The sequence below is a fragment of the Colletotrichum spaethianum genome (genome assembly GCF_022836535.1).
Source record: "Colletotrichum spaethianum MAFF 239500 DNA, contig21, whole genome shotgun sequence".
Classification (NCBI taxonomy): Eukaryota; Fungi; Ascomycota; class Sordariomycetes; order Glomerellales; family Glomerellaceae; genus Colletotrichum; species Colletotrichum spaethianum.
In genome coordinates this window covers 693,867-812,578 of record NW_026054791.1, presented here as the reverse complement: position 1 = coordinate 812,578, position 118,712 = coordinate 693,867, and the positions used below count along the sequence as shown (strand labels likewise).

General features: G+C 56.8%; 37 protein-coding genes and 1 non-coding gene across 38 annotated transcripts; 22 read left to right on the top strand and 16 right to left on the bottom strand.

The window, feature by feature from the left end:
• Nucleotides 1-4,277: 4,277 nt before the first annotated feature.
• Nucleotides 4,278-6,149, top strand: ColSpa_08186 (putative lipase; the record flags this gene model as incomplete). Its single annotated transcript, XM_049274398.1, has 1 exon — nucleotides 4,278-6,149. The coding sequence occupies one exon, from the start codon at nucleotides 4,278-4,280 to the stop codon at nucleotides 6,147-6,149; it is 1,872 nt and encodes a 623-aa protein (XP_049130355.1).
• Nucleotides 6,150-6,803: 654 nt separating this feature from the next.
• Nucleotides 6,804-9,146, top strand: ColSpa_08185 (uncharacterized protein; the record flags this gene model as incomplete). Its single annotated transcript, XM_049274397.1, has 1 exon — nucleotides 6,804-9,146. The coding sequence occupies one exon, from the start codon at nucleotides 6,804-6,806 to the stop codon at nucleotides 9,144-9,146; it is 2,343 nt and encodes a 780-aa protein (XP_049130354.1).
• Nucleotides 9,147-12,464: 3,318 nt separating this feature from the next.
• ColSpa_08184 (uncharacterized protein) lies at nucleotides 12,465-13,770 on the bottom strand (the record flags this gene model as incomplete). The annotated part of the gene is made up of 2 exons (XM_049274396.1): nucleotides 12,465-13,574; nucleotides 13,630-13,770. 2 exons carry the CDS (start codon nucleotides 13,768-13,770, stop codon nucleotides 12,465-12,467), a joined length of 1,251 nt encoding a protein of 416 aa, XP_049130353.1.
• Nucleotides 13,771-21,070: 7,300 nt separating this feature from the next.
• On the bottom strand, nucleotides 21,071-22,349 carry ColSpa_08183 (sphingolipid C9-methyltransferase 1; the record flags this gene model as incomplete). Its single annotated transcript, XM_049274395.1, has 2 exons — nucleotides 21,071-21,588; nucleotides 21,668-22,349. 2 exons carry the CDS (start codon nucleotides 22,347-22,349, stop codon nucleotides 21,071-21,073), a joined length of 1,200 nt encoding a protein of 399 aa, XP_049130352.1.
• A 2,078-nt stretch (nucleotides 22,350-24,427) lies between these two features.
• ColSpa_08182 (translin-1) lies at nucleotides 24,428-25,353 on the top strand (the record flags this gene model as incomplete). Its single annotated transcript, XM_049274394.1, has 5 exons — nucleotides 24,428-24,442; nucleotides 24,633-24,744; nucleotides 24,836-24,973; nucleotides 25,049-25,211; nucleotides 25,269-25,353. The coding sequence occupies 5 exons, from the start codon at nucleotides 24,428-24,430 to the stop codon at nucleotides 25,351-25,353; spliced, it is 513 nt and encodes a 170-aa protein (XP_049130351.1).
• A 316-nt stretch (nucleotides 25,354-25,669) lies between these two features.
• On the bottom strand, nucleotides 25,670-26,035 carry ColSpa_08181 (uncharacterized protein; the record flags this gene model as incomplete). The annotated part of the gene is made up of 1 exon (XM_049274393.1): nucleotides 25,670-26,035. One exon carries the CDS (start codon nucleotides 26,033-26,035, stop codon nucleotides 25,670-25,672), a length of 366 nt encoding a protein of 121 aa, XP_049130350.1.
• A 245-nt stretch (nucleotides 26,036-26,280) lies between these two features.
• Nucleotides 26,281-26,940, bottom strand: ColSpa_08180 (uncharacterized protein; the record flags this gene model as incomplete). Its single annotated transcript, XM_049274392.1, is given in 3 exon segments — nucleotides 26,281-26,286; nucleotides 26,300-26,803; nucleotides 26,866-26,940. The coding sequence occupies 3 exon segments, from the start codon at nucleotides 26,938-26,940 to the stop codon at nucleotides 26,281-26,283; spliced, it is 585 nt and encodes a 194-aa protein (XP_049130349.1).
• A 476-nt stretch (nucleotides 26,941-27,416) lies between these two features.
• ColSpa_08179 (kinetochore-associated protein MTW1) lies at nucleotides 27,417-28,515 on the top strand (the record flags this gene model as incomplete). The annotated part of the gene is made up of 2 exons (XM_049274391.1): nucleotides 27,417-27,479; nucleotides 27,547-28,515. 2 exons carry the CDS (start codon nucleotides 27,417-27,419, stop codon nucleotides 28,513-28,515), a joined length of 1,032 nt encoding a protein of 343 aa, XP_049130348.1.
• A 2,926-nt stretch (nucleotides 28,516-31,441) lies between these two features.
• On the top strand, nucleotides 31,442-32,846 carry ColSpa_08178 (metallocarboxypeptidase A-like protein; the record flags this gene model as incomplete). Its single annotated transcript, XM_049274390.1, has 3 exons — nucleotides 31,442-32,008; nucleotides 32,061-32,175; nucleotides 32,227-32,846. 3 exons carry the CDS (start codon nucleotides 31,442-31,444, stop codon nucleotides 32,844-32,846), a joined length of 1,302 nt encoding a protein of 433 aa, XP_049130347.1.
• Nucleotides 32,847-33,375: 529 nt separating this feature from the next.
• ColSpa_08177 (pentatricopeptide repeat-containing protein At1g05670, mitochondrial) lies at nucleotides 33,376-35,836 on the bottom strand (the record flags this gene model as incomplete). The annotated part of the gene is made up of 2 exons (XM_049274389.1): nucleotides 33,376-35,584; nucleotides 35,667-35,836. 2 exons carry the CDS (start codon nucleotides 35,834-35,836, stop codon nucleotides 33,376-33,378), a joined length of 2,379 nt encoding a protein of 792 aa, XP_049130346.1.
• A 462-nt stretch (nucleotides 35,837-36,298) lies between these two features.
• ColSpa_08176 (glutathione S-transferase 1) lies at nucleotides 36,299-37,207 on the bottom strand (the record flags this gene model as incomplete). Its single annotated transcript, XM_049274388.1, has 3 exons — nucleotides 36,299-36,681; nucleotides 36,734-37,119; nucleotides 37,170-37,207. The coding sequence occupies 3 exons, from the start codon at nucleotides 37,205-37,207 to the stop codon at nucleotides 36,299-36,301; spliced, it is 807 nt and encodes a 268-aa protein (XP_049130345.1).
• A 712-nt stretch (nucleotides 37,208-37,919) lies between these two features.
• Nucleotides 37,920-38,031, bottom strand: ColSpa_tRNA_217. The gene is made up of 2 exons: nucleotides 37,995-38,031; nucleotides 37,920-37,963 (listed from the first exon to the last, which is right to left on the bottom strand). It is a non-coding gene; the product is annotated as a tRNA-Ser (tRNA).
• A 386-nt stretch (nucleotides 38,032-38,417) lies between these two features.
• ColSpa_08175 (uncharacterized protein) lies at nucleotides 38,418-38,890 on the top strand (the record flags this gene model as incomplete). The annotated part of the gene is made up of 4 exons (XM_049274387.1): nucleotides 38,418-38,436; nucleotides 38,497-38,532; nucleotides 38,641-38,756; nucleotides 38,837-38,890. 4 exons carry the CDS (start codon nucleotides 38,418-38,420, stop codon nucleotides 38,888-38,890), a joined length of 225 nt encoding a protein of 74 aa, XP_049130344.1.
• A 275-nt stretch (nucleotides 38,891-39,165) lies between these two features.
• On the bottom strand, nucleotides 39,166-40,011 carry ColSpa_08174 (histone deacetylase complex subunit SAP18; the record flags this gene model as incomplete). Its single annotated transcript, XM_049274386.1, has 2 exons — nucleotides 39,166-39,871; nucleotides 39,938-40,011. The coding sequence occupies 2 exons, from the start codon at nucleotides 40,009-40,011 to the stop codon at nucleotides 39,166-39,168; spliced, it is 780 nt and encodes a 259-aa protein (XP_049130343.1).
• Nucleotides 40,012-40,623: 612 nt separating this feature from the next.
• ColSpa_08173 (uncharacterized protein) lies at nucleotides 40,624-41,396 on the top strand (the record flags this gene model as incomplete). Its single annotated transcript, XM_049274385.1, has 2 exons — nucleotides 40,624-41,343; nucleotides 41,379-41,396. The coding sequence occupies 2 exons, from the start codon at nucleotides 40,624-40,626 to the stop codon at nucleotides 41,394-41,396; spliced, it is 738 nt and encodes a 245-aa protein (XP_049130342.1).
• A 1,810-nt stretch (nucleotides 41,397-43,206) lies between these two features.
• ColSpa_08172 (COP9 signalosome complex subunit 1) lies at nucleotides 43,207-45,037 on the bottom strand (the record flags this gene model as incomplete). The annotated part of the gene is made up of 4 exons (XM_049274384.1): nucleotides 43,207-43,443; nucleotides 43,511-44,287; nucleotides 44,346-44,626; nucleotides 44,944-45,037. 4 exons carry the CDS (start codon nucleotides 45,035-45,037, stop codon nucleotides 43,207-43,209), a joined length of 1,389 nt encoding a protein of 462 aa, XP_049130341.1.
• A 1,490-nt stretch (nucleotides 45,038-46,527) lies between these two features.
• On the bottom strand, nucleotides 46,528-46,854 carry ColSpa_08171 (uncharacterized protein; the record flags this gene model as incomplete). Its single annotated transcript, XM_049274383.1, has 2 exons — nucleotides 46,528-46,577; nucleotides 46,710-46,854. 2 exons carry the CDS (start codon nucleotides 46,852-46,854, stop codon nucleotides 46,528-46,530), a joined length of 195 nt encoding a protein of 64 aa, XP_049130340.1.
• A 6,167-nt stretch (nucleotides 46,855-53,021) lies between these two features.
• Nucleotides 53,022-53,868, top strand: ColSpa_08170 (putative transcriptional regulatory protein; the record flags this gene model as incomplete). The annotated part of the gene is made up of 2 exons (XM_049274382.1): nucleotides 53,022-53,259; nucleotides 53,312-53,868. 2 exons carry the CDS (start codon nucleotides 53,022-53,024, stop codon nucleotides 53,866-53,868), a joined length of 795 nt encoding a protein of 264 aa, XP_049130339.1.
• Nucleotides 53,869-53,900: 32 nt separating this feature from the next.
• ColSpa_08169 (activator of stress genes 1) lies at nucleotides 53,901-56,085 on the top strand (the record flags this gene model as incomplete). Its single annotated transcript, XM_049274381.1, has 4 exons — nucleotides 53,901-54,058; nucleotides 54,109-54,738; nucleotides 54,841-55,207; nucleotides 55,261-56,085. 4 exons carry the CDS (start codon nucleotides 53,901-53,903, stop codon nucleotides 56,083-56,085), a joined length of 1,980 nt encoding a protein of 659 aa, XP_049130338.1.
• Nucleotides 56,086-58,039: 1,954 nt separating this feature from the next.
• ColSpa_08168 (putative Xaa-pro aminopeptidase P) lies at nucleotides 58,040-60,066 on the top strand (the record flags this gene model as incomplete). The annotated part of the gene is made up of 5 exons (XM_049274380.1): nucleotides 58,040-58,092; nucleotides 58,228-58,304; nucleotides 58,448-58,574; nucleotides 58,624-59,730; nucleotides 59,856-60,066. 5 exons carry the CDS (start codon nucleotides 58,040-58,042, stop codon nucleotides 60,064-60,066), a joined length of 1,575 nt encoding a protein of 524 aa, XP_049130337.1.
• Nucleotides 60,067-60,968: 902 nt separating this feature from the next.
• Nucleotides 60,969-61,218, top strand: ColSpa_08167 (uncharacterized protein; the record flags this gene model as incomplete). Its single annotated transcript, XM_049274379.1, is given in 2 exon segments — nucleotides 60,969-61,153; nucleotides 61,167-61,218. The coding sequence occupies 2 exon segments, from the start codon at nucleotides 60,969-60,971 to the stop codon at nucleotides 61,216-61,218; spliced, it is 237 nt and encodes a 78-aa protein (XP_049130336.1).
• A 422-nt stretch (nucleotides 61,219-61,640) lies between these two features.
• Nucleotides 61,641-63,055, bottom strand: ColSpa_08166 (protein EMP47; the record flags this gene model as incomplete). Its single annotated transcript, XM_049274378.1, has 2 exons — nucleotides 61,641-62,886; nucleotides 62,946-63,055. The coding sequence occupies 2 exons, from the start codon at nucleotides 63,053-63,055 to the stop codon at nucleotides 61,641-61,643; spliced, it is 1,356 nt and encodes a 451-aa protein (XP_049130335.1).
• Nucleotides 63,056-64,070: 1,015 nt separating this feature from the next.
• Nucleotides 64,071-65,737, top strand: ColSpa_08165 (dolichyl pyrophosphate Glc1Man9GlcNAc2 alpha-1,3-glucosyltransferase; the record flags this gene model as incomplete). The annotated part of the gene is made up of 4 exons (XM_049274377.1): nucleotides 64,071-64,147; nucleotides 64,206-64,478; nucleotides 64,528-65,021; nucleotides 65,070-65,737. The coding sequence occupies 4 exons, from the start codon at nucleotides 64,071-64,073 to the stop codon at nucleotides 65,735-65,737; spliced, it is 1,512 nt and encodes a 503-aa protein (XP_049130334.1).
• A 1,381-nt stretch (nucleotides 65,738-67,118) lies between these two features.
• On the top strand, nucleotides 67,119-70,498 carry ColSpa_08164 (imitation switch two complex protein 1; the record flags this gene model as incomplete). The annotated part of the gene is made up of 6 exons (XM_049274376.1): nucleotides 67,119-67,148; nucleotides 67,203-67,354; nucleotides 67,415-67,433; nucleotides 67,486-67,551; nucleotides 67,601-69,342; nucleotides 69,391-70,498. 6 exons carry the CDS (start codon nucleotides 67,119-67,121, stop codon nucleotides 70,496-70,498), a joined length of 3,117 nt encoding a protein of 1,038 aa, XP_049130333.1.
• Nucleotides 70,499-71,867: 1,369 nt separating this feature from the next.
• On the top strand, nucleotides 71,868-73,708 carry ColSpa_08163 (MFS transporter fmqE; the record flags this gene model as incomplete). Its single annotated transcript, XM_049274375.1, has 5 exons — nucleotides 71,868-72,094; nucleotides 72,144-73,174; nucleotides 73,223-73,366; nucleotides 73,415-73,523; nucleotides 73,573-73,708. The coding sequence occupies 5 exons, from the start codon at nucleotides 71,868-71,870 to the stop codon at nucleotides 73,706-73,708; spliced, it is 1,647 nt and encodes a 548-aa protein (XP_049130332.1).
• Nucleotides 73,709-75,274: 1,566 nt separating this feature from the next.
• On the top strand, nucleotides 75,275-76,144 carry ColSpa_08162 (uncharacterized protein; the record flags this gene model as incomplete). The annotated part of the gene is made up of 1 exon (XM_049274374.1): nucleotides 75,275-76,144. The coding sequence occupies one exon, from the start codon at nucleotides 75,275-75,277 to the stop codon at nucleotides 76,142-76,144; it is 870 nt and encodes a 289-aa protein (XP_049130331.1).
• A 1,056-nt stretch (nucleotides 76,145-77,200) lies between these two features.
• On the bottom strand, nucleotides 77,201-79,586 carry ColSpa_08161 (uncharacterized protein; the record flags this gene model as incomplete). Its single annotated transcript, XM_049274373.1, has 3 exons — nucleotides 77,201-78,317; nucleotides 78,367-79,123; nucleotides 79,193-79,586. 3 exons carry the CDS (start codon nucleotides 79,584-79,586, stop codon nucleotides 77,201-77,203), a joined length of 2,268 nt encoding a protein of 755 aa, XP_049130330.1.
• A 498-nt stretch (nucleotides 79,587-80,084) lies between these two features.
• On the bottom strand, nucleotides 80,085-81,314 carry ColSpa_08160 (putative inactive serine/threonine-protein kinase scy1; the record flags this gene model as incomplete). The annotated part of the gene is made up of 1 exon (XM_049274372.1): nucleotides 80,085-81,314. One exon carries the CDS (start codon nucleotides 81,312-81,314, stop codon nucleotides 80,085-80,087), a length of 1,230 nt encoding a protein of 409 aa, XP_049130329.1.
• A 1,422-nt stretch (nucleotides 81,315-82,736) lies between these two features.
• On the top strand, nucleotides 82,737-84,197 carry ColSpa_08159 (uncharacterized protein; the record flags this gene model as incomplete). The annotated part of the gene is made up of 2 exons (XM_049274371.1): nucleotides 82,737-83,992; nucleotides 84,038-84,197. 2 exons carry the CDS (start codon nucleotides 82,737-82,739, stop codon nucleotides 84,195-84,197), a joined length of 1,416 nt encoding a protein of 471 aa, XP_049130328.1.
• Nucleotides 84,198-84,258: 61 nt separating this feature from the next.
• On the top strand, nucleotides 84,259-85,981 carry ColSpa_08158 (uncharacterized protein; the record flags this gene model as incomplete). The annotated part of the gene is made up of 4 exons (XM_049274370.1): nucleotides 84,259-85,305; nucleotides 85,354-85,437; nucleotides 85,489-85,660; nucleotides 85,719-85,981. 4 exons carry the CDS (start codon nucleotides 84,259-84,261, stop codon nucleotides 85,979-85,981), a joined length of 1,566 nt encoding a protein of 521 aa, XP_049130327.1.
• A 5,257-nt stretch (nucleotides 85,982-91,238) lies between these two features.
• On the top strand, nucleotides 91,239-92,820 carry ColSpa_08157 (uncharacterized protein; the record flags this gene model as incomplete). Its single annotated transcript, XM_049274369.1, has 2 exons — nucleotides 91,239-91,591; nucleotides 91,638-92,820. The coding sequence occupies 2 exons, from the start codon at nucleotides 91,239-91,241 to the stop codon at nucleotides 92,818-92,820; spliced, it is 1,536 nt and encodes a 511-aa protein (XP_049130326.1).
• Nucleotides 92,821-93,801: 981 nt separating this feature from the next.
• Nucleotides 93,802-95,602, top strand: ColSpa_08156 (25S rRNA (cytosine-C(5))-methyltransferase rcm1; the record flags this gene model as incomplete). Its single annotated transcript, XM_049274368.1, has 2 exons — nucleotides 93,802-94,002; nucleotides 94,058-95,602. 2 exons carry the CDS (start codon nucleotides 93,802-93,804, stop codon nucleotides 95,600-95,602), a joined length of 1,746 nt encoding a protein of 581 aa, XP_049130325.1.
• A 668-nt stretch (nucleotides 95,603-96,270) lies between these two features.
• On the top strand, nucleotides 96,271-97,605 carry ColSpa_08155 (protein disulfide-isomerase; the record flags this gene model as incomplete). Its single annotated transcript, XM_049274367.1, has 4 exons — nucleotides 96,271-96,400; nucleotides 96,447-96,454; nucleotides 96,507-96,703; nucleotides 96,750-97,605. 4 exons carry the CDS (start codon nucleotides 96,271-96,273, stop codon nucleotides 97,603-97,605), a joined length of 1,191 nt encoding a protein of 396 aa, XP_049130324.1.
• A 266-nt stretch (nucleotides 97,606-97,871) lies between these two features.
• On the bottom strand, nucleotides 97,872-99,682 carry ColSpa_08154 (efflux pump FUBT; the record flags this gene model as incomplete). The annotated part of the gene is made up of 2 exons (XM_049274366.1): nucleotides 97,872-98,968; nucleotides 99,022-99,682. The coding sequence occupies 2 exons, from the start codon at nucleotides 99,680-99,682 to the stop codon at nucleotides 97,872-97,874; spliced, it is 1,758 nt and encodes a 585-aa protein (XP_049130323.1).
• A 2,072-nt stretch (nucleotides 99,683-101,754) lies between these two features.
• ColSpa_08153 (uncharacterized protein) lies at nucleotides 101,755-102,779 on the bottom strand (the record flags this gene model as incomplete). Its single annotated transcript, XM_049274365.1, has 2 exons — nucleotides 101,755-102,059; nucleotides 102,104-102,779. 2 exons carry the CDS (start codon nucleotides 102,777-102,779, stop codon nucleotides 101,755-101,757), a joined length of 981 nt encoding a protein of 326 aa, XP_049130322.1.
• A 3,324-nt stretch (nucleotides 102,780-106,103) lies between these two features.
• ColSpa_08152 (putative efflux pump mfs2) lies at nucleotides 106,104-107,733 on the top strand (the record flags this gene model as incomplete). Its single annotated transcript, XM_049274364.1, has 3 exons — nucleotides 106,104-106,725; nucleotides 106,780-107,427; nucleotides 107,489-107,733. 3 exons carry the CDS (start codon nucleotides 106,104-106,106, stop codon nucleotides 107,731-107,733), a joined length of 1,515 nt encoding a protein of 504 aa, XP_049130321.1.
• Nucleotides 107,734-115,449: 7,716 nt separating this feature from the next.
• Nucleotides 115,450-115,713, bottom strand: ColSpa_08151 (uncharacterized protein; the record flags this gene model as incomplete). The annotated part of the gene is made up of 1 exon (XM_049274363.1): nucleotides 115,450-115,713. The coding sequence occupies one exon, from the start codon at nucleotides 115,711-115,713 to the stop codon at nucleotides 115,450-115,452; it is 264 nt and encodes an 87-aa protein (XP_049130320.1).
• Nucleotides 115,714-117,054: 1,341 nt separating this feature from the next.
• On the top strand, nucleotides 117,055-118,422 carry ColSpa_08150 (sexual differentiation process protein isp4; the record flags this gene model as incomplete). Its single annotated transcript, XM_049274362.1, has 1 exon — nucleotides 117,055-118,422. The coding sequence occupies one exon, from the start codon at nucleotides 117,055-117,057 to the stop codon at nucleotides 118,420-118,422; it is 1,368 nt and encodes a 455-aa protein (XP_049130319.1).
• Nucleotides 118,423-118,712: the final 290 nt, after the last annotated feature.

Sequence of the window (118,712 nt, the reverse complement as noted above, 5' to 3'; positions counted from 1 at the left end):
GGTGAGGGCATCAGGCTTGCTGCCTGCGCCGAGAAAACTGGAGGCGTTCGCAAAGCATCGTTTCCATAGCGTATTGGGTGTTTTGGGCGCTGCTCTAGTCGCGGGGGGAAAAGGGAGGGAGGCAGGGAAATGGATGTTTCGTCTTCTCTGCTTTCTCCTCGTCCTTTTCTCCGACAAATGTCCATAAACACGTAGAACAAGTCCTACCACTCACTAGGCGCGAGAAACCACAAGGGTGATTTGTTCCTCGGCTGGATATAACAGTCTTTCGACTTTTACTTCTGTAGAAAACCTTTATCTAATAATCCAACACGGAAGTTTCCCTTGAATCTGTTTGGTGTGCCTCTCTGTGTTCCCCTCTTCCCTCCCTCGACTTCGAGTCTGCGTTACGTGCTTCAGCCCCCCTTGGGCAGACAGATGCCTGAAGAAACAACAGTCCAAAAAACAAAACGCCAGTGTCCAGTATGCTTATCCATGTCCCGCAGAAGTCCCAAAAATGAGCGCAACACAGCTTGTCTAGGTCGCATCTCCTCCTCAATTCTTCCTTGATCCTGACCCCCCTTCTCTCTCCCTCTCTACAACCTCATTTGGACCCTTCAAAGGCCCCCATGTCCTTCAGCGCGTTGGCCAGCCGCCTGTAGTCGCGTAAAAGGTCCAGAACCTCGCCCAACTTAAGGTCGCCCGGGTTCTGCAACTCCATGAATCGCTTGTTTGGCGGGTTTACCTTGGGTGTCTGCTTAGGTGGCAGGGCAGCGGCGATGTCGGGGAAAGCCTGTCATGCCGCGTTAGCTAAAGTTCTCGAGTTGTTCTACAAAGAGACGTACACTTGCCAGGTCACCGCCATCAGCCACCTTGGCTGCCGCATCTTTTGATGCCCCGTCCCCCGGTACGTCCTTGGACGCCTCTTTCGCAGGAACGGGTGTAGACGCAGTCCGGCTAAGACCACGAATCATACTCATGCCAGAGAATCTAGAGAAAGAGTTGCCAAAATTTCGCACAGAGTCGAGAGGGTTGGTAACGGCCGTAGCAGACGGTGTGGCTAGATCCTTCTCCCCTTCTTTCGCAAAGAGCACCTTCTTCGAACTGCTCACGCTCCGAGAGCTATCTGCGCTGTGGTCCCGGCTGGGCTTCCGTCCGCCGATGAGGTTCAGGACTTTTTCTTCGCGGACGGGGGTACGGCGAGTTGACTCGGCCTCCTCCGTGCCGTGCAGGGAACTGGCACCGCTGACGGACCCTTCTTCCTCAGGCGGCGGCGTGCTCATCAGCTTCCTGGCGTCGTCAAGTGTCTTGGGTACGACGAGGCCCTGGCCAGATTCAGTCGGCGTGCCCTGGGTCTCCCGCAATTTTCCAACCAAAAACTTGTAGCTGTCACCCAAGCTCGTCGAGATGGTCTTCAGATGCTGATCGGCCGTGTTGAGCACAGCGTCACTGGCGGCACCGATAGCCTGGGCCGGCGTATTGACCAGCTCGCTCAGTCTTCTATTTCGAGCCTGAACTGCAGCGCGGAGCCCAGACGATGCCAAAGGCGACGCTGGAGGTCTCACAAGGGCGGCATTGCCAGTGTCCGTCTCCACCATGGGATCCGCCGTTACCGTCAAACCGGGCGGGAAGGCTGGAGGAAATGTGTCGGCCCGCGGGGTTCCCGGTTGGCTCATACCTCTAGCGGGACCCTGGGGCAGCTCGTCGGCCCTTAGCGTAGATAGATCCACCGTCTCCAAAAAGCTAATGGCTGCCTCGAGGTTTGTCAAGCAGTACGCAGCTTCGCCTGTCAATTTCGGCTCCCATCTAAAGTGCTGAATGAAGTGCAGGTCGCTAATGACGTTGAGGTGCTCGGGGGGAGCGTGATGAGCGTGAATATGAGCATGGGCATAATCTCATCCGCAGATGCTGAGGGGTGGAACTGAGCCAGTGTCTCCACGATGCTCTTGTGAGCCGCCTTCAAGTGATGCACCTTGCCAAGCGGATAACGCTTCTCGTTCATGAGGATCAAATCCTTCCTTGCTTGTTCGAGCGACTTCTTGATCTCTTCTGCCTTCTCGGCAGCCGCTTCGGGAGTCTGTGATGCATCCTCGCCGAGGTCGATGCCAAGGTCGGCTGGGCCGATCCCGACTAGTGCGAGTGCCGCAGTCTTGGATCTCAACTTGGAGTCCTGCGCTTCGTCTTGCGTGCTCTTGTGGCGGTAGATCTTATGGTAGATGCCCTCGCACAGTCTTCTCTCGACAGCCTCCTCAATGATGCCCCGCTTAGCCTCAATGGCCTTCCGCGCTTTCTTCCTGTTGGCTAGTTCCTCGGCAGTGATCATTTGTTGCTCCGGCTCGGGCTTGGGAAGGACTTTGGGTTTATCCTTGCTTCCGAGAGAAGCCGCCTTGGCCCGGAGCCTACTGGCTGTGGAGACCTTGGATGACGCGGACGACGCAGGCGACGCCTCCCGATTATGCCGAGAGATCAAGCTCGAAATGTGTGTGTTGACGTGACTTGATGCGACCTGATAGAAATCTTGGAACAATTCGGAGACCTTGTCCATGGTCAACGGCGTCGGGTAGGTTTTGGTGGTCAGAGACTCGACAAAGCTGCGCGCGGTCAGTAGTTGGCCTCGGATCGAAAGACGGCGCGGTACTGTACCTGTCTGTCAGGCTAACAAGCTCGATGGGGAGCTCGCCGAGGTCTACAGAGCCTCTGCCATCGAAACCCTCGTCGTTGTCTATCGAGGCCCTCCCGGCCGTCTCGAATGCATCTGGAGCCTCGGAGTCGTCTGGTTGTGTCGGTATGCTGGAGGTGGCCGGCGCGGCCAAGGGGTCGGTCGTCGTGCCATTCTGGAATGTTTGAGCTCGTTTGGGCACTCGGAGAGGGTCGCTGTCTTCGCTCTGGCGAGTAAACGACGGCGTTCGTATCGTACTTGGGCGAGAAGCTAGGGACTTGGAGGGGCCGGTGGACGACATGGTCTCAACGATGCTGGAAGCCATCTCTGTCAGTTCGAGGATCTGCGGGAGAAGTGCGCGAGAGAACCAAATAGAGAAGTTGATTGTTCCGAACCGGAAAAACGGGCGTACCTGATCTGATGTAGTCAAGTCAAGCCGGCATGAAGTATTGGAAGCGGTCTTGAAACCCGATACTAGAGAAAAGAGATCCCTGGCAGTGCTACGCCGGAGGGTCGAGTCGCGTGCAGGCTGATTTATGCCATAAATGGGGCAGCAGAACAGGGATAATGGCTCGTAAGATGGCCAAAGATGGCAGTTATTCGTCTATTCGCATCTCTTACAAAATGATTCCAGGGTTGTTCAAGGGTGCACGACCTCTCTTTGCCTGGCGCAAAGGAGCGGGAAAGCAATTGGGGGGTTGAAGGTCGATGGTCTTTGAGGAGCTTGAGAGTTCCAACCAGGTGGCATAGGTAACGCAGGTAGCGCAACATTCCAGCTAAGGTAGCTCCCGCCTTGTCCCCGCTCATGTCTTATTGGAAGGTGTCATCTGCAGACGGATCCGACCTTCAGTGCATGCATGTGCTGGGGGGCACGAGGGTGACAGGGGAGGTCGGTCCTCTGTCTCGGGCTCCAGACCGTGGCTCAAACCTCACTTGAGGACATGCTTCTGCGATTGCTCTTTTCTTTCACAGAGAATGGACACACAAGGCAGACGTGCTGGTCAGGTACCTTGTGTGCTTGTTTTCGCGTCCACGCAATACCTTATTGCGATGCATAAATGTCGCCTCCTGTCGTCATCTGTGTTGGGTGTCTTATCCTTGACAACCGCGGGATGTGACGGATGCGTTGAACAGCCGAAGGTCTGCTGAAGATGGTCCCCGAGGTGTCCCTGAGTGGCGTAGAATAGTGGATGCCAGGCACCAGGCAGCCCCCGGATACAGAGGATATGCAGTGTCTGAGGGGACACTGGTCACATGTTGGGGCAGGTATCCCTGGTTGCAACTTATCAGCAGATACGAGCAAATTTGTATCTATCGGTGACATCTGTTAAGCTTCCAGCTGTAGAAGCAGCAAATTTTTAACAGATGCTTGATGGCGGAAACTTACTGGAAATGGAGGCGGGTTATCGCCTCGCGTCTGTGCACCCTCCGCCGACTCGGAGGCAACGTAAACAGCGCCAACACCGCCCACCTGATGCTGTCATAACTTGAGGCAGGCGAGTCCGCGCATCTAGCGTCGGCATCATTGATCTCTCCCGTCCGTCTCCTTTCCCAAGGCCCAACTCCGCAACACCATCTCCTTATCGACGAGCTTCTCACGACAGTACACCTTACACTTGTTCAGTGGAAAGTCAACAACATGAAACTGAGACTTGGGGGACGAGCGGAGTGCACCTCTGCGGGCAGAGTCACGGCACAGCTCCTCTTATCGTTCCTCGCGATATCGCCAACACTAGCCTCCGTTGGGGAAGCATCGAACCACGAAGAGTCGGTCCTCCAGCCTGGACCACTTCTCCCGCCCAGCACCCAGCAACCCGCTTCGGCCGAACACCTCTTCACGTTGCGACACATCTTTCACCACGGCACATATCGGCATCCTCATCTGCACCGGAAGAAGGATGTCCGCCACTCAGACGACGTCGAAAACCAAGTCTGGCTGGCCGAGGAGGACGGGTTCAAGAAGGAAAAGGTGATGCCTCTCACCGTCCAGAGCGCACCACTGAAGATCGAGCGTATGGTCGACCGCCGGCCGTCTGTCGTCGACCCGATGGTTACCGAAGCTCGACAGCGCGGCTATGTCAACATCATGTCGCCATCCGACTGGACTCTTGACGAGGTTCCTGGACCCAACATCACCGATAAAGCTACTGTCATTAGCCTCGCAATTATGGCTGCGAACGCATATATCGAGGAGGAGGGCCAGGCAGACTGGGAAGAGGTCGGTGGTCCGTACAACAGAAGCGCCGACTTTGGTTGGGAAACCGATGGACTGCGTGGGCACATCTGGGCAGACTCGACAAACTCCACTGTCGTGATCGGGCTGAAAGGAACTTCTACTGCCATTTTCGACGGAGAAGGAACCACCACGAACGACAAAGTCAACGACAATCTCTTCTTCAGCTGTTGCTGTGCCCAGCAGGGACAGTGGACTTGGCATCAAGTATGCGATTGTGCAACGTCTACGTACTCGTGCAACAACACCTGTGTCGTGCAAGCACTCCAGGATGAGCACCGATACTACACGGCGGCTAAGGAACTGTATTCGAACGTCACAGAGATATTCCCCGACGCGAACATTTGGCTTTCAGGCCACTCGCTGGGTGGCGCCGTCAGCTCTCTGCTGGGCCTGACCTATGGCCTCCCTACCGTCACCTTCGAAGCCGTGCCAGAGGCGCTTGCTGCCGGAAGGCTGGGTCTTCCCGTACCCCCGGGCGCGGATCAGATGGTTCATCAGGCCCGCCAGAATACTGGTGCCTATCACTTTGGCCATACAGCAGACCCCATCTATATTGGCACTTGCAATGGGGCTACTGCGACGTGCTCTTTCGCTGGATACGCCATGGAGTCAGCTTGTCACACTGGCCTCGAGTGTGTCTACGATGTCGTAGCCGACAAGGGTTGGAGAGTTGGCATCGGAACTCACAAGATTCGATCTGTGATCCACGACGTCATCATGAAATACGACAAGGTGCCTGAGTGCAAGGCCACTCCTGAATGCCGTGACTGCGCGAACTGGAAAATGTACGAAAGCAACGGCACGGAGACGACCACAACGTCTAGGTCTTCAACAACGTCGAAGACGCGCACTCGGACAGCAACCTGCCAGACGCCAGGCTGGTGGGGTTGCTTGGATGAGACGACGACTACTCCAGTCACGACTACAACGACCACCTCAACCACCTCAACTTGTAAGACGCCTGGATGGTTTGGCTGCAAGGACGAGACCACGACCACTACCACGACTACCACTTCGACAACCACCACCTCGACGTCCACTACCTGCCTGACCCCCGGATGGTTTGGCTGCAAGGACAAGACCACATCGACCAGCAGCACGACTCTAATGCCTGGTTCGACTCCGTCTCACGGTATCACCGCCGCTCCTACGGCAACTCCCACATTAGCTCCTACAAAGGCGCCTCCGTCAGATCCCCACTGCCAACGGAGGTCCTGGTTCGGACGGTGCAAAGAATACAATCAGGCTAGCGAGAGCAATAGTGAGGACTTGTGATGTTGAACCGGCACGTTGACTCTCTGCCGACTCTCTTTTGGTTTTGGGACTGGTTGGATATGGGGACATTACATCAATCACTGGCAAACGGCGTTCGGTCACGGAATACATGTGTAGTTAGCAGCCGGTTTGACCGGCCTTGAATTAAGAACAACAGTTTACTGGTTTTGATTGAATAGGACCATTGCATCTCGGTATAGCGGAATAGCAGGAATGCTCAGTCATTAGGCAGCTGAAGTGGATTTCAATTCAAACAAAGCCACTAGGAACACTATGCTCTTCCCATTAAAAACTCTACTCGAGGTGCAACGGCGCACACGGACTTGAAGTCCCTAAGCCCCACTAAGAACTCGGGGCCGCTGGCCGCTGGCCACCGCCCGCCATCTCCCGATTCGCTTGTCGGGAGTCCCTTGGAAAAGACGAACGGTTAGACGTCACAAGTGCTGCGACGGCCGCCACCTTCCCGGATTTTTTTTTCCCCTAGCTGTGACGCGTCTGACGCCTACGAATTTTTCCAAAGCCTCGACAATCGAGATTCGTCCCAACAGGCACCCCATTTCCCATCGATCGAGCGACCTACCACGTCGCACTGTCCATCGCGCGGCAGAAATGGGCTAGAGGCATAGAAACACTCCTTCGACTCCGACAGACGCGATGGCTGCGACCGCGAACGAGCCCAAACCCTCATCGCGCGACGGGTCTTCGGACTCTGGAAGCGGAAGCGACAGCGAAAATGATACTCCAACGACGACGACGCCGACGACGGTCGAATGGCTAGCGACCGGCCGCTCAAAGCGGTCCACGGCGGGCAACCGGATGAAGTCGATGCTAGCCAACGAAGAACCCGACTCGGACCTCGAACTGTTATTTGCCGAAGACGACAATGACGAAGGCTTTACCGATGTCGACGATGCGGGTTCCGATGTGCAGATGGACTCGTCATCCGACGACGAGGACGAGCAGAACCACGGAGACGATTTCGAGGGAGAAAAGGAGCTCGAGAAGCAGGCTAGAGACAAGAAGCTGGCTTCGCGGAAGCGGAAAGCCCAAGATGCCATCCCCGCCAAATTCAGGAAGAAGGTCCGCATCGACCAGGCCGCCGCGCCAGCGCCACGACCGAAGAAGAAGTCGGAGCGGACGAGCTGGCTGCCCTCCCCAGCCGACATGCCCATCCGCGCCTCGCTCCGTCAGACCACGATGCTCAGCAAGGAGCAGCTTCATCAGCAGATGAAGGAGCGTGAGGCGAAGCGGCTGAAGCAGTTGGCCGTGATGGAGAAGAAGGCCAAGAAGCTCGAGGCCATGAAAAAGCCCCCAATGACACAAGCCGAACGGCTGGCGGAGGCCGCTTTGGTGGAGAAGCGAAACGCGAAATCGCTAAACAGATGGGAGGAGGCTGAGAAGGCGCGCGAAGAAGAGCGTCTCGCCAAACTCGCGGCCCTGAACAACCGGACACTGAAGGGACCCGTGGTGACATACTGGAGTGGCATAGGCGAGTGGGAAAACCACCTGAAGCACGTGGGCAAGGTGGCTGAGGAGGAGAAGGCTCCCCGCAAGAAGCGGGAGAAGAAGGACAAAGGGGATAAAGCGAAGGGTAAGGAGAAGGATGAGAAGGAGTCCAAGAAGGAGGAGGATTCAGCAACGGGCGCTGCCTCGACATCTTTGCCTCCATCGACGACTCCAGAGGGACAGGCTGGGGCGAAATCCGGTGCGCTGTCAGCTTCTCCCGCGCCAGCAGATCCTGAGATTTCACAGCCGAATGGTACCCCAAAACCTCCATCACCAGCAGCCACGGCATCGTCAGAAGCCATGCCAGTTGTGAAGGAGGAAGATCGGCCTCGCGTAATGGCACCTCCCCCCATCCCACCACCGCCGGCAGTCTCGCCAGCACCGCCGAGGCCTGAGGATAAACCCAGGCTGATGGCGCCGCCGTCGATACCTCCACCTCCTTCACTGGGCTCGTCGCTGATGGCTCCTCCGCCTATACCTCCTCCACCCAAGACTTCGCCGCCTGTCCTGGCAGCTCCCGTGCTCGCGCCACCGGTTCTGGCTCCGCCTTTGGGTGGCATACATCTCGTCCAGCACACAACGCAGCCGAAATCCAACGTGCTCGCGCCGCCAAACACTACGCAACATAAATCTCCTCTCTCGATGCCTGCTCCTCCTCCTCCGCCATCCGCGAGGCCACCACCTCATGCACTAGCACCACCTCAACCACTCCAACCACTCCAATCAAGTCAACCGACTCAACCTCCTGCCCTGCCGAAACCCGCTCCGCCGACGGTGGCCCCCTCCCCTCCGCCGTCTGCGCCTCCAGTGCCTCCAGCGCGAGAAGAGCCACCTCCAAGCGAGGTTGCACGCAATGCGTTCATCCTCCGCAACTTTGACGAAGAGCTTATCCGTGATAAGACGGTTCAAACCCAGATCCTGTTCGGACGGCGGATGGACCGCCTTGCGAAGCCAGCACCCCGCCCCGTGTGCGTCATCACGGCGCACCCGGCCCGCTACCGCGACCCCGAGACGGGTCTGCCGTACTTCAACGCCTATGCGTACCGCGAGATCCAGCGGCTCCGACGCGGCGAGTACAAGTGGAGCAGCCTCCTCGGCGCATGGGTCGGCACCTGCACCTACGCTGCACGTGGTGTGCCCGAAAGGTTTCTGAAGGGAGGGAAGCCCAAGGAGCCGAAGACTAAAGAGGCCGAGGTGGAGAAGAAGGAAGCGGGCAACACCACCGTTGTGGAGGGCACCGAGAGCCATGAAGCAAAAGCGGACAAGACCACACCACCCACTCAAGGTGGTGTGGTGCAACAGTCATCCACGGAGATGGAGGACGCGACGGTGCCCTCGCCGTCACCGTCGGCGCCGCAGGTTCAAACGCAGACGCAGACGCAACAGCCGCAGCCGCCCGTTGAAGCTCAGAATCAAGACCAGGGTGCGAAACCGGCTGCCGCCGAATCTGCCCTACCACCCGGTGCCGTCTCTGTTCCAGCCGCTGTCTGAGTTGAGGTCAACTTGACGAGGGGTTCACCCGAGTAATTTAACAACACTTTGCGGGAACGAAGTTGGACGTTTGAGGATATCGGACGAGTTACTTCTGCGCCCTGAACAGTTATAGGCTCCGACCGATCGGATCGGAGGGGCACACCGAAACAGAGGCAGACTGGAAGGGGTTTGGGAGGAAAGAACTCTAAGAGGAGAAACTCGGAGTTGAGGGAGCTGCTTGGTGTCGGACCGGGTTGTCGGTTCGACGTTGCAATGAACCACTTGGCTGCATTGGTGTTAATCTGTATTCTATTGTGACAATACCCGCGGGGCACAACTCCTTTGGGTTGTTTCTTCTCCCCTGGCGACGACTGCCTTACTCTTGCACTGTTTCCTGCTTCACTTCCGCCTCGTCTATGCCGTCTTTTAATACATCAGGTGGCCGAGCACTCTCAATCCTCGCCTGGATAGGCCACATCAGCGACTCCCGATGAACGCACAAGCGCACACTCGTAAGCTCCCATGGGCAGCGGGCTTAGCGATTGGGTGGGCTGGTAGATGGGCAAGCTTTTCGGTCCTCCGTGGGACGCCTGCCGCGGGAGGTTAAAGCTAGAAGGCACACAGGAACAGGCCATTCTTCGTCCTCGTCCAAGGATGGCACAAATAGTGGGATGGGGGTGCCGACCGGGGGGCCTTCGGAAGCTGTTAGAGGTGAACGAAAAGGGACAGACGCGAACGAAAGGAGACGGGTGAAGGGCATGAAAAACGCTATTTAAACATATGTTTGGACGTTGTGGGTGTAGTGATTGACTTTTCTCCAGATCTCACTTGCGCAAAGTTGGGACGGGGGGGCAGTTTTATTCTTCAGACCAGGCACACACAGACTTTGCGAGGGTATTTGTGAGAGCCTGGAAGGGGGAGAAAGAGGCACACAACCTACACGAGTCGTGCTGTTGGATCGAAGATGAATATGCATAGTCAGGGGAAAAGGGGGGGATTACGAGGCGCTTGACCTGCGTGCCAGGCCGGAGCATCGTAAACACCATCTTTTCGGTTTTGGAGACGGTATTGCGTGGACAATCATACACCACGTTCACACTCTCACACGGCATGCGATGCTCGATCCCCCCGGCACCCGCGGAGAGATGTAGGGCTGGCCGGCACGGATGCCAAGTCTCGTCAAAGCAACATCATCCGTACAAGCAGCGGTGTTGCTCGGTCGTCAGAAACCGACAAAAAACCCCTTCTTTTTAACTTACACATCAGCAGAGATTTCGAGTTCCATCCCAAACCTTCGGGCTCGATATTGGAATCCGGTCCTGCCCAATCGACTTTACTCGCTCACCCATCCAAGGTAGTTTGTTTTTCGTCCTAATACAAGCTTTTAGCCTTTTTCACACTACTTCGTCCCTCCATAAACCATGGTGTACGTAGGCTCCCCCAGTCATCCCCTACACCACACCCCTCCTCACTCACCAGCCCGCTAAGGCGTTAGTTACCCCTCGATGTGTCCATCCATCTAAGCTGCACCACACTCACATGGACTCAAACCCAGACGGGTGGGTTATAGCATAACGCAGGCACACTATACCGGCCGCAGAAATGCTCGTGGCCCTTTGACCATTCATCTGTCCTCCATCTCAAAAATTCTGCTTTGGCTTGACATCACTTGGCAAAGATGGGGGACGAGAGACCCTCCGATGGTGTCTTACCTTCCTCCCTGACCAACCCACCCCCTTTTCGACCGTCCCATTATGCCCTTACACCTCATCCAGCCAGTCGCAATCCGCCATAGGTAGGATGGAGAAGATGGACAATAGGCCGTGTCGTCACCGGCGCGAACTCGGCAAAGACTCAGCGAGAAGCTTACGATGACAAGTCGGCGGTTCAGCACCAAGATGCATGGTCTCGCACAGGCGAAAAAAGAAGAAAGAATCTTAGCTTTCCTCATGGACCTCGAGAAACCCCCCCCCCCTCTCTCTTCCCTCTACCCTCATTCGCCGATAGTCACAAAAGCCAAGAGGCGAGAACGAGTTCTTCCCATCCGATGGGGTCGGAACAATAGACGCGGCAAAACTGCAAATTCCTCTGCCCTCCGGTTTTCTCTCCTTCTCTCTCTCGCCCGCGTTTGGGACATTGAGACGCGAGAGGTTAAGTGCCGGCGGGGTTTCCGTGTAAGTCACCGCAGGCAACAAACCCATGAGGCTGGGAGAGAGGGAGAGCAAAGGTCTTGAGTGTCCTGACGGCTGCCAAGAACCACTGACTAGCAAGATGAATAACTAATCAAACCAGAAAGGATAGAGAAAATCCCCCCTCCGCTTTCATGCCCAAAGGAACAACTTGCAGGGCTGGGCATCTTGTTCAGGAGGGTTGGTGTGTCCGGGAGAGTTGATATGTCTTGGGGGAAAGGTTAGTGACGGCAACCTCTTCGTTCGACGCCAAACGACTTTCATACCATGCACGCGGTCCATTATCTCGGTGTCCTGCTTCTGGCTCTCAAGTGCGCGCGTCCTCCAATTAGCTGACATCTCCGTGGTTGTCCGCACTCAAACAGACTGCCGAGCCAACTGTTCGCCAGCATTGCCCGGGTCCGTCCCTCCGAAACCTCGCGCGCACGGATCTCGGGTATCACACTCAAGAAAAATGAGGCTTGTTTGTTTCCTTAAGGTTGGAAGAATCAGCAGCCGTGGGCAAGTCAAGCTCGTTTGGCTTGGATGTTTAAATGGATTAATTCGTCAATTTAGCAGCTTGAGGCCGCACGAGAAACAAGTATGCGTCAGTCACATGGCCGGGTCTGGAGCGAGTTGAGTCCTTTTGGCAAACGGTTTCATTTAGCCATCCACTAAATCGTATCTCGTGCCTGCTGCGTAGATACCGCCTCTCAAAAAATAGCACGTCAACGGACTGCTTCACTAGATGTGACCGGATAATGCGAACTCAAACAGTCCCAAAATATGCGCCAACCCATGCAGCCCTTGCCTTGCAGTGTCCATTCCCATTTTCCCCGAACCGTTCAAATGTACCCACCCCAAGAAGCGCCGTTGGCATAAAAACCATGAGTGGTGGCAATAAGTAGTAGAAGAAGGGGAATGAAATGGGTATATCTCCTCCAGTACTCCGTCAAAAATCCGTATCCTATCATGTGTGATCCTTTCCTGGTGTGTCCTCTGGCCACCAGAGTTGCCCTGCCTTCAACCCTAGAAGGGCAAGGGGGCCGATGCAATGCTGCTTTTCAATAACCTGTTGAATGCCGTCTATGTGACCTTGCATATGCTAAGATTCCAATACGTACGACGGAAGTTATGAGTCGTTCACGTGTGCGGCCAACGAATCTGTTCAGATGCCCTTGCCGCGGATGACGTCGACCATCCAGCCCATCTCGTTGACCAAGTCGTCGAGGCCGTGGTCAGGAGGAGCGGCTACGACGGTGTGAACACGGGGATGACGCTTGATGCCGGGGGCACGGGGCAAGCTGTAGTTCTGCCCCAGAGTTGGTTTCCCCGTGCTGGGCAGCGACAGGGGTTGGACGTAGTTGGCATCGCTCTCGTTGGAGTAGCGATCTTCTTCGGTAGAGTCGTAGAAGGAGAGGACTTCGTCCTCGGGAGAGATAGGTCCGACGGAGGAGGCAACGCTCGAGTCGGACGAGAAGGAGAAGCGCGAAGCAGGTGGTGCGCTCTCCAACTCCCTCAGCTCCTTGACTGGAAGAGGAGGAAGAGGCGAGTACTTCTTCTCGCGGGTAAGAACCTTGGTATGGTGGACAGTGGGGAGTACGCTGTCAGAGTGGCAGCGCTTGAACGGAGGTGGCGACAAGCTGGTCGCGTACGGGTTGATCTCAGAGAGAGCCGAGTTGGCAAAGTTTTCGTCATCGTCGTTCTCCTCAGCAATGTCATCGGGGATGGCGACGGTGGGCCGCCCATAGGGGCTTGGGGATGCAACAGCAAACGGATTGTCGTCAGAGAGGAACCGGCGCAAAGACTCCGGGGAGAGGTCTCGGGTCCGGCTTCCCTCAGACGATCCCATGCTCCTGCTGTCGTCCGAGGGGGAGTAGGGGGAAACAGGCCGCTCCTCGTCATCGTACTGTCGGCCGCGCTCAGTAGAACGGCTTGTCGACGGCTTCCTGTTGAACATGCGGCGCCATGAGGGAGGGGGCGACGTGGATCCTGATCGGGAGATCGACCTTGGAGGTGGCGCACCGGGTGCGGATCCAAGTCGTCGGATGGGGCCGCCCGGCACTGGTGGCGGGGGACGAGGAGTGACAAACTTGTCGTTGGGATTCATGGTTTTGTATTCGCCGTTGCGGAGGGAACCCAAGGACGCACTTCGCTTGCGCTCAGCCATCTCATACGGCACGTCAAGTGTGTTGACCGTCTGGCCTGGGAGATATGGGCACTGAGTGGTGGTTGGCTGGGCAGGGTTGTGACTCTCCTGAGTGCCGTCAAGCTCGTACTAAATAGCTGTTAGTGACCCAGATATCAAGAGTCGACCCGTGGGTCACACTCACGTAGTAGTAGTACGTGTGTCCCATCTTCAATCCGCCGTTGCGCTTCGTGTCTTTGGCGCCGAGCTCGTCGTCCAGAACAATATCCTTGAAAGTGTGGCACCCGCGCCATTGGCCGCGATCTCGTCGAATGTCTCGCTCCATTGTGTAAGGCTTGGAGAAGTTGTCCCAGGAACCAACCAAGTGTACTGATCTTACAGTCGGATGCGTTTGACTAGAAGAGCCGTCATGGTCAGCAAGGTGGACGAGGCTCCCGGGGACTTATATAAATCGAAAGATGTGAGAGGGTGCAAGCCGTGATGCAAAGCCAAGCCGTCAGCCACTAAGCTTACGCCCGAGGCTCGGACCCGGGACCCTGTCTTCGCTCATAAGCGGGCAAGGTGCCGACCAAGGCCGGCGACGCTTTTTTGGCTTTGCCAGGCGTTTGACGGAGTTTTCGGAAGGTTGATGTTGGTCACCGGTGGTGGTGGGTGAGAGGGGGGAGGAACGGGCGCAGGCCAGGGTCAGGGACGTAGGGCATAGCATAGGCAGATATAAACTTTTCCATCCGACATTGTTCGAAACATGAGCCCAAGCAGATGGCCAAGCATAGACAAACAAACTTCGGCGCCGGTCCCCGAATGCCCTCCCCGACACCTTTGGGAAGGAGAAACACTGGGAGGCTGCTGGATGAGCAGAGGCGACAAGCTTTCATTGGGCCTGGTGTGTATGCCTCGGTGGAATTGGTGTATGGGATGCTGGGGCGAAGGGGACGACTACCTATTGGCCAAACGTACATTTATGCGCGATAGAACGTAGACGATCGATCTCACTGGTATGGAGCGAAAACGACGACGGAGTTTTGGGTTTCGACCAGACGGAGAAGGAAAGAGAGAAAAACCGAAAGCGAAATGAACAAATGACCCAAAGGTCAGAAAAAGGGACTCACAGCATAAAGGTAAACAGCGTCGTTGTAGGGTCCATGACTGGAAACGAGAAGGGCAGAAGCCCAATTGAAATAGGGTCTCGGGAGGAATATGTCTTAATTAATGGAATGCTCTGCCCCGGGGAGGGGGAAGCGTGTGGTGGTGAAGCGATTGGAGGCTTGGTGCTGCACGTTGGCCGGCCGCCACGATGTAAGTCGACTTGGCCAGCGTTGGTTGGGACAACGCAGTCGAATTTGATATCAGTGAAACGTCAGGAGCAGTCCCATTCTGTCTGAATAGACGCAGAGCAGCACAGGATTAGGAAGAGGCGAGGCAGATTTGAAATTGGGGGACGGGGTGGCTGGCCAATGGCGAGGGCGGGATGTGCGTGGAAGCGCCGTGACGGCCGTCGGGAAGGGTGAGGTCGATTGTTGACTGGTGAGCGCTTAGAGAAACAAGCGGGCGGGCCCTGGACAGGCAGAACGGAAGACGGTAACGCAGGTACGGTGCTATGTTCGGAAACTGGCGAGGTAACGGAGGTATTAAGATTGTCCAGACGTGTGTTAGAAGTTGAGATGGTCGTCAGGTCGCCCCGTCTCGTGTAGGTTGGTCGTCAATTTTGACCTTCAGGTTCGGGGACTGCGCGCGTTGAAAGTCAAAGTTGAAGTTTCTTCCAGGCCGCCCTCTAATAAATATGAACCTCGGACGGAGACTGGGGGACGTCTCGAAGAGGCCTTGGACGGAGTCGCTCCAGGATCCCGTAGGCTGAAGCAGTAGCGCGGGTGAGAGAATAATTAGAGCGTCCCTGGTCACCTAGTCTGCCCGGTTCGAACCAGGGTACTCCCGGGCTATTTGAATGGCCTCTGGGAGCAGCAGGAGAAGGCAAAGCAGAACAAGAATTCGGGGTGGGCCCTCGGTGGACTCTCAGCTGGACCTGTTCTCGATCTGGCGGACAAACGCCCCTCTGGCGACTTCCACCAGACCGGCGGAGACACCCCCTGTCTTGGGGGCGTCGACGACGGCGAAGGCAGCGAGACCAGGTTGGAAACGAAATGGGGGGCGGCGATTTCGGGGCTCTGACCAGGCGAGTCGTGGCGTTGAACTGGCACAAAGACCGGCGGCCCTTTGGCAATACACCGGCCTTTCCTGACGCACTTGGCGACAACTTGTCTCTCTCTCTCTCTCACTCTCACTCTCACTCTCACTCTCGCGCGCGCTGAGAAGAACAAGCGAAGCAGCCCGGCTCATACAACGCGCTAATATGGCCAGGGCTAGCGAAGCCTCAACAAGCCATGTGGGCTGTACCTGTTCGAGGTTAAGTACCGAGTGCACGAGCAAGGGGATGTTGCCGTGCGGGAGGATCTATTGGACGGGATCGTGTAATTAAGGTCCGTAATTGTAAGGCACCGTGGAGTAGGGATTGGCTGGGAGGGAGTAAAGGTGACGGGGGAATTTGGTAATGCTGGCATTGGTGCCGTCTCAGAGTTGCAGACAGGTAACGTCAGCGGTTGGTCGTCGCCAGTTGAATATTGATTGCTGATTACTAGCTAATGCGCCGTATGTCTGTCTCTCTCCGTGCGCGTCCTTCGCGACAGGAGGCTCAAGACAAGACCAGAAACGGAAATGAAGAGTGGGGATTAGGACGGGCAGAAAAGCAAAAAGTGAGTGCAGCGGAGTAGGTCATTAGTATGTATAGGTAGCTCTGTGCTGCTGTTCCGCAACCTGCATAGCTCTGTTACCGTGGCCGAGAGCGTCGAAGCGATGCACGCTTCGACCGCTTACCTTGCCTGCATTCGGACTTTCATCGCACGTTCTTACTGGCTTCCGCTGACGCATCCGCGACTATGTCTCGTGAAAGCATTACACGAAGACATGGGACGTGTTTTCTCCCAAAGACAGGTAACGGAGAGGAGAAAAGTATGAGACATTACCGACGGGGAGGAAGGTACAGCACGACCGCAGTGACGCTTCTTGCCTTGGTTATGGCTCTTTTGTGTACCGTTATTCCTTAGTCCCTTCTCATTCCGTTGGGTTCAACTTCCAACTGCCGTCTTCTCCGCAGGCATTCCCTGGCATGCTCTCCTCGAAAGCTGGCACCTAGCTTGTGACAACTCGGGGCCTATCAATCTCGGTCACTCGGCGCGGCCAAGCCATACCCCGCGCCGAACACCGTCCCCCCGCCCCGCGGCCTTGTCCACAGGGGGGGGGGGGGAGTCTTACACATCACAGCAGCCAAAAAAGCCTCTTCCGAGACCACCCTCTCTATTGGATCCTATTCCGAACGTCGCGCCGCACCGTCCGGCTTCTTGTAGATGGTATATCGTATATTTCATGCACGGACAGGGTGATGGGATGGTGCGGGAAGGAGCGTCATGGGCGTTCAAACACACAATACTCGTCAGCAGACACGGCACGTCGAGCTTGGCCGATGACGATCCACGTAGTAAACTTTGGCTGTAGGCGATACCTGGCTCGAGTGCCATTGCTTCTCTTCCCCAGACGTACTTTGGACGATGAGACGTCCTCCCCGAACCTGACCTGACTGTTTCTCTCTGCACCCGAGCACCCCGTACGCATCGCTGGGTACAGAGAAACACGACGTGCATACCGTCGCGAATCTCCCGCAACTTTCTGTGCTGTAGCTACTTCAGCATGAACAACCACGCTCACATGATGTTTGCCGACTCAACACGCGGCGTGTCATTCCTGCCAGCTACAGTACAACCTCCCGGTCCCGGCGGCACATTGACTTTTTGTCTGCCAACTCGGCCGCTTCAGGTAAGCATGGCGCTAGCACGTCGAGACCCAAGATCCAGGTTGACAAGAGCTTGTTCCCCCGCGATACCATCGACCCCCAACCCAGACGCACTCCCCAAGGACAATGCCATTGTCCGTTTTTGCGAAGCAGCCTACCATCCGGCGTCATACCCCCGATTGCCGTCCGGCGACTTGCAAAAACCCCGGCCCTCGATTGTTGTCGAGATTGCGTTATCCTCATTCGAAATGCCACTGTCATTGGCCGCGGAAACCTTGGTCTCGCAACACGACTGGCAATTGCCTCGTGCAAGTCGATGTCTCTCGTAGAGTCGACTGTCGGTGTTCTCAATTCTCGTCGCTTCCTTCGCACCTGAATCACCCACGGACATTGCTGCCATCAGCTCTCGACCGTCTCGATGCATCGGGGGTCACTGCCTATCCATGTCGGACCTGCGCCGAACTGGAGTCTGGCCCCAAGACCGACAACGTCAACAACACCTAGCACCGCTGCAGACTACTTTGACAGGCGTGCCAGGCCGCCTGCTGCGTGCGGTAGGTAGGTACCGTAGTTCTCCGCTGTGGAGTGGGAGCTGCAGCCAGCTGGGCACACTAGCGCAAGGTACCAGACTCAGAACCCTGCGTTTTCTTTGCGGTGCTGTGCAGTTCCCACTCCAGTTGCGGGCCAACGTCGACGCATCGTCACTTTTGGCTAGCATTAGCACCGCATGGCTCCGCATTAGACGATTTCTGCCGCAATCTAGCGTCATTTGTGTCCCAATGACACGGTATCCTCCAGTCGGTATCGACTCTGGAATCTCGCCGTTGCCGGGAGGATGGTGTCAAAGGCGAAATTAAATCACACAAAGACGACCGTGTGCGCCTACACGGAACGACCTGACTGGGCCCTCTGCGTTGCGTCCGCAGTTCTTACCCTTTCCAGGCATTTGGTTGTTTGCGTGTTGGCACGGACGCTGGGCTCAGAATATTGGCTGCCACTTACCGAAAGCAATCTCTCCTCAGATTTCGGCCTGGATTCGACGGCTTGGCCATGTCTACAAAGAACGTACGCACGTATGCTTCCTTCATGCACGCCGGCGCTGGGTCGAGGCCCATCATGATGGACAGATGGTCCCTGGGCCCACTGCAAAGCCGGCGACGCCTTAACCCCATGTGGCGGACCAATCATGCGCAAGTCACATCTGTGGCAGCATCTTCACGACCTCACTAGGTATCTTGCTGGTCTCGGAGCTTAACTCTAATACCAAGCACCGCGAGAGGCTCGTAGTGGTCGGTGTTAGGAAATAGTACACTCGGCCGCCGCGCCACACTCGCTCCGTTCCGCCCAAGAAGGTTTCTCGCTTGCGGTACTAGGTCGTCGGTTACGGCCGACTCGACACAGGCTCGTCTCAACTTGACTCGACAACAACGTTTGTATTGCAGCTCCTCAAACAAGCACGTCGAGTTGGCTGTGCATACCAGTAGGCATGCCCCCTTCTGCTATGTTGTCACGACTCGGATGCGTCCTCTCCACGTCGCAGGCAACACAATTGTCACATCTCTAGTTCGTCTCTACTGACTGCTCCTCCATAGGTCATGGGCCTCCCCTTCTTGTTGTTGTCCAAGCTCTGCTCTCCCCGACCTGCCCGGGGCAGTTCCGGCGATGGGCCTTTGGTTTCTTTCCTGTACCCTGGTCTCTCTCTACACCTTTATTCCATTGCAGAGTCCAACCGCATCAGAACGCGGAGCTGTCGGGTGCCGACGACCCAGTGGTTGTAGTGCAGTTGCTACGTGCCAAGCCGAGGACGCACAGTTCACCTGGCGTCCCCCAGGGTCCTATTGTCGCCACATTGGAATGAACCTCTTTGTCCGCAACCAATCCCCCGGTTCTTTTGAACCGGTGTATTATGAGACACGAAAATGGCGATGTTTTCCACTCGACGGTGGGATGTCTCACGAAAAGCAATACCAGAGCACAATGGCAAAGTCTGGGGACACGTCAAGCCTTCGGCTTCAGTCTTGGAGTGCAACGGCCGTTAGCCACGGGGATGAACCTGATTACAGGTAATGACAATGAGGGGGGGACTTTGCTACATTGGAAGATCACGACGGCACATCATCTCCGACGATCCGGGGGCGGGCTACGTTGTCTTTTTGCACCTCGCCGATTGCCTAACGTCCGTATTAGAAGTTTGAACCGCAGGCCCGAGGAGCCTCTGGCAATGGACGACAGTTCTTCAAGTGAAATCTTCTGGTTTCAGAGATCGGTAGTGACCTTGAACGCTATCAATCTCGAACGTTGACCGTTGCCATCATTGTCTCCCCGAGAGTCGAACAAGTTGCCAGTTCGGGTCCCCGATCTAACCAGACGTGCCTGGGCGCAGTTTCCAGAGCCTGAATGGGCGAAAAGCACAGAGGCCGCTGTGATTGTGACAGTGACATGCGCCCTTCCACCTGCGCGCGCAGCTTCCTTTTCCCACAACCACCGTTCTCGGGTTCCTCCCCCTCTGCCGTTTCATGGGCACGGCCGGGTTGCGGTTCATGTATGCGATCGCCATTGCCACAAACCAACAAACGAACGGCCGCTTTTTGTGGGCGGTTCGGTTGGTTTCGTCTGTGACCTGTCGCCTTCCGCATGCTTGGTCATCTCTGCATCCAACGCATCAAGATTGCGGCAGAAGCTTCCGCTTCTGACTGTTTGATGTGCTTTCATACCCCACAAGACACATTCGTCCAAAAGGTTTCGCCAGTCTCCCCGGCTCCCAGTCTTTGGCATCGAACCAAACTACGACCATGGGACTATCGATTTCTTCTAGGGGCTCGGGGGTGCGCAGCAGTACAGCCGTGCAGCGAGACAATAATCACATTTTCACTGCATCTGCACTGCACAGTCTTCCTTGAACCCGCCGCAACAGCCCCTGCTCTGCCGCTGCAGTCAAATCCAAAAGTCGAGTGGGTGGCGTGGCGAGAGTCGGCGATGGTAAGGTAGGCACCCAAGCCGTTCGGACGGCCGAGAACCGTTTTCGGAGGTTACGAGCCTTCAACTCCGATGTCCAAACCACCCCACGCGCCCCTATTCGTACTGCCGCCCTTGCGTTTCCCATGCCAAATACGCTGCATTTCGACGCAGGCCCGAGCTGACATACTAGAAGCAGAACTGCACATCAGGAGGCCGGCTCGCTGAATCGTTGGCAAAAGGCACAGAAGTTATTGTATCTTGCATTAATCAATGTAGTGTAGGCTGGGGTTGTTTTGGTTTGCCACCACTCTCCAAGTTCGTGTCCACGTTCCGCCAAAATATGAAAAAACCAGCACGCCTTCAAACATCTCGAAGGATGGTGGCGGACCAAAGCAGAAGGGGGGGAAGCCCCCTAGAAAAGAATGAGAAAAAAAAAGAGGACTCGCATGCTTTACACGAGTTGTACAGCCGAGAGAAGGAATTCAACATAAAAAAAAGTCCCGAAGCCCAATCTGTGTGTTGTCTTGCCTTCTTCTCTCCCTCTCTCGTGGTCATAATACCGGAAACATGAAGGGGAAAAAAACAAACCCGGATGACCTTTGCTCTGCTCCCCCCCTCCTTGCTTAATCGAACGTTGCTTTGTTTGACATGAAAACGCCTCGTCCCAATGCTTTCCCTATAGGTAATATAATTGTAAAAAGGGGGATGATTTCTTTGCCTCTCCCTCGGCGACTGGTTTGTCAGCAAGCCAGCTTCCTTGTTTCTCAAAGGATCCAAAATCCCCGAGTCTCGACTTTTTCCCCCGGTATGATGTGAAGACGCCGGTTTACAGAATCGAAGTGTAATGGTGGTAGTTTGTAGGTTTTGTATAAGAATTATTTTTTCGTTGTCTCGTCGGACTGTTCTCGGATCGCCGAGGTCCAACTCGGACCTCTTCATTCGGACTTGGCCTCCACCGCGGCCCCTTGCCCTTGGCCGCTAGGATACGGTTCTGCCTGTCGCCCTTGTACCGCGTGTCTAGGGCGCGGTCCCAGAAGGTGAAGAAGGGCTGGGAGAAGTTGGTCTTAATGCCCCACGTCTGATGGTGGATGTCGTGGTAGGCGGCGTTGTTGCTCGTGATGTGCTGGAGAGGGTCCCACGGCAGGGAGTAGCCGCAGTGGTCGTCTACGGTCTTGACGGTCGAGAGGCAGAAGAACAGCAGCCCCTGCCTCGCGGTCATGCCGGTGAGGAGGAAGGCGATGCCGGCCCCGAGGGTGTCGAGGAGGAAGCCCTCAAAGGGATGGTTGTAGAGGGCGCCGTAGGCGTAGGGGACGTATAGGCGGTGATGCCTCGAGTGGAAGGTTGCTGAAGGAGCCGTGTTAGTCAGATGTTCGCCACCCATGCCGAAGGATCTCGGCCGGGTCGGGCCTTGACTGCAACTTACTGTACATCCATTTGTTGACGTGCATGAGGCGGTGGAGGAAGTACTGCCATGTGTCGAGGACTGCGATGGCGGCGAAAAGCTGGAATCCGGGGATGACGAGCCAGTAGATCGCCTTTGCGACGAGCAGCTCCCAAGACGCGAAGGCCGGAACGACGGCGTGCGACCCGTCCAGCTCGGCGGTAAGGAAGGGGTAGTGGCCACCGGCGAGGGCGCCGGCGATGAAGGGGTGAGAGGCGGACATGTTCTTGGAGATAGAGGCGGCGTTGAGACCGAGCAGGCCGAGGAAGGTGGGCAGGGCGCGCTGGGCAATGCGGACGCGGGTGGCCCAGACGGCGACGTCATAGTCCTCGCGGCCGGTAAGCTGCTCTTCGTCGATGTACTCGAGGAAGACAGACATGGCGACCTGGATCAGCTGCTGCAGGACGACATCGCGGGCAACCTCGTAGCGGGAGACGTGGTTGCGCTTGGTGATCTCCTCGGGAGTGTGCAGGCGGTACTGGGGCCACACGTCGTAGACGTCGATCAGGTGGAAGAACATGGACAGAACCCAGTACACGACGATGGGCAGGAAGATGCGAAGGTAGATGTCCGGCACCCCGGGGATCATGTCGGCGTAGGGCTTGAGGGTGTATTCCGGCAGCGGCGGGAGTTCGCCGGCCATTGACGTGAAGTTTGTCGCCATCGTGGGTGGGATCGTTTCGTTTACCATTGCGGGTTTCGGCGGCAACTGCGCTCGTCGGTCGGTCTCGGATGTGGTGGGATTAAGGATTGGCTCGGTCGAGGGAGTATCAAGTTGCTTGTCGCCGTATGCAGGAAGGCGATAATGCAAAGGAATAAAGGAGAAAGGGAGGGAGCGTCGGCGTGGCGGGCAATGGCAGTTTTGGAGGAGTGGACGTAAGTTGGATATATGGGATGCTCAGTCCTCGGGGGAGGGATGTCGAAGCAACAAAAGCGCAGCGCAGCGACAGGGCTGAGACGGAGAAGTAAGGTCAACAGGAAGACCAAGAGTGGGAAAGGTCGGCAGACTTGTGGCGAGTTAGTTCGAGGTTTCACTAGCCTTGACTGGCTTGGCCCTTGTTCGCAATGCGCAAAAAAAAAACAGTGCAAATCCAATTGTTCAGTCCAACAGAGTGACCTGCTTGCTCGGTGTTCGAAGGCGCCCGATGTTAGGTACTCGCAGGAAAAGGCACGGGGGTAGTGATGTCTTAGCGGCAACGTCGGGGTTACAGGAGGGCAATTTTTTCCATCTCTCTTCAGGACTAGGATGGGCGCAGGCGTTCGGGTTCCCAGGCCCAGGAATGATGCGCTTTTATCAATCTCGCTTGTGAAAAGGCGCGGGCCTCTCGCCTTTCGACAGTCTCCCGGTTTTGCCACGGATCGAACCACAATCGGGCTCCCCCTTCTGGACAATCGATCTGGCGAGGACGAGGATTAGAGAATTCTCGGCCGCGGCATCCGTGACGCTCTCAACCGGTAGCGAGTGCCCAACGCATTTGTCCCCTGGAGCGAGCTCGCCCTGTACGACAGTCGGCCTACGACCCTCCCTTACCACCATCACGGGCCAGCTCGCGTAAATTGCGGCGGGCTTGTCAATGTTGTCATAACTTCTTAACCATGCGCGCGGCTTGCTACGCTGTCGTGTCAGCCCACCAGGCCAACCCCTGTCGCTGCCGTGGATACGCGGACTGCTCGGTAGCTTATATAAGCCCGGCCACCGCGATGCGATCGGGCGACAAGCGCTGTCTGGTGGTGCATTGAAGAGGGGGGGATTAGCTAAGGCAATTTTACTATGCGATGCGCCCACTCCAAAGCTGTCCTTGAAAGGGTCAGGCTTTCGGTGTGATTAGACTGAGAAAGGGGAGATTGGCGAAGGTATCGATCCGTCGACGATATCGAACTGTCCCCAGGGTTTACCTTGATCGCAAATGCCATCCCACTCCGGCCCATGTTGGCCTTCTCACAAACACCAGACCAGATGGTGTTCCATGTCAAGAGAGTTCATGTGACACGAAAGGACTGTCAGAGACGGGTAGAATGGACTGGATTCACCGCTGCCACACATTCGCAGAGCGCAGTTGAGGCTATCCCGGCTCCGAGTCTCTAGGCCCAGACGTGGGGTGGATACCGTCCAGGGCCCTTCAGCGGCAGCGGCGCTGTTAAGGACTTGAATGCGCCTACATTACGGCTTAGGTAACACATCCAAATTTCGACCTTCGAACACACCGCAATGCGCCGCCATGTCTGGTACCCAAGGTCCAGGACTCGAAGAGAATAGCCTTCTAGTGTACTGTGGGTATCTCTACGACGGCAACAACAGCGTATAGCTACTATGTATAGCCAATAGCTCTCGGAAACCGCAATGCTGAGATAACAAAAAGTTCAGAAATCCCATCGGGTTGATATCTCTGTTTTTCCTAGCTCAGGTTCACCCGCAGCGTCTGGTCCCACGTTTCGCGCGCACGTTCAGTGTTCAGTGTTCTCGCCCTTCGGGCTGCCCGCCGTATTGTTAGTGACCAGTATGTCGATGCCGGCCGCACCCTTAACAGGGAACCGCCTGGCCATCTGCACCAGTCTCAATCTAGACTAGCGCCCAAAACCCCACCAAACACAGTCCTCCCACTTACCAAATTTGCGAACACTTTTCGCCCTTCAAAAGCGACCCCCCTTCTCTTTGCTCGATCTCTCACTTCTCCAGACCCAGACAACGAACTTCCGTCTCGCCAACCCTATCCTCCCGACCTTCTCAGACAAACCGCCAAGATGCTTATCTACAAGGTACGCTCCTTTTCGAAATCGAACAATTACAACCCATCGAATAGCCCATGGCGTGCTGGCGCACAAGCTGTCTTTGTTTTACCCCTCCTTCATAACCCCGCCGCTGTCAGGCAAGGGGGAAGAAAAACAGAAAAAATATGTTGTTTTGATATGCGAACTCTTGGGCTGACCGAACCCCGCACTCGAACAGGACATCATCACGGACGACGAGATCATCTCGGACTCCTACGACCTCAAGGATGTCGATGGCATCGTGTTCGAGGCCGACTGCGCCATGATCACTGAGGGCACTGTCAACGTCGGTGCGTGAACCCCCGTCCTGCGGCGCTTACCCCGCGCTCGCTACTCCCGATACACGAGACGAGATAGGAGCAGCATTCTGACGATTTGCAGACACCGGTGCCAACGCCTCCGCCGAGGAGGCCGACGAGGGTGTCGAGGACACCGAGGTCAAGGTCAACAACATCGTCCACTCTTTCCGCCTCCAGTCCACCCAGTTCGACAAGAAGAGCTACCTGTCCTACCTTAAGGGTATGTGGATTCCGCCCCCTATGTTGGCACATTTTGAGCATGTTCTTGGACCTCAGCTGACACAGTCCCCTGCAGGCTACATGAAGGCTGTCAAGACCGCCCTCCAGGAGAAGGGTGCCCCCGCCGAGAAGATCACCGCCTTCGAGAAGGGCGCTCAGACCTACGTCAAGGAGAAGCTCCTCCCCAACTTCAAGGACTTCGAGTTCTACACTGGCGAGTCCATGAACCCCGACGGAATGTAAGCAAACACCCCCATCTTTTTCATCTGCTCAAACCCATACTAATCAGATCACAGGGTCGTCCTCCTTAACTACCGTGAGGATGGTGTTACTCCTTACATCATCGTCTGGCAGCACGGTCTCACGGAGATGAAGGTTTAAATCTTGACGGGGCGTTCCTGTTTTCGAGATTTTGACGGTGTCGGACCGATTTTGGCCTCTAGACACCTTGCTACAGCGTCCATCTGCTTTGGCATATATCCCTTCAAATCCGTAGCAAGCAAAAAAATCAAAAGTGCACTCGGTGTTGGCCGTATTTAACGACGACCCATTACGACCTCAATTTGCGTGAACTATGGTGCCCCGCCCAACTTGTCTGGTTTTCAAGAACCATACCCCACAAGGTCAACAAAACGCCAGATGCATGCCTCAGGTGACAAATGCACCAACCCCGCCTCAAATGCGATGTTTAGATTACTCAAAACGTCGGTTTCGTTGCCAAGGGGATCGGAGGGGGTTCATCATTGTCACCCGGTCCTGGTGCTGGCGGAGCGGGTGCGCTGCTCAGCTGGGGTTTCTTCTTTGGCGGGGGAGGAGGCGGCTTCTTCTTCCCGATTGCGTTTACTAGCCCGGGCGGAGGCGACAGCGGGCTCGGCGCCGCGCCGGCGTTACCTGTGGTTCCCTCCTGCTGTTGGCCAACCTGTCCAGCGTATTTTCCGACCTTATCGGAGATGGCGTATTTCTGATTCAGATTGTTCGCGCTCTTGACCCCGGCAGCCACCTGTTCTCCATGCCGCTGGCGGAAGTTGTTAAACGTTGACGCAGCGGAGCGGGCGTCGGACATTGATACGGATGAGGGGTTCTTGTGGAAATTGGACGCCGTGCGAAGGGCGGCCTGCTTCTGCTCCATCGTCGTGCCCTCGGTTGGGGGCGGCGGGCTCGACGACTGGCCTGAGGATTTACCCAGCTTCGCGAACCGGTTCTGCAGCTCGTTCATCTGTCCGCCGGGCGGAGAAAATGCGCCGTTTCGCGGAGGCGGCGCTGGGCTGCCGGCGTTTGATCGGGCTGGGGGTTCGGGCGCGGGTCTTCCTATTCCTAGGGCCGGTACCGAGACGCCTGCGGCCCCCAGCCTGTTCATCGCATTCTGGTTCAGATAACCACCGCCGCTGGATGCTGCCGGTGCCGGCGGCGCAGGTGACGTGACTGACGTTGCGGACGGGGTCCTGGGCGGGAGCCGAGGAGGCAGACTGGGCGGCGGCGGCCGTGCGGCGGCTTGACCAGGAGGCGGCGTTCTGCCGTCGGCACCATCCTTCCTCCCTGGCGGCGGCGGCAGATGAGCCGTTGAGAGTCCCGTAGTATCAACACGGTATGGTCGGGGGGGCGCCTCTTCCTCTTCTTCCTGCTGCTGGTATCGATTCGGATCTTCGTAGGGCGGCGGTGGTGCCCCAGGCGATGCTGCGTTTGAACGCGAGGGCGGCAGTGGAGGAGGGTTCGCACCAGGGATACGCTTCGGCGGCGGTGCAAAGGTCGAAGGGTCTTGTAGAGATGATAGCGGCCGGGCGACACGGCCCTCCTTATCGGCGTCGTCCTTGTTCCTGCCCAACAATCCGTTCTGTGCACCAATTAGTCTGGCATCGAATTGCGTGCTAAAACCTCGTTAAGACGGTGACATACCACTTGGCCTTTGAAAGTGGTGCCCGCCTTCTCAGGATGCCAGCCATTCTTCATTAAATTCCCAAAGTTGGACATTGTTGACGGGCTTTTCGAACGCGATTTGTTCGACAAAAGGGGAGCCCGTTGGGTGTAGGATTCGACCTGTGCTGGTGTAAAGGAGAGAAGTCGTACTATCGTGCAATTAATGTAAAGGCCGGTGGAGGTCCAATTTGTCTCCAGCAGCGGTCCTCTCCGCCAGCGCTCCATCCCAGTCCTGCGTGACGTCGGTTGCGTGGCAGTGAAAAGACAGGCGCTTCGCCCCGCTGTTGAAATGCCATATAGGGGTGTTCCGGCGCATCGAGCGCTGTGAGATTCAGTGGTGTGCCCGTCTTGGACGCCTTGCGATTCAGGCCCACATGCGCCCCGAGCGGAAAGACCCCTCGTATCCTTCCCGTCCGAAAGTGCCTTACCAAATATTGACTTTCGTCGCGTCAGTCGCGTCTTTCAGACCGCACGTCGCAGCCCTCCCCGACTGCGATCCTTTCCAACAGACCCATCGGCAATCAGCCACAATGGCGCAACGGAACATCATCGACGTCGAGCTCTTGACGGAACATCTTGGATATGCGCCGATTGTGAGTACGCCCTTTTGGTCCATCAGACGTATTATACGACGAAAACGTAGGACTAACACAGTCGCAGTCGCTCCTCGATAGCATAATCAACAATGTCAACGCAGTAGCCGACAAGACCCTCGACCGCGTCGAACAGGGTCTCTCGAAGGCGCCCCCCAAAGCGCTTGGATTCGAAAAGGCACTGAAGCAGAGGAGGCCTCCCCCGGATGCGTCGGTTAATGTCGAGGAGATGGCGAAGCTCGAGATCATCGACGGTGTCCACAAGCTCGAGACCCTGCTGTGCGCGGCCATCGACAAGAACTTCGACAAGTACGAGCTTTACGTGATGCAGAACATCCTAGGCATCCAGCCGAATCACCGCAACTGGATGCGCCTTGCCCACTACCACGGCCTCGAGTTCAACGCTGTCCACGAGGACGCGCCGACGAGGGAGAGTGTCGATGCGCTGAGGAGGAAGTTGCAGGCGAGCCAGCGGCTGAACGTGATTTTGCATGCCGAGGAGGCCAAGAACGCGGCACTGCTGGCAAAGCTGCGCGGGGTCATTGGCGGTAGGCCCGCCGGCTCGCGGGCTTCGCTGGGAGAGGTTAAGGTTGAAGGGGCGGACGGCAGCGCGCCGTTCCAGTTCTTGCAGGAGAAGGGCGATCTTACGGAGGGAGACTTCAAGACGCCCCTTACCACAACGACGGCTTTCAACATGTCACAGCTGCAGGCGCTGCGGGCGCTGTCGACGTCATTGCGCAATATTATGCCCGACTTGAAGGACCCGTCCAACGTCGAGGATGGGCCAGAGAAGAACAAGAGCTGGAGGCGGGAGAGGATGGAGTATGTCGAGAGTGCGACACGTAAGCATCTCGAACATGTGCGAGGCTTGGAGCTGGGGAAGGACGGAGAGGTCCGCGACGGCGAGTGGCAGGGCGAAGGGAGGAAGTTTGCCATGGGTGAGGTTGAAGGGTTGGAGCAGGTGGTTTCTGGGCTGGGGGGAGGGTCCGAGGAGTCTGCCGAGCAAAACGATCCCGACGTGATGGATGAATCATGACGTCAAGGTCGATTCGGACTTCATAAGACGAAGAACCCGACTGCCTGATGACATACTCGCAAAACTGACGCCGAGACGAGCCTGCTTCAGTACGCTCGACACCATGCCCGAAGAAGCTTCAAGTCGATCGACATCTTCAGTAACCGAGTTCTAAAATGGCGCTCAGCGACTCCGCCTCGGCTCGACGCGACCCGGCCGAACGCAGCGCAGGAGTCGATGCAGTCCGGCATCCCCTACATAATCCTTGGGCTTCAGGGACATGGGCACTACCGATCACTGACGCCAGTCGATCATGCCGCATGGTGGGACGAGAGCATCAGTGTCGCCACTTGATCAACTGCGATATTACGAACCAATGGGCAATTGAGACCGGCGTCGGTCTAGTGCGAACCGTGAAGACACTGGGTTCGATCTCAAGGGTACACAAGTCGCGTGAGAGCTGTTCCGAGCAGTTAGCTTGACATAGTGAGCCTTAGGCAAGGTAGGGCTCTCGTTGAGCCCGACTCAGTCGCTAGGGTAAAGTCGCGATATGATACCTAGCACACATAGGCGCGATATCAGAAATGGCGATGAGCACACGCATAAACCCATGATAACGGTGCATCATGGATACATAGAGGAAACAATATATTCAATTAGCAAAAATAACAAGAACAAAAAAAATCCTTATAGCTTCAAGGACCAGTCTTGAGCCCTGAACCTTGGAAACAACCATTTTACTCGAAGCATTGAGGTTTTCATACCAAGTATTTCCATATCAATATGCCCTTCACTGGATTTGGCTGTTGAATGAAGGGTCGGATGGCACTAAAAAAGGAGGCTCCTTCCGACGTGAGGTCAGCGTGAAAGGAAGACTAGGGATGTTTAGTTCTGAAGAGTGGCGGAGCATAATGTGTATGCTGTTCTGGCTAGGGCTTGGTCTGTTTGAGGCTGCAAGTGCTCGTGGTACAGCTCAGCACACCTTGTTTCAGTACGCCAGTCTTCTAGGATAGAATCTTGGCCAAATTTTCCATTAGAAATCTTCTGCTATAGGGGGTTGCACCGACGGAGGGGTCCGCTGGTGACAACTGCACTTACAAACTGACACGACAGTCCTTTGGAATGTCCTTCCGAAAGCATGTTACAGATTTATATGCTTCAGTAGTAGAGCCGCGGTGAAAGCCTAGAACAAGTGCTGAGAAGCTCGTTCTAACTCTGTCCAACACAAACAGTGGACGATGTAGGTATTCAAAGATTGTATTTCCTTGACCAAACATACAAGTCACAAACAATACCTTGCGTCGGTACGGTCCGATCAAATCACGATGCAGGTCAGTGAGAAAAGAACGGTCTCGCGAGAGGGAGCAGAGGCGCCTATCAACGAACTCGGATGCACCGATACCAGACTCGCTCGCAGGGTCAAACAGCAACGGATTGCCAGAGCAGGGCCCTGAAATATCTTGTTGATGGAGTTTTGTTCCATGGCCTTGGAGCTGTTCGCAAATCACAGGAAGATTTCCGGCGATACACCTCGGTCTGTAGAGAGGTAAGCCATCATCCAGAAGATAAATTTTGGCTGGCTGAAGCTTCGGACTTCATGTCTCTCGATTGACTCAACCACATGGACAAGAGATAGTGTCAAGTACTTTCAATTATATGTAGAGTTTGAAGGATTCAGTTGTAGAATTTACCCATGGGAGAAGACCCCAAAACAGTTTTTGGCAAACACTGGCATTCTCAAAACTCGCTGTATCCGCTGCAGATCAAGCAAATACTATTGCAATAATGTGAAGTCGCATGGCGACGCCATGCATTTGCTGGAATTACTTGGTATAATTGAACTTAACTACTTCCTTGTGGCAGATTCGGAAGGATGGTGCAACGGGCTAGACTAAGGTCAACCGTGGATATAGTTTTCCAAGAGATCACAGTCTGAATAGGGACGATGGTAGTTGTGATGCTAGTACAGACCATTACTGAGGGATCAATAGTTCGTTGGCAAGACTGCGTCATTAAGATCACACGGGATAATATGGTCAATTAAAATACCAAACAATTCAGGCTTTTGGTCGAAGTTCCGCCGTGGTGGAAGTGCCAGTCTTGTGCGGGACCGCGCTCGTCTCCCGGTGCTAGTTCCGGAGCCGAGGCCCACCGTCGAATCGGATCGGCGGTGGCTACCCACCGCATGCCGGGGACCGGGGCCTCCTGGGAACTCACGGTCCCTAGAACCCACACTGAACAGTAGTACCATAGCTACCCCCTTCCGGTTCCAAGACGCAACAGCAACTGGTAAAGCTGTTCTATCATGGAAGGAAACTCCAGAATCGACGGCCACCGACATGACGAGGCAACGGCTGTGAATCTGAGCTTTTTCCAATGGGGCGACGCCGTGTCATCCGGATACATCATTGCACTCAATTGAGCCCTTCCCCCCCGCCTCATTATCGTCCCAAATGACAAGCAAGGCTATCCAGGCCTTCCGAATAGAGTCTCGCTTAACCTCGCAGCCAAGACAGCAAGGTTACAGGAGGGACGGATCGAGCAACCAACTTACCAAGCTTTCTTTCGCACCTACTCTTCTAGGAGTAGCTCTGCATGCCCCGTACGACGTCGCGATCGACCTCGCTAGACATCTTCACCACACCAGAAGGCAGTTCGCTGGGGCAGCGTACGATTGCATGCTGGCACGCGAATTGTGAGAGCGTCATCCAAGCACCTCGGTCTTGGCTTGCATGGCTATAAACCGTCAACCCCTCACTGTTCACTCACTGAGGCTATCATGCCAAGAGGAGGACATGCGCGAGCTCTTCCGCGGGGGGGTTTGACGCGTAAAACACATAAAACTACGCCATTCAAAGACATATAAAGGATGCTGCCTGCAACCGCCGAATGCAATTGGTGTTCTACTCCAACAACTCGATATATTATGCAAAGTCAGGCAGTTGTGATGAAGCTTGCCGTCGCCCTCGTCCTCGCCCCTCTTGTCGCGGTCTCTGCCCTCCAGCCGGTAGCCGATAGGGCGCCGCGGGACAACAAGGTCAGCTATGACGGCTACCAGGTCTACCGTGTGTCGACAGCCAACGCACCGGGCGACCTTTCCCGTTTGACTTCGTTCCCGTCCATTGACCAGAAGGGCTTCATCGAGGTGGCGATCCCACCCAATGAGATTGATGACTTTAAGTCGTTGGATCTTGAGGCGCAGCTCTTGGACGAGGACCTCGGCAAGCTGATCAGTGCAGAGTCTGTAGCTCAGAAGCCTGCGTCCTTGACCAAACGCGGCGAGTTGCCCTCTCTGAGCTGGTTCGACTCATATCATGCCTACGACGACCACGTTCAGTACTGGAAGGACCTCCACGCCGCGTTCCCGGACAATTCGAAGTGGCTGGACATCGGGTCGTCGTACGAAGGTCGCAGCATTTTTGGACTGCGCCTTTGGGGCGGCGAGGACACAGGAACCAAGCCCATCGTCCTATGGCATGGTACTGTTCATGCCAGAGAATGGATCACAACTTTGGTCAGGCATCCCAATCGCGCGACAAAACCCCGCGTTACTTACAGGCTTGCAGACCGTCGAGTACTTGACGTACCAGCTCATCGATGGTTACAAGTCCGGAGACCAGAATGTTACGGCCTTCTTTGACGCATACGATTTCTACATCGTGCCCTTCCACAACCCTGATGGTTCGTATAACTTCTCGTGACCACTTGCTTTGCTAACCATCTGTCTGCCAGGCTTTGTGTACAGCCAGACCACGAATCGCCTCTGGCGTAAGAACCGCCAGCCGCGCTCCAACACAACCTGTATCGGCACCGACGGCAACCGCAACTGGAACTTCCAGTGGGATTACCCTCTCGAAGACGGCAGTGTCTCCGCCGACCCCTGTGGTCAAACCTTCCACGGGCGGTGCCCCGGCGACACGCCCGAAAACATCGTCCTCTCGGCCCTCTCCCGCGAGCTGGCCGCCACGCCCGGCGGCATCCGTCTCTTTATTGACTGGCACAGCTACTCGCAGCTCATCCTGCTCCCCTGGGGCTTCTCGTGTGAGCCAGAAGTACTACCCAAGAACCTGCAGGCGCAGCGCGACGTCGGCGCCGGGTATGCGGCCACCATCAAGGCGACGGGTGGCGAGGAGTATGAGGTCGGTCCCTCGTGTGAGATTCTGTATTACTCAACCGGCTCTGCGAGAGACTTCCATCACGGCGCACTCAATGCGACATACTCGTGGAGTGTTGAGTTGAGACCCAAGAGTGGGACTGGGGGCTCTGGGTTTATTCTGCCACCGGAGTTCATCTGGCCGACGGTGAAGGAGCATTGGGAGGGTATCAAGTATGTACTTAGCGTGGTCGGCTAGAGTATCGGTCAACGTTCTTGAAGACGTCTTCGGTATATCAGTATGTCGGGTTAAGCTCGAGCTCCAGGGCCCCTTCGAAGAGGATGTATTCTATCAATCTTGCATGATATGATCCAGAAACACCGCTTAGAAAGCCACACATGAGGTGTGTGGAGACTACATGAACGGTGCTTCCACCAAGAGAATTATACAGTTTCAGTGTCCTTTACTGTCAACCTAGTTATCGTATAGGGAACAACAGTGGCTGAATAACATTTCAGTCTGCTACCCGTTTCGGCTGGGATTTGATACATACGGTCCCTCGGGTCTCGACCGATGCATCATCTACATCATCCCGAACTACAGTCAACTTTTCCAAACAATAATACGAATTTACAAAGGGCTTGTGGCTTTCGTTGTAGCTGCACACCTGAGCGGCGTGGGTGTTAGAGAATCTAATCTAATAAATTGGTTTTACATCTGTTGTCTACTTGTTGTACAAAGGCGGGCGCCGAACGCCGCGGCAAATCCTACACATCGTACGAGCCTGCTACATCCCCTCCAGCAGGTCGTAATCTCTGGCAGCAGCCCAAAACGCATGCTTCCAGAACCGGTCATTCTTCTCCGCCGACTGGGGCCGAGCCTGTTTGCGAACCGTAGAAACCAACTTTTGGGCGGCGTCCCAGTCCTGCCTGTGAATCAGCGACCGCAGCAGGGGCTCAAGCAGCGGGAGGGAAGGCCAGATGCCCCAGTCGTCGAGGTCGTACACGATATCCAGCGCGCTGTCGAGGTCGCCGGCGCGATGGTAGTGCTTGATAACGCTCTCCCAGAAGACGCGGTCCGACAGGGCGCGCGTGCGGGAGCGACGGTCGGCAACGAGGGCGCGTAGGGAGTCGAGGTCTGGCCGCTCGCGGCTGACGTAGTACTCGACCAGGATCGTGCACATCTCCGTCGAGGGCTGCAGGCCGCTATTGCGCAAGTGGGTGAGGACGGCGGCGACCGAATGATCGGCAACGTCGCCCGCCTTGACAAGGACGTGAAGCATCTTGGCGAACGCTTCCTGGTTGGGCTCGATACCGCAGGCAGCCATCTCCGCGAAGACCGCATCGATAGCCTCTCGCTGTTCCTGTGGCGTTTGTTCCTGAAGGTTCTCAAAGGCTGCTTCGAGGATGATGGTAAAGGTGGCACCATCGGGCGTCAGGCCCGCCTGCTTCATACTAGCGAGGAGCCTATCCGCCTCGTCGGAATCGCCATTCTTGAGCATCCGCGAGAGGAGCATGTTGTAGGTGTAGATGTCGGGTTCCATGCCCTTCTTCGTCGCCCAGTCCAGCACCGCGCGTATCACGTCCATGCGGTCCTGCTTCAGCAGTCCAGAGATTGCGGCATTCACACACACGATCCCAGGTTCGACCGCCTTGCTTTGTGTACCGTTCTTCACTGCAGTATTCCACAACTTCTCCATCTCTTTCAATGCGGTCATTCCTGCTCTTTCTGGACCCAGGTGGCCAAGCGCGGCTATCCTCACTGACCAGATCTGCTCGTCCAGTTTCAGCCCCGCCGCCGTGATCGAAGCCCACAGATTCTCAATCGGGTCCAGCAGCCTGGCCTGCTTCCAGCCACTCATCATCGACGTGTAAGTCCTTACCGTCGGCTTGACTCCAAGCTTTTTCATGTACGTCAATACTTCCGCAGTCATTCTGGAGAAGTTCTCCTTTTGTACACAAGACTTGCTGCAGACATGGAATAAGATGTAGTCAAACAGCTCAGGGGACCTGCGAAGTCTCCGAGTCCGGTCTTTGTCGTTGACTGGATTGATAAGATCCCTCCAGGCCTGCTGTGCCGCCGCGAAGTTGTTCGTACGAAAGGCCAAACCAAATCGTTTGTGCCAGAGAGCATACGAGAAGTGCCCCGAGGAGCGAGTACGGTCCGAGCCAGCAGCAGCAGCAGCAGCCGCCGCCGTCGCATCCGACTCCTTCCAAGCTTCGGGCGCCTTTCGAGTCACTCGCCAGCTCGCCCTGGGCTGGACGTAACTCCAGAGTTCGGGATAGCCGTCAAAGGCTTGCTGGAGCATCTCCTGGTCAAACCGCTTCACGATCGGGTCCAGTGCTTCCAGTAAAGGCTGTGCCTCCTCCCTTGCCGCAGTCAACATGTGCTTGGACTCGGATAGCAGGACGAACGTAGTCACAAGCGCGGGGCCAAGGCCGTGCAGCTCGTTCAGCGCATACAACGGGAAGAGCGCGCGAAAAAGTTTGGCAGGCGCCTCCGTACCCCGCATATCTGGCCTTGAGGTGAGCCAGAACTCTGGTTCCGAGCCCAGGCGGCTGTCAACGCGCCTCAAGCCCGAGAAGTGTTTCCAGCATTCTACCAGATCGTCCAACAATCGATCCTCCACAGGTTCGGTCTCTGACTGGGACCGGGACGACACTATTGCCCGCAGGAGACCGTTGATGAGCTCCAGCCTTCTCACGACTCTGACGTTGTTCAGATCGGCGTAGATCTTGCAGATATCGGCAGTGCTGGGGAGGTCCGCATTATCGATGGTCGAAAACTTGGTATTTATTATCTGCTGCATGGCCTGAGTTGCCTTGGTCGTGAGAACCTGTGGCAATCGGGAGGTCGGGTTTCGCGAGACTGGCACTAGCTTCTTCGACATAAGCGTGTACGACTTTGCCGCAACATCCACCGCGGGAAGCTTCTCCTTGTTCTGCGCGATCTTGTCGAGTTCGTCGGCGAGGCGGTAGAGCTGGTTGACATCTAGCCTAGTAACCGGGGACGCTTGCGGTTCGCTACTAATGGTTTCTTCAAACAGGTCCAATGCCCTCTGTTTCGTGTTTTTGTCACCGCTGCCCTTTTTTTTCCATGCGGGTATCCGCGGTCCATTGTGCGATTGGGTTCGACGTGGTTGGCTTGTCGTTCTTGAGGTCTCGGCGGTGGCGGCCGGGAAGCTCGCGGTCGAATTCGGTCGGACTGTGTGGGTTGTCGCTGCGCTGGCCAGAAGCCTCGAGCGGCATTGGGCGCATACCGTCCTCGAGACCAGCATGGCGTCTGGCGAACGAGCGTGTTGAGGTGTTTGGAGCGTTTGCGACAAGAAGCGTGGCGGTAGTTGGTGATGCAAAAAAACCCACGTCGGAGGGTCATTGAAAAAAGTTCCCAGGAACGGGAACAGCACGCCGATCTAGCGGTCCGAGACCCCTGTCCGCTTCTCGCTGCAGCTCTCCGTCACTGAAGCTTGGGCCACTCACCTTCAACTCAGATATTCAGCTTGTCTTTCATTCATTCATGAGATATGAAAGAGCATCATATTTGCAGCAAGACGATAATATGCCAGGATGCATCGGATTTCACTGCAGCCCGTAGACAAGATGTCAAGGAGTCTGTGACAGGTTGAAACCGTAAAATAATTGTTCAACTTAGTACTGTGGTATATATGACCCTTCATCCTAGCCCTCATCCCATGCATCACATATCAAATCTTACATCTTGGAGATAGTGTTCTCGAACTTGCCGTCAATCTCACGAATCTTGTCCGCCGACCGTAAGTAGCCGGGCTCCTGCTTAAGCCGACCAATGTACTCGAACACACGCGGGTGCGCCGCTCGCGCGGAACCGCCAGGCCAGCTACCCAGAGTGTCGAAACGGGACTCCGCCGCAATGAGGGCGTAGCTGAGGAGGATGTCGGCGGCAGACAAGTGCTCGCCACAGATGTACTTGCCGCCGTTGGGGGAGGTCTCAAGCATCTGGTCGATCAGAGCGAGGTGCTTCTTGGCGTTAGGGAACACCATCATGCTGTAGATCTTGTTGGCGACCACCGAGGTGATGGGTCGGACGAAGAACGGCACGTTGTCGGATTTGAGGGCTGCATGTATGAGTTACGGTGATCCGTCTACACTACGTGGGATATGGCTTACCTCCAATGACAAGAGACAGAGTCAGGACAGGGAGCAGACTTCCTTCGGTGTAGTGGAGAAGGTACTGGCACCTCGAGTACTCCTCGGTCTCGCCGCCGAGCTTGCCCTCCTGGCCATCCTTCCACTTCTTGGGAATGAGGTTGGTGTTCTGACCAAAGTGCTCGCACAGGTATTGGGTCATGTAGCCGCTCTCAGCCAGTGTGATAGACTCGCCAGAGCCGGTGGGGAAGATATCGATCACGGGCGACTTGCCCAAGGGGTGGACCTTCGCAAGCTCAGGCGGCGCCAGGAGGGTCTGCTTGTTCCTGTGGAAGATTTCAATCTCATATTCGACCTTGAGCTCCTCAAGGAGCCATAGGATGTTTTGCGCTCTGGACTGTTCAAGCCTGGGATGCTTTGTCAACTCAGTTCCATGGGAGTCTTGAGGCCGACTCACCAGTAGAGCTTGACTTTGGGCTTCTGCTCGGTTGTCATAGTGCTGACGCGGTGGCTTAATCAAGCTTTTGAATCTGTTCAGGATAGTCACGACTGGGTATGTAGTACAACTCCGCGATACTCTTCAACGCAAGCAACTTATCACAACCGGTTCGCCTTGTGATAAGGTTATGTTCTCACCGAGGTCATGTCCCTCATTTATACGTCACTAGCTCTTCGGAATGCGCAGGGCCCGGGCCCACCAATTTCACCTTTAGCTGCTCTCAGAACAACGAACACTTGGACCATCTGCTACCTCGCCAGTTGAGCAGGACGAGTCCCCACAATTTAGGCTTGCCTCGGCGCCGATGCCTCGGCGTCGCACCAGATTGAGCGCTTCATCACCGGCGAGGCCACCAAGTCGGGGTAATATCATTTGCCCTGAAATGGAGATCGGTCGAGTTGACAATCTTGCGACTCGCGGTGCTTCAATGTTTCATGCGAACCGCGCGCTCTTTCTTTGGTCTATTGTTTTTCTTAACATCCTTCAAGGTCACTCACTCCAGTCATGAGCATTTAATGTGCGCAGTTGCCGAGCTGTTTCGTGTCGAAACTTCCGTGCAATTGACCACAGAACGAACATCCTCACCAGAGAGCCTGCTGTCAATTTGAGGATGCAGTTGTGGCAACACAAAACCACCTACATACAACAAACACATTGAAGTCCAGCCTCAATAACGAGGGGCCAAAACAGTAAAAAAAATTGTACAAGCGTCAACGACAAGATTCGAACTTGCGCGACCGAAGCCACTGCCTAAACTGGGAGTCTTGATTCCTCGAGACATGATAGCAGGGCAGCCCATTAACCACTCTGGCACGTTGACTGATATTGCTTATGTAAACTTATAGGGGAAATTTATTAATAAGAGGATGCTCTTAACGAGTCAGTGTGCACCCGCCATAACACAGTGAATTCACTTCGAGTACTCTGACTGTACTGTCAGTGCTGCCAGAGGCAGAAAGCACAGTGCTATTTGATTCCATCTTTCCCTGATACATACATTCTGATTGGTTGGTGCCTTACCATCGAGGCACAAAGGCACTTACCTAAGCGCTCAACTCCAAGGCTCGCGATGCATTGTGCCATCATGGAGCCTTGAGTTGCATCTCGACGAGCGACACCGATTGCCCCTCGAACCCCCGCGAAATCACGTCGTCTGACCGACCAAATTCCTTCGAAATCCCGAAAAAGCCCTGAACATCTGTCAAGATGGCGGGCCACCACCACAGTGAGCTCAATTGACACCGAACATATCTCACGGACGAAAGATGCTAACCCAAGAAACCAGAGCTGGCCCTCGATCCGGCCTTGGTCAAGCTGGGACGTACGTTGAACCCCTTCCCGAATTCGATGAGCGAATATGGGTTGGCGACCGATTGAGTCGTGGAGGGCTCCAGGAAGGTTGCAGTGCTGACCCGTGAGCGCCGAACAGACATGCAGAGCAACCGACACATCTTCTTCCGCTGGACCCCGAGAACAGCCCGCGTGACCTTCATGTACGCCGTTTTCGTACCGGTCGTCATCGGATACATTGGCTACAAGACCGACGTGAGACGCCCTTCCCCCAGTATCTCCCCGACGCGAGTGGTTGCGCGGCATGCCTGGACCACCAATACTGACCGATACAGGGCCTCTGGGACCTCCGTGCGAAGCGCAAGGGCGACCTGGTCTACGAGCGGTAGAGGGAGTAGGCTATTGAGAGGATGACGGTTGTAAATAAGCCCAGGACGCGGGTCGGAGTAGGAGGATAGAACAAGCAATAAGCAGAAGTTCTCTTGTGCAACCCGTGGACATCGGAGATATGTCCCAGCACCATGCTAGCAATCATGAATCCCTAGACGCCCGCTGAATGACCGTGATGATGCCTGGTTTTTCCTCCCTGATATCCCTAGACGCCTTACCAAACTCCAAACCACATCGCAGTTCCATCACTCGAAGTACACTTCACAACCAATCATCACCATCTGTCTGGCCTCCGTCCTCTGCCCCAAGACCTGTCAGGAGGGTCTTCCGGCAACCTCTCGCCTCTCCTCCACTCTCCTTCGGGGAAACCGCTGTCCACAAATCCGGAGCGCCGCCTTTCTCTGTCTCGTCCCTGTCTTCCACCAAACGCAGCATCACGGCGCGGTCCCTGTGAGGCCAGGCCGCCCAGACCGCCCCTTGCGCTAAATGGTCCTGCTGTCCTGTCGTTCCGTGCAGTAAGGGCCGGGGCCACAGAGCCGTCAGGCAGCGGCGGCAGAACGGCACATGAAATGTAGTCCCCCACCACAAACTTGGCGTCGCCGAGCGTCTTATCCTTGGCCGTATCGGTGTCCGGCAGCGTCGCCGTCGTATCGGCCATGTGCATGTCTCCCTCCCCCCCCTCGGCCCCGCTGGCGGCGAGAATAGCGGCAGCCGTGCCGTCACCCAACACGACGCTCCCTAGGTCCTTAACCATGAAGCGGGGGGTCTGTGCCTGCGCGTGGTGCGTGCCGGATGGGGCTGCTACATTTCGAGTATCTGGGTATATAACACGGAAGGCCAGCCTGGTGCCTACGGACGGGCTTGGCAGTAACGAAGGGTCTGCGGCGGCGATCTGCTCCGCGAGCTCGGTCAGGGTGCAGTCGGGCCACGTGTAGAGTGACAGTGCGGGTGGCAGGTTTCTCGAGGCGAACTCGTCTGTTCTAAACCGTTGTCAGCGATCCGCATCCGAGGGCAGGTCGCGCGCATCATTGTGGCTTCCACCTTACCTGTGAAATGAACCGTTCTTGCAAAAAAGCTGCAGAAGAAACGGTGCAGTCCCTTCCCGCTCGATCGACGCCATTTTCAAAGTAGTGCCTCCGTGTTGTCATAGGTATCGCAGACGTTGCAAAGGGACGACGTTGAAGAGTACGTACAGTATCCGTACTGGTGGAGTAGTTAGAACAATCTCGAATTTGACAAGCTCCAGGTCCCCTTGTGACGAACAGGTACAACACACGTTTTAGGCCCCCAAGGGATTAGGAAATGAGACAAGCAAAACGGAGGGAGTGCGGGAACTAGTCTTGCGTGTGTGGTGTGCGGGCGTGCGTCCCTCCCCGACTGGAGTCAAGGTCGTAGGCGAGTGAGGCTGTGCAAGTTAAGCGCGATCTTCCAAAGCTTCCATGCATGGATCGTCCACCACACAGGCGCGCAGAGAGGTGTGGGGGAAACAGGAAGGACGGTCAATTAAAAAAGTAAGCTTTTCAATCGGTACGCCTTACCCGGTTTTCTTCCGCTTTTGTTCGACGACATCTCATCAACCTTCAAGCAAGTCGGCGGACCACAACGACGCAGCGTTGGCGATACACGACCCGGACGGGCCCACCCGAGACACTACGCGCACCCAGACCTCGACAACAGCGAGCCCATCGGCCGACCGACCGATAATCCGACCAACGACTGTCCGCCCGCCAAGATGGATTTCGCGGCGCTCATGTCCAAGGAGCTGGACAAGTCAAAAGAGTCGACGCCGGCCTCCTCCTCATCGAAATACATTAAGCGCGCCGACGTCGAAGCGAAGCGCAGGGAGGAATACCTCGCAGAACAAGCCCGCATCGAGGCCGAGCGGGAAGCCAGGGTCGCCGCGAAGCGCAAGCGTGAGGAGGACGAGGCAACGGAGAAGAAGATCCGCGAAGAAAAACGTCAAAAGCTCGCCGAGGAATCACGGCGGCGGCGCGAGGAGAAAGAAGCCGAGGAGGAGCGCGCCCGACGCAAGCGGTTGGGCCTGCCGGAGCTCGTCAAGGCCAGCAGCGAGGACGTCGCCGAGGTCGAGGATGGCATGGAGGACATACCTGACGAGGAGCTTGCGGGCAAGCTGCGCGCGCTGGGCGAGCCGGCCACGCTCTTCGGCGAGGGACACGTGGCGAGGCTGAGGAGGTACCGACGGCTCACGACGGTGGTCACAAAGGGCCCCATCCCGACAACGCTGCAGCTGGTCGAGGAGAAGGACATGAAGGTCGACGGCGCGGTGCCCAAGGACAAGGAGGGACGGAAATGGCTGTTCAGGCAGCTGGCATCATACTTTACCATGGTCCTGACCGAGTACGAGAAGGCCATGGAGCAGGAGCGCCGCGACACGACGGCGAGCAAGACGGCCTACAGCGCCATGGTGCAGAGTCGCGAAAACCTCAAGCCGGTATGTCTTTGCTTTCACCAGCAGACTCTACAAAGCATACTGACGCAGTCTAGCTATTCCGCAAGTTCGAAAAATACGACCTCGACGACGACCTCCTCGAGCCCATCGTCGAGATAGTCAAGGCCGCGCAGGAGCGTCGCTACGTCGATGCCAACGACGGATACCTCCGTCTCTCAATCGGCAAGGCCGCCTGGCCCATCGGTGTCACCATGGTCGGCATCCACGAGCGCAGCGCTCGCGAGAAGCTGCACAACGGCGAGCGTGGGCATGTCATGGGTGACGAGGTCACTCGCAAGTACCTGCAAAGCATCAAGCGCCTTCTCACCTTTGCGCAGGTCCGCTGGCCGCCCACTGACGTGCGTCAACTCATGGGTTGATGAGACAAGTCCTGTTGAGGATCTCTATCATGTCTTCTTTCGAGACTCCAGGGCGTGTCCCGGATCGCGAGTCCGGATGGAACACGAGTGGTGGTTGGTGACCACGGTAGTGGGTGCTGGAGGGGCATGCACATGGGCAGAAAAGACCGCGCTGCCCCTCTCATCCATCTTTTACTGCTACATGATGCCCCCCCTCCTCCCCCCTCCCCATCTGATGACTATTGCTGTTCGATCCCATCTTGTAATATCTTGCTCATGACTGTCCATTTTAGCGGGTGTATTGGAGTCTCAACGCCGTCCTGACTACGGCGACGTGTATTCCCTTAGGGAAAAGGCATTGGGAGGTGGAGGCAGAGCGCGGTTACGATGAATGAGTAGCTGACTGACTGGGCCCTGACCTGGCTGCTGCAGGCCGGTGGGATGGTGGATCAGAGATACCAAGAACAAGGGAACTGCTTGGGGACTTCGGACTGCCTGATGCAGGCTAGAAGCAAAAATTGACATGCCATGTAATAGTACAATTTCACGCACACCCCCTCTTCAGGGCTTACTTGGAGACGCTGCTCCAAACCCTTGAAGCCCTTTGCAAAAAAAGTGTAAATGGCCCCCTCCCCGGTTGCTCCATTTTGTATAGAGTAGACTCACCGGCTCTCGATTGCTGCGCCGTTTTCCCCCCCTAGTACCCTTGATACGAACGAGGGGGCGAATGGAATATTGCCTCGGTGTGATCATAACACCCCCCTTGACAAAAAAGCGCGAATGATCACCATGTCCTTTTTGTTTTTATTTTTTTGAACCCTCAATTACCATTAGATAACTAAAGTGCACCGTGCGAATAAGCACTTGTTTGAAGGAACCGCTACAGGGTCGGGTATTGTTCATAATTCCGTCAGCAGGGTAAGCTTAACCTCGCATAAGCCTCAAGGCGAGAACACGGACCAAGGATGGATTGTCGGATTTACCATAGTACACAGTTCGGGCGAACGATAGCAGGTAGCTGCATAAACGGTGGCATGCATTTTATTCCCGACTAACTCCAGCGGAGGCCGTTCAACTCGACATTTGACACATTTCTATGCTTGCTGCGTAAGCCTCAATCTATCGGCCCCCGGGGATGCCGCGATCAACAACGCCGTCAAGTTCCTTTAGCCGCCCCACCACTTCAGCTATGCAAGGCCTGTGCCTGATTCCAATGGTTCATGGCATGTCTAGCGCAAAAGTGCCATGACGTCTGAATGATCCCACGGAACGATTGAGGTGTTGACATGCGTACGTATGCTTTTCTCCATGGGTAACCAATGATTCGTCGCCAACACGCCCAGCCCGCGTTGCCCGTCGACCGCCCGGCTTTTTAGGCTTTTGGCTACGGCGCCAAGGTGGACTGCCAAAAGTGCCCCGTTTGTCAATGTTTCTCTGCATCTTCAGCTTGCGTCCGATCTGCGGAGAAGAGCCACTGCTCGGCCGGAAGCTCGTTGCAGGAGCACCATCAGCTCGCCTCGCCGCCGGCGGCCGTTGCCCGGTTGGCCTGCTCGAGCCAGAGCTCGTCGATGCCTTGTGTCCCGGCGTGTGCGTTTCCCTTGCGCGCGTTCTTCACCTCCATGTCTGCCGCGATAATGCTCATGCGCCGGATCCGCTCGGTGGCGTCTCGCTCGTAGGCATCGATCGTATCAAGGACCAACCTTTGCAAAGTCGCTCGGGGGTTCGGAGACACGGCGACCAACGTCTGTGGCTCGTGCGTTAGCATAGTGCGACTGTGGCTCCAAATGGGCCGCGAACACGTTTAAACTCACCTTGTCAATTGTGTTGATGCGGGCCTGCAAAACACCGCTCCGAATCATGCCAACGAGCTCGTCGACGAGCGGCTTACCGGGAACCGCAAAGGCCTCCTCCAGGCTGCTCAGAGTGACGCAGGAAAAAGGGATAAAGTACTGCACGATGCACTTGCTCCTGATCTGGGAGTAGAGAGCGGGGACGTGTTTCTGGAGATAGATGTCCAGGAGGTAGTCGGCACGGTACGCCTCTAAGATCGCGAGGCATGCCGAGTAGCGGCCGTTGACGAAGAGTGAGATGGCCTTGCGGATGTGAGGCTCCAGCTCCAGGAACGTTCTGAAATTCTGGTTGTCCAGAACTCGGGTCTGCAGGTCCTTACGATCCATCGTCGCAAGAGCAAGGAGACCACCATACACTGCCACGTCGTTGGGGCTTGCAATAGTTTTGTACTCCGCACCCTCCTTGCCAGCACCCTCTTTGCCGGCATCAATCTGCAAGAAGCTTTTGGCTGCATCCTCAAACTTCTCGAGGCCCATGAAAGCGATGCCCTGGACGATCTTGGTGTACGGCTGCAGACCCTTCTCTTCCTCTCCGTTCTGGACGCCAGTGATCTTGCTAAGATTGGCGATGACCATGGGCCACTCCCGGCGCTGGAGCGTCACGCTGACGAGGTGCTTGCCGACGTCGATGATGTGTTTCGAGGTGCTGACATCTGGGCGCATGCGGCTGTAAGCCTCGCCGGCGTTGTTAAGATCGCCGATCTCCTCAAAGTGACGGCCAAGGTCCTCGTTTCCCATCTGTTGCTCCGTCAGTTTGTGGACTTTTGTGTGTTGCAGATGGGCGAGGACGTAGTACCCGAATGCTTTCCTTGATGAGGTTCATCTTATAACCCTTCAGCTCGCTCTCGAGTTGGTGAGTCTTGGCCTTGTTGGCCCTCTCCGTGTTTTCAACCCATTCCTGGTCGAACAAGGCCTCTGGCTCATTAGGGGCGGCGATGTGAATGCACTCAAAGGCGTCTCGGTAACGTTGGACATCTGCACCCGCCTTGGCTTCGGCGACTGCGGCCTTCAGGGCGTCAACACAGAGCGGTACGCAGCTCCGGCCGATGAGAAAGAGACGCTCAAAGCGGGTACGGCCTGTGGTGGCGGTTAGTAATTGTCCCCTGGGGCGGCGGAGCCTTGGCAGGCGGGCAAAAGGGGCGGAGAGGCTGAGCGACTGTGTGCAGCGAGGCGCAGTTTACGAGAAACAAGGTTGAGACGGGTTAGAGGGGAATGCACACCTTCGTAGTTCTGGATGTACAAATCAAGGTCCAGCTTGGGAATATCTGCAAAGTGACAGCACCGTTAGTAGGCCGCGCGTCTTGGAACCGGTTTCCTGTTCAGGACAGTCGGAAAGGAACGGGAATGCTGAGTTGAGGCTCAGCTCGGACACCGGCACGGCTTAGACGACGCACCTCTGACAATGACACCGCCCTGATCGTCCATCTGCGTAAAGAAGGCCAGCAGGGCGTTGGAGTCGATGTTGGCGTTGGCGCCAGCGGCAGCCATGATGGAGATTGCGATATCGTCGTGTCAGGAGATTCGATTGACGGACCCGTGCGAGCTCCGCTTAATCTTGCTCAGATGATTATTAGCAGGGGGGTCTAGCGGTGGCAGACTGTGTATCGGTGACACTGATGAAGGGGAGGGATGCTATGGTGCGGAGGGCGGTACGGCGCACGGGGGTGGTATGCCGGGCCGGTGAACCAGGTGGTGCGGCAAACGAGATATGGTGGCCGATGTCACCGATTACGGGGTTAGAGTCGTGAAGGGTGGAATGCGCGGAATATGGCAATGAGGGGCTTTCTGGTCTAACAGGGTCGAGCGGTTGGGGAAGAAGGTCGCAGTCCCGTTCGTTGGCCGGGGACAGTGTCATTTGGGGAGAGGGGCCGGCCGGCAAAAGACAGCCTTAGGCCGAAGGGGCGAAGCTTGCTTTTGCAAGGTACCAGGCGGGAGGGAGGGAGGAAGCTCGTAGAAAGTGGGAAAGCGTCACTCACTCACCTCGTGGGATCGGTCGCCTCCGCGTCGCCGTCTCGAGTGTGAATCGTTAGGGGTTGCAGAAGAGAGATAGAGTAAGAGACCCTGTCGTCGTGTGTCGCACTAAAGGATATGCGGGCTTCGAGTGTGACGGGACAGTCCTGGGGCAACGATGTGATGGGTTGGGTGCGATGAGAAGTATGAACGACGATGAGGTCTGACGGCGGTCGGCGGGCAGAAAGGTGGTGCTCGTACTTAGCGAATGACAGTGAGAGACATTTGTTAGTGGTGGTGACACAGCTGGACGTTTAATTGCGGGGTAATTCAATAAAGAGGGATCGGGGAAGGGGGCACCTCGTCTTGAAGCACTAGTACCTGAACTCAACTCACCCCCAACAGTACCAATTACCCTGCAAGTAATAGGCAGCAGCGACACGGTGAACGAACTGGGAAGTGTGCAAATACTGTAAGGAACGAAAAAAAAAAGGCAACGGGGGTCTCGTTGCATCTCTGTGTCGATGATTAGCAGTACGATACGGCACAATTTCGATCACAAGGATCTAGTATATTTGTCTTGGCGATTAACTGTCCGCCGATTGAGTATCTGAATCTGTATGTATTCCGCCAACTAATTACCACCCGAGTCTTCTGGCACCTATGCGCAACCGGCAGCTGACGAAGCCGAGAAGACAAGACTTGTGCAATGTACACCGCAGTCAGATTGCTCTTTACGCGCCGAGTGCGGCCAAAGCTATCGGCGAGTTGCCCGCGTCGGCTGCGACGAGCTAGAAACCAGATAGATAGACAGACGTTTACTTCGACGTCCCCGTGAACTGGATACCTCTGGCTTCCTCCTAGAGGCGAGGCCTCCCCGCGGACGCCGAGCCGCGGCCTGGGTCTCGTTCGCAACCTGGGCCCGCTGGTGCACTCATTCGTTTGATGACCGAGCGTGAGGAGAACTGATTGACGGAGAGATGGCACTGATGAGCCGGTAAGACAGCATCAGGATTGGGTCAACTGGCTCAAGAGTCAGGGCAGCTCCTCTCGCCATGGATGAGGACCAGCATCGTAGCTGGGGCTAGGAGCAGAATCTGCATCCAAGCCAGTAGCATGCCCGTTGCAAACAAGCAGCAAAGCACCTACCAAGGCACACCTGAGCTGCGAGCCAAGAAGTGTGCTCGGTAAGGCCAGACATGGAACGTACCCAATTTGACAGATACAGGGGTCGGTAGTTGACCGAGGGTCTGTTCCGGGAGGACGAAGGAGCTGATTTGTGTTGTGCTTTTGCGCCATGCGCTGCAGAACATGACGGCAGCTTGGCCGGCCCACATTACGTGGACGAATTCCATGGCGGCAGACTGGTGCTCACATCGTGGAATTCGTCGTCGTCGCTGAAGGGGCCACGACTTGTCTCGATTCCTTGACCGAGCCCAATTGATAAGTTGTTAGAATGGGTTTCCAATTACGAGGCGTGCTGGATCCCGACTGATGCTGGTTGACAGGGACGAGAGACAGCAAAAGATCCCTGCTGGCCAGTCTCGGATTCAGCTTCGAGTTTCCAGTGTAATGATTCTATTGACGGCGCGCCTGATTTGCTGGAGGTTGAGTTGTCCCGTCGGGGCAAAGGTTGACAGAACGAGGGGCTCGGTCTTCATTGCTGTGCCATGGTCGGGTTCAGCCACAAGGTTCAGGCTGGGACGAACAAGGCTGCAGCAGGGTCAGGGTCCTAGAGGGACTTGAGTGCGGTACTGGAATTGAGCGCGTGGGCGGGCAGGTTGCGTGCTTCCAGAGCGGATCACCGGCCGAGAAGATTCAATGAAATTGGGTTGTCAGTATAGGTGTACGAGCGAGCGCTGGAGTCATGGCTTGTATCCATAATGAGATGCGGCGACTTGAGAGGTTTTGGTGGACGTTGGATTGTCCGCGTATGGAACAGAAGGACCTGCGCGGGTCATGCCATCCATCCTTTGTCGTGAGAAAGCGGGCGTTGTGGACGCTGTGGACGCTGTGCTGTAGCCGTTGTCGCTACCGCCGCCGCCGTCGCATCAGTCTTGCTCAGCGGGGGCAGGTACAGCGTTGCGGCCGTGCAGGGCGACCCCCTGCCCCAGGCGCTGGCGGTCGGCACCTTCCCCCTGGACACTGACTGTCCGACACCAGACACAGACAGAAGGAAGAAGAGGCAAGATAGCAAGATCCGAGGCAGCTGGTTCGAGTTCAAAATGGCAAGTGGCTCTTTGATAGCAATGCATCTGTAGTGCGTTGATTGCCTTTGGATTCACCCCGGGTCTTTGGAGTGCAGGTGGAAGGTACGTACAGGTAGCTGGGGGAATCTAAGCGATGTCTCCGTCTCAACTCACTCCGTCATCCTTGGGTGTTCCTTCCCTTGCTCACTCGCACCGTGACTTGTCTGGACAGTGCGACCCACAGTAGTGGCATCTAACGCGCTCCTAGTGGCTGGCACATGCATTGAGACTTCTTTCTCCTTTTACAATGAATTCTGCGGAAATAACGAGGGCGCGCGCGCAAGGGGAAAAAATCCAAAAAAAAGAGAGCGAGGGGAAAGAGGGCGACGTGGCCATTTCCTTGATTTCTGACATCCGTTCACTCCTGGGGCGTGTGCGAGAGCCCAGTCAGCGACCAGCCGCGGTGGTTTTTGGCCGGTTCTGCCAGCAAAAAAACCACGAAAAAAACGCTCGCACTTGGGAGCATCCAGATATCATAATATCCATCTGAGGCTCTCAGCAATTCGATGCATGTTGTCAAGACAAGCGCAAGCGCGAAGGGGCGGGGTGGAAGTCTTGGCAAACGATGGAAATCGAGAATGCCAAGACTTCAGGACCCAGGAAGCTCTTGCCCTCTGGTGTGCACCCACGCACCCCCCCCCCCCCCGCTCTTGGGCTGACGCGTTTTGGTGGGAGCGACTGTGGACTTGGCCTGGACTTGGTGCTTGGCTCGGAAACTCGACCACCAAAGAAAGAAGGGGACGTGGCCCGCCAGTGCGATGCGGTGTGTGGTTCCTCTCCCTCCCCTCACACACACTCCATCCCTTGACCACCCCCGTCCGTCCAAGCACCCCCCAAGCGTTCCCCCCCCTTTCCCACTCCCCAACAGCGACCGGGGGACTCGGCTCTCTTCTCAATCACGCCAATCTGAGAGCAGCACTCCAGCGAAAAGAGAAAATTTGTCGTCGAAATACACCATAGACACGTCCCCAATGACGGATGCCAAGACTTCAGAACCTCATCGTTCCCTCAGCCCCGGGCCCTGTTCGTTCTGTAGGGCGGCAGGCGGTCCATTTTGACAACGTCCCGTCCGCCATGCGACGGTAATCCACAAACCGAAGGCTTTTTCGAATATTCCATGCGTCTTTGATCCCGCCGCTCTGCATCCGCCGAAGGAAAGGGAGGGGAGGGGGGGATTCGGGAGAATCTCGTGACTTTACTGCACTAGAGTGCACCCTCTGCGAGCCAAGGGCCCAAGGTCGCTGCTCTCAGAGGCCAACGGGGGACGAGGAGCAGGACGGGACCACTCCCAAAACGCTTGCAATAACCGTCCCAGGGGGGCGTGAAGCCACTTGCGCACTCAAACATGATAACCTGCTTCATGACAATGCAAGGCCAGGCGACCACCCACGGCAGAGTCGTTGTCTTCGTCGTCGTCGCCATCCTTCCTTGATTCCTGTCTCCCTTCTTAACCCTTTTCTCTCCCCCTCCCTGCCAATTACTTCGCCCTCAAGTCGCCGCCAGCGACAAATGATGTGCTGAACCCTCGATCCCAATCCCGGGGTGACCACGGCGCGCACGCCGGAGGATGTGGGTGGAGGCCGAGAGGGGCCATGGTCACAGATGAAAAGGCAATCACAGATTGATGCCGTCGTCGGATTGCCTGCGACATGACTGGGAGCTCTTGGTACTCGACGACAAAGTCAATTCTCATGTGCTGCATGGGATGACCCGAAGACTGGAAGCTTATTAGCAAGGGCCTAGACTCTTCACCAGCACCCCAGACCGTTTGACGTAGCAAGCTCTGTCCTTACACATTGGAAACTGGGTCTGCGCCGGTGCTGGCTGCCAACACGAACCAATTCCCGAGGTGTAATGGCTGGCGGCATGTCGGCTCTCAAACCATCATCTCACTTTCTCTGGACTTTTCCTTTTCTCTCCCTCTTGAGGGGTTTTGAGTTTTTTTTGGGCATTGCATTGGGCTGGTCACAGCCACACACGACAAAGGGTCCCTGACCGAGCGCCAACGAGGGTACCCTTGGGAGGGCCATCCCAATTCAATTGCATTCCGCCTATTCCGTAGGTGGAGGGTCTAGGTTCCTGTCTTCTAAGTTCGATAAGTCAGTGTTGCCCGAGAAGCCAACTCGCCTGCCCATTCGCGTTGGCCCTGGTGCTGAGGCAATTGTTGGGGTGATGTAGGGCAAGCCGCAAGACAAAGCGCCCTTGTTGACGGGTACTAAGCGACGTGGGAAACCTGCCTCGACTGCTGCGCAGGACCCGACGCACCATGGCGGTAGCTGGTGGACCGTCAGGCGGAGGCTGGATACGATGGATCTACCGGACGACGCCGGGCGGGATGATTCATTCCGTGGCGGTCTGCTGTGTGGTACTGGGACCAAATGGCATGGAGATTCAAGCCAACGGTTGGCCTCAAGCAAGATTTCGCAGACGATTGAGATAGCATAGTACACAAAGGGTAAAAAGGCATACGTACCCCCGGTTCCACCCTGCATCCAAACGCATGCACGAACGCTGCTGGCGCCGCTTGTTTTGCTTCTGTTCCCTTCACCAATCCACAACATTGCAGCACCAAGACGGTAAATCAACCACCAAAGCTTCAGGCATGGCCTTGCAAGTCGCGACTGACAGACATGTAGATTGCATGCATTAGTACAGAGGTATCCGTTCCACGAGTGGAAACGGCCCATGTCGGCGTCCACGTCCCCTCCATTGGTGGTGCTCCGCGGTCGCCGGCGGCGAGTCGAAGGATGGGCTGCATTCCTATCCCGAGAATTCTCCGCTTTTATCTTTATTTTTACACTCTCCTTCTCTTAACTCTTCATCCTCTATTGAGCCAAACCCCACCTGGAAGGGGAGGGTACTCCCCAGTGCTGTTTGTTCAGTTGCTACGTGCTCGACTCGCTCGCCCTCGCCCGATCATTATTCATCGCCCACAGAACGACTGTCTGCTAGCTGGGGCAGCTGGGTATACGCCAAGAGTGGCCTTCCCGCACGGTATCCTCCGAGGCAATTTCGCACCTACCCAGGCAAGTATTCTATCGCGCATCAGTGAGACCATTCTATGAGTGGCATCGCACGTACCAGCATGCGCCCTGCCTGCGCCCGGCGCCCAGTGGCTTCGACGCTGTTCCCTGCCTGGCATCAATAGACCAACGTCGCTACGATTTCCCTCGCCTTACAGATGAGATCCCTTACCCGTCAAGCAGGCGTGCCTCCTTTTTCGCCCGTTTGGCGCACTTGCAAAAGAACCTTCCATTTGCTAATTATACGCACCACACGGCACCAAGACGGCTTAGCCTACCTCGACTCAAGAATGCCTAGCTCGAACTGCTCAAGATAGAAGCGCCAACTACTCCAATCTCGTCGTTGTCATCGGAGTGGTCACCCACTAAGACGGACGCTTTTAACGCGGAAACAAGCATTCCCCTTCCACTCCGAAGCTCAGTACCACCGGCCACCGACCGGAGTTGGGAGCTGCTTCTGCCGTACACATGGGTTGGTTGTCGGGTGCTGCTGCTGCTGTCAGGACGCCCCCTTTTGAATAGAGTCAAATGCCAATGTGCAGGTGTCAGGTTCAGAACCTCGCGCGTCGTGAGCTTCTTCTTCGTCCGTTTTGTTTTGTCTTGGCTTTCCGCGCGACTTAGGTACGTACACCCGACACTACACCCTCGTTCCTCCCACTCCTCCCAGCGGAAAGGTACATGCGTACCTCGCATCACACAACACACAACATGGCCATTCCCTCGCTCGCTCACCCACACAACCATTGATCCTTACTCACAACGAGGCCTTCGGCTCAGGTGGGATATAGCCTCTTACTCGTCTTCTGCGCGCCCTGTTATTCACATGCATCGCCGCGGACTTGATCGGTCTGCTGCTCATCTACAGTTTGTCGCCGCCATCTGTATTGTCAGAGACCATCGACTGCCGCCAATGACTGAGGTGGGCGCTTCAACCGAGCTTCCACCACCCTACCTCCATGATATGTCGCCCCTGCAAGTACACTGCGCACCCCTCCCGGTCTTCCCCCCTTCGGCGGGCCCTTTCTTGGTCCTCTGGGTTCCTCGCACTCTTCCACTCAGTTCCCAGTCTCAAAAGTCTTGTCCCTCTCGCGGTTCCGCCCACCCCCAAGAAAAGCACGAGCGCCACGACATATGTATGGGATTCGGCCGCTCTGCTATGTAATTATGCTCTCTTGCTGGTCGGCTTGCCTGCTCGCCTTACCTCAGTGCCATCTTGGCTTCTTAGGCTACTTAGTCTGCCTTACGGCCGCCCCTGCCACTCTTTCGTTCCTCGCTTTGCTCTCCCCCTCCACCACCTCACCCTCGTACCGATCCCTATCGCCTTTCTCGTCCTAGCTTCCCCATCCCCTCTGCGACGGTTTCGTATTGTCCCCGTTCCCTCTCTTCTTGTCCCTATCCGCCGCGCTACCTGCTGCTGGTGACCTTGCCGGTACACACACGCCCCTCCTTTTCTGCGCTACCACGCAAAAAGCACCAACAGCATCCAGCAGTCGCAGCACCACCACCACCATCACAACTAGGGGGGGGGCTCTACCCGGTGCCCGCCAGATCGTGGTCTGCTAGCCCCGTGTGTCGAATCCGTACTGAGGTATCTTTGCTATTCGACCGCGCTACCGGGACTGCACCGTGCGGGTCCGTATTCCCCATACCCTCGAGTCGTGTACTCTGCCTGTCTCAACCACCCCCGGCCGAGACGCTACCTACCCGCTACGTAATCCATCTCGCGCTCAGCTTTGCGCGAGACTTACACACCTGCCCTGCAACGCACCGCACCGCACCCTGCTCGGCCTTAAACAAGGGCCTTCCACCCCCCCAGCTGCTGCTGCCCAGACGAGGCCCAGCAAGAAGGCAAAAGATCCCCCGGCTCCTTCTCTGGTCCTCCCGTTTTGTTTAAACTTATCTTCCTCCTATCCCCCGCGAAGTCTTGGCACACGTTTCGTTCTTCTCATGTTCAAGACTTGATCAGTCCGAAAAGCCGTTCCTAGCTATTGGGTTGGCTAATCGGACAACGACCCTTGTACAATCTCAGCTATGCAAAGAGCGCATCCTCCGTAACTGCACTTACACCGAGAACCGGGTGTTCGACCAAGCCAACACAGCCAACCAACCATACTTGTCACTGCCACCGCCTTCACAGACCACCACTCCCCTCCCATTTTCTCACTCTCGCAGCTTGTCTTCCTGCTCGATAGCGCAATGAGTCCTCCATCCCGGCCTGTCAAGGCAGACAACTCACCCCCGGATTCCAACATGTCGGACAATGAGTCCGCGGCGCCCTCCACCAACGGCTGGCCTGTCAAGGAACCGCCGTCGCCGAGTGGCAGCGCGCATTCCGGCTCTGACATGGACGAGAAGCCTAGCGAAGCTGGCAACAACGCCCCCGTACAGAAGCGGCGTCGTGTGACTAGAGCCTGCGACGAGTGTAGACGCAAAAAAATCAAGTGCGACGGCAAACAGCCGTGCACGCACTGCTCCGTCTACAGTTACGGTTGGTACCCCCCCCTGATTGCCTTCCTTCCAAATATACTGACATTGCCCAGAATGCACATATGACAAGCCCTCGAACAGGCGGAGGAATCCGGCCCCCCAATACATTGAGGCGTTAGAGAGCCGTCTGCAGCGCGCCGAGACCCTTCTGCGCAAGTTTATCCCGGATGTCGACCTGGCTGATCCCACGCTGGATCCCGCTGTCCAGCAGGAGTTTCGCAACAGGGAGCACGCCCGGGTGCAGACCTCCAAGCTGAGGCACGACCCCTACGCCAGCCCCGAGAAGGACGACGCTCAGCTATTGTCCATGATTGAGTCCATCGGCCAGCTGGACTTGGACGACAAGGGCGGCTGGGACTTCCACGGCGTGTCGTCCGGTGCCGTCTTTCTGCGGCGGATGAAGGAGCACTTCAGGGGTATGATGGGCCCCGTCACCCAAGTCCCGTTCCTGCCGAGACCAGAAAGACCTGCTGGCCTGATCAACCTCGATTCTCCAGCGTCAGTCGCCAGCTCACCCTTCGACTCTACCATTTCCACCGCCCCCGAGCTTCCCCGAAAGAGGTGGCCAGAAAGCTCTGCTACCTCTCGCTCAACTGCGCAACGTGTCTGATCCGCATAGTCCACGTTCCGTCCTTTTACGCAATGTTTGATCGAATCTACGGAAAGCCCTACGAAGACTATTCCAAGGAGGAGCACAAATTCCTGGGTCTTCTTTACGCTGTCATGGCGCTGGGTTGCATGTACCGAAACCTGGACGAGAATGCCCCTCCTGTGGTATACAAGGAGTCGGTCGACGAAGGGTACGCGCCGAAAGCCCCTTGCGCATAGGTTCCATGCTGACATCGCACAGAATGAAGTACTACGATACCGCCAGGCGGATCTTGCAAGACATTACGGAATGCCGGGATCTGACCTCGCTTCAGGCACTGCTCTTTATGATTCTTTTCCTGCAAGCCACCTCGAACCTGAGCGGATGTTACGCGTTCGTGGGCATCGCCCTCCGGTCAGCCCTGCGCATAGGTCTGCACAGGTACCTGAAGCATGAGAAGATTTCCATCATCGAGCAGGAGGTCAGGAAGCGGGTGTTCTGGGTCATCCGGCAGATGGACATTTACGTATCGGCCATGCTTGGTTTCCCGCTGATGCTCAACGCCGACGACATTGACCAGCCGTACCCCAGCGAAATTGACGACGAATACATTACGAACGATGGTATCCTGACCCCTCCCCCAGGGACCTTCTCCTTCTTCGAGGCGTTCAACGCGCACACCCGCTTGATGGAGATCTTGGCCAAGATCCTCAAGTTCGTCTACCCCTTAAAAGGGCTTGGTCAGAGTGTTATGAAGGGAGACAAGCCGGGTGCGACCTATTTGATCAGCTACTCTAGTATCAAGCGGATCGAGGCGGAGCTGCAGGAGTGGTACGAGGTTCTGCCTGCGCAGTGGCGGCCTAGGCCTGACGGGCCTGTCGAGGTGATTCGGTAAGTGTTCCGGAGCATGGTGTCTTGATGTTGCGAGGATCCTGCCTCGTCCCGCCTTGAGTCTGGCCAAGCTAACAAAAACAGCGTCCGCCATCTGCTAAGATTTGCCTACGCCCATGTGCAGCTTGTTCTTTACCGCCCGTTCCTGCACTACGTTTCTCCCCGCCTAAGCATGGGGAAGAACATTGACGAGCTTTCCTACGCATGTGCGGCGGCTTGCATCAGCGTCTCGCGGAACATTGTCCACATTGGTATCGAGATCCGCAAGCAAAACGTGTTGGCCGGGCCATACTGGTTCATGCTATTCACCGAGTTCTTTGCCATTCTATCTTTAGTGTTCTATTCTATAGAGAACCCCGAGAAGATCGGTTCCGCGGAGGTGTTGGAAGATGCTATCGCAGGCAGAGACATGGTTGCCAAACTGCAGTCTAAGAGTCAGGCAGCCGACAGGGTCACCGAGGCCCTCAACGTAAGTTATTGCCCCCAACCGGCGTCTGGGCAAACGTGTGCTAAAGTACGCAGATCTTGTTCGAACAGTTGCCTGAGAGGCTCCAGGAAGCCAAGGCTAGGCCGATCCCCACCAAGAAGCGGTCGGCACCTGGGCAGAAGGCCAGCTCAGTGCCCATACACGGGCATCCGGCCCTGCAGCCGGGCACCGGCCAACGCCGATCCGAAGAACTAAGCCAACCACCGAGCGTGGTGATGGCTAACGGACGCATGCCTCAGCCGCCACTCCGCACCTCGTTCGACGGTGTGCCAATCTCAGAATCAGGGTACCAGGACCCGGCCCTCGCGAGCAACATCCAGGACCTGCTCGGCATGGACATGTCTTCGCGAGCGACCCCCGACTCGGTGAGCACCTCGGCGAGCTCGAACCGGCCGCCGCAGGGTTTCCCGCCGCCACATAGCATGAACCACATCAGCAAGCTCGACTCGCTGATGTTTCCGTCGGAGGATCCTTTCGCCTACCCTAACCAACCCATGATGGAGTTAGGCTTCCAAAAGGGACCCGGGCCGAACAATGTGAGCGGCCCGCAGGATGCGTCCACGTTTATGATGCCCGGTGCATTCGACGACATCGACACCCAGCTTCTTGGCCAGTCGCCCGCATACTTTTTGCAAGGACAGGGCCAGCAGCAGCAGCAACAGCAGCAACCCGGATATGACCTCTCAAGCATATATCAGCACTCGGGATACCAGGGCATGCCCGACGCCGCGAGACTCGACCACGCACGCCGGGTACACATGCAGCAACGGCCTGGAGAGATCGACCGGATGCTCGCAGAGACGGGCTACCAAGGCAACTGGGCGGGGATGCTCGCCAGGAACGGATTTCAGGGTCTATAGGCACATTTCGCTTCAAGTGATACCCAGCATTTATTTGGAGCCCTGCGAGTCCAGGGTGCGATCTATTTTGGGGGTTTAAAGATTAAAGAGAAAAGGACAGACGGTCGTACCGGTTTAGGCGTTACGGTCGTTCCTGATGGAGATTTTCAAGTTTACATGGCATCGTGGCCGGTTTGGGGAGGCTTACACGAGCCCGGGTCTACCTTCGAGTCGTCTGCGCACGGCGCCATGCGTCGACGAACACGTGCATATTGTATTTAGTTATCATGGCAGCTAGCACATTTGCCAATTGGATATAGGATTACCAACATAAAGCCGCGCGGGACACGGGGGCTTGATGGTGGGGTTGAGATTAATGAAGGCATAACAAAAGTGCTCCAGGGACCAAGGTCGCGACACCCACTTGCAACACAAACGACCCCGAGGGTGCAGCCACCATCGAATGGAGTGCAGGTCGCAGCGCATTGCAGCGGCGTGCATGGCGGCGGCGTGCAGGACCGAAGGGCAGGGGAGGGTCGGTATCCGTAGGGCATGGCGCGATGGACGGGCTGCGGGGCGACGGGCGGCGTCAGCTCCAAGCTTCCAAGGCGCGAAGGACGACGGTGAGGTTTGGAGAGGGGAGGGGGTGAGAGGATCTAGGGATCATCGAGTCCTGGATGGGAAAAGAGATCGTGTGGGAACGAACGACGGGGCTGGTGCGAAAATGTTGTCTGGCATTCATTCTGGCCCTCAATTGGACTCCTGGATGCTGCTGTCATGACTGACCGAAGCGGTCATCTTGTACCGCACAGCAGCGCCCATCAACGCCGGCGTACGGTGTAGTCTTGCGGCGGACACGGTAGACGGGGCCTGTCTAGTGGTACTCCAACCGTTGCGGTCGAGTCTCTCCTGGCGAACAAGCGGTGGTGGAGAGTGGGGAGCACGACCAGGGGTAAGGGCCTGATGGAAGTATGTCGGAAAACCCCATACCGAATGAGGCTTTCAACGCGAGTTGATTGGATCTCGGCTCATTTTTTTTTTGTCCTCGACAGACTGTACAGTACCTAAACTAATCGTACCTGCTCCGATCCACAGGGGACGGAGGCTCCCCAGCGACCCCACATTGGAGGAGACACTAAGAACGACAGGGTTTGATGGGTATCTCCGCTAAATCCTTATCAGACTCTCGTTGCGGGGCCTGCCTCCCCGAAGCCGCCCCAAAAGAGAAGGCTCATGTGCCTACATGCTCGGCCGTTTCGGCACCGAGGGAAGCCCCATTTCTTTGGAGCCAGGCACTACCTATGGTACTAGGTATGTGTCTCGCGCGGCAAAGAAGGCCAGGTCGATTGCCGGACTACTAGGCAGCCGTCCTATCACGACATAACCGTCTGTCAGAGGCAAAAGCACCACTCGTTCCCCCCTTCTCCAGCCCTCCGTACTGCTGCTGCTGCTACTGCTACTCCGTACCTTCGGAGGCACCGAAGAAGTGGAGCCCTGCGCTAGACGGGCCACCACCGGACGCACGCACATTGTGACCTTTTGGTTGACTGGAGCCCATCAGAGAACGCCAACTGGACGTCATACTCAGCGCGTTCCGCCCCCTCTTCACACACCTCTTGTCCCGCCCTCCACCGGTCTCGTCTCTCCCCATCGCCAACCAAACAAAACACCCGCATCCGCGAGGCACGTGCGAAACCCGCGACTTGTGGCATCTGAATCTGGTGCGGTCCTTGTCCGAAAAGCCTTGGCCTGCTCACCAAACCCGCCACGCCACGCAAGCGCCGCCCCCCGTCCGAGCCGCATCGCATCTCCAATTGGACCCGTGCCTGTTAGCCGCAGACGGACGACGACCTTGCTTGCCGTGCTGCGGGACACCAAGGCCCTCAATACAGAGTTACTGGAGAGCAACGTCAGACCGCCAAATCCATCCTAGCCCCCGACTATCGACGGCCACCCTCCGGAAACCGCGTGAACCATGGAGAGTGTCGTTGATCATGATGTCGTCGAGGTGGACGAGTTTGATGCTCTGTAGGTGGAGGCCGTTGCGTGTCTCTTCAAGGGGTGAACCTGCTTCATGGCACGGAACCGAACACGGCGCTTCCGATGCCAGTTGCAGTCGCCCCTCCAGTTCCGCATCGTTTACTAATGTTTGTGTACCGCAAGGTCCATCGAGGTGAAGACGGCGGCTGGACCGGTTGAGTCGGTTGTGTCGCTTGCGCCTATCCCGACCAGATTTCCCGGTATGCATTCGCACTGTCCTTTATGTGTCACCTTGATGTCGCTCCATGATGTGGATCGTGTTGATGATGTGAGAACGGCGGCCTTTGTGATACCGTTGATCATGAGTGTGTTACTGTGAGGGGCGGAGTGCTGACTTGACAAGCCAAGCTCCACGCCCGCAAGGTCGCCGCGGAGCTCAACGCCAGCGATGGCCTCGTCTTCCTGCCCGGAGAGCCGAGCCGCAGCTATGAGGATTCGGACATGGGCCCGGCCTTTAGGCAGCGGCGATAGTACGTCCCGAGCTCACGAGCTGCCCGGCGGTCACTGACGAGTAAACAGCTTCTACTACCTGAGCGGCGCCAACTTCGCCGACTGCGCCGTGACTTACGAGCTCGCCTCGGACCGCCTCATCCTCTGGGTCCCCTACGTTGAGCCGCGCCAGGTGCTCTGGTTCGGCTCGACGCCTGGCATCTCGGAATGCCTGAAGCAGTTCGATGTCGACGACGTGCGCTATACGACCCAGCTCAACAAATTCCTGTACCGGCACCTCGCGCCCGGCTCTACGCTGTACGTCATCCACGCTGACCAGGTGCCGCTCCACGGCGACTTCTTCCAGTCCGCCGCCGAGGTGCGCATCGACGTTACCTCGCTGCAGCCGGCCATGGACCAGGCGCGTGTCGTCAAGACGGACTACGAAGTCGCCATGATCCGTAAGGCCACGGCCGTCTCGGCGGCGGCGCACCGGCGGGTCGCCGAGAAGCTGCTGAGGCTGGAGAACGAGAGCGAGATCGAGGCCATCTTCCAGGCGTGGTGCACAACCTCGGGTGCGAGGGAGCAGTCGTACGCCATCATTGCCGGCAGCGGCAAGAACGCGAGCACGCTGCACTACGACGCCAACAACGAGCCGCTCGAAGGGAGAGAGCTAGTAGTATTCGACGCCGGCTGCGAGTGGCACTGCTACGCGAGCGACATCACCCGCACGCTGCCCATCTCGGGCAAGTTCTCGGCCGAGGCCAAGGCAGTGTACGACATCGTGGCCAGGATGCAAGACGAGTGCATCTCCTTCATCCGCCCTGGTACCCTGTTCTTCGACCTGCACGTCCACGCGAGCAGGGTTGCGCAGCAAGGGCTGCTAAAGCTGGGCATCCTCAAGGGCGACCCCGCCGAGATCTGGGACGCGGGGACCGTTGCTGCGTTCTTCCCGCACGGCCTGGGACACCACGTCGGACTGGAGGTCCACGACGTCTCGGGGCGGGAGAGACTGTTGCTGTTGAACAACATCATGGGTGGTCAGGGGGGACGCGTTGGCAAAAGGGAGGTGATTACTCCCGAGATGCTGAGCACCATGGAGCAGGCTGCTGCGGCGGGTGCGGTGGCGGCGGCGCCGCCGTACAAGGGTCGGCAGTATCTGCGGAAGAACATGATTGTGACGGTCGAGCCTGGCATGTGAGTAGCCGATCTTCCCCTTTTCTCCCCTTTTGACATTCTCTTTCGGTCCTCCAACGCCCAGCGGTGGACGGAGCAGAGTCGAATCTGCGGCCAGACAGCTGACAAATCGTGACAACCGACAGCTACTTCTGCCGTGAGTACATTGAGGGCTACTTCCTCAGCAATCCCAGGCATGCGCGCTTCATCAACAAGACGGTGCTGGAGCGGTACTACCGCATCGGCGGCGTGCGCATCGAGGACGATATCTTGGTGACGGACGACGGGTACGAGAACCTCTCGACGGGTGCGCCCAAGGGCGAGGAGCTGTTGAGAGTCATCAACGGCAGGGCGTAGTCGCGCGCAAGAGGAATGTTTCGTGGATTGGGCGGCGTGAGCTCCTTGGGGCGGCTAGATTTGTGAAGCATGGGACGTTGGTTCGTCACGTGTCCATGTTGGTTGTAGACGTGTCGATGTTTGCGTCACGATTTGATTCTTGCTATAACTTGGAGAACGAAAGCGATCTGGACAATGACTTTGCCTGTGTTCTTTGGCCCGGCTACTCCTTCGCTGTCGTTGGCCGTGATTATGTCAACACTCGTTCTAAAGTGGGAATGTGGGAGCGCGAGGCCTATAATTTCAGAATTACCCAACCCTTGCTCTGGAATCCAAGGCTAGCAAACTTTTGGAAGGGCCGGAGCGCCTCGATGTCGCCACGCACCAAAGCAGAAAGCGTGCTCAAGTGTCGTCCCTTGCTTGCGGCGGCTCCCTCTGATGAATGGCGTCTTGAGTATCCAAGGACGGTCGGCGATGAGGAATTGACCGTGGCCCTTGGCATGCGAGCGGAGCGGATCCCGGGGTTTGCAGTGCCTGAGTGCCTCGTCTTCAATCCATTGAGACCGTTGAGGTAATGAGGGTATATGACCACAACGGTTCCGTGACGGACTAGGTTGCTTGGCCTCGGCGGAAACAGAACCTGTGTATGTTCCTCTCACAGTGGCTACCTTCACAGAAAGAGGCATGTGCTCGACGAGTACTATGACCACCCGGCCTCTTGTGAAGTGCCGAGGCTGAATCCAAGCGGCATGCTCCTCATCCTACAACGACCGTTCACACGAGCGTAGCCCAGGCTAGAGGGCAGAAGCCCAGAGTCATCCGGGCCTTATCTCACAACACGTCAGTCTGTAACAGAGCAAGACGATACAAAGGCAAGAGCCGCGCTCGCCGCTATTCCGAGGAGCACAACGTTGCGCAGAGGCATGCCGGGCCACACCAACCCCAGCCCCCAGACCCCGAGTCTGAACAGCGGCCTCCCTTTGATCGTCAGTTTCTGCCTCGAGGAAGTGCTCGCCCATTCGGGCTCGCCCGACTACGCTACCGACGTCGCGGACGACTCTGATAGTCGAACTGGTGACGGCCTTTTGCGCTGGGACAGAATGAACAGGTACGACCTTTAGGTGCTGGCGGGGCCAGGGCCGGTTGACCTCTGAGCGGGAAGACGACAAGTGAGGATAGCCGGCCTCACTGGCCGTGCCTTAAGCAGAGTCACGGTGCTGTTTAGCGGATCGTCTGCCGGGCGGATGCGACGAATTTTCACAAGTCGCCGTGGCAAGTCACCAGAACACATGGTTAGGACCTTGGTTGAACTTTAAAACATTTTTCGCTTCAATCTTCTACTTGGACGTCCAGCACGAACTCATCCTCCACCCCGACGCTGACCGCAGTCCCTGCGTGTGCTCTTTCGTCTTGTGTTACGCCACGCTTCCAATCGTACAAGAGCCATGACGGCCTATCAGCAGATTCAACGCTTCCCCAGTGCAGCCGGCTCACCGCTCCTCGAGCCTAGGTAAATACAGCGTGCACGGTTTATACAAGACGGCCTCCTCACGCGTTATCTTACTCAGTGAGCACCTCCTTACCATCGACACCCTCTACAGGTACTTCTTGGGCATCGAGTTCTTCCTCCTCTTGTACAGAAGGTAGCCGACGACGAGGACAACCTGAGACCCGACAATGACGGCGATGAGCTTGCCGTGGCCGGGGGTGGCCTTGACGATGTTGGACGACAGCGTGGCGTGGTGGTCGCTCATGTAGCCCTTGAGGGAGTGCTCCGTGTTCTTCATTTGCAGGTTCAGGTCGGTGCGCATGGCGCGGATCTCGCGCTCGAGGCCGTTGATGCGGCCCTCTAGGTCGTTGATCTTCTCAAGCTTGCGCAGCTCCTGGCGCAGCGAGTCGAGGATCTGCGACGTCTCGGCGTGGTTGTTTTCGGCATACTGGCCGTGCTGGTTGACGGCGCGGAAGACGGTGCCGATCTGGTGGTTGACCGACTGCAGGCGGTTGTGCAGGTCGGCAAACTGCGCCCGCGACGACGTGATGGAGTCGGCGCTGGCGTCGGGGATGGCGTTCAAGTCAATTGGGTCGGCGTCGCCGCTGCGCGGGTTGGTGTTGCTCGGCTGGCCCTGGTTGGACTTTTGCTCGTGTGCCTGCTGCTGCTGCTGCTGGTTCTGCTGCTGGGTCTTTTGCTGCTGGGTCTGCTGGTGACCGTTGTTGCCACCTTGCAGGCTGTCGGACATGACAACCAGCTTGAAGATCTCGAACGAGTCGGGATTGTCGGCGCTCGCGGCAGTGATACCAAAGGTGTAGCCCGGAGGAATCTTAAGCTTGTCGGTCTCGAAGCACAGGCGGCCGTCGATCTCGACCTTGAAGACGCGGTCAGTCTGGCGCAGCTTGACCTGGCTGGGACGGCCAAGGTTGCGGTAGTGATATTGGCAGTGGCCGAAGGCGAGAGCGCTAATATCGCTCTGGGCCTTGAAGTCGTGAGAGCGGTCGTTCAAGAAGCCGCGCACCATGCCACCGGTGCCGCCGTGCCCGTCGATGACGAGGACAAGGCCTTCAAAGCGGGGCGCCGTATAGGCGGAGCTCATGCCAACGTCGGCAGAGCCCCCGTTGGTGAGCCAGATGTTGAGGTTGCCGCCTGCGCGCTCGGGGCCGTTGGCTCGGAAGTCGATATCGGCGATGAAGTTACTGTGCGTCACCTTCTGGGTACTCCAGATGGAGCCGCGCTGGTTCCCGGGCGCGACTGGTGTGAGTATGATTTTGTTGGAGAGGACCTCAGGCTGGTTCGGTTGGCCCTGGAGGACGAAGTTGGGGACGTGGCCGTCATTGTTGGGTGATATGCTGCTGTTGTTAGCCAGAGCTCACAGGTGGGTTGGCGCACGAAAAGCAAAGCAGCTTACCTGCCGGTGTATCCAAAACTGAGCTCGTTGATGAGGTATTGGGCTTGCGTCAGGCTCGCGCTGAGCAAGAAGGCGAGCGTCGAGCTCAGGGGAGCTTGCGACACACGCATCGTGACTGGGTTCGAGGCAGCGCGGTAGCTACCTTTTGGAGAGAGGGATGGGTATCAATTGCGGTAACGAAGCCGGCCGTATTGCCCACAAGGTCGATGAATTTGTATATTATAAAACAACAAGCAAGGTCCTGCAATGCGGGCAGAATGGAAAAAAATAATTGCAGACAACGTCGGGATACAAAAATGCGTGGGCGCGAGATGGTTGGAAACCCGCCAAGTACGAGAGTCTCCAAACAGGGGTTGATGGTGTGTGTCTGTGGGTTGAGGACAGGTTGGCACTAAAAAAGCGTCAAAAACTGCAGCTACAGCTCCTTTGCTCTTGGGCCGCCAACTGCCCTTTCTGGAAGCTGTTTTACGGCGTTACCTCCCGAAAACGAGCCGAGGAAATTGGCAGGAAACAATGGATTAGAAGAACAATGGGCCACCAGGACCGGCGTAGGGGCTTCTAGGCGTATCTCAGGAGGCTCGTGGGGTCTCGTGATCATGGATTCCAAACGTGAAGCTTAGGTTTTGCTTCGCTGTCTTGGAACGGACCCAGAGCCGTTGGCTGGAGACCTTCACGAAATAAAAGGGAGCCCGGTCCACCAACAGCCTGGAACAGCATGGCCCGAGCTGGAATGGGAAGGGATCCGGAGACTCACCGCTGCGCAGTTCCTTGCATCGAAGCCGTAGTGTAGCGGGGGAGCTTCTCAGCTTCTATTGTGGCTGGCTACATCGTGGCTTCCCCCAGCAAACGCCACAGGAACGAGTTCAAGGGTCTTTCCTCCCGTCGCGTCTCCAACGTCGGCATCGGCGCTGGTTTCACCGCGATTTCTGCACGGACCCACCGACGTCAACCCCTGGCTCCTTCTCCAAAAATCCAAGCTGCAGCTCTATGAGCAGGACCCCTGACGAAAGTGAAGGTGGCCTGTGATTTTCCTTCCACCAAGCAACCGAGCATCCGACTGAAGCTCTCACGGCACCGCCCAGTTCAATGCGGACGTCCCCTTAATCGGACCTCGAACGCGCCACAATGGCCGAATCGTATCCGACCCTCACTCAGTGTGCGCTTGTCGCCGGCGCACTCAAAGTCCTCCTCTTCCCGGCCTAGTAGGTGGACCGCCGACGCCCCCAAACCGAGAACCGCCGCAACTGACACGTTGCGCAGCAAATCCACCGACTTTGAAGTCCACCGAAACTGGCTCGCCATCACCAATAGCCTCCCCGTGTCCGAGTGGTACTATGAGAAGACGTCAGAATGGACTCTCGACTACCCCCCCTTCTTCGCCTACTTCGAATGGGTCATGTCCCAGGTCGCAAAGCTGGTCGACCCGGCCATGGTCAAGGTCTACAACTTGGAATACGATAGCTGGCAGACGGTGTACTTTCAGCGATGGACCGTTATCATCTCCGAGCTGGTCCTCGTCTATGCGCTTCAGAGGTGGGTGCCATTACATGGATGTGGCACAGGAGGGACGCTGATGGCTTAGGTTTATCGACTCTGCTACGGGCGCAACAAGACGAGCTGCCCAAGCTGCTGCAATCTCCATCCTTCTCTCGCCCGGCCTCCTCATCATTGATCACATCCACTTCCAGTATAACGGAGCCATGTACGGGGTACTCATCCTGTCCCTCGTCCTTGCCAGGACCAAGTCGGGCCTGCTAGCCAGTGGGTTGCTGTTTGCGGCGCTGCTGTGCATGAAGCACATCTACCTGTACTTGGCACCGGCCTACTTCGTTTTCTTGCTTCGCGCATACTGCCTGTCGCCCAAGTCCATCTTCAGGATTCAGTTCTTCAACTGTGTCAAGCTGGGCGGCGGCATCGCGGCCATCTTTGGCGTTGCGTTTGGCCCCTTCATTGCCATGGACCAGATCCCCCAGATGATCAGCCGACTGTTCCCCTTCTCGCGTGGTCTCTGCCACGCCTACTGGGCCCCGAATGTCTGGGCGCTCTACTCCTTTGCGGACCGTCTTCTTATTTACGGTAGGTTTTCAATCGCCCGTGTGGACGATACAGGCTGACAGCCCCCAGTTGCACCCCGTTTCAACCTTCCGGTCAAGGCCGAAGCGATCAACAGCGTGACCAGGGGACTTGTGGGAGACACGGCCTTTGCGGTCCTGCCCGAGATCAGCCCGCGCACCTGCTTTGCCCTGACGCTTTTCTTCCAGGCTTTGCCCTTGGTCAAGCTGTTCTTCCAAGCGCCGCCCACTTGGGATGCCTTCATCGGAGCAGTCACGCTGTGCGGCTACGCGTCGTTCCTCTTCGGATGGCATGTCCATGAAAAGGCGATTCTGCTGGTCATCCTCCCGTTCAGTCTCATCGCACTCAAGGACCGACGCTACCTGAGCGCTTTCCGACCTCTGGCCGTAGCCGGGCACGTCTCTCTCTTCCCTCTGTTGTTCACGTCGGCAGAGTTCCCAATCAAAACGGTGTACACCGTCTTCTGGCTGATCCTGTTCCTCGTGGTGTTTGACCGCTTGGCGCCGGCCTCGCGGAAGGCGAGATTCTTCCTGCTCGACAGGTTTAGCACGTTCTACATCGCAATCAGCATCCCGCTGATCTTTTACTGCTCGCTACTTCACCAAATCATCTTCGGGAAGCGGTACGAATTTCTCCCCCTCATGTTCACCAGCTCTTACTGCGCGGTGGGGGTGGTTGGCAGCTGGATCGGGTTCATGGTGGTGTATTTTACATCATAAAAAGCAATCTCTGGGCAATCGCTGGAGCGAAGATACTGTAATTAGCTTTGAAATAAACCAAAATCAAGACAAAGACCATGCCGTGGCCGAAACTTTTGCGTGCCAGTGAAGGACCACCAGTTGGCGGAAGTCTAAAAGAGACGCTTGGTCCCGTGGGGGCCCTGGCGGCAAGAGCCAATTAAAGGTCGCGACTCACGTGCCTGGAGGCTGACAGCAGCACCGACTCCACCACAAGTACCAGGAGAGATACTACATTTTGGAGCTAACGGCAGAGCAGGGGGCCGGGGGTCGTGGGCCACTTGGACACAACCCATTGTCTGCCGAGGACAAACGGAAGAGCAAAACAGGCGCATACCAAGCACAGTTTGAGCCATGCACTGTCACAATTGACCAGAAAGACAGCCGTAGAAGGCGTATATGAGGAAATGACTTACACGGAGCCCGGAGACCCGGAGTGGCCGTGACCGGCGACCCGGGGTTGATATCACGACGTATCTGCTTCCATGGTTGTCGGAGATACTTTCAAGAAATCAAAATGGAACGGAGAAGCAGCAAAAATCCTCCTGGACATTTTAAATCACCTCTAAAGGTGATATGGCGGCGAAACGGTGCCCATCCGGAGCTGGTCCCGAGGAGGCGAGTGTCGAAAAACGACCTACCGAAAGAGGCCGGACGCAGCACAAGACGTATTCCGATGTAAAACGATCAAATCAATGTCTCCCTGGTTGATTTAGTGCTCAATCGAGAGCCCTGGCCGTGGCGAGCTCAACGAGTACAAAGTCGCGGGTGGTCGACGCGGTTGTGGGATTCCCGAGTTGGACGGAGTCGTGGCGGGTGGAGGAGGGTGAGGAGGCCTGCGCAGCGCCTGGGAGATGGGATGCGGAGGCACCGTGGGCCGAACGGGCCAAGCGGGCCAGGACCGCTTTTCACTGGCGCCCTTCCTCTTTTTCCCTTTTCCCTTCCTCCCCAAAGCTCACCACTTCTTGTTTTTTTCCCCTCGACGTTTCACCCACGACTCGCAGGCTTCGCGTTTCCCCCATTCGCCCGCGACCACAACCACGAACATCAATATCGCCATTTGCACCCCCATCAACCGTGCCCGACACGTCTTCTGCGAGCCGTACCGCGTCCGCGAGTCTCGCGTGTAAGTGCACCGCCGACCCGTCCTCCCCTGCCCGACACCACGACCGCGACTCCGCTCTCTCCGGCCGCGACCACAACAACGATCCAGGACCACCACAACGCGCTTGACTCGACTGGTCAATGTTACTCGCGGTTCTCTAGCAACATCTATATTGGCTAAGACAAGGACGGCTGGATTTCAGCCCGCTGCGCATTCGGACCTCGACTCAGGACCATGCCATTGTAGCCCACCGCCACCATGGTACGACCTTCCTACGCGCTTCCAAAGGTCGCCGAGCACTGACGTAGGCCATAGGTTCTTTTCAAGCGCAAACCGGTGCAGTTATTGCCTCCCAAGGACGTCAAGGATGACAATGCAGAGGTTCGCGAAGTGACATTTATAAACGATGCGACGAGTACTGATGCAGGCCCTCAGGTCTGGCACATCCCACAGACCGGTGAGGTCTTTGCCCACTATGAGGACTACCTCAACAGGTGAGACGGCCTTTCCCCTCCCTCCGTGTCTCTATAGGCGCTCGTGCTAACTTGGTGCAGAATGGATTTCTACAAACAGGTATGTCCCCAGTAAAGTGGGGCTACGGGCCAAGACTGACTCCAGCGCGTAGCGGCGGTTCATCTGCCAGATCACAGGGCACTCAGGCCTGACGTTTTTCGAAGCCCTCAAGAGCGAGGTCAGTTTCGACAGTTCCAGTTTCGCGTAATTCGCTAATTCTGGTGCAGCTTGCTGGCGCTGAAGAGGTCGAGCAAGCATTCCCCGAAGCCCTCAAGGGCCCGGTTCTGCGTCGCGTCCAGTTCCAAACGGTCTCTCGAATCGATGCGCTCGTCGATATGGTGTTTGAGGAGTTCAGGGCTGATTACTACCCCGGCGAGGCTGTAACGGTCAGCACGGCAGACGGTGAACGGCTGCAGGGAGTTGTTCGAGAAAAGACTCGGTTCGGCGGCAAAGTGCTGCCTGACGGCACGCAGACCGCTCCCTACACGCGATACACGGTCAGCCTCGAGGATCGGCCTGGCGTTGAGGCCGTGGTCGACGACGACCACATCTTCCGCGATCGCAAGATCTTCACAAAGTCGGTTCTGCGGTCGTTCATCAAGAAAACGGTGACGCGCGAAGCCTGGAACGGCGCGCCGTGGCTCGTGAAGCACGACGTCGCGTCACAATATCACATCGACTCACGGATCCCGCCTCACCTGCGATACGATACCAAGTTAATGGAGCGAAAGCAGCTGCAAGCGCAAAAGCGAGCCAGCCACACCCCAACGCAAGACGCCCAAGGGACGAACGGCGTCAACGGTGCTATGCAGAACGGCCCCGCGCGATTGCCCGAGTTGAAGCCCGCGCCGAAGAATCAGAAGGGCAAGCATCAGTCGCCAGAGTTCCCGCAGGGTCAGAACGGATCGCCAGGCATGCTTGGAGGTCCTGAGGCCGGCATCTTCCATGCGCCGCCGCACAAGAATCCCTTCCAGCTGCCGCTCAACTTCCGGAACCAACCCCTTCCGCATTCGATGACTGCGCCCGAGCCTCCACCACCCCCACCTCCTCCCAAGTACCCCATCGAGGACCTCCAGGTGCCGTTAAGGGAGGGCGTCGTCAGACCGCCGTTAGCATTCCTTTGCAAGGACTCTCCAACCAGCTCTGACGTCGCTGTGAATGGTAGTGCTGGCTTACGCGACAAGCTGTCGATGAAGTCGGTCGGCTCGTTTTTGGAGACCTGGGATACGCTGAACGTGTACTGTGAAATTTTCAAGCTCGATTCCTTCACGTTTGACGACTTTGTCGAGGCCATGTGTGTTGCATCTGAGGACACGACCGTCCAGATGTTCGAGGAGATTCACTGTGCGGTTCTGAAGCAGATCGTCAGCGCCGAAGCGGACGGCGGCAAAGTGAATGTCCAGCTGCCCGAGCTGGACGACGAGGAGGAGGATTCCGAGGAGGAGGACGAGGAAGAGGAGACTAAGGAGCCGACCCCTGAGAACGATCGCCCTCCTGCGAGGGCCACTCGAAGCAGCCTCGCTAAAGCCGAGGCCGAGAGGTTACTTGCGGAGGCGAGGGCCGCCGAGAAGGAGAGCCAAAATGTGGAGCCCGAAATCAAGCACCGCGCCGAGGACTTGCTCGAAGACTACGACTGGATCGAGGAGCTCCGAAAGCGCAACTTTCAGAATGGCGGTTGGGAACGCATCATGGTCGGCCTGCTGCACCAGCTGTCAAAGAACGAGCGACTCGAGGAGCGGTGCGAAGACCTGCTCGCGCAGCTGTGCCCTCCGGATGTGGATCCCACACAGGATACCGTGCGGGAACACTACGCCAACCTCGATGTCAACTACCGGGTGCAGGCGCTGCAGATCGCCTGTATGCTCACGACGCAAACCAAGGCCATGCGCACCTACATGGAGGAGTGCAGCGAGCAGATGACGGCGTTCCGCAAGGAGAAGATCGACTGGCAACGCCAGAGGAAGCAGGCGTAAGCGACCCCGACCGTCGTGAGAAGACAAGTACTGACATTTCACAGGATCGAGGAACTGCGTGCCCTCAACGACCAACGCAAGATTTTGCTTCCTGAAAACATGCCACCATCGCCACCTCCCGAGCAGAAGGTGGATGAAGACATCAAGATGACCGACGCAGACGAGTCGGCAGCGGACGCTGAAGACGAGGTGCTTGACTCGGACGAAGAGGGCGCTCCGCGCAGGAATTTCCGACGCGCCAACGACCGCGCCGCAGAGAGGCAGCGGAAGCGCAAGGAGGAGAAGGAGCGGAAAGAGAAGGCCGCCGAAGCCGCCAAGGTGCCCAAGCAGTCGAAGCAGTTTCTGAAGGTCCTAAAGGATATCCAGAAGAAGGAGGACCTCATCAAGAAGTGCGAGGAGGAGATTGCGGTTATTGACAACGACTTGCGCGAGGCCGACTGTGGGCGCACGCGCGTGCTGGGCAAGGATCGCTTCTGGAACCGGTACTATTGGTTCGAGCGCAATGGCATGCCATACGGGGGTCTTCCCGACAGCTCGACCGCCGAGGCCGAGTACGCCAACGGGTGCATATGGGTACAGGGCCCCGATGAGCTGGAGCGTGAGGGCTACATCGATACCGACCCCGAGTACCAGGCCGAGTACAAGAGCAAGTTCGACATGACGGTGCCCGAGCGGAAGAAGCTGGAAGAGGGTGCCACCAGCGTTTTCAACGCTCACCAGTGGGGCTACTACAGCGAGCCAGAGCAGGTTGACGAGCTGCTCAAGTGGCTGGATCCCCGCGGCTTCAACGAACTGCGGTTGAGGAAGGAGATTGTCGCCTTCAGGGACAAGATTGTACAGCATATGGAGAACCGGAAAAAGTACCTTGCCGCCGCGGAGCCGGAGGAGCCGGAAGAGAAGGAAGAGAAGAAGGACAAGAGGCGGGACTCGAAGCGGATGAGCACGAGAGGCCGCCACCACGAGCCAACGCCCGAGCCCACAAACTACCGCTGCCTCGCGTGGGAAAACACCACTGCGATGGAGGAGCTCGGCCACCTCCACTCGGAGCCGCCGCCGCCGCCGCGTCCCAAGAAGCAGACGGCCAAGAAGAGGCAGGCCGTCGAGCCGTCGCCCGAGCCCGCGCCCGCGCCAAAGACGAGGCGTCGCAAGTAACGTACAAATATTCCGAACGAGGGCTGCACATGGCAGCCCGTGTTCACTGTAATTACAAATATTTGCGCATGACGATATAAGAAAACACCTGGTGCGGTACGAGCCGCCTAGATAGACTTGGGTGGAGTTTGAACTGAACGGGTTTATTTGTTGAGGTTCGGTAGAAGACAAGCGGTGTTCTGGCAAATGAAAAGAAGAAAATGGTCACTCCACACACGATAACGGAGGAGACGATCTCGCTTTTTCGCAGCATGGCTGGCGATGGTTTTCAAGCATTGGGTGGTTCTGGGCGGCGGCGTGCGGTCTGCATATTAGCTACATGGACTATGATTATAGACTCTCCAAAAGAAACATTCGATGGCTAGTGGGTTCGTCTGGTTGCCACGAGCTTGCAGCCGCCACTGAATCACTGAACGTGCGTGCCAAACTCTTCCCTCGATATCCAGTACAGTTCCTGACGTCCCGTTCAGTCGAAGATGCGTCGTATCGAGGGCTCAGCTTCCTCTGGGATACGCGCGGTCACTGCCGAGGTCAAAGTCCATTGCTGTGTCACCAGAGGCAGCCAGCCAGCCAAGTCGTTCGACATCCCAATCGTAACCACAGTACATCGACACACTTACACGCCCTGCCGCTCCGCTGCGACACGATATTCTCTCGCCACCCCCATCGAAATGCAGATACTCGTCTGCAGTATTGGACGAAGTGTCAGCCAGGTGAGCCATCTTTTGACCTACCCTCTGAGGGACGTCGTCTTGAGACACGATACAGCGTGGATGCCAACCGCCGACGTTCGAACCATCGCCTAAAACCTTAATAACTGGCTTTCCTAGTATAGTACAGTTAACCGCTTCTCCATGGGGTAGAAGTGGGTATATTGTATCAAGTTCTTGGAGACGCAGCAGCGTTGGAGAGACTTGGTGCTGTAGAGCTGCTGATTGCGGGGGAGTTTGTGAATGCTTTCAGACTGCCCGCCCACCATCCTCGATGTTAGCATGGTCTTGGCTTCAAGTGCCGATCCGTTTTGAGGGCGAACCCGGGGTAATGTCGGCCGAACAAGCATGCGCTGGCTATGAGACGGAGCCATCAATGGAAGACATCTTCGAAGCGGCGTCAGAGTTACTGGGGCTGGTCCCGGATCCCTGTTGTCTCGGGCTATCATTGCGATGGCCTCATGCGTGGTCTGGGGTGAATCCTTGGCAGCCCGTTCCGTAGAGTGTAGCTTAAAGGTGAACGCATCTTTCCATCCCGCGTCTCATGCCCTTAATGGAGATCAGCAGCAGGAGTCGTCTGCTCTTACCCGTTGTCGCTGCTTCCGTGTTGAATCTCCTTCACTCAGCGCCCCGTCGCTTGACATCTAACCTTACCGAACATGACCACAGAAGACAAAGCAGGCAGAGCCTTTGAGCACGCCGACGATGCAGTCAAAAGCCAGGGTTTGGGCCCCAAACATGCGTCTCTCGACGCCGCTGCCAGGGGACAGGGTGTGTCCGGCTATGAGACCCTGACGTTGTGGGAGACCATGAAGGCCTTCAAGCTGTGCTCTGCCACCTGCTTCGCAGTCTCATTCAGCGCCGCGACGGACGGGTATCAGATCGGGTGACTACAATCGCTACCTTAACCCTTTGGGCACGACTAACACCCTCAGCATCAACGGCAACATTATCGCCAACCCAGGCTTCGTCAAACAGTTCGGTAGCGAACTGACCGCCGCCGGCGAGCCCAACCTCGCCGCCCCGATTCTCAGCGGTTGGAGCTCCATCATGTCCGTCGGCCAGATCATCGGTATGACCACCGTCCCCTTCTTGTCGGACCGCTTCGGCCGCAAGGGTGCCATGTACTGGTATTGGTTCGTGCTATCCATGAGCATCCTCTGCGAGTGTATAGCGAGGACCTGGCCTGTCTGGCTCATCGCGAAGTTGCTTGCCGGCATCGGCGTAGGGTATCTTCAATCCACGGTGCCGACCTACATTGCCGAGGTCGCACCCACGCGCATCCGCGGGGGCCTGCTGCTCGCGTACAACTTCTGGTTCGCGCTAGGGCAGTTCTTCGCGCCCGTGGCACTGCAGGTCATGTCCAAGTACGCCCCCGAGGACTGGCTGACGCCCATCTACACGCAATGGAGCCAGATTGGGCTGATGATCATTATATACGCCCTGGTGCCCGAATCCCCCGCCTGGTGCGTTACACGCGGCAAGCTGGACACAGCCAGGAAGAGCTTGCGCAGACTATACAGAGACGTAGAAGGCTACGACCTTGAGCAACAGCTGCAGCTCCTTGTCATCACCGTCGACCACGAGCTCGAGGTCGCGCGGACGCAGAAAAACGTGCAGTGGTACGCGATATTCAAGGGCGTCGATGGGCGGCGCACCATCACAGCGCTCTGGACGCTCATGACACAGCAGTTTGTGGGGTTAACACTCTTCTCGACGTTTGCGTCGTACTTTTTTAAGCAGGCCGGCATCAAGGACCCCTTCCAAGCGACCTGCATTACGTCCGGCATTAACATCGCCTCGGGTCTAGTCTTGATTCTGCTCGTTGACAAGGTTGGACGCAGATGGATATCGTGTTCCGGGACGACGCTGTCCTGGCTCGCGTGTGTGGCGATCGGCATTCTCGGGGTTGTGCCGAGGCGCGGCCCAACTTTTGTGCTGCTCGTCCTATTTGCTTGTCTTTGGAGTGAGTTGTCTTGATTTATGGATGATGTGCATTACTGACGTGTCGTAGACATCGGCATGACCGCCAACGGAGCGACAGGCTGGGGCTTCATCGGCGAGATCTCTTCCCAGAGGCTCCGGCCCTATACGGCTGGCTTCGGTGCTGCTTCGACAGCTTGCGCAGGAGTTTTTATGAATGTGCTGACTCCCTATAGTAAGTTTGTTCCTCGTCTCGGCAGAGATCAAAACTGACGCTTCTTAGTGGTGGACGGCAACCGCTGGAACTGGGAGCTGCGCACGGCATTCTTCTACGTGGGAGTCGGCTTGTCATTTGTGGTTGTAATGTGGTTCCTGATACCTGAGACTAAGGGGTATGCTCATCACATTCATGACCGTTTGGAGTTGCTGACGTTGAAACAGTCGTTCATCTGCGGAGTTGGACGAGTTGTTCGAGAGCGGGGTTAAGGATTGGAGGTTCCACAAGACCCAGACGGCGACTGAGCGGCTCATCAATGCCAATCAGGTTCAGGAAAGTGCAGAGAAGAGAGGTGTCTAATCGTATGTTTTCAATACATGGTTAAGGGTGTGTCCAGTGTGAGCGAGTAAGAACGACTGACTCCTTCGTCCGGTTCCGAGAACTGTCCCAGGGATTGGCTGCGGTCGTCGCTTCCGCTTTCCCGGTTATTTCATTACGGTAGACAAGATCAGTCTGTAACAGGGCGTTCATCTGAATATATACAGTTGCTGAGCTGCAGTCATTCCATCAGCCAAGTGTCCTGAAGACAGCTGGTGTGATCACTCGAGTCATCATCTGGCAGTTTCCGTGCCCGTATCAAAAGGTTGGCTTTCACTATTTCATTGGTCCAAATGGGGCTTCCTTCTAAATGATGAGTTGATGAAACGTATGAGTTTCGATTGTGGCAGCCAGTGCAGCCGTGCAATTACAAGCACTTGGCCGCTTTCTCCTATGCGCCTTTCGTGTATCAGGGCTGATCGTTGTGGTATTGGCCAGCGCCATGGGACCTTCCATCCACAGGCACATAAGATGCAAAAAAGTGTTGTATGTATTGAGACAAACGGATTTCTTCATGGCAAGGCCGAGGCACTCTCCTTGGTTATCGAAATGCAACGCTATTACCGACGGGCAAGGGCCCGCAGTTCTAGCGATATTGTACTGTCAGAAAGCACACTTTCTTACGAGAATCGAGCCAGTCCCAAACTGATCGGAAGTTTGAAAAGGGATGAACGGACTGCCAGATTCTGTTAAAAGTTTGCCTGTAAGCATCAGTTTAACAGATGCCGTCTCTCAGTGGCGAAGGCTTGGTGATGGCTTCCTCGAAAGACACAATCCCCCACTGACGTCATTGGCTAGAGGACCCCGGTCATGAGGTCTGTGCGGGGAGGATGCGCTAAGCCATCCTCGCTTGTGGCTCCACTTGCCTCGCATTCCCTATTGGGAAACCGAGGAAACATGCTTGGCTGGTCTTCCTCGCCTTAGACGTCCATCCATTCTATCAGCAATCATGTTGGTGGCTTAAACTTGTCTTTATCGCAATCTTCATCAGGGGGTTTCTCTGTTGGCTACGCTGGTTGGCACCTTGGGATCCAGCAGTCTCATTACGACCAGCATCTAGCGACATCCTCTGAAGGAAGGAGGGGGCTCTATCAAACGACACGTATCTAGATCACGAAGTTCTTAGTCTACTCATGCCGGAACACCTCTCATCCTCCCCACCAGGAGCCGAATCTCTGCCCCTGAGGTTCGTCAGCTCTACACACCCCGAACCGAAGAAGAAGGTGGCCCACAAGAAGAGCAGAGGGGGGTGTACATCATGCAAGAAGAGGAAGGTGAAGGTGAGATGCATCCCCTTGGCGACTGGAATCCATCAAGACTCACTGAGATAAGTGCGACGAACTGTACCCCTGCAGCAACTGCCTTAGACGGAACGAAGCATGCGTTGCGTCGCCAAAGCCGTCGAGCCCCGGGGCCGGAGACTCACTCCCAGCTCAGGGGCTGCTTGACACCTCGGGGCCTGTAAACCTCTTGCACATGGAGCTCTTCCACCACTTTCAGCATGCGACCATCCCCACACTCTGCTTTGCAGAGATCTGGCCATCCGTCATGCCGCTGGCATTTAAGGAAGAGTATTTGATGACGGCCATGCTTGCGGTCGCCGCACGGCACCTCAGCATCCTACGACCGCAGGAAACAGCCTACTTGGAAGCGGCGATGGCCCTCTTGTCCCGCAGCTGCGCAATTTTCAGCACCGTGCTTGACCGCAGCGACAAGTACGACCCGCTGTTCTTTACGGCGCAGCTCATTCACTATCTCACGTGGAGTAATCTGGAGTTTCTCAAGGACGAGGGTGTCTCGGACAGCCCTGTGCTGGACCTCTCGTGCGACCAGCTTTTCCTCCTCAGTTCTGGCGTGAGGGTATTTCTGTCGAGATCAAGAGCACAGGGTTCCGACAGTATCTTTGCCAAAATGTGGCAGAACTCCCAGTGTGATGCGCTTGATCTTATTGTCACGGAGCAAGGGATGGACCGTGGAAGCATCGTCGAGGGATTCATGAAGCGTTACGATGAGTTGACACCCGTCGCAAGCCCAAACGGTTCGCTTGCAGAGGTGACTAACACGGCTCCGAACGACATAGAACGTGCATCTTTCCGGGGCATCGTCGATATTTTGTCAGTCATCCTGGCCCTCTGGAACTATCGCGAGACCAGCACTCGGTCGAGTGAGAGATCGGACCTGGAGCGCTACATCCTCGCCTTCCCGCTGTTTTGCTTCGGGCCGTTTCTGGACATGATTGTCGCAAACGACTCGAGGGCTTTGCTTGTGCTGTATCACTTTTACCATACCTCACAGTTGCTTCTGGGGGACAGAGAGACCTGGTGGGCATCAGATCGGATGAAGACTATGTCGCGTTTGATCAAGCAAGAACTGACAAGGCGTCGTCTGGAGACCTCGGTAGTGGGACTGGGTTCATAGATGGTATGCCTTTATCACGTCGGCCTTTCCCATCATAATATTATTGTGATTCACCTCAAGCCGGCATGCCGCAGTGGACGTAGGCAAAGAGGTTAGGAGTGGTCGTTTATTGAGCCTCGTCGCCAGTCCGTGCCGCAGTTCCCTCACCATGAAGATCAGAGTCCTGATGCAAGCTGTATCCAACACGTCCGTCACGTATTCCAAGAACCTCGGAGAGTGCCGAGGGAGATTGCCAGCATACAACCAAAGCCGGCTGCGTGCCGTTCGCTCCACAAACTTGACTCGCACACACCCTGGCTTACATCGGTGGTAACACTGCAACCGATTGTAGCGAAGGGGCATACGGTCAACTTGCTGCACGGGCGTTTGGCGTGACATCGCCGGAGGCTTCCAGTCTTGCGCAACAAGCGTCAGTGAACCAACCCACTTTGCCAGGCCGAAGAAAGACTGGTGCGGCAATGTGACCATGGAATGCTAAAGAATGCTTTTCGCAGTACGGACCAAACAATGCCATCCCTCGTCGAAACCCACATGCCAACCGCCATTAGCAAGGGACGCCGAACCCCTCATCTTGACTTGCCTAGGTCGCGTTATAAATATCCCATGAAAAGACCTCAACACCAAGAATGCAGCGCCGAAGAGCCGGCCCCCACCCCCCTGCTCTCAATGCATTGTTGGTACTTTCTGCATTCATCCCGAATAATTCTGGTGGCTTCAAAGCTCCAAAAGGGGCAGCTGAAAAGAAAGCAAGGGAGCTCTCTCAACACGGTTAGCGCGGGGGCCGTAGCTCGACACCACCGCGACCTGCCGGCCTAAAACTCCCTCCTGAAACTTCGATATGCGATCCACATTCGCGGGGTCCAGACTGATGGCCCTGCGAGTTCGACTTCTTTAGCTTCTGTTAGCTGCAGGCTGTAGTGGCTGGCGGGGACAGCGTTTGCGGCTGCGACGTGGTCAGGTACGAGATGTCGACGTAGCATGCTAATGCGGTAATGTTCATTCTATGGGGTATCAAAACAACCTATAAAAATTTTGGCTTCCCATCACAGTCTAAGCCTACGGCCTGTAGCTCGTCCACAATGTTCTCGTAATAATCCCAGGAGCTCCCAATGCCAATCTAAACGGGCTCTCCGCCTGCTGAACCCTGTTTGGCGATCTCGCCGGTATGTACGGCGGTGGCGGCGACGGACTACGGGCGGACGATACCGTGGGGGACGCCGGCGGGGCCCCCTGGAGGTAATCGCTCAGCTCGTTAGTGTCCATTCCAGGCCTCGTGGCGTCCTGACGTGCGTAGGTGGGCTCTGTTGAAGCCTCCTGGGATGAGACTGTACTGGTCGGTGACAGCGGGCTGACCATCGTGTATTGGTGCGTGGGTGCTTCGTCTCTCCGCGTGCCATTGGAGGACGCCAATTCGGCCAATTCGAGGTCGTCCGAGTCGCTCACTGCGCCAGCTACAGCCCCAAGCAGGCCGTCCGTCTCGTCTAGTATCGCGAGTTCCTCCCGGTTGACGCGGCCCAGATGGGGCAATTCCACCGAACCCTTCAGGTGCGCCCCGAGTCTCATCATGGCGAAGGCGTCCAATGTGTCGGTCCAAGTGGGCAGGCTGTAGATGTAGCAGACGAGCACAACGAGGGCGATGGCTTGCGCGCTGATGAGCAAGCTAATGGCAACTGTTGCCCCAGGGGCGTAGCGAGGCGCGACAAAATTGGTGCCGGTCAAGTTGTAGATGGTCCTCGCCGCGTCGTTCGAAGCGGCGTCTCGAAGAACGGCCGCATTGGAGAGGTACATGCCGACGCCGAGGGTGCTCTTTGCCACCTTTTCAAATTGAAGACCCTGAGCTATCCTGAACAGTGTCTCTGGGAGCTCCTTGAGCGTGCAGCCTTGATAGACTGAGGCAAACCACGAGTCGTATTCGTCGTTCTCGGAGTTATAGGGCAGTTGCCAGGCGCTGAATGGAGCTTCCAAGGCACAGGCTTTGCGCGTGGCATTCTGGATAGTGCTGTTGGAAGCGACGTCGTCTGGCAACTGTTGATCTGGGAAGCTCTGCCTCAAGAAGTCGACAACAACTTGGGGATACGAGCCATTTCCGAAGAGCGCCTCGGCAGTTGATCGCAACGGACCTCGCAGTGAAGTCCAGCCAGCGTACCGGTCACGGTTCCAGTCGTCTTGAGAGCTGTGCAGTGTTAGCCAGAGCTTTTGCGGCGGCTAGTTGTTCCACTCACTCTTTGGTGATGAGGTTACCCAGCCAGTCGTAGTCATGAAAGTGGGCCATGTCCTCATCCGTGGGCCACTCATCGATGAGGTCCGAAGGACGGGACCCTGTGTGCAAGTTGCCAATCTCGAAGAACGCCCGCGTCGTCCTGGCGACGCACTTGATGGTGACGTTCTCAGCTGGCTCCGGCAGAAAGTCCTTCGATTTGGCTGCCTCTGCACTGATTTGCGCGTCGATGAAGAGGATTTCCTCGATATCTTGGCGACGCCTCGGTGGAACGCCGTTGGCCGTGTTCGTATAGCTGCCTGGCATACATGTCCGCAATACAATACCGAAGCCTTCGAGGGATGTTGCGTAGCCATCGCAGCTGGCGGGAAATTCATCGCGGCTCGCAACCTTGCAGTTTGCGAACGAGCTAAGCCGGATGGAGTGCTGCCTGAGCGGACCTGTTGTCGCCCCCGAGGGTACCGCTGATACCCAGAACGAGTCGTTGTACATCTGGTTCTCTCCCGTCGTGAAGCTCCGCTGCGTATCGCCGTCTCGCCATAGGTTCTCTTGGATGTCTGATGAGGTGATGTTGACCATGTCGCTCCTGACAGCCCTGACGACGAACGGGGCGTCTGCTTCCCTGAGTAACACCGGCTCGGCGTCCTTGCTGACTTTCTGGGCATGGTTCCCCACACCGTCGCAGGTCCGATCCCACTTGCTCAGGTGTCTTGAACTGTCGCAGGGATACACCAGGCGGCTAGACACCGGCATCAACACCGCTTGAAGGGGTGGTTGCACGGCAGCTGGTCATGTTAGCCCAGATCAGCGAGAGGCATAGTCCGGCTTACTGAGCAAAAGTAGACAGGTGGCCAGCAGCAAATAAGACGACGACTCGCCGCCCGAGATGAAGGCCGTCCACTTCAGGTCTGAGATGGCAAGCAGTTGTCGGACAGTAAGTGACTGCTGCTTAGACCGTCGCTGCGAGAAGACGACTGCGCCATAGGCCAAAAGTGTCGCAACACATGGCAGAGCAACGACAGCCGCCAGGGTGCCCAGAAACGAAGAGAAGACCAACCACCGGCGGTAGTTATCAAGGTCATGTTGCATGATTATCCCCCAAGGGTCGGAGGTCGTTCGCTGGTTGATGACGCATACGCAGAGCCAGGGAGCCACCAACAACAGAAGATAGGCAGTTAGGATGTAAACGGGCCGCCGAGCGTAACGCAGAGGTTGCCGAGACATGTCGGTCGGCCTAGAAGCCGTATATCTTGGCGGTGGTCGTTCAGTTGAAGTCGGGTTCCTGTGCATCGTGGTTGAACGGACGTTCTTAGGAACCAAAAGAACGAAAGATTGCACCAGGAACTGACGAAAGGAAAAGACAATGGTATTATGGCATAGCGACGATGGCTCGATTGGCTGTTTGGCGCCTTTTTAGTTTGCCGCGAGGCGTTTGCACGGTCGCCAAGGGTTGGCTGACGGCAGCTGACCGCAGGGCGAAAGCTTGCAATCTCCGTGCGAGCCCAGAGGGAGGAATTTGGGTAGGAATGTAGTGATGGGGCGCAAAGCATCCTCCAGGATGACAACCTACCACGAATGTGTTTCTTTGAGAACAATCCACGCGGGAACTGGCATGGCATTTGTGGGCGCCAAAGGAGGCAGTCTGCAAAGGGAGGGATTGCATGGTGTACAATTGCACTGGGGCAAATTATGCGGATATCGTTGTTGCTGAGGAATTGCCCCTCACTCTCCAACGTTAGAAGGATAAGTATCCAATCCGTACGTTTCGTTAAGGGAGACGCGTGTGACGACTTGCTCGTCCTCCATGCGAACCCAAGTCTCGACCGACATTTCGGGGTTGTCGCCCTTTGTGAAGGAGAGCTTGATCATGCGAGCGCCGCGGTTCCACGTGCCGTAGCCGCCGTAGCCCGTGTGCTTCGCGAAACAGAGGAATGGGGCCTCAGCGCCGAGTCCAGCTGCATGGCCCGGCCACGTCGAGCACCACGAGTCGCCGTGGTCGTGTCCGACGTAGACGCTGTGGAGGCCCTCGGCCTCGAGCAGCGCCTCGATGAAGGGCGAGTCCTCGGTGCCCTGACCCTGGATGGCTAGCGGGCTGTCGGCATTCAGTCCCGGGAACTTGGCGGGGTCCAATTCGGACTGCTGGGCTTCGAGAAATACATGCGGCGGAATGTGGACAAAGGCGACGCTCGGAATGACGCGGCCGTGCATCTCCTTGAGCTCGTCGTAGGTATTGGTAAACCATTCGGCGGTCTCGGGGGCAACCCAGTTTGGAATATCGTCCATGTTATCGGAATCTGTCTGATAGCTAGTGCCGCCCCGGCTGTCGAAGAACCACAAGAGCAGCATGGGATCTTTCGAGTCTCCCTCGTAGACAGGGACGTAGTAGTTTGTGATGCCCGGCAGCTTGTCGCCCATAGAGGTCGTGTAGCAAAGGTCGTAACCCTTTTCTGCGCGGAAGAGTTGCTCACGATCCAGGTTGTGTTTGGAGTCGTGGTTTCCGTAGACGGAGGCCCAACGCTGGTTTTCCTGAATAAGTGGCTGCACAATCTGGTCAATGTAATTTGTCGAGTTCTCCTTGTGAGTGTCCTCGCCCGTGATAAGGTCGCCGTTGAGGACGACCAGGTCTGGTTGCTCAGTCTTCATGACCGACTGCATGACTCGGGTGGAGTTGACGTCCTGGTCTATGCCCCAGCCGAATTCCTGCTCGCCAAAGTGCAGGTCGGAGAAGATGGCGATGATGTAGTCGCGTTGGGAGGACACTTTAAGCAACGGTTTGCTTATCGAGGGTTCCGTTAAGGGCCACTTGCCAGGCGAAATCTTGGTAATCATGATGAACATGGCGGCAAAAGAGATGGTGAAGACGAGGATGAGCTGGCATATCCTCTCCAACAGTCGGAACGACGACTGTGGGGGACGCGGCCGAACCGCCTCTTCCAGCTTCGAAGTCGGCATCGTGTGCTTTGGATAATCGCAAGACGCCGGTTGTGGCGTCGGGATCCGAGAAGCACAGCGGGTGTCGAGGACGGGTGCAGAGGGTCGAATGACAAGCAAAGGAGGGAAATTTGGGAGAAACAAAGCCACGCGACAACTTGGGGGACCAGCCAATAAAAGCAAACAAACTTGAATCGGGTACGATGCGTGAAAGAAAGATGATGGGAATTGGATGAAGACGATGTCGGGCAGAAAAGACAGTTGGATTGCTGAAGCTGGTCAGGAGCTTGCTGCTGGGATTCCAAGGGCCAAACAATCCCAAACAGAGCCAAAACGGGCCCACTGTGGCAGATGCCGTTTTTGGCAGGGTGTTCCACAAAGCCCGGGGGCCCAAGCTAACGAGGAAAGACGAGACGAAGAGGCGCAGAAACACCTGCAGATTCCACTGCTCAGTGCAGGCATGACATCGGAACAAACGCTGCAGTTTCCCCGCGCCCAGGGGTTCTCGTCTGTTGTTTCCTGCCGCCTCGCCTCATCCAAAGAGCTGCCAACGGCCGAACATATGGAGACGACCTGGAGAATACAACGTTGAGGAATCGAAGACTCTCAGCGGCTTGCCTGTGTTCAGAAGGGGCCGACTGCAAGCCTTGTCAGAATGTTGCAGCTGTTGCGGGCGGCCCGGGGGAAATCTGCCCGAGTTGACGAAACTTTGTTCTTTGACACCTCGCAGGATATAGGGTGCGTCTGTGTTGGTTTAGTCTTTAGAAACAAAGGCTCTTACCTACCCTGCGACTTGCGATACAGCAATGTCCATCAGCCTGCGCAGTCAATGACGAGGCTTCATGTCGACATCGATCGTACGCGTCTTCTGTCCTCTCGACGCGCCCTCGGCTCGCGATGCCAGTGATGAATTGCGTCAGCCCCGGCGTGAGACACACGAGGTGGAGGCGGAGGTGCCCCTAAGGAAGGGGCAGCTGCACTGTAACTTCCCTCGATTCCCCTGCCCCTCCCTGCAGCGAAGCTCCTGGTGGACGATAAAGCTTTCGGTTGGAAGGTACCGTCATGGGTCTCTGTTAGCCACATAGACGAATTGTGTCGGCACCACTAACGTCCAGCTCCCCTTATCGGACGCACTACATGGCCGCTTCCCCGCCCAACCCAAGCTTTTTCATAGCTCCAGCAACAACTTAATTGACCTTCCCGTCTGGTCCAAAGAGCCCACCTCTGTGCGAATGATGGGAATCACAGTCGTCATCTCTAGCCAGCTACCCTGGCCTATCTTGGAGAACTTTTGCTGGTCCCATTGCGTGGTCCTCGCCGTTAGCTTCCGATCTGTTTGATTGATAAGTCAAGTGATGCTCCCCTGCTTGTGACCCTGAACTTCACCCGCCATCTCCGCGACTTTCGGCCCCAGGACCGCCGCATCCTGAGCTTCATGACACGATGCCACTCCCTCAAGCCATCCCCTCGAAAGAGGCCGACATCTACCACGACACTTTTCAGGTCCCGCCTCCATACGAAGTCGCTGCCTATCCCCGCGTCCGGTCCCGCCGCGCCCTTGTTCGAAGCCTCATCTCGTTCCGTGTGCTTGTTTGCATCTTCGTTGGCGGCCTCCTCGCCTGGCATACCTTTCTCCTCGAGCGAGAGTCCGAGCTCCGCGATGTTGCCCAACATGCATCGTCTTCCACTCATCTGACTCGCTTCGAGGAATCCGTCAAGCACTGCGCCGCCCTCAAGACCTTCCCTGAGAGCCCCAAGCCGGAAACCCGCAAGTCCAACCCGCGATGGAACTCTGCCCGTGGACAGGACAAGCCGGTCGTGCTGCGCAACATGACCTTTTTCGACGGAGAGTCCGTCGCCTCCGAGCCCATGGACATCAAATTCGAGAAGGGGCTGATTACTGAGCTTGCGACGACGGCCTCCAAGTCCATCAGCTCCGACGGAGTCACCGAACACGACTTGCACGGTCGGTTCGTAACGCCCGGCCTGGTCGACATGCACTCGCACCACTCCTCCAGCTTGTGGCCAGCCCTCCCCATCACGGGAGATGAAAATGAGGTGAACAAGGCGTTCGGCCCACTGACCCCTTTTATGCGCATCCTCGACTCTTTGAAGGCATACGACGACGCCACCCGCATCATCATGTCTGGTGGGATCACCACCTCGCTCATCCTGCCGGGGTCTGCCAATATCATGGGCGGCGAGGGAACCGTCATCAAAAACGTACTCAAGGCTGGCGAGCTGGGCGAGTACGTCGTCGAGGAGCTGCTTCTTGAGCACAACATTCCGATCGAGGAGCGCCACCGCTACATGAAGCTGGCCTGCGGCGAGAACCCCAAGCGTGTATACGACCATACGCGCATGGGCAACGCCTACATCCTGCGTGATCAGTTCGCCAAGGCCAAGGAGCACTTGCAGAAGCAGGACGAGTACTGCGAGGGCGTCACCACCATATCGGCCCGGTCCGACGAGCTGAAGCACCGCTTCGTCAAGGAGAATGGCGACTTTCCCAGCGACTTGAGGCTCGAGTCGACCGTGGGCATGCTGCGAGGCCGAGTCGCCATGCAGAACCACTGCTACCTTCCAGAGGATTTCGAGACCATGCTTCGGGTCACTGGGGAGTATGGCGTCCGGGTCCGGGCCTTCCATCACGCCCTCGAGGCCTGGCAGGTTCCCGAGATGCTTAAGGCGTATGGCGAGTACGTAAGAACTGTGTTATGCGGTGGGCTCTGCTAACGGGATAGAAATGTTACCATCGCCACTTTTGCCGAGTTCAGTCTGTACAAGTTCGAGGCCTACGCCCCTAACCTGTCCGCCGGCAAAATCTTGAACGACCACGGCATCCCGGTTGCGTATAAGAGCGACCATACCGCGACAGAGAAAGTGCCTATTTCATTGAGTTAAGAGGGATTGGAGAATTGAAACTAACGTTTTTTTCTCTCATAGGACGAACGCCAAGTACATCATGTTCCAAGCGGGCGTCGGCCACGCATTCCACCTGCCGGAAGACAAGGCCCTGCAGTCCGTTACATCTATCCCGGCGAATGCAATCGACCTAGGATATCGCGTTGGGTATGCTCGCCCGGGCTACGACGCCGACTTGGTTGTCTGGGACGCGCATCCGCTGTCCATCGGTGCGACCCCTCTGCAGGTCTACATCGACGGCAACCCCCAGCTGGAGCACCAAATTGTCCAAGAGAGCATGGGCACGACCTTTAACGAGGCATCGGCTAAGGAGGCTCTCCCCGTGACGCCCAAGATGCGGACAGAGCTTGAACCCGAGAAGAGGGAGGCTTTCTGCAGCAAGACCAAGAAGGCCAAGGCCGGCTTCGTTATCAACGGCATCACAAATACCTTCCTCGAGAACCACCCCCAGATGCCGACGGTCTTCCGCGACGTCAGTCGTGGAAACTTGACTCTCGTCATCAGCAACGGCGCGGTGGTTTGCCTCAATACGCCCGAGGACTGTTCGTCGGCGGTCGCCCTGGTTTCTGCGAACGCCGATGTCACTACCCTCGATCTCACCAACGGCCACGTCCTTCCCGGCCTGACGGCTCTGACGGCCTCCCTCGGCATGGTTGAAATCGCAACGGAGGCATCTACCGGCGATGGCAACGTAGACTCGAAGAAAGACGGCAACAACCCGGAGAACCTGGACTTTGCAAAGTACGGCGTGCAGCTGGAGGGCAAGGCCTTCTCTCGTGCGCGCATCGGTGGTATCACACGTGCCATCACACCGCCCCTCAGCGAGGAGGGCACCTTCGTCAATGGCGTCAGCGTGGGTATTCTTACTCGTACCGACCGCACCCTCCTCGACGGCGGCGTCTTCCGGCCCGAGGTTGCGCTCCACGTCACCATTGACGAAAAGGCCAAGGTCAGCGTGGGCACCGTCAGCACCGCCGTGAAGAAGCTGCGTAAGATCCTTGTCGATGGCAAAGGAATACACAACGAAACGACCTTTGGGGAGGTTGCCTCTGGCAAGCTGCCGCTCATCATCAACGCTAACAGCCACGTAAGTCGACTACGGCGTGTCATGGAGTGGAAGCTGACGCAAAGCTAGTGGGACATTCAACAAATCATCAACATAAAAAAGGACTTTCCTGACGTGAACATTGTCATCCAGGGCGGTTCCGAGGCGCCATTGGTGAGTACCCGAGAGAAATAGTTTGGGGAATTGGTCTAACCAGGCAACCAGGTCGCTTTGGAGCTTGCGGAGTCCCAAATCCCCGTCCTCCTCACGGAAACCCGTCCGGCGCCTACCTCTTTCCGACACCGCGACGCCGTTGTGGGCCCCCCTCTGACTCCAAGCGTTGCTCGTATCCTGAGCGAGGCAGGAGTCTACTTTGCCGTTGCGATTGTCACTGATAGTGAGTTGCCGATGGACAACCCTTTGACGCGTGAGGAAATCTACTGACGAGCGAGCAGTCATGCCTGCCGACTACCGCATCCACGACCTCGCCCTCGAGGCCGCCTGGGCTGCCAAGTACGCCAATCTGGGTGACAAGGAGGCCGTCCGTCTTGTGTCCACCAACGTCGAGGACATTCTTGGTCTCCCCAAGAGCAACGACATTGTGGTGTGGGAGGACAGCCCTCTCGAGTTTGGTGGCACCGTGGCACTCAGTTTCGAGACGGGCAAGAATGGCGAGCTCGAGGTTGCCGCTTGCTGGCCGCAAGAGCATGATAAATAGGGGTGAGCGCGCCTTGCTACGAACCGGTGGAGAGCCGGGATCCTTTGTACACTATCCGAGACTTTGTGTTCGAAGGGCAGAGAGAAGCTAGAAGCATACGGCCACCGGCGCGGCGGAAACGTTCTTGCGCGTGGCATGTCTTGAATTCGCAGTCATGTGCCATCTTCAATTGAACAGTTCACAAGTAGCAGCTATTGGCCGTGAAGCGGCCTTGTGCGGGAACGAATATCTCACATGTAGAAGCCTGGCTGGCGAAGCACCCCGCACCCTCAAACTCTTAGCAAGGCTTGTCTTTTTCAGAAGAAATCGTCCGGCTGCAGGTAAACGCTTGCACATCGAGTCCAGCCGAAGAGAGACAACGCCCAAGATGTGCGTTCCGTCAACTCCCCGTAGACTCTGCCCATATGGCCAAGCCACCATGCAACCGACCGGGACACGGCAAGTCTTCAAAGCAGCATTTCGTCACCTGGTTCGAGACAACACCCAGGGTGCAAGTCCTCGGATCTACATTAGAGGTTCAGCTTCGAGAACAGACGGAACTAGTGTCTTGCACCGACCTCATCTCATGAAACTCGAGAGGGTACGTTTCGCGACCGTTTCCTTGGGTATGGCGCTAGAGAGACCGCGAGACGAAACGCAGCGACCCGTCAATAACATTCGCGCTGACCGTAACTTGTCAGGCCTAGCCCGGACCGTGAGCCTTGGCTCCGGGAACCGGGCACGTGGCACTGAGCTATGTTGTGCACGATTGACGCAGAGCAGAAGGGAGGGGCGGGCACATTGCGGGCGAGGGAGGCAAATGGTAGACTAGACGCGAGCTGACGAGTGTTAGTGAAGCCGCTTATGCAGGGATGGAGCTTCTTGGAGTCGCTAGCTGTAAGGCCCAAGGACTAAATTGTGCCGGCCTCTATCGGCAAGATAATGGAAATCCCACATGTAGGACGGAAGCACGGCGAGGACGAGGCTGTCGATCGGTAGACTTGCGGGTGCAATGGGCTCACGCTACGCTCTGTCATCGCATCCCGAAGCGCAAGCCACCTTGGCTTGTTAGGAGCTCAGAAGTCAATGGGGAGGCGACATATGCTGGACATGGGATGGCACCGTCTGGCTTGGGATGGATTGTCATGCGCCGTCATCGACCCGTCCCTATGAGCGGGAAGAGAGCCGAGATTGGCAGCAGGAGGAACCGGCATCTCGCCAAAGGATCGTCGCAACTTCCGACATGAAAAAGAAAGCTAAGCATGGTTTGCATGCCAAACTGCCGGTGGCCGCCGAGCGGTGCAGTGCGTAGCAAGAGAGGTAAATGAGATGTGAGGTGCTCTTCCGTGCTGACGGCGTGCCGCAGACGAGACGGTTGCGGGCGGCGACTTCGTCGTCCCAAGCGATGTCGTCTGTACCAGCTTTGGCAGACAGTCTGTTTCATCACTACTTTGCGGGTTGTCGATTCCCGCCTCGGATTTGTCGGTTGTCTAATTGAGTGGATCACCATGAAAGGCAGGAGCGTTTTGGAAGCGCGCGCCAGTCTGTGATTTCCCGCCCTTGCGGCGGCTCAGGGGGTGCAGCCTACCGAGATGAGGCGAGCGTGACTTGCTCGAAGGGAGAACCACTCTGCCCAGACAACAGAGCTTGTGATTATATGGGCTGTTTCGTCAAACAACCCGTATTGTCGGACTCGCCTGTCATTCATCTCGGTTGATGACCTGACCTTACTCGTGCGCACCCCGTCTTTGGATTCTTGGCAATATCGAAGTCGAGCCGCTGTGGCGCTGCACAAACCTATGCACACGAAACGCTGCCAACTGGGGGCGGATATTGCTCGGCCTCGAAATGAGGATGGAGGCAGTGTTGACAATCGACGGCGATGTGGAAATGATAATGGCGAATGCCGACGTGGAGAAGCTTGTTGTCACTGCGAGACGTTGTCTTGTGCTTGCAAGGTTGGCCGAAGAAAGAACGAGCCTGTCTTCGACCTGAGTCTTGGGGAGAGAGGTAGAATGTCTAGAAACCAGTTGACGTACCGGACTGAGACTGTTGCAGTATGAGACGGGATGACGGCAGGTTGTCGACGCCATTCGAGGCTGGCTTTATCCGACAATAATGGCGTTGTTTTCGATATGTCAAGACCTGTCATATTTAACGTCCCTCAACTCCACTCACATCGAGTTGGTGCAGAGCCAGGCGGAACTCGCGAGTTTTCGTCAATCCAAGCACATCGACCAGCCACTCGACGGCCACAGCAAGCCGTCACGGGATACATCGTGCGTGCCAGCAGGGACAGCGCCGGCAGGCGGCAGTCGTAGGCTGTGCCTCTAAGAGACATGTGTGGTGGCGCGCTTCAACAGTCATTATCGTCCCCTTCATTCGTCGGGACATGGTGAAAGTTTATTCGCAGCCCCCAGGTGCGATGACTGGGGAATGATGCCAGTTCGCAGTCGGAGGCAGCAGTCGACCTCCCCGCCGACCCAGCCATGGGAGCCAGGAGGACGTGATCTGCCGGATCGCCCATGATTTTTCTCGAGAACGCGGGTAAACATGGGATGGGCACAAGGGTCAGACATTCTGAAGCCCCACCAGAAGACTGTTCGACTCGAGCTTGCCGGCTGTCATGGCAGGGGTTCAAGACAGATCACCCAGCCTCGACAGAGTCTGGGCCTTGGTGGACTCACTAGGGTCGCATCCATCGCTGTCTCTTGGAGCGGCCGAAGGACGGAGGAGAGAGGATTGCCGAGTCGCCATCCGCAAGAATGATTGGGATCATTCGACGGCCGGCTCAGTCTAGAAGTTGTTATCTTGAGGTGGAGAGCGAGGCCGAGATGGTGGCATCGGGTGCATAAGTTATGCAGCTAGAAAATTCTTTGCACGGCGGCCAAGACCAGCGACCTCTAAGAGAGACATGGACATTCCGGCTGGAGGCAAGAAAGGGATTGTTCGAGTGTGCGTCGCTGCGGTTTCACCAAAAGGCTGACCCTGAAATTCCGAGTGATGGGTTTTTGTCTGGCAGATGACTGCTCGGGAGCCCGGTTCGGACAAGAGCATGCTGACTGTCTAACCCTCAGGGAGGTTCGGAGTCACGAGAGTCGACCCAATGGTGCTCTTCGTCTTCTCGAGTGGTTTTTGGGGCCGTTGCTTCCTCTGGAACTGAAAGTCTCACCCCTTCAACCCCTGCAATCGGGCACGGGGAAACCCCTGCGCAAGTGGGGCTTACAGCACGGGAACCGCTTGCCTGGATAAGGTTAGATGGGAAGGCAAACGTTCCGCTGTCCATCCCCTGGTGTCCTTCCCGTTTGCTCGTTTCACTGGCGAACTGAGACACGGAGAGCAGCAACAAACGGAAGCAGTGTTGACAGAGGGCTGCCATTGTTATCCTTGAAGGGCCTGTGTTACCTCCTTCTCTCGTGGCAATGCCGAGTCTCTCTCGGGTAGGCATTCTCGTCCACTCCCGGACGGCCTGCTCACTCATCGGCGAGTCGCAATATCCTTATCGCAACCAACAGCCTGGCTGCCTTGAGACATGGCAGACGAGAGAGCCAGGCGAACGAAAACACCATGAACTAGCGGCACGTCATTGTCGGCACCCTTGGGCTCCTCTTGCCCCTGAAATTTAGCGACGAGCAGTGTACTAACAGCCACCAAGCCCCGAGCGTCGATAGTGTCGTTTCCACGGCCTCGGCTAGATGTTGCTGGCAGCTGAGTGCTGCTCCCAAGCGGACAGGCGGTCCCCATCCGGAGAACCAAACTTTTTTCGGCGCCACAAACGGGCACTTGGAGCCCGTTAGCAGTTCCCTCCCCCCTCAGGTCCTGAATCAACTAGGTGCAAGCTGACTGGACGCCACGCTGCGCGGCACAGCGCTAGCAAAGAAAAGAAGCCAGACTTCAGGGGCGAGTCAGCGTGCTAAGAACAGTCCCAGCGTCGTACCGAGCGACAATAGGCCGCGGACCTACACAAAGTTGGCAGCCAGGCATAAACCCAGCCAATGGGGTGCTGTGGATATTATGCACCATGCAGGAACCACTGTTGCAACACACCATCCCATCTTTTTTGTGCATTCCCGTCCCCTATTCAGTGCGTTCTGCTAAAGAGAGAGAGAGAGAGAGAGAGAGAGAGAGAGAGAGAGAGAGAGAGAATCAGATGAGTGGGGTCCAAAGGGGGGGCCTGTCAGCTTGAGTGAGCGGACGCCTTTACACTCACTCTCAGCTTGCCGCCGTTTAGTTTCTTCTTCCCGCCCCTCGGCCGGTTCTTGGTGCTGGTGTGCAATGCAGCAAATTACCGCAAGCCATTCATATAGTTGTATAGGTAGAGTTTTGCCTCCCCATTCTTTTTTTCGCAGCTCCTGCGCTACTGCGGATGCAGATTCTTGGTTGTGGATAATGGCAGGGTCGACTGCTTGGATGTATGTACTCGAAAATAGGTCATGGAGCTTTGGGAGCCTGATGAATAACAGCAACCCAGGGATCCGTCCCTGCCATTCATCCCCGCCTCCCCAAGCCCTCAGAAGCGGGCTCCCTTACCAAGCGGTACCTACACTACTCTGCTCGCCCGAACTCCCCATCGTTCCATCGTCGGGCTCACCGCCAAGACGCATCCCCCCAGGCGGCTGCTGTACACTCACGCCCTCAACCTCCCCTCCGCCCTGCGTCGGAGTGGACGTTTGTCGCCAGTTTCCAAGGCCACACTACCACGGATGCTCCATGGCGTCACGGCTGAGCGTCTTTGGCTGGCCACCCACCCTCCTAGCGTCTTCCTACCACCACCCAGGCCCCCATCCCAAGTGCCTTGCATCTGACAACTGCCACTCGCCCTGTCCCGGCCATCCTCGTCCAAGATGCCTGGTGTTTATGTATAATACTCCTGCCCACTTCCTTCCTCCACCTTGATCTACACTTGACTTCACCTCTCCCCATTACACCACTTTCACCTGTTGTACCTTGCTGGGCATTTCTTCTCTCTCCTTACATCATTCTTTTTCAAAACTCGTCAAAAGCTGAGCTTGCTGAGCACGTCCTCTCATTACACCTCCCGGCAGCGTCTCTGATCTGTCTGATTCATTCATTCACTCACTCAACTGTCTGACACACTTTTCGTCACTCATCCGAGTCACTGCAATCCCCGAGCAACTGCCCGTTCTTTCCGAAAAGTGCTCCGGTATCAGCATCCACAGTCTCTACCCAAAACCCAGCAAGAGTCCCAGCGACCGCTCTGTATCCGCCTGCCCTTCTCATCTCACATATCCATCTCATCCCGCAATCAACCGCAACCATGAAGTTCGCTGCTGCCGCCACGCTGGCCGCGCTCTTCGGCGCCGCCTCGGCCGGCTCCAAGTCTGACGACAGGACGTTCGCCGTTCTCCGTTTCAACAACAAGCAGCTTGTCAAGACCCGTGTTGACCCCATCATCAACCCTGGACAGCCCGCCACCCACGTCCACGGTGTTATGGGAGGCAGCAACTTTGGCATGTCGGCCACCGGCGAGACCCTTTCCCAGTCCAAGTGCACCAATGCCATGATCAACGGCGACAACAGCGCCTACTGGTTCCCTTCGCTGTATTTCCAGGACCCCAAGACCAAGGAGTTCGAACCGGTTGAGGTCTTCTACGTCAACGTCTACTACTTGTGAGTATTGATGCCGTTGTCGAGTGGACCAAACTGACTTGTACAGCTTCGATGGCACCGACGACGAGATCAAGGCCTTCCCCCGCGGCCTTCAGATCTTCAGCGGCAACGCCTCCGCCCGTGCCCCGCCCTCCATCGGAGGAAAGCAGAATCTCGAGCCCGAGGATGGCCCCATTCAGCCCGTCCAGTGGACTTGCCCGAGATCGAGCTACAACCCGCCCTCGTACCCTGTCAATTCTGACGGTTCGACCGCCGGCATCGTCGACCCCAACAACCAGGGCTCCGGCGTTGGTTTCCCTGACCAGAACTGTGACGGCTTCGGTTCTCCTCTCCGCGCCGACGTCCACATGCCCTCGTGCTACAACCCCAAGGCCGCCCTTACTGACTATGAGAGCATGGCTTGGCCCTCCAGCAAGGGTGCCTCCAACGGCCGCCGCAAGAACTGCCCCGAGGGATGGATCCACGTCCCCCACATGTTCTTCGAGGTCTACTGGGATACGCCCAAGTTCGCCAGCCGTTGGACTCCCGGCCAAGGCGCCCAGCCGTTCGTCCTCTCCAACGGCGACGCCTCCGGTTACAGCCTGCACGCCGACTTCATCGCCTCATGGGACGAGGACGTCCTTCAGCAGATCATCGACAACTGCAACGCCGGCTCCTCCGGTATGGACAAGTGCCCCGGCCTGTTGAAGGGTCTCAACACCAACAAGGACTGCACGATTAACTCGCCGGTCGATGAGGTCACCGACGGCATTCTCGCCAAGCTTCCCGGAGACAACCCTCTCGGCGGCTTCTCCTTCGGCCCCATCGTTGGTGGAAGTGACAGCGGTGCTGCTGTCAAGCCTTCCAGCGGTGCATCCTCTGTCGGCTCTGCCAAGCCCTCTGCCAGCAAGGCTGCTGCCGGTTCCGTCAGCCAGGAGGAGGCCCCCAAAACTTCCGCTGTCGCTTCTTCCCAGCTGCCCATCCAGGTGGCTCCCGAGCTGGCGAGCACCAAGCCTGCCGGACCCACCAACGCCGCCGTTGCACCCACCGCTAGCCTGGGCGGCTCCCAGCCTTCCAAGGCGACGTCTTGCCTTCGCAAGACCAAGACCGTGTGGAAGACCGTTACTGTCACCTCGCCCGCCGAGGAGTCCGGCGCCGCTGCCACCCCGGCCGGCTCGGCCGACGACTACAGCAAGGCCCGCCGCCACGTCCATGAGCACATGCATCGTCATCGCAGCCACCGCGACTGAGCGGACTGGCCCACGTCGGAAGAGTTTCTCTTTGCGCTATCGAATCTTTTGCGCCTGTACCAAAGTTCTCTTCGTTAGATATTCTAGGGCCGTGGTTGGGAAGGGAGTTTCAGAACGTATACCAAGGGTCGGTTTGAAGACGCACGTTCAAAACACTGGATATGGAATTCGGGGCTTTAGAAAAGCATCCCCCTTGCGCGAGTAAAATAACGCCACAGTTATTCTTTTTCGACTTGTTTATTTGCTTTTTACGACGATGATGATCAGATATATACACATCCTCTTAACGGGGAGAAGACCCCGGGGGGGAAGGGTTAGCTCAAGGGCAACTGGATTCGCTTCTTGTTTGCACCTCGGAACACATACATTCGATTCTTTGCGCGGGCCTTGTGAGAGGTCCCTCATTTGGGAAGGTTATTTGAGAGATGGAATGGAAATGGTGATAGCCTGGTGGACCAGATAGAAACAAACCAGACACTTTCCATGAATTCGAAGTGCAACATGATGTGTGTGAGAAATGCCCAGATTTGCCATTGGTTTTGGTCGTTGCAATTAAGCTTGATGGCACGTTGGCACGTGGCCCACTACCTCGGGCCGCCAGGATGTCGATTTAAGGTTATTTCGTCTGCGCAAGAATTTGACCTCATTTCCTTCTGCGGTCACAGAACTTCTCTGATTCGAATGCCGGATCAGACAAAAATCTGCTTCAGTCTCATCGGCTGCCCGGGTGAAGCAAGGGAGACGTGACAACAGACGCGTGCTGGAAAGTCTCGAAACGGCCGCGTCGACACCTGTGCACTCCCGATGATACCCACAAATTCTCCGAGCTCACGGTGCCCCACCGCAGAAATCTTCACCTCGACCGCCGACGTTCCCCACAACCGCACACCGAGACGGGATGCACCACGCCGCAAACCAACGCCGGTGACGTTTGCATTACTTTGACTGATTCAAAGATTCGTCATCGCCCCCGCCGTCGCCATGTCGCTGTATCACGAGACGGCCGAGATCCTCTCGGCGAGCCCGGACCACGGCGGCAGTCTCAAGAGCCGCGTCTTTGGCAAAAAGGGCCTCAAGTCGCCGCCCGCGCAGGTGTATGCTCTCGCTCTCGAGACATGCAAGTGGAGCGGGGTTTTGAAGGAGGTCATCGAGGCGGCCGAGATCCTGCGCCACGAGCGCAAGGTGCGTTGCCCGTAATCCCCTCACCCCGGCTGAACCGTTGCTAACCTCGTCGCAGCTCACCCCCGTGCTGGCACTGCTGCTGGTGCATGACTTCCTACTGGCCAAGAAGGGCATTGCGCTGCCGCAGACTCACGGTCTGAGAACTTCTGTTGAGAGGCACAAGGCCAGGCTCACCTCTGAGCTGACCCGCGCGAGGCTACGAAGGAAGATGCCGTCGCTGGAGGCGTTGAGGGCAGATGTCAATGCGAACTCTGACCCCGAGGGAAGGCACCCTCGATGGATCAGGGTAAACGTGCTCAAGAGTAATGTGGAGGACCAGCTTGAGACGACGTTTAAGGCGTACGAGAGGGTACTATCCATCGAAGCCGTGACGCAGTCGACGGGCAAAGCCATCTTCATCGACGCGCACGTCCCCAACCTGTTAGCGGCATCGCCCGGAACGGACGTTACGAAGACGCCAGCGTACCTCAAGGGAGAGATTATCTTGCAGGACAAGGCCTCGTGCTTCCCGGCGTATCTGCTCGACCCGCGGTCCGAGGACGGGGACGTCATCGACTCGTGCGCGGCTCCCGGGAACAAGACAACACACCTGGCTGCCATCGTCAAGTCACACGAGCCGGAGCAGGGCGCCCAGAAGCAGACCATCTTTGCGTTCGAGAGGGACTCCAGGAGGGCGCAGACGCTGGAGAAGATGGTCAAGATCGCGGGCAGCAGGGGCCTGACCAAGATAGGACCAGGCCAGGACTTCCTGGACGTCGACCCCAAGGCGGACGCCTACAAGGATGTCGGAGCTCTGCTTCTGGACCCTAGTTGTTCGGGCAGCGGTATCGTAGGACGGGATTCTATGCCGGAACTGCATCTTCCCGAGACTCCCGGCCCTGCCGCGGCGAAGGGGGCCAAGGGGAAGGCGTCCAAGCAGGACAACCGCAAGCGGAAGCGAGACGAAGAGGAGAAGCCGATGATGGTTGACGACGACGGGAATGCTGTCGAGGTGCAGTCGGAACAGGAGCTGCAGAAGCGGCTTGACGCGCTCGCTGGGTTCCAACTGACGCTACTGCTCCACGCGATGAGGTTCCCTTCGGCGAAGAAGATTTCCTATTCCACCTGCTCGATTCACGCGGAGGAAAACGAGGGGGTTGTGATCAGGGCTCTTGCGTCAAAGGTTGCAAAGGAGCGTGGGTGGAAGATTCTGGCGAGGGAGAAGCAGGTCCGCGGGATGCGCGAGTGGCCTGTTCGTGGACTGCCCGAGGCGGCGGTTGGTGACGAGACTGTGGCGGAGGCTTGCATCCGGACCTACAAGGGCGATGGCCACGGCGTCATGGGTTTCTTCGTCGCTGCGTTTGCAAGGGACGGAAGTGAGGGTGCAGCCGATGATGATGGGCCGTACGTTAGGGATGATGAGGGGCGGATCGTAAGGGACGTGGCGGGGATGCCGGTGCTGAAGAGCACGGGCGAGACCGTCGTCTTGGAGGACGCTATTGCGGCTCAGACACAGGCACCGGAGGAAGGCAAGGACCTTTCGAGTGAGGACGAGAGCGAGGAGTCGGATGACGGAAGTGACGAAGAGGAGGACGACAACGAGTGGACCGGGTTCGACTAGTTCATTTAGGAATTAATACAAGAGATATCCCTCCGAGGTGATTAGGCTCGGTGTCACCTGGGTCAATGGGCAGCCGTTTCGTTACAGAACCAACCTCTTAACACCATCCCACATGCAGCAAATGAGTCTTTTTGCCATGACAGAAGCCACGACTGCTCATTCTCAGCGCAGCTCCTTGGCTGCTCACCTCGCCTCTGAAACCCCTTCTGGAGACTATATTGACTTGTCTTCAGTAGTAAGCCGAGTGATTGGTTGAACCAGTTCCTTTGAGTGTACAGAGGAGCATCGCACGCGAGCTCTGGTTGACTTGTTCGCTGTTACTGTAGACTCAACCCTAATCTCTGTCGACTTGGCGGACTTGCCAACGCGGGGAGGGGACATCTGACAGGAAAACGAACAAGTGCATTATGGGCGACTATTCTAGCATTTCCATCAAGGGTATTTGGAACGGATTCTGAATGTGGTTACTCTAGGAATTTGGTCTAATGGTATTATTGGACCATGCTGTCGACGACGTTGACGTTTCATGCAATGCGACCTGGGCAAGCTCAACCCTAGCTCAGGAGAACATCCCTGTCGTGTGCCAAACAGGGGTACTTGACGACGTTCCACCATTTCTCAACTTCGAATTCCTCCGTCTACAACCCACTCGAAATCAGACTTCTGCGATGGTTTTTACTGTTCTTGTTCGTCTGGGCTTCTGGGTGCCACTGGTCGCTGGCGTGGCCTATCAGGAGCAAGCGCCGCTTAGCGCGGAGACTACTGTCCTCGGGACTGAGGAGATGAGGCTGATTGCCTGTAAGTCACTCCGATATTTGAGATGACCCTTAACTGACCGATGTAGGTGTCAAAGTGTGTGATTTTCAAACTCCACTTAGGCCTCAATGCTGATTAGTAGCTATAGCATTCGGAGGACAAGTCGAAAACATTGGAGGCGGAGTGGAAAGCAGCGCATTCCTCGACTGAGTTCCCCATGAGCTGGGTCGACGACCTAACCGAGGAGCCCTGCGCAGGCCTGCCAGCAGATGCGTACCCGTCCATCAGACTCCTCCGTAGTGGCCAGCCGTCAGTGGGGTACCTTGGGCCGCAGACCAGCGACGAGTAGGACCTGCCCTCTCCTGGAAGCTTGCGACTGACACCGTCCTAGGATACTGCGCTTCATCAACCGCGCCAAGCGCTCCTCCCAAGTGCCTGTTACGGTGTCGGCCGAAGCTGTTGATTCATTCAAGGGCGTGGACAACTTTGTCTGCATCGGACGCTTCCCGTCAGCGGCAGCAGACCGTCAGGCCTTCGAAGCCGTGGCGAAGAAGTACTGGACCGAGTTCACCTTTGGCGTCGTTGATAGCCCGGGCGCTGCAGAAGCAGAAGTCGTCTGCCACAAACGCGACGACGAGAGCGTCCATACCCGGTCCTCTGGCGACGGACTAGAAACATGGGTCGTTGAGGCCTCGAGACCCGTCATCGCGGAGCTTACGCGCTTGAACCACCAACGCTTCCTCGACGTAAGCTGGCCCCTCGTCCAAAACTTGACAAGCATCGAGCAAACTGACCACGACGTCCAGCGCGGCTGGCCAATGGTCTACATCTTTTCCCCATCACCCCAAACCCGCGCCTCCATCCGCGCCGAACTCCACGCCTTTGCAAAGAAGCAGTACTCGTCCCTGACAGCTGTGACCGTCGACCCGGCCTACTTCCCCGACCTCCTGGCCAAGCTAGGCCTCAACCCGTCGGGAAACGACTACCCCGTGGGGGCGGTGCACCAGCTCTCGAAGGGGCGGGTTTACCCCTACCCCAAGGGCAGAGATTTCACGCCGCGCGAGCTGCAGGATTGGGGCCTGGATGTGTGGCAGGGACGGATCAAGCCGTGGACGCCGCCCGGCCAGGAGCCGGCCGAGGACGTCGGGAGCGGCAACGTGCGGATCGTGGGGTCGCACAACCTCAAGGTCAAGAACATTCCAGGATTGAAGATTAAGATTGGAGGACGGGAACGGGACGAGCTTTAACTTCACTGAGACCGGATATGCAAGGCAGGATGAAGTAAGTTTCATGAACTCTATTAGTACTCTATGATTATGCAGAAGATGCGTCTATCTGGTATCTGAGTTGTGTGGCTCCTGTAGCTGCCCTAGTAATGCCCCATTAAATATCCAAAACAAAAACTCCGTGCAAATGCTAGACATCATGCCGTGACACGTGTCTCTCCGGGTATCATCGTCTATCCCATCCAACTTTTGTATGCGTAATTCCCAAGATTGTGTGTTGTGCAAACCTAAGCCTGCACCTTGCGGGCAGCTTCGTCATCACGGAGCTCGCCCTCCACAGTCCGCTCGTCATCAGAGAGCACGCCGCCATCGCTGGCCGAGGCAGACTTTGTGTGCGCGTGCTCGTTCTTCTCCTCCTCGGCCATGGCTTCGTCCTCGTTGACCTCCTCGTTCGTCTTGCGCATGCGCTCCAGAACGGCGGCGGCCTCGGCGGCGAAAGCACATTTTCTCCGGATGATATGTCCGTACTTGTAGAAGAGGAAGGGGCAGGGCAGGCAAGCGAGGGCGAGGAAGGCCGGGATGGACGAAGCCCAGTGGATGCCCAGGTTCTCGTACATCTGAGTGGTGAAGAGCGGGAAAGCAGCGCCGAAGAGGGACCGCATGACAGAGTTGGCCGCGAGGACACTGGCGGCGAAGATGACGTACGAGTCGATGAGGTAGTTGAGCAGACTGAGGAAGACGAGGACCAGGCCGGCGGCGAAGAAACCCGAGGCGATGATGGAGACGATCCAGTGGATCTCGGGGCCGTTGGTCCAGGCGAACCAGAAGAGGCCGATGGGCAGGAGGCAGGCGCCGACCATGGAAGGGGGCAGGCGGGCCTCGGGAGGGGCGAAGCCGCCGTGGGCAGCGGAGACCTTGAGGTAGCGACGGCTGTCGAACGCGGTGTAGATGACGGCAACGATCATGCCGACGGCGACACCCAGGAAAGCCAGGCCGCCGACGCCAGGAGACCAGCCGCGGTGGCGCTGGAAGACGATGGGGAACGCGGCGAAGAGCATGTAAAGGGTGCCGTAGATAATGGCCATGTAGATGGATGTCAGGAGGACGATGGGCTCCTTAAAGAGGAGGATCCAGGGGCGGGAGAGGGCAACCTTGAACTGCTGGGCGACCGTCTTGCGCGGCTGGTGGGCCTCGTACTTGGAGAGGTACGACTTGCCGGTGATCTCGGAGAGCTTTTCGGCGCGGCGGCGGAGGAGGACCGGGGCGTAGGTCTCGGGGACCGTCAGGCCGACAACGATAAGGAGAATGCCGGTAAAGATGGCCATCAGGCCTTCGATCCAGCGCCAGCCCTCGGCGACACCGAGAAATCCACCGACAATGGGACCTAAAAATCTTGTTAGTGAGGGCGACACAACCACGGAGAGGGAAAGAACATACCAATAGACGGTCCGAGGAAGGGAGCGGCAGCAAAGATGGCCGTGGCCAGGCCACGCTCGTTCGCGTTGAACATGTCGGCGATGACACCGCCGGCGTTGGTCATGGGCGAGGCGCCAAAGGTGCCGGCAAAGAAGCGTAGGATGATGAGCGTCTGGATGTTCTGGGCGCCGGCGGCACCAGCGTTGAAAGCCGTGAGGGCGATGTAAGTCGCGATGAAGAGGTACTGACGTCCGTACAGCTCGGAAAGGGGAGCCCACATCAGGGGGCCGACGGCGAATCCCACGACGAACAGAGACACACCCAGGATACCAATCTCGGTGGACACGCCAAAGTCACGGATGACCTCGGCAATACCGCCAGAGTAGGCTGTGCTCACAAAGGCGACTGCAAGAGTGGCGATGGCCTGCTCGATGGTGTATGTCCACTTCTTCCACTTGGGGAAGGTCTGGGGGTTGTGGGCATCCTCGGGTAGGAAGTCGACGACGTAGGGCGACTCTTGGGTGCCCTCGCCGGGGTACTTGCGCTCGAGGACGGCCTCTGTGACGCCGGCCTGGTCGAAGAGGAGGTGGAAGTAGTTGGCCTTGTTGACGGGCTTCTGGGCCTCGACGTCGGCCTCGGTCGCCGTGATCGAGGACGAGGAGGACTGCGGCGCTGACGCCATTGTGAAGATACTGAGGCGAGGAGGACTTATGGAACTCGCGATATCCTCGTGGGGTGGCACAGGGGGGTATAACCTTATCAGCTTATTCAAGGACGTGCTGCGTGATCGTCGAGTGCAACGGTCAAAGTGTTCCTAGTGGGATGAACAATAAGAGCTCTAGGGCGAGATCTAATCCCGGAGAACTGGGACGGCGGGTTGTTCTATATACTACATCATACTCCGCAGGCTGGGCATGGCCGCAGTGGATATTTCTAATGTGATTTCCATCCCCTTCGTCGGTGCCCATATCAGACCCCCTTCGCCGACCCAGCGGCAGGGGGTGTGACGATCCACCGGTGCATGCCCACCCGGGCAGTTGGCTTCCGCGTGCACAATTCATTGACCAAAGGGCACGGAATCGCCCTGTTCGTCCGGGGACAACAGCGGACGGTGGTTATCTCCGAGCCTGGCGTTGGGCTAGTCGTGATGTGTCGCAGGTTACCCGTAAGCAGCCCGTGTCCTGACGAGGGAGTTGCTTGTTCGGCGTGTGCTGACGGGACGGGATTGGACAGGATTGCAGCGGTTTGGCTTTGGCGAGCTGCGATGGCAGGTGTCGAGCGCATGGACGAACACAGAGCATGGAAGTGGATCTCGTCGTCGCAGTGGACTTTTTTTTCTTTTCTTCTGTTCTTTCTTTCCGCCCCAGGTACGTACCTGTTTCTGCATGGCGGAATGACGTGTTTTGTTTGCGAGCTAGGGGCGGTCACGCCGGGCCTGTTCCGCCGAGGCAACTTGTACACTAATCGAGATTTCATGGGCTGGCGGCTCGCTCACGGTGGGTCCCAATCCGGACATGTCGGTGGATCTGGCCTCCGTGCCGAGGTGCAGCGTCCAACTCCGACGGATTTGGGCGCCTATTGCCCACCGCCCCCTTCATCCCCTTTTTCTTTATTACAAAGCCACGAACTCCAGGACAGGACTTAGGACGATCGTCCGGACTTTACTGCGTTCGATCCCCCGCCGACGCGCACGCGCGCTCGCAGTCGGATGCTGCGACGAGGCCGGCTTTAATATGTTTGTGTCAGTCACAGTAAGGGATTCATGGCTGTACCCATGTACATAGTATGACCGTTGGCACGAACACCGGCCATGCATGGGCCCACCCCTCATGCGAGGCAGCATGGCAAGGAACGGAGAGTAGATGGGCTGAGAATCGGGGGCTTATCGTCAGACGTGTTGGGACTTACGGACCTCCCTGATCTGGACCGAGGGGTGCGATCTCTTGCCAGATGATAAGGTGACTCAATCCAACCAGCCGCAGACTGCGCTCTCCGATACGTCAGGTTGGCCATGAAAGCTCAACGCTCGTTGCGTTAGCCGAGACATGATGACTCGATGACTTGTTCGAGCGTCTCGATCAGAGGGCTCTTTCACTATGCGACTGTGAATCTTTACACTCATATTCGGAGCCGAACACCGGTCCCGATCCAGGAGATCACCCTGCCGGCTGTGGCGCCTGGGAGGACCCTTGCATAGCTGGCTGCCTTGGCTGGCTTAGCTGGCTTTAGCTTCCCGAGCAGTCGGCTCTTGAGAAAATCTGTAAGATTGCCAAATTGCCTGGGCCGCTGCTGGACATGGTCAGCCCGTGGAATCTGATTCGCGAAAGAGCATGCGAGAATCCCATTCGACGACGAGCGAGCCTTGACGCTCGTTTACAAAAGAGCCCCGTCGCGGGTCCACCCTGGCTTATCAGGTGTGCCTCGGGACTTTGGACTTGGCGTGCTTATGTTTGCTTTTAGTTTACGACGGGTGCAGTGCCATCGGCGTTTGACCGAGCAGGCTGCAAATCACCGAAGCAGTGTCGGGGAACCTCGGCTGTCGCCGTGGCTCCCTTGCCTTGAGGAAAAAAATAAACTTGGAATTCCAATGTCACCCTGCCCAACCCATGCAATTGGTCCCGCTGCCCGCTGAGGCTAAACGACGATCGATGAAAGGAAAAAATAGAGGAGGGGGGAAAAAATCGAAAGGTTCTAGAACTGGAACGACATGGCCCGTCCGCGTAAACATCGTCCGCATCCCCAGGCCCGTGTCCGTCAGTCTCGTCCCCTCCGCGCATCGGCCAGGCGTATGCCTCCGCGGGCCCTGAAGTGCCTCATGAAGTCCGAGCCGGGCCCGGCCGCACGGCGGCTCCGGTCCGCCAAGACCAAGCCTTCGGCGAACCTCGTCGTCTCTTTTAGGCTCGCCCCGAACAGCTTCATCAGCTCCGGCCACGCGTCGAAGTGCTCCGCCGAGTCGACCTTGATCTCGACGAGGCGCAGCTGATTGCCGGTCGAGATGATGGGTAGGAGGTGCAGCAGCAGGGACGTCTTGAGGTCTTGTCTCTCCTTTTCTAGGAGGTCTGTCGTCGTCAGTTGCGTTCTTCTAGGCAGAGGCTCTACTCACAGCACATGCGCAGCGCAAACTCAATGTCGATGGCGTCCTCGGCGTCCACGAGCTGGATGTACGGCACCGTGTGGTTCCAGACCAGCATGCGTGTGATCTTCTCAAACGCCTTGGCCTCGTTGAGCAGTCCCGCCGCCAGGCCCAGCCGCCACAGGTCCCCGACGGTCAGGTGGTCGATCGACGGCTCGTGGAAGCGCAGCATGGTCTGCGACGCGAATTTTAACGCGTCGACGAGGTCGTACTTGTCGGCGATTACGGCGACTTCCAGAATCGAGTCCGCCGCCGCGATCTGGCACACGCGCGAGTTCTGGTGGTGCAGGATGTTGAGGATGAGCTCCATGATCTCGGGGTCCTCGTCGGGGAGGCTGATCTTGACAGGCTCCGACCCGCGGTCGAGTAGCTTCTGACCCTCGGCGAAGCGCGGCCCCAGCATCGCCCCAAATACCCGCGACGCCCGCTTGAGGATGAGCGAGTCCGCGCGCAGCTCCGTCGCCTCCTCGCCGAGCCCGACAACCAGGATCACGTCGCCGTCCGGCACCACGGGCACGCCGCTGTACTTGCGCGACCACATGCGTGCCGCGAAGCTCGCCGGCGAGCGCACCTCGAAGAACTTCTCGGGCGGCGCCGCTGCCGCCGGCTTGTCGATGGCCATGTGCTTGCTCAGAGGGTGGTCCATATTCAATTGATGTGGTGATTTGGTGGTGAAGGACCACGAGCGAGAGGGAAAAAAAGAATTTCTGCTCCCTGATTTGGAGTCGTGCTTCCTCCCATTGCCACCGTTTAGCCTTTCCCCTCAAACGCAGGTTCTCCCTCCTCGAGCAGAGTCAGGTCTGCTGTCGGTGCTGGGGACACCCAGGCCCCTCGGGCTCGGATGAGACGCCTGGCGCAAACAAGTCGCCCTGGTGGTGTTTCCCCCGACTCAGCCCGCCGTGAGGAGTCGATGTGATGGCGTCAGAGCCAAGGCTTCTTTTGGCGATTGAGTCTGGAGGTTGGCCGGGTGTTCCCCGCGGGACCCTATGGGCGGGCGTCCATGAGCGGTTGCCTGCCGACGCCAGCCTTGTTGGGTCGGGTGAAACTTTGTAATCGCGTCCAGTCGGTCGTTCAATGGGCTTCCCCACGTTTCCGTTTCGAGGGTTGTCGAAACCTGTCTGCTCTCGTCGTGGGCGACAGGTTGGTGGCTCGAGCTTGTCCACAGGCAGTCCCCAACAACGAACAACGTTTCACGTGTTGAGTTCGTCGGGGTCGGTAAATCGTGACGTTGTTTCTTTCCGGTTTCTCATTAAGGTGATTGCGGGTTTGATCAAAGTCAATTCGACTGTGTCTCTCGCTGATCGTCCCATGATGGTGGCGGTCGGACGGTGTTGGGCACGGTGATGGCTGTCACGGGGGATTTCATGTCTGGCATAGATACGCCGACGTTGCTGCAAGAACCAACGACGTCCGCTGGTGACAGACCTTGAAGGTCATATTAAGAGCGAAAGTTTGGGATTCAAACTCGCGAGGCCCAAACTCCATGATAACTGACATCGCCAGTTTGCTGCCAGTTGCGATCCGCTCGGCTACGGCATTATCCTCCCGGTGAATCTTACTGGGACCACAGCTTCTGCTCTAACGCCCATTCTTGGAGTTCTTGGTCTCATTTATTTGTACAGATGAAGCAACACAGGTCCGTCCTGGTATGTAACGTGGCGGATCAACAAATCCCCTTGAAGTCGCTTTGTTGCTTGTGTCTCGATGCAACGAACCCACTTGCAAGCAGTCACTACAATGACATCTGGCATTTTGCGGATTTTCCCCATCCTCTTGAACAAATCCAACTATTTACGATGAACCAGCGGTAGATGGACATGGCGGTTACGTCGCCTTGTAGCTCTCCAACCCTGCTTCACCGAGTTAACATGATCGTCTTAAATAAAAACTGACAAGAAAGGAAAGAAATGCTTTCTCTGAGTTCTTGTCACTCGCATCCATTGCCGGAGACTTCTTGATCCCGCGCCGAGCCGAAACCCAGACACGGCGTGTCAAGCTACGCAGGGGTCGAATGCGTTGGTAGGAATGGCATAATCTATAGTAGACATGAAGTCAATCGTTGGCAGGATGATCAGTGTCTGGCCCAGGATAGCGCTGAATTGGCCGAGTACGGTCATCTTCTCCGTTGCACCAACACGACGTTCACGGTTCCAGACATGTACCGCGGATAGTTGCCGCTGCATATGAGGACATACGAGTCTCTTGGATTTCATGACACCCTTCCTAGCAACGAGTCAAACAAACACAGACAGCAACAACAAAGACTACTGAGACTTGAGCCGACGTACAGGACATCGAAAGCGCCCAGCGTGGCTCTCCTGGGTCAAACAGCTACACGTTACGATATGGCCTTCCCGTTGCCGCGATTAAAAAGCTCGCAGGCGACTAGGCACAAGCACTTCAAGGCCTTTTCCATTTATCGCAAGAGGTACTGGAGAAAGTGAAACCCGGAAGCTGGTTCAAACACCAGAGAGAGCACCACTGTTGGGACGAGTCGTTCGCATCATTCCCCTGGTACGTACAGATGAAGGCACTCGGTTTGCTTTGCAGTAGGGGCCCTGGCTCTCTGGAACCTCCACTGCCTGTGATTCATCTCGTAAGAACCGTCGCTTCCGCTAAAGAACAGACGAAAGCACGACGCCTCGTCGAGCCCTCGGTTCTTAGCGGGATGACGTTGCGCTTCAGGTAGGCCATCGGTGGTACTCGCTTGGCAGATTTTGATTGTTTGTAGGTTAGCAGTCTGAAGAATAATGGCCTTCATTACAAAGTTCAGAGACCAAGCGCTGTCTTCTATCCTTCCTCCTCAATATTACGGGGCCTCGATGTCGGAGGCTGATTGGGCTCAGCGATGGATGAGGGCGAAGATGGCGTCGAAGAAAAGTTGATGTAGTGTCCTTGCGAGCCTCTGGGACTGACCAAACCACGCAGGCGACGACAGCACCTTTGCCGTGGGTCAGTGCTCTCTTAAGAAGTATGGAGGTCGAGTCAAAAAGCGACAAGTACCCTTTCGGTGGCTACTGGACCTCGAGGACGGAGTGAATGACACCGGGCACCATCGCAACAGACCGACCAACCTTACACAACTGTGGATCTCGGTCCGTGCCGTTGTCAGATAAACGAAAAACATCGGATCCACTGTGCGCGTAGCAGGCGAGATACCCGTCCCCAGGGCCAACCTGATAAGTCATGATGGTATCAAGAACCAGCAGCAATTGAAGCTGGTCGAATGGGTTTGAAGACTGTTCATAATGGCTGGAACCATGCTGGTTCCTAAACGGCCCCGGTTTCAACCCGAATTCCATTTGGACGCTCGTCACGTCACCAGCGCGGCCGTCAGTGACCCCCCGATGCTTTGCCAGTCCGATCGCCGTGTCAGAGGCCGCGGAGCCGCAACCCGCCGGCGACTCCCTGCGCGGGATCATGCAGCGGTTCGTCCGCACTCGCCATCAGCTCTGTCTTTTAGACATGAGTTTCATACGGAAAGTGTTTTCCATGCCATGCCAAGCAAACAGCTCTCAGGACCCATTCTTTGGCTGGGTCTTCGTGGACGGCACGCCTGGGTTGACTTGCGCGCTGCATATTGGGCGGCTCCGACGTGACAGTAATATGGCAATCGATGGAACACAATTGCAAGTAGATATGAACTTTTAGTATTTCAGGTCGTTTGTTCCTGTTTCGGAGCACCCATGCTACGACTCATTCAATCCGGCCAAAGCCCACAGGGGTTAAAGCCGAGCGACGGCGACCCGAACGTCCGACGCCGCCGATGTCCGAACACCTCCTATAAGGCTGCCTTCATCCACCAACGCCCTTTATAAGAGAGAAAGTCGCTCTTGTTGCGGTTTCTTTTGACTCGGTTTTCACTTAAATCCGGATCAAGACCTAATTCAATACACGGCCGGCTTTCGCTCGGTTGATGACATCGCCTGGCAGCAAGATACCATAGAGTCCAATATAAACACCCCGCGGCATGGCAACGCAACATCCTTCCGAAGCCATTATAACGGCGCCTGTCCCGGCTGAGATGGAAATGACCGCAGTTCCGGGTACCCTCCAGGCCTCGGCGCCGGAAGCCCTCGGCTCGGCGAAAGACTCGGATCCGTTTCTAATCACCTTCGCCCGGCCCTACGACGCTGAAAACCCGCTCGACTGGCCCGCGGGCCGCAAATGGATGGTGACCGACGTACTCTCGGCCACGGGCTTCAACCGCATCATGGTTTCGACCATCATGGCGCCCGCCCTGACCAACATCGCGGCGGAGCTGCACATGACCTCCACAGAGTCCGCCATGGCCTTGTCCATCTACCTGCTCGCCACAGCGTTCGGGCCCCTCATCATCGGTCCAATGTCTGAGATCTACGGACGGCAGGTGGTGCTACACGCATCGAGCGTCTGGTTTCTTATTTGGAATGTGCTCTGCGGGTTCGCTGCCACCAAGGGAACGCTGATTGCTGCCCGTTTCCTAGCGGGCTTCGGCGCCAGCGCCATCTACTCCCTCGGAGGAGGGGTCTTGGGGGATGTATGGCGACCAGAGCAGAGGGGCCAGTCGCTGGGCGTCTATCTGCTCATTCCACTGCTCGGCGCAGCCGTTGGTGAGTTGTTTTCGCCGAGGGTCGAGTGAGCGGCCCAAGGCTGACCATATTCAGGCCCCATCATCGGCGGCTTCATAGCCGCCCGCACGACTTGGCGCTGGATGTTCTGGTCTACGTCCATCTTCCAAGCCGCCATGATCTTTGTCTCGTTTTTCAGCTTCCCCGAGTCATACGGTGCTCTGGTTCTCCGCCGCCGCGCTGCACGTCTGCGCAGAGAAACCGGGGACAGTCGGTACTACACAGCAAGCCAGCGGCTTGATGCCGGCAGGTCCACCTCGGCCGTCGTCGGACGGGCCTTAACGAGGCCTCTTCGGCTGCTACTGTTCCACCCCATCATCCAGGTCTCGGCCGTCCTGTCCGGGTTCAACTATGGCATCATGTACGTGACTCTGTCAACGTTTTCCGATCTGTGGAAGGGGCAATATGGGCAGTCTGTGGAGATCAGCGGGCTTCATTACATCGCTTGCTCTCTGGGCGAGCTTATCGGGTCGCAAGTCGGTGGGCCCATGATGGACCATCTGTACAAGCGTCGGCGGCAGCCTACTCCAGAGTCTCGCGTCATGCTCATGTTCTTTGGGATCGTGCCTGCGTGGATTGGGGTGCTGGTGTATGGTTGGACGGCCGAGTATCGTCTGCACTGGCTCGTTGTTGACATCGGGGTGGTTGTCATGATGTTCGGGATGCAATTGAGTGGCATGCCGCGTAAGTGTACTTCATCTCGCTCGATTGTGCCGGTCTTGAAGCTGACTGTTTGGCTTGCCAGTGACGGCGTACGTTATCGACACGTACGGGGAACACACGAGCAGTGCTATGGCGGCTACCCAGTTTGTCAAGAGCCTGACGGCATTCTTGTTCCCACTGTTCGCCCCGAGCATGTATCGAGCACTGGGTTACGGGTGGGCAAACAGTGTCATGGCCTTGGCGGGTGTGATTATCTCCTTCCCGCTTCCCGTCTTCATCTGGACGTACGGAGCTCGGTTGAGGGCCAGGGCGACGTCGACCTACTGAAGAGGCCTTGTCATAGCCTCGAAAACCTGCACACAACACTTAGCTGGTATTTGTTGTTCTATATGGAAACGATAAGAGCCTGTCATCTTATCGGTTCGAATATCAACCGACGGTCTGAAATGGTCATGGAGCAGCAAAACAATAAACAGCAAGTACCTTTCTGAACAGATTACACACCTGGTTGTCTGCCGAGCAATGTTTCACGGAACGTGAAAGCTCCAGACGATGTCTACCAAAACTTGACATTGGATTCGAGCGGAGTGGGACGCCCACGACGCAAAACAAGGAATCGGGGATAGCGACTCGTCAAGCGCTGCAGTTGGAAGTGATCAACCTCATGCATTTCGTATTGAATAGGTGCACCATATCCAGCCACGCGGGGCGCGGCCGTATATGTGGATCGCCAATGAGACGAACCAAAGCACCACTTCGGGCGAGCAGCCTCGGAAACGCCACCAAGCGTACATCGAGCCAAGCCAGGACGACTCCGCAGAAACCACCTTCCTATCTTTTGTTGTTCATCATTCAACAGCAGCAGCAACGGCGTCGCATGGTCTCGTTTCTCCTCGGATTTTGCCAACTGCCGGACACAGGTCACTGACTATCATAACCTTGATGGGAGTCCAGTGTCAGCGTGGACACTCTAAGCCGGGGGACGTGTGAGTCGAAGCCTTGAGGCGAGGTCGGAGGGATAGACGTATCGTATTTTGCTGATATTTCCCTGCCGGTAGACCCTGAAAAAAATGAGGGTTTGCACTCTCCCGGGCCAGAGGTACAATGCGCGGTGTGTCGTTCTTCTACATCGCGTGCCCTACGGCAGACAGTACCACCTTGCCTGCCGCTCCCGATTATGGGCTTTCCAAGGACTCGAAGCGGGTTATCCAACACATAACCGAGTCCATAAGTGCTGGCTTCTGTGTACGTGCAAAAGAAGCTTACCGAAACATGGGAGAGCTTCTTCAGCCAGCCGTATTCCTCATACAAAGTCCCATTCGAAGCCCCCAAATATGGGACTATGAAACGATAAATTCGGCAATGGAGCGGATGATTGGACAATGATGGCCACAACTCATTCGGCATATCGGAAAGGGATTCGAACTCATGGCCCTTGCCTCAACATAAGCTTTGGGTGAGACGATCGAATACTCGTTGCGCGTGAATACTTTCCAGAGGGGCTTTCTGTAAACGTTAGGTTCTGCAGACAATGTGACATGAAGATGTTAGACACAGTCGCCGCAGGTTGATCCGGTGGAAAACAATGCGGGCTACTTTGCCATCTCAATGTTTGGAAACATCTTCGAAAACGGTTCTGCAGCTCCTTGCATATGCAGGTGATCAAGGACTGCCGCACAGTTCCTCCAGAGAGCTGGATACTAGCAGCTGCAATTAGCCGCCTTTTCAAGTGAAAAGCATTTCCTGTCTCGCTAGGGACTCAATAGGGGTGGCTCCGGTGGTTCATTCGTGGACAGAAACGATTGTTGCAATACTTGCGTACTCGGGACTTTTTGCCCACGGCGTCGTACGCTCAGATGAGAAGGAAAGATTCGCCCAGAGAAAAGATGGCAAGGCTGGCCTCCGTGGGTGAGCCGGGTCGAAATGGTGCCCCGCCGTCTCTCGCAACTCAGCGGCCACGCGCCCTTAAAAAAACACCGCCGGTTCGGGAGGGTATACACGGGGTAAGTCGGCGGTGTTTTTATTCATTTTAGGGCGCGTGCCGGCTAGGTCTGACACCTGGGTAGGAGTTGTGGCCCAACTGTACACGGTCTTGCTTGGAACGCAGGCTGGGATACCACGAGTCGTTACCGACGACTGCATCGGGCGAACTGTCACTCGGTCGTCTCTCCTGGCTCTCATTAAAAAGGTCCATATCATACCGTGTGTCGGTTTGAAATTGGCACTAGGTTCATTAGCGAAGACTTACAAGAGGTGCCGTGAGCGATAAGCAGGGCAATCCGCATGACAAGGGATGAACGATGGCTCAAGCATTCTGAGCCAGTCGCCCAGGCTATTGGCTTCGCTCAAACCGACTTCAGGCAAAGTGTGGTCGAGAGTCAAGCATGGTTTGCTCTCCATGCATCCCCTCCCTGAGGCCGCGGATGCACCGTGACAGGACCGTCATCTTGGGCGCTAGGAGAAATGGCTGCAGATCGAGCCTTCCGCGGCGACGCACCAACACATGGCATTACTTGTTTCAGCAAACTCGTAGGCGTCCAGCTGAGAATAGCAGACCAATCGACATGGGACCCGGTGCGGGGTTGGGTGGTTGGGTGGGCAGAGATTATGCCCAAAGTCCCCCGTCGGATTCTTGTGATCCTCTCAGTTCATTCGGGATGCGTGAGATGAATAACATCGGCATTATGGATCATGGGGTCTCACATGGCGTTGGTGGTAGATTGCGCTGCCTGGGCGTTTGACGGGTTGGAACCTACGATACGGCCTCGCTGCCACACACCACCGGCAATTCTATGATGGGTAGATGGCGACACTCGGCGGTAGGCACCCTTATACGGCGAGCCAGATGTAGGGCGGTCCACATCTCGGCGCCGGTTAGTTTGACCCGTTGCGATCCTGCTTGCGGCGGAGGGCATGCTCTCAATGGGCTGGTGGTGCGGCCGGTGGATTTGCCATTGTAAGAAAAAGAGATGCGTTGGCAGTAGGGCCTCCTTGTGCCTGGTCTGGACCCGACAGACTGTTACCGGACAGCGCGACGGGTGAGATGCGGAAATGAGCGTGGCTATCGTTGCGGCAATAGCAGGCAAGAAGCACGTCGGAGTATGTCCGCTCGGCGTCGTCTAAGACGGGGCCTCGCGTTGTTTGCGAGATGTTGCCGAGTCTGATGGACATATCAGACACTGCAGCTGTGGCCGAGGCAGACAGCCGGATACCAACTGGTACCGCCGTGCTGGGACAGTCATCGCATTGTGTGCCATACCTTGGTAGCAACTCAACCAGGTGGGTGCGCAGTGGGTTCTCCATCGCTCGACATGTCTCCCTCATTGGCGTGGGTACTTTGTCGATGGCGCTGATTGACAAGTACGGTATTTGAGTCCTCTACGAGAAGGCCTAAAGACGCTGCTCCATCGTAACGGCCGTAGCCTTGTGTTTTGAACTTGGCGCCGCGAGGCATACGAGCTGGAAGTCAAAGAATCGAAGCTGTGGCTGCGTGTAGGTATGAAGACGAACATGGGACCGAGCGTCACAACCAAGTCTACATAGTAAACTGGCGGGATGACGGACCCGCCGCCTAGCTCGTTGCCGACGGGAGAGAGCCCCTGCCAAAGTCGAGGTGAACACAATCACCAACAGCTGAGAACCAACAAAAGTGGAGAGAACGGGTCAACGGTTAGGACACGGGACGCCGGGGGACGAAAACGAGAAAGGCGACGTGGTCATGGAGGTGGATCTTTGGACACAAGTGTGATTGGCATAGGTACCAAGGGGGACCTTGTATCCGTAAATGACCCCATAATGGAACTAGTTTTGTCGTCCCTTACGGAGCCCACTGTCTCTCTGGGTTGGACGACCCGCCAGCTGGCGCGCGACCGTCAGTGCATCGCTCTGTCTACGCAGTGAGGCGGCCTCGTTGGATTGGGACTTCTTCCGACCTCGTGACTCGATGCCCTTCCTGTTGAGCTGGCCCTGGCTTGTATGAATCGAGCATTGCCATCACGCACCTGCTTTATTCTGTCCGCCGCTGTCCAGGATCGACCAGCTCAAACGCCAGGAACAGTCCTCCAGCCACCAGAGGTTGATTTGACGCCAACCCATACAGCACGCGTGTACCTAGCACACCTCGACGACAGACAGATAAAGCACGAACCCGCCCACGGTCGGGTGCAAAGGTGGGCTGCAATGGCCCGTCGTTAGCGGCCAGGACCGCCAACTCGGTTAGCGGGCGCAGGTCAGAGGTGAGCAACGCCCCTGGATGCAGCTATCCCCTCGCGAGGAAACGGGGAACTGGAAACGAACCGTTTAAAGAAAAAGAAAAAAAAAACACAGACTGGATTTGTCTCACCGGCCGTCTCAGCAGTAATTGGGGGTGCTCGTGGAAGGCGACATCTGAGACCCCAAAATGGCCCGACATCCAGGTACTCTGGGTCGCGGGCGGGCGCGCGCTCGAGAGGCTTGTCTGTAAACATGCACGATATGCTCGACTTTGTTCCACCGCTCACCCTGGTCGTGGCCCCTGTTTCCTATCGGCAACAACATTGCTCGCTGACAGGCAAACGAGAACCCGGAATCAGCGTTACATCTCTGCTGTCCCCGTCAGCGGCATGCCCACACCAGCGTCCCAAAGCTGTAGAGCTGCAAATCACGCCGGTCCTGGTGTGCCAACCCCGGCTCTGTAATCTACTGGACCATCTCTCGTTGGTTTTGGCCGTGGGTGATTGGTCGCTTCGCTGTGAGGATCAGAGGACTCCCTAAAGGCACCGCTTAATGTCCGTGTGCAACGTAAAGAGTCGTGCAATCGAGGCTCCACGCGCCGTTGTCGAGGTCGCAACGAGCGGCATACGTCATCAGGATGCTTGCCCCGAGTGCAGAGCGCAGCGTACAATGGCCTGCCAAGCAGAGAGCCGGGAGCAGGCGGACGATGGGGCCAGTGGCCATAACGTCGGTCCCGAGAAGGTGTTGCGGACGTCGGATGGCTGCCGGGGCCCGCCTCGGCGCAGAGATGCTTTGAACTCGACTCGGAATGCTCCGTCACAGGCGACGGCTGCTCCAGACAACGAGACCAAACCGACAGGGCTTCACGCTGTGAGGGCAGTTTGAAAAGGGGAAGACGGAAGCGGGCTGCACCAGCTCATTTGATGGGTTTCTGCGTCGGCTCTGGTTCGAGACCAGCGGCGGCTCTGTCTGCTATAGGCGGTGCTCAGACTGTGGACCTGGGAGCTTCAGGCAGGGAACGCAGGCCGTGTCAGCACGGAGAAACGGCAGATGCAGTGGTCGGTCGGCGGTTTGTTATTGCCCGGGGTGCTGGTTCGTGAGAAGTCGGCAGTCATGCGCGTGGCAGCAGGGCGATTAGCAATGTAGGAGAGATGAGGCCGAGGAGTGTCGAGGTGCCGACGGAAGGGTTCAGGTGTGCAAAATAACGGCGCATTATGCGATTTTACGGCGTAGATAGGTCATTCGCCGATCGGGCGAGCAAGCGGGACGGGCGTTTGCCTTGATTGAGGCGGCATGTTTGCCCAAGGTCGAGAGGATGTTGAGCAATACAGTTGGGAGGGCAGCGGAGGAACGAGGTGCAGGGCGAGGATTATCAGTGGCTGTCTGGGGGTTGTGTTTGGGCTGGGGCAAAACAGAGAGCAAGAGGCAGAAGCAGCGGGCCGGATAGGAGCAAATGCCCCTGTGAGTGATCCAGTTGCCCTTGACCGTCAGGGCTGGCCGGCAAAGAAGTGATATCTTGGTCCATGTAAGGTGTGCTCGTCCAGGATGCATGTGCCTCGGTTTCCATCTAGCCCGGTAGCCGATGACTCGTCCAATGTGGCAAGGGCGAAGGGGCTTTCAGAAGGTGCTTGTATGCGTTGCCGTTCTAGGAAGTTTCAGGCCTCGGGTGTGTTGCAATCTTCGACTTACATGGCTCAGCAGTGGCAGTCGACACGACGGGCGGGCAAGGCATTGATCTCGACCTCCACTCGGCGACCGTTGCTTAATGGTCGAGGGCGGGATTCGGCCGGTGGCAGCACATAGTACAGAGTAAGGCGTTGGCGAGCGAGCGAGAGGCCTGACGCGGTCCAAAGGTCAGCCAACAAACAGAAGACAACGGAGAGAGAGAGGGCATTGCCCGGGCCCGGGCCGCACTCACGCATGCCCTGCCAGCAGAGGCAGAGGCGGGCGCAGTCGAGGCTGCGGCAGCGACGCGGGAGGAGAGTTGTCGCCGAACTGTATTCCAGAAGCGTAGTCGTGTCTTGGGCAGGGTGATGCAGTCGATGCAGTCGGGGGAAGGGAGGGAAAGGGAAGGGATGATGCGTGGGCCGGGATGAAGGATGGATTAGCCCCAATTACAATTTCCACCGTCCAACAGAGGCAGGTCCCTGGGCACTACAGATGATGCCGCACCCCCCCCCCCGAGTGCAGAGTCTTTCTATATTGGTACAGGCAGGGCGTTAGTGCCATGGAGCTAGCAGCGTGGTGACAACCTCGAGGGCTTCCGTCGCACGTGCAATCGAGGTGAAGGCATTGATGGGGCTGTGGCTGTTGTGACTGTCATACTTCTTGCGCGCCTCGTGTCACCCCAGGCTAAGTAAGGCAGGCTCTCCGTCGTCGACGCAAGGTAATCGACGGCTGATTTTGCCAGATGAGACGGGCGTTCCTAGCGCGGGCCGTGACCGTCGAGCAGCTCACTAAAACAAAACAGAAGGCTGTATGTGGTGTAGGCATGGCCCCTGGCGCCAATCGCCGGCCGCCATGGGTGCACCCGTGGTTTAGCGGGCCCTTGAGGATAGCGCATCCCCGCAAAGTTGACGACAGGCGACGATGATGCGAGTTGTGTACTAGCCAACATCTTTGTTGAGTGGATTTACACAGAGAGGCGACTGAGCGACTGTCTTAGGTATGCATTGTGAACCGCGGATATAGCTAATGTACATACATAGTAGCCAATCCAAATGCGGGACGCCACAGCGACCGGAATGCTGGAGCCTGTTCAAGTGGTCGGTCCAACAGCATCAGTTACCAACAGGGGGACATTTGTCCCCCTCGCGGGTTTACACTAGGCGTGCATAGTCGCGTTGTATTGCGAGCGGTCTCCGGCGCTCCCAGGTCCCCAGCTGCAGTTCCGACGACACGGCCGAGAGAGCCTGATTCGCCCAGCGGCTCGACTGGGCACAGGAGCCTCGCATGCGCAACCTGCACGCCAATGGAGACTTTGCTCTGAGTACATGTTGCACAACGCCCGCCCACTGGCTCGCCATCCCCATCTGCACTTGCTAGACACGACTGAAATGAAGCTACCCACTGTTGCAGTTGCTGCACTCAAGGCCCAAGGACCGAGGACCGGTCACCTCAGGCAAGACACCCTGATACGTACCTCATTGGGCGTGCACCTTCCCACGCTCCCAACCGTCCAGTCCGGGCGGTGTTGGCTGCTCCTTCCCTCAGCTTCTCCTCATCTTCTTTGTCCAATCACGCCGTTCATCCGATAGCCAAGCAGTACGTACTCGATGCAAAGTACATGTCACCCCCTCTCTCTGTGTCTCTCTAGGTACTTCTCCATCCATCTATGCTTCTTCTTCTTCTCTCTCCTCTGCGCCGAATGGAAAGCTACCATGGTACGGAGTACCTCGCGTCCCCTTTTCCCCGTTCCCACCCCATTCCCACGCACCCGTCTTTCCTTTTCCCATCTGGACGGTGGCCGAGTGCGATGCGGTACCCTCCCTAACTCCCCTCCTCCGGCCACTCACCGACAAAAACCCCGCCAGCCACCGTCCCGACTCCCCAGTTGCCCGCGAATGTCGCCTCCTGTCTCGTCCCTGATCGGATCCATGATCCCGGTCCCTGTCCTGGTCGCCGCACCCCTGTCCATGCCTCTTGGCCGACGGCCCCAAGCCCATCCGTTTCCGCGCCCTCTCTCTCGTCTCTATCAGCTCCTTTCTTCATCGTGTGTACCTGCGACAAGTCATTTCACCCGGATCCTGCCACTGAATGAACGCCTCCGCGTCGCTCTCCCTCCCGCGTCCACGTTGGTTGTTCCGTCATTCGGATCATGACCTCTGCTTGCTACGGGCTGGTGGCGGACTCGGGCAGTCGAGAGAGAACAATCGTCGCCTCAGCCAGATAGCACTCACCTCGGGCGGGCGTTGGAGTTGGCCGTCGTCCTTGTTCAATTTGCTTGCTCTCGTCGCCCGCCCCTGTCTCCTTGGTGTCGAATCCCTCCTCGGCGCCCATCCTCTCTTCTCTTCGCTTACCACCCTTCGCGTCCAACAAGTCCACAAAGTCCAGTAAAGACCCAAGGCCCCAATTTCTCTCCCCCATCCACCACATTGTCCGACGTGGGACCAGATCCCGGTCTCTCCTCGAAAAGACAAGCCAACACTGCACCTGGTGTTTTGCGGATGCCGCGTGCTGATTGACGCTGGCCGGCCCTGATCCTCGCTCGTCCTCGCCCTTTCCTTCTCTTTTCTCTCCCCCTTCGCCCTCGCCATCCGCCTCTCCTCAGCCAAGCGGGCGACCTACCGCCGTACGGGCTGAGCGAACAGGGAGTCCAGACCCCAGCGCGCACTCGTTTGGCGCCGTAAATCGACTTTGGAATTGCGTATTGTCCCTGTCCGGCTGTCCGCAGCTTCATATACATACGTGCCAACGACCCCCCCACCGCCCACCACCACCTTGCCCTTTTCTTCTCTTTACTACCTAACCGTGCCTCGCCTCTTCACGCCGCACACCCTCGTCCACACCCACGCCTATCCGACACTGCCTGGTCTGATCCGACCGGCCAAACACAACTCGCCGCCTCTCGCTCGCTCGCTCACTCACAATCACAACATTTCTCCTGCATGCAAGGCCACACCACTCCGTCTCGTCCTCGATTCGTGCCTCCCGGTTCTCAGGTGCCGCCATTAAACCAAACCCGCTGGTCATATACTCACCAAGGATCTTCCCAAATTAATTCTCTCATCACCTTCGTCCCGTACATGTTGCCCGTTACCGACAACGAGTAGAACGTGACCCGACTGCACATTTCGACCAGTGGCCGGGACAGTGAGGAGGAAAAAAGAAAAGAAAAGAGAGCGAGTCGAGCCTGTTCTGTTCTGTTACAAGACGTCTGCCCAACCTTGCCCGCCAAGGAGCGAGGGTCCATCCGACAAGACGTGGGCAAAAGAGCTACTCCCTGCTACCTCCCGTCCGCCCGTTCCTCTCCAGCATCCAGCATCGTTCTCCCCTCCAGCTTCTCGACTAGTCCTCTCGATCTTTGTTCCTTTGCGGGAACTCCCAATGGACGTGGTCTGACCTGCATCCGCCATCTGACGCCGTTTCTTCATCATCCAACCAAATCTGACCATCTGAACCCGCCATTCCTCACCTCCCCACGCACGCCGATCGTGGTGAGCGCATCCGGAGCAAAAGTCTCTTTTTCCACGCTTCACTCGGCCAAGGGCTGAGTACGGATCTGAGACCTCTCCACCCACTGGTGAGCTGGCTCCGAGCGCCACATCTCGAGCCGAGAACGTGGATTTGTGGCCTTCCGCCGGAACGGGCGTTGGTGCTAACAAGGGCATCTTGCTCTCAGTAGCATCTCGTCGTCATCTTTACCTTCCCATGTCCTTTCACACGGCAGAACCTCCATCTCGTCAATACGCTGGCTACCAGGCGGAAGCAGACAGCATGGCTCAAAGACCTCCCTCGTGGGCGCCTTCGCCGTCGTACAGCCCGTTGAAGCTGGAAGGCGGCTACGTCTATGAGTCCGAACCTGCGCGGCATCCGCATCCAATGAGCATGAACTCGCAGCCCAGGCCAGTCAAGCGCGAGCACCAGCCCGAATATTATCAACCCGAGTACCAACAGGCTCAGTACTATCGCCAAGACTATCACCATCATCACGAATACCACCAACCGCCTTCGCCAGTCTACCACCAATCACAACAGTACCAGCATTACCAACCACTACCGCACCAACCCGCGCAGCTCACAGACCCATACAGGTCGGCACCCATGCCTAGGTATCCCCAGGAACCGCCCCGCGAATCGCCGACTTCAGCCTCAACTGGTGAGCCCTACGACGAGTACCAGGCGGCGAGAGAAGCACACTTCCTCAAGCGTAACCAGCCCCCGCAAATGCCGCAGATTCCGCAAGGCGCGCCGCGCGTGCTGAACGACACGTACCAAGGAAAGGTCGCCATCCCCTTCACGCCACCGAGTTTGAGGATCCCTGCGCAGCGACCCGGTTCTGCCATGCCGGTGGCTGGAGCGTCGTGGAGCGCCACCAGTCAGTCGGACAGGCTCAAGATCGAGGACCTCCTGAGCGGTGGAGGCAACGATCTGAGGACGGTCCAGCGCGCTCCGGAGCCAGACGTCAAGGTGGTGAACAACGAGTACGAGATTTTCTTTCGCCAACAGCCCATGGCGGCGCGGTGCTGTGGCTACGGCGAAAGAGACCGGAGAGTGATTGACCCGCCGCCCATTGTCCAGCTGAAGATTAACAACCCCGATCTCACGCCCGACGAGCTGTATCAAAGGATCCACCACCCAGCCTACGTTGTCCACTGCAGTATCTGGAACGAGGAAGGGACCGTCGACAGCACCAACATGCCCGATGACGTGGCGAGGCCGGGTAAGCGCATCATGGGTTCGCTCGTGTCGTCGCCCTTTGTGGGCCAGGATGAGAACGGCGAGGAGGGCTGCTTCTTCTGCTTCCCTGACATGTCGGTCCGCACACCGGGCCACTACCGCCTCAAATTCGTCCTGGTCGTCGTCGATCCCGCCCACAGGTCGTTGCGGGCGCCCATCAGATCAAGTATCATGAGCGCCGTCTTCACCGTCTACAGCGCCAAGGACTTCCCCGGCATGCAGGCTAGCACCCCTCTTACGAAGCGTCTTAAGGAGCAGGGTTGTCTCATCTCCATCAAGAAAGGCAACGAAAAGTCTGGCGGAAAGAATGCGCGCCGGCAGCAGGACGACAGCGAAGAAGAGGAGGAAGAGGAGGAGGAAGCCGGGACATCGGCCAAGCGCAAGAAGACACGGAAGCAGAAGTGAATCAACGACATCCGGAGTAGCAAGCCGGTAACCGGTAAATGGAGCATAAGGTGGTAACACGGCGTTGGTGGAGATGGTCAAAATCCAGCGAATATACGGCGGCGATGGTTCTCGTTTCGGTCGGGCTATTCTTTACAATGCGGGCGTACAAGAACGAGTGCGCAGTGCTTCAAGTTCGACGCTCTCCCAGAGACATACCTCATCACGACCTCGGAGCGAGGGGCTTCCGCGATCAAGGTCTTCTGCCGTGTCTACTCATTTTTGTCGCATGTTTTCCTTTTTTTCTTCCC